The 144,179-nt window shown below is 43.4% G+C and overlaps 1 long non-coding RNA gene across 1 annotated transcript; it reads left to right on the plus strand.

Moving 5' to 3' along the window:
- The first annotated feature begins 7,724 nt into the window (after positions 1-7,724).
- LOC135322853 (uncharacterized) lies at positions 7,725-113,450 on the plus strand. Its single transcript, XR_010383746.1, has 11 exons — positions 7,725-8,074; positions 9,456-9,625; positions 29,820-30,005; positions 32,472-32,695; positions 62,385-62,956; positions 64,345-64,513; positions 84,771-84,956; positions 87,426-87,650; positions 94,297-94,420; positions 99,848-99,943; positions 111,348-113,450. It is a non-coding gene; the product is annotated as an uncharacterized LOC135322853 (long non-coding RNA).
- The last annotated feature ends 30,729 nt before the right edge of the window (positions 113,451-144,179 follow it).

A 144,179-nucleotide genomic window follows, 5' to 3' on the forward strand; every position in this document is an offset into this window, starting at 1 on the left:
GGCCAGTTGTCAAACTGTGACTTTGCACTTTGGACGGTGTACCCACCAAGGGTATTGGACTTTTATAGGTTTCCATTTCTCTTTAATACACGTCAGGTGATGAGGACGTGGGCACAAGTATTTGACACCTTGTCGAGGCGACTTTGGTTACCTGCCTAGAAGCACGGGCACTGCTATGGCTGCGTCATACATCTTGCCACCCATCCCGTTCCCCGGCTCAGTGATCACGGCAGAGTGGTCCCTTGTTGACCTGTCCGTCTCCTCTGTGACATCATAACCCATGAAAAGACCGGAGCGTATTAACGTGGTTTTCTTAAAGTCAAAGGAACAGATCAAATATGGAGTCAGATTTGTTCTTTCCTATTTCAGTAGTGCCATGGAGAAGGCGGTTTGGGCAGCTTTTTGTAGGGCCCTAGAGGCTTACTCTCTCAGCCTCTGGGCACCTTTATTGAAAACGCTTCATAGCTGTCTGGAGTGCTGTAAAACCACTCCGCCTGTTTTGCCCTGAAGATGTGTTCAGTTTGTAACTCATCTCTACTCCTTGGAAAACAACTCAATAAAAACTCAGTTGGTTTCCCACCAGCCATGGGCAGGGGTGGGGAATACCTTGTTATTATTTCATAAAATAAAAATAACAATAATAATAATAATAGTAATAATAATAATAAATAATAATAATAAAAGAAGTCTTAAAACAGCACTGGGCACATTGGAGAGAGTTAATAAATGCTTCCTGGCTTAAGTCAAAAGTGATGACTCAGTGATTCCATGGCTGCTGTATTTGCTGAGCTAATTACTCCTTTGCTCCATTACACATTTTTTTTAACTGAAAAAGAAATACATGCAAATGGTTAAAAAAATTCAAACAGAGCACAAAACTACACAAGTGAAAGAAGTTTACCCTCATCCTCTGTTCTTCCAGCCCTCCCTGGAGATGCCACTGTTTACTATCCTTTGGATGCTTTTCCAGATATGGTATGCACATTCCCAACTATGTATGTAAATTCCTTTAAAGTTTTAGTTATTTTTAACTTAAAGGGATTTAAATCCTCAAGTGGCTTCTGCCCGGGTAATAGAACAGAACAAATCTGACTGCATATTAGATCTTTTCATTTGACTTTAACCCTATGCTCTGTCTCCTAGGCTTCATCTTGCTTGTAAAACAATGTTGCTTAGAGCCTGAAATATACAGGAGAGCCTATTCTGAAGGCTCTGACCTTTAAGGATATTTAACACTTTTTCATTCATAAAAAGATAACAAATTACAGAATAGAAAATAACGTTTGTTTTGTTGGAGGTTTACAGAGATTTGACCCAGGCAGATAGCTGCAAGAACAAAGGATTCTAACAAGAAGGAATTCCTACACCAGGAAGATTGCAACAACCAAGCACGTAGGAAAGGAACCTGAATTCTGACTTGGGGAGATGGTTTTCCAGGACATTAGTTTGCCATCTAGGTCTACAGAGACTTTCTATTCCTTGCCCCAACACCTGGTCTCCCAACTTATTGGCCTGTCCTGCACTGAGGAGAATGAACTTGGACTCGGTAACACTCCTATCTACCTAGCAAGCAGGGCACTGGAACTGAGTGTTATGGAAACAACAGGCCAGCCAAGAAACAAGCACCACTGGGGGGGTTGGAGTATTCAGATTTATTATGCCGGCGGGCTCAGAGGGGCTTCTGCTCCGAAGTTCTGAGCAACTCCAAGACATGCACATGAGGTTTTAAAGGGTTAATTACAAGTAAGGGGTATTACCCAATAAGGCTCAAACAACAAAAAGCAAGGAATCTGTACACTGGAGCTTATCAACTTGTAATAGATCACGTTACTGACACCTGTTGAGGTTGGATTTACGAGTTAGCTTGTTAGCCCAGTAAACTGACACTAAACTTCAGATTTACGAGTTAGCCCAGCAGAATTTAGATCAGTAAACCGACACTTATCACACTTAGATTTGTGACTTAGCTTGTTAGCCCAGCTGGGCTTTTCCTTTACATGAGGATAGCTCTCCCACACCCAGGGAACTACTGTGAGCCCTTGATGGTTCCACTAGGGTGGGGTGTGGTTTACCCAGGAGGGATGGGGACTGTGCACCAACACTCAGGCAGTCTGCTCTGTCTGGGGATCTGATCTTGTACCACCCCGCTCCCCGCCAGCCCAACACCTGGGAGAGTGGAACTAAGGCAGAGATCATGCCTGCCTGTTTCCCAGCGTGTAAAAGGGGAATAGGTACTCTTCCCAAGGTAGTTCTGAGCGACAACACCTGCGGGTGCTTGGTTCCCAGAGCAACAGAAAACCCAGCTCCGCGTGGGGGCCACGGGTGTGATACCCATAGGGGTTCTGCAGAAGCATCGGATGGAGGGCTGGATCAGAGATGTAAAACATGAGCTGCGGGCCTTGAAGGGTAGCAGAATGGTACAGAGGCAGGACTGCCGCCTCCTTCGGGGTGCCCCCAGAGGTAAAGATTTTTCTCTCCATCTCCGCTACGACCCTACCCTCTCCAGATCCATCCCTTTTCTCTGCTCTTCCAGTCCATCAGTCTCCCTCCACTTTTCCCCTCCTCTCCTCCCCCTTCCATCTTCTTCCTCCCTCGCTGCCCCACCTTCTCTCGCAGAACCCAGAGTGGATCACTGGCCCTCCTGCGCATGGGCAGTCGGTGCCAGCTGGACCGCGGGTTGGAAGCTCCAGCTCCGAGCCGGGGATCGGCCCCAAAGGCTTCTCAGCTCTGTCGACCGGTAGGCCTTTAGCTCCTGCCCGGGGCCGGGGCCTCTGGCTGTGGAAGTGCAAGGTGGGGGGCTCCCGGGAAAGGGGTCAGGCGGCTGCGGGAGGGCGGTCGGCATGTCACAGCCCCCCAGGGCGCCAGTCAGCCTGTGTTCAGCTGAATTGCTCTGGCCAGACCCCTCTGCCAGCGCCACCTACCCCGGCGCCCCCGCCACACCTGTCCATGGCCAGGTGTGCACCTGCAGCCTCTCACCCATCCGGGCCCCCCTCAGTCCGTTGCTGGCGACCCCTTCCCCTCTCCCGCCCGCGAGTCCTCTCCCGCCCGCGAGTCCTCTCCTCCCGGGCTGCCTCTCCTCGGCCGCCGGCCCGTCCCCGACCCTGGGCGGGCTGTGTCCCGGGCGGGAGGGGTCTGCGGACCCGAAAGTGGGCAGGCGGCTGGGGCTGGGGCTGGCCTCCGAGCGGGGCTGCAGCCCGCGTTTCCATCAACCCCCCCCCCCCGCTTTCCCTGCCCCGCGACCCCGGGGCTGCCCTGCTCTTCCTTTCCTGCTCCCTGAGGACAAGTTCAGCGGCGTGGGCGCTGCTCCCTGGGCTGAGAGCCTCCGGCTGTAAAGCCCAGCTTCTGGTGGAGTCGGGAAAGTGGATCCTCAGTGCTGAGCGAGCTTCTGTCTCCTCCCTCAGTGTTTCTGCCCCAGGTAAGTACCTTGAACACTTTCAGGTGTTATGATGGCGGTGCTTGTTGATGTCACGTGTTTTTATAGTGCCAGGGATTACAGTGTTGAAAGCAGGGCTTAGTTCAGTTAAAAATGAGCTGAAGGCATGAGGCTGTGACATGCTCCTTCCTTCCCACTCCCAGTGTGAAATGTGTAACCGTCGATTTTAAAAAGATAGTTACAGTCCCTAACTAGCCCAGCCCAGCTAGGGTGCGTTAACAGGAAGAGCACCACCAGAGGCGTTGGAGACCCAGGGACATTGCAGTCCTAAAGAGCTCCTGGCACAGTTTGGTTTGTTTTGGTTTTTTGTTTTTCTTAAATCGTGGGGCAGACTAGTAGTATAGAGGGAAAAATAATTGTCAAGAAATATTTTTTCATATAACAGCTTTATTGTGATATTGTTCACACACCATGAAGTCCATCCATTTAAATGGTACAATTCAGCAACTTTTAGCATATTCACAGTGGTGCAACAATTATTATTCCAGAACGTTTTCATCACATCAGAAAGACCAGTGAAAATGAGTGACATACCCACCCCTCCTCAGTGGTGTTTCTAAAGAAGTTTCATGCCTATTCCTGACCATAAAATAACTTGTTACATTCCATGAAATATCTGGTAGGAATTCTAATCAGAATTGCAATGAATCTGTGTATCAAAACAGGAAGAATTAATGCCTTTATGGCATAAATTTCTTCTACCCATGAATATATCTGGGACTGTATCTTTTCATCTCTCCAGAGCCTGGCCCATGGGAAGTCCTCACTAATTGTTGGGCTTGTGAATGATGAGATTCTATACATCGTTAGTTGCTACTGTAGCCTTTCACAGAAGAGAAAAGTAACCTCAGTGAAGCCAAGTGACTCTCTAATGGTCAGAAAGAGTGACAGCCAGTGCTGGAATGATCCAGTGGACTTGGTGCTTGCAACCAGGATTCTCCAGCACCTACAGCTAAGGGGATTACAGTATTCTTTTTTTTTCTTAATGGCGTTGCTTTTATTTTTAATTATTTTTTTAATTTATTTTTTATTGAAGTGTAGTCAATTTACAATGTTAGATTCAGGTGTACAGCAGAGATTCAGTTATAAACATATGCATATGTATATACATATGTATTATATTGTTTTTAGTAGAACTCATTACAAGTAATTGAATATAGTTCCCTGTGCTATATAGTAGGCCCTTGTCATTTATTTTATATTTATTAACGTGTATCTGTTAATCTCCCCTTTCCTGCCTGCTAAGCACAGTTTGCTTTCTATGTCCATGAGTCCATTTGTAGCAGCACCATTTTTCCTAGTAATATATGCTCTTTGGCTGCTTTCAGTTTCAGTAATTCCATGTTATCTGTGAGCGCTTTTCTTCTGGTGGCCTTTATGTGCTTTGCATACGTGGTAATAGAGATCTGTATTTGGGAGAACTCCAGGCCTCGTGTAGTCCCTGGTACAGAGTGCTCACTGAGTTGATGCTTGAACTGGGAAAAAAAACATAGTAAATGTTGGAATTTCCACTATGGTTGAGACTTCCAAGTTTCTGTAACCTGTTTACCCCACCTTATTATTGGCTGCCCCCATACTGGGTAATTTGGTGGAATTTCATGGTATGGTGGTGTAGAGACAGGGCCTTGTATGCTTCTTCTCTTTCCGTTTTCTAACACTCATTCTCCTGGGCCTCCCAGACCCTCCCCCAGTAGTGCCCAGGGCTGGCTTGGTGCTGTGCTGAGGCAATATTTGTTAATAAGGCCTTTTCCTCATCTCTTCTGACCCTCCGTTTCTTTCTCTGCACAATGAGGGCTTAGACTAGATAAGTGCTTTTCAGTTTCTTTTAAAGCCATGTTTCCTTTGAGAAACAGAAAATGCAAATCTCTCCTCCCATTCCAACACTTTAGATTTTGTTACTTCCTGCAAGGAGTCACATAGCTCTTTGTGGAAAATTGATGTGATTGTGATTCCAGGTGGCACAGAAAATACTCTTCAGAGATTTGTTGCAGGGAGAGGGCAGAAAAGGGGCAGTATGTCACACTTTCTTGTGTGAGCACTGGAGCAGGGGCTTGGATTTAAATATGGTGTCTGTCGTGGCCTCTCTTTAATCTTGCACAATGTGACAAACCTCTCTACCTCAGTTTCTTGATGTGTCAAGTTGGGGTGATAATATTTTAAGGCTTTTGTGAAACAATATACACATAATCTATTTGTGTCTCAGTAGAAACAAGACCTGCAAGTGATTCAGGGATTTAAAAAAAAAAAAATCTTGCCCATAGCACTATGTCGCTGTGTATTTTAAATTTCCTGGAGGGTGATGGTTGAGTCTAAAGTCCATCGTGGGACAGGTGGCCCATAGTTCTCTATGCCCCAGATTGCCCCCTCCTCCCCAGTCCTCTTCCTCAGTCCAGGATGAAGTTCCCTAGTAGATTTACACAGAGGTCTTGTGGAAATGGCTTTTCATTTTATTGTTTCACCAAGAAGGGCTGCCATCATGATCTCTGTGGTCAGGTTTTGAAGGGCTGCCATCTTGATGTCTAGTCAGGTGAAGGCTATGCAATTGGGAGTTTCTATGTAATAAAAAGGAAAAAAATTACAAATAGAAAATTAGAACAAGGGTGGTGACAGGGACTCTTGGAAGTGAGCACCATTAGCTTTGTTAGCTTCAGGTGCAGTGGCCTCTTGCCACGAGGACCCATCCTCTTGCTCTGAATTTGGAGGGACCAGTGGGTTCAGTGGGAATATTAACTGAGTGTATCTCATGGGCTGGGCATTGTCCTATTTTTTCTCTGTGTTCCTTTTTTGAGACAGTGAGCACATTTAACCTCAATAGCTTCTTTAAAAAAGTAGAAATTTTATTTTGAGATATAATGTAGATTCCCATGTAGTTGTAAGAGATAATATGGAGAGGGCCTATGGACCCTTTTCCCGGTTTTCCTTAATGGTTCCATCTTGCAAATTTGGGGTACGATTCATTACTGACTCACTAACAATTTGAGGTTTGTGTTATTGCCATCATTTCTATTCACGATTAAACTGGGGCTTAGAGAAGCACACACGCCTGCCCAGGTCACCCACATGGTTAGTGTAGAGACGGGTGGAACGTGGGCTTGGGATTTCCAAGCAGTACCATTATGATGGTCTGTGGCATGGAGCAGCATTCATTTTGCTTGTTTATTCATTCATTCAACAAACATTTATTGAGTAACCTCTGTGTGTCAGATGCTTTCATAGGGTTATCTGATTCTTCAGCAGTACTGAGAATCAGGTAATATTTACTTTTTTTTAAATCTGAGAAAATTAGCTCTGAGAGGTTATTACCCCCCCGAAGGAAATATAGCTCATAAAGGAGGGATAGTAAATTTGTAGTCACCCCTTTTTATGCAGGTGGTACCCTAGGCATTTTACATTTGCAAACTTCCGTAATCCAGATATATTCTTGTAAGGCAAGGATTTTTTTTTTTTTAATTGAAGTATAGTCAAGTTTACAATGTTGTGTCAAATGCAAGGTGTTTTTTGAATTTTGAATTAAAAAATATTTTTTGAGGAGGGTAATTAGGTTTATTTATTTGTTTCATTTATTAAAATGAGGTACTGGGACCTCGTACATGATAAGCATGTGCTCTACCACTGAACTGTACCCTCCTCCCCAAGGCAAGTTTTCTTATCCATTATTCTGCAGCTTAGGGGTTCAATTAAATTGGAATTGAAATCCAGATCTTTTGTTCCTACTGTTGTCCTTTTCTTTATATTCTGCTGAAGGGGGTTGCGGAAAGCAGTTCCTTTTTTCATTTCTTTATTCCGCATTTTTGAGCAGTGACTTTGCATCAGGGCCTTCCTAGGTGCTTTGAAACAGAAAACAAGAAATGACCCTTCTCTGCAGGGGCAGGAAGCCTAGACCAAAAGCTGGGTAAAGTGATCCGAGCTAAGGTAGCCATGTGCAGGCTCTGAAGGACAAACTGTACCCCTGGATTTGCTTGGGCTTCCCCTGCCTTCTGGCTGGTACACACCAGGTCACCGCAACCCAGAGGCGCCCACAGCACACAGCACAATATTTACCTCGATCTCCTCTCCCCTCTCGGCAGGGCCAGCAACATGAGCATCCCTGACTATGTGCAGTGTGCTGAGGACTATGAGACTCTTCCCGTGGTGGTCAAACCAGTGGGGATCATCTCAGAGGAGAATTTCTTTTGCATCTATAAGCGAACCTCCTTGGTGAGCCAGATCAGCCCGTGCAGCTCCCAGGGCGCACTCTGTACACACTACAGGCACCACTCTGCGCCCAAGAATGGATGGAGCATCTTCCAGACCCACCGCATGGTTGTGGGCTTTGTCACCATTACCGACTGCCTCTCGGCCAAGGCCTTCGAGAAGCTCCACGTGCAGAGGAGCTGTATGGCATCACGCTTAATGACTCTCAGCTCTTTGTCTTTGTGCTGCATGGGGAGGTAAGCCAAGCAGCCGCGCACCGACGTGGCCTTCAATCTACGAGGACTGCAGGGTGGTGGAGAAGAGGATCGAGGACTTCACTGAGTCACTCTTCATCTTGCTCAAGTCCAAGTGGCTGGATGGGGCCCCTGACAAGTCTGGGGACAAGATCCTACTCCTCTACATGCCGTTTGAGAAGGAGGACTTCATAGGACTGGACACAGACAGCAGGTAAGTTTACCTGGAGGCCAGTCCACCCTGGCTGTGTGCCGGGTTTCTTCTCTCCATCCAGAAAGGGATCAGCACGGAATAGGACTATTTTGTATCCAAGGGGGTAGGTAGGTGCAGCCCGCCGGTTTACAGACATTTAAAAGTGAATCCGCCTTTGTTTCAGAGAGATACTTTTAGTGATAGTGTTAGAGCACTTACTCCTGCTTTTCAGCCAGGACCCTGGTGGGACCCCTGGAGTTGCCGTTCAATAGAGTAGCCACAGCCACTGATGCTAGGAGCACTGGGGAGGAGGCTGGTCTGAGCTGAGATGTGCTGTAGTTCAAATGCACATGAGACGCTGAGGCTTGTCTACTAAAAGCATATATACTATCTTGTTACTTCCTCTATTGATTACATGTCAAATTTATAGTATTTTACATACAGTAGATTATGTAAGATATGTTCTTAAAATCAGTTTCTAGTACTTTTTTATTTGTTGGTTTGTTTCTTTGTTTACCGTTTTAAATGTGGCAACTGGGAAACTTTCTTTACATGGCTCTCATTTCATTTCTGTTGGGCAGCGTTTCCTGGGACAGTCTCATCCCTTTGCTTATAGATGAGATGCTGAATCCCGAGAGGCAGAACGAGACGCTGGTTGAGCTGGCTTGGAGCCAGTGTCTCCTGCCTCCCAGGCTCAGCACCTGTTCGGCTCAGGCCCTCTCTTCCTGCCCGACAGGCAGCATGCCATGTTAGGACATCAGAAACACCGCCAGGGACTTCTGAATGAACTCCTTATGCAGGGAAAGGCGTATCACGGAGTATGGGGAAGAGCAGAGAAATGTTCATCCTCACTTTTTCCCTGTGATTAAGTCAACGGCCCCACTTTGCCTCGGAATTACAGACGAGCTCTTCTGGGCTGCCTAACCCCCCAACTTCTGCTCTGTTTCCCCGTGTATCTATTGTGCTGTCCCTCGGGCAGAAGAGGGTGAGATGCCTTTGTCGGGAGGCGGTCCCCCTTTGCTGGGGAGAATGAGGGAATCTGTGTACCCCCGGCCTACGGCCTCGGTCCTTGAGTCTGGAGAGGGCTCATGGCGGTCCCACAGGTGATGGTCGGACGACCTGGCACGTGCTGCCGTGCCCGCTGTGGAGGCGGTGCTCTGTGATTCTTGAACTTAACTAAGATCAGATTCTACTTTCTGGTTGTTGGTAAGTTGGAGGAGAAGATGCCAGAGAATTGATAAAAAGAATATCCAGATCAGCCCTGTGAGTGATAGGGAAGAGGACCCGAGTCCCACCTGCGTGAGGTGCCTAGCGGGCTCTGGATGAATTTCCTGTTCCTCCGGGACATGCTTAAGGAAGGGGCAAGGCATGTCGTGGCCATGATCTGTTCTTGTCCTCACAGGGCCCTGTGATCTACATGCCCGCGCTCCCCATCTGCTCCTTGGAAATGAGGTGTCAGGTTTAGGAGCCTGGGCACTGCTGAGGTCACAGCTGCCAGCACCGTGCTACACCGAGGCTGGCTCCGTTCACCTCACATGTCACCTCCTGCTGATCCCCCAGGCGTCAGTCAAGGTAGGTGCATCGGTGCAACGTAAGCAGGGACCACCTTCTCCCCCTGGACAGACTGGTGGGTGAGCAGTGGAAGCCTGGAGCCCTGCCCCAGCCCCCAGGCCAGTGCCTCCTCTTGTCACAGGAGGCACTGCTGACATTTTTGCTCAGCAACTGCTTGGCTCTGGGTCTGCGGACCCACCAGAGAATTCCTGCTTGTTTTTGCATTTTGAAGTCTGCCCTTGGGATTTGGAGGAGTAGCTGGATATGTGCTTAGCCCATAGTGGTTGACACAGTCACCATTGTTTACCCAGAACCTCGTGTACCAGGCATGGCTCTCGGCATCAAAATATAGCAGCGCATTAAACCTACCTCCTGGTGCGTCTGTCTGTTTTGGTACCGTAAGGTCTCAGCCAGCATCTTAACGTCAGTGAGATAACGCGGCCAGTGAGCTCGGGTCAAGCACGTTCTCCTCCAGTCACTTTTACTCCATTGTTGCTTTTACTATTCCGCAGACATTAATTTTTTAAACAATGCTTTGGTGCAGGAACAGAGCCTAATTCCCTCCTGCTACTCTTGGTGGAAGTGCGTAAAACTGTCCAGCCTGAAATGTGACCACAATTTGTAGCTTAAGACCTGCCTAGACCCATGTATGTGGAGTTTTGGTTAGGGGCGCTGACCGCGTTGGGGTCCCCCGGCAGCGCCGCTCCCCTCAGGCCGCTGCACTCCCTGGAGCAGGAGGTGAGGGTGGGTCTCACCATCCCCGCATCCCTGGCCTCACACACTCACGTAAATTCTTGTACGTGCTGTCAAAGTCATTTTTGTTCTTGTGTGTTTCTAATTTTCTCTTGTTCCTCTTTTCCTTTTTCTTTATTCCTTTTTCTCTTGTACTGCCCTGTGAGCATGTTGTTGCGTCTGAAAATGTGGGCTGTGCACACCCTGAATTGGAAATAGCTAGATCGCCCTCCGTGCTGTCTACATCGCTTTGAAAAGCAAAAACTTAACAGCTGCCTTAATCCATGTATTATCCTTGTCATCTTTTTATTTTCTAATTTTTTTTAGCACATCACCCACTGGTGTTTGATACCTCTTAAAATCCTTGCTTTAAGGAACCAGTTTGGTCCTCCTTATATTTGGTGACAAATGCACCCTTATTAAATTTGTTTGATTGTTTTGAAGAAGTGAGATGCGAATTTATTTAGGCGGCTGCTGAGAGATGTTTTTCATGGAGTATTTAAACTTGTAAAGTCAAATTCTGCAGCATCTTGCTACATTCCTTCTTTTATACAAACGTGCTTTGCACTCGGTTCCTGGCTGTCGCTGTGTGACGCGCGTGACGGCGCTGCCTGGCTGGCGGTCACTGGTGAGGAAGTGGCAGGCTCGGGGTTGAGCAGCTGTTGGAGGAAGCAGTCACCGTTTTGTTATTTAATTTTTTTTTTGCATTTTAATTCCCATGCCATTTACTTTACTTTGCCTTCACAAAGAGGCAAAAGTTGGTCTAAAATCCATGCCACTCTTTTGTTCCCTTTACGAGGCTGGTTTATCTGAGTATCAGGACAACATGCCCTTCTCCTAAGTAGCTGGCTCACCTGGATCTGGTGGACATAGGGACTGCTAAAGGGGACCGTAGCTTCCACCCTGCTCCAGCCAGTGGGCATTCAGAGCCGGGTCTGTGGTTTGCCTCAGCAGCCGTGCAGGCCTCCCTGCACCGGCCTTTACTTTTAACCCATGTTGGCAGTAAATTGCTGACTCCCTGTCTGTTGCAGCTGACGTCCACCTCTGTCGGCCTTGTCGTTAGTTTGCGGTAGTGATTCTCCAACACCCCAGTCAACTGTGAAGGAAGATGCTTTGGCCGACCTAGGACCTTGGATTCTCACCCCCACCATGGTTCATCTCACCCGGTGAAAGTGTTTGGCCACCACCATCATGCTGACCATGAGGTCTTGTTTCTCCTTTCATGCTGTGGTCCAAATGTGGACACTTCATTTTTCACTGAATTTGTCTCGCTTCAGACAGGAGAGAATATCTGAAGGAGTCCATCACATTGTGGGTGGGGAACAGATCAGAAGTAAATGTCGCAAGTAGAAGGAGTCTAGTCTGTCCGGGTTGGCAAATGCAGGCTGGGATCTGTGATGGCCGGGCTATGCCCTGGACACAGGCCTTTCCCGTGGCTCCCGAGAGCCCAGGGGTCGGAGTGAGAACAGCCTTGCCTGGGTTCCTCCATCCTCGTCTGCTTACTGACAACTGTGTCTGCTAATTAGGAGCTCCCCCACACCTCGGGCCCTTCAAATCTCAGACCACGGGAGAACCTTGAGTCCCTTCTCCTGGGCCTCCTTTGTGAGAATACAGTGCCTTCTGAGGTGACCAGTGGCAGGAGATGCCTCCCCCTCCAGGGAGCACCCTTTGGAGGACTGTGACTCAGTGCACCATGCTGTGAGCTTGTGGGGTTCCGGCCGTGGCCCCTGCAAAACCAGACTTGAGATGGGCTTAGTGACGGATATAACAGGACTGATTCCAGGGCAAGGCTTGGGGGAGGGAACAGTGGAAATTGAATGTGACCTCAAACACATATTTGGGTGCTGGGGCTGTTACTAAAATGGGGTGTCTGGGAGGTACCTGCCAGGAATCGAATTCCAGAGTAAATGGCGGACATGAGGCATTTTTAAGATGCCATTTTTCATCCAAGTTAGGACTTCAAAGAGGCACTCGGGTCTATGGCCCTGGGGCTCAGGTGAAGGAGCCAGACTAGAGATACACGTTGGGAGTCGTCATTCTTAGCTGGTGTTCACAGACACGCATGTGAATTAGATCATCTTGAGAGCTGCAGACTGAGGCTGAGGTGGGGCAGGGCTGTGCCTGGGTTGGAGGAAAGCCCAGACCATGCAGCTTTCGTGTGTCAGTCTACGACGTTTGCGATTTTCAGACTAATGCCATTTATCCTTAAGGGGCCGGGGGTTGGGCAGGGCCAGCCTGGAAGAAATCTGAAAGGAGGGTCGTGGCCACGTGTGTGTCTTGGGAAGATTCAGATTCTGCAGGGACCGGGAGGGTAGACTTCTAAGAAGCTGGAGTTGGAGTGGGGAGAAAGTAGTCACTCACCTGTGAGGGAGGGAGGGCGTCCTTGGGAGTCGCCACCCTACTGGACTCGCTTTCCAATGAACAGAAGGCAATCAGACAGAGGATCTGAGGTGAGAATAGATGGGCACTGGGAGGGGAGTCAACCTGGAGAATGGTGCGTGCAAAGTTCTGGAATAGTCTCCCTGAAAATTTGAGTTAAAAATACCCAGACTCTTAAGAACATTGATAGTGACTGGGGAGGAGGCAGTTGTTTTTCTGGCCTCCTAAGGGTAATGCATGTATTCAGGGATACACAGAAGATTCGGGCAATCTTTTCCAGGGGTTTGATCCTTACCAGGGGGAACAGTGCAAGTTTAAAGGGGGAGAAGGGCAGCGGAGGGAAGCTAGTCAGGCCCCGTGTCAGGTATCAGTCGGCAGCCCTACTTGCGTGTTGCATTCTCATCCATGCCTCCCAGGTGGGCGATGGCAACTCCCTTTTGCGGATTGGGAAGCCTTCTCAGAGGGGTTAAGGAATTGGTCCGTTTAGCAGCTAGTCAATGCTGTAGCAGGATTCAAGCAGGGCCTTGTCAGACTTCAAGGGCATGTTCTCTCTACTAATTCCGGTACCTCTCTGTTGTACCTGGATTGGTGAATTGGGTCAGTTTTGGAGCCTTTCACACAAAATACGATTTAAGTGTCTCAGGACAGTTTCACAAAGCTCAGTGTTCTTTGATGGTTCAGAAGCACCGCAGTGCTTTTCGCCCCACAGAGGTAAGGTCTTACTCCTTGCCGATGAAGTGGTTGCAAATGACGTACAGGTGCAAAACCAGACTTAGGAGCTTCTGAAGGGAAACTCTCCAGTTCTCCCTTGATCGGCTTTCTTCCACGGGATGTAACTGCTGCAGCATAGGCCTGAGCTTTCCATATGGAGTGAGGGTTTGATATCCAAAGTTAGCATAAAACGGTCAGATGAAGAAAATCGACGTTGACAATTTATTTTTAGGTTACATTAGTGAAGATATTCTATCAGTTAATGACCCATATATCGAATGAAATTGAGTACAGAACATTGCAATTCTTACTTTCTATTTAGAGTTCTCTTACAGAGTAAGGTTGCCTGCTTTGGAACATCAGCTCCACCACCACGGCACCTATCAGTGTGTTGGTGTGATTGCATTTACGCAGTGAATGTAATCTGGGCTTCCTCAGCCCCAAACACTCCAGTGCAGAATCACGGGCTGTAGCCATCTCTTAGTCACGCTAATACTTCTAAAATTATATGATGCCAGAAAAGAAAGAAGAGGGAGAGAGAGATTGCCTTTATCAAAGTTCCTTTCTATTCTAACTGCAAACTGTGGTTGAACAGCTCTGGTTTCCTTTGGATATGAATATATACATTTCTTTGCATGTAACCCGGGTTTTGGACTAGAACACCAAGCCCTTGCTGTCCACAAGCCACAAAAATAGTAGCCAAATTGCACAGGTGTGAAATAGTTTATACTTTTTTCTGAGGAAGAATCCTTGAATTTGGGACTTGGGCTGTGATTTTTGCTTTTTGCTTCCCCCACCCCTCTTGTAATCTCTCACTCCTTCCCACGTGGCTCCCAAGAGTTCGTGGTTTCAAAGGAGTGGGCAAACACCCAGTTGGTCACCATGTACTGTTGCTATAGATGGAGCCCTGCCAAGACCTAAAGGACATTATCAGAGAGGACTTCCTGGAAGAAATGGGCTCTACATTCAATCGTGAGGACAGAGTAAGTGTCAGCCAGGAGAAGGAGTCAAGATTGTGGCTCAGGTGGCAGGTGCAGCCCGGGCAGAGGCCTGGAGGCTTGTGGGGTGGGGACCTGGGGAGAGTGTCCTGTGTGGTCCAGGGTGGAGTGTTCCCCTGCTTGGGAGGACCCTGGAGAGAGCCTGGGGTGAATGGCTTTGGAAGACGTTGGGTTTTATTTGAACAGACACTGGAGTCAGTGAAGGGTGTCAGCAGGAAGTGACCCTCAGGAAAGGTACTTCTGGTTTTGCTTCTGATATTCTACAGAGAGAAGGGTCGGGACGGGCGAGAGCAGGTCTGTCTGTCCCTTTGAGACCCACCCCATCATTCATTTATTCATAACACGCGCACTTCTGTGTGTCTAGGGGAGAGTGGGTGGACCCACATTATTAAGCAAAATGTATTTGCTTCTTGTGAGCTTAGCAGTGTCAGAAGTTGACTTAGCCTAGAATGTTCTAGGAATAGAGGAACAAGTTGCGGAGGTTGGAGGGAGGGAAGTCTTCCTTGGGAAACAATCAAAATGAGCCTGGAGGTAAGTGGGAAGTAGGAGCAGGACAGGGGGTCCCGAGGTCACTGGGGACCTGGGAACTGGGGTGAGGCTGGGTGAGCAGTGTCGGGGGAGGGGCTAGAATTCCACCAGGGAGCCTCTGAAGGGTTTGAAGTGGGGTTATGTAATCAACTTTGTGATTTGGGAAGGCTGCCGTTGCTCTGTGTGTGTGTGTGTGTGTGTGTAGCGGGGAAGAGGGGGAGGGTGCCACCAACTGGGGGGGCCACTAAAACACCATTCACAGGCTGGGAGAGGGGCATCAGGGCTGCTTGGGGACGGCTGGGGCAGTGTGGATGCTGGATTTCCTTATGGGGAGGGCTTGTTATCAGGGTCGCCCGAGAGGCGACTTTTGGCTGGAAGAAAAGAGATGGAGGCTGCCAGGTGGACTTTCCTCTTCTCTCCTTCCCTGCCTTGTGTGATGATCTTAGCTCAGCCAACTTTTGGAACAGAAGAGCTAAGTTCCAGGGTAGCCCAGGACTTTGTTGAGCTGGTTCGAGTGAGATCTGATAGGATTTAGATTTCTGTTCAGATCTGCATGTTCACTTAGCTAGAAACCTCCCGTCATTTCGATTTCCATGGGGTATTTATTCTTGATAAAGATTGATTTCTTGGTGAGAGGAAATTTAATACAGCTGTTGTCTTTCTCAAAAAAAATTATATCTTTAAAGAAATTTAATATTCCAAACAATAGCAAAATTTAAAAATGATAAAGTAAGGCTTTGGTGTAGTTTCTTTGGTTTCTGAGCTAATGTGGTGTTAGAGCCTTTGCATTACTTAATAGCACATCCTTAGTGAGCTGTTAGTGAGCACCCCAGGCCCCACCTCTCAAAACACCATTAAAGTTTGCTCTGAAAGAGTGAGGTCATAAAGGTCTTGTTTGCAGAATTCAAACAGTGAGTTTATATTATGCAGCATAGCTCCATTTATAAAATAATAATAGGTTCAAAATTAAGAAAGTGGAAGATAATTGATTTTTTAAAGCTGAAACATAAACTTTCTTGTGCTAATGTTGCAACTGGAAATTTTGAAAAGAAAAATCCTACTGTAATATCATCTACGTGGAATACATATATGACTTCCACATTTGAAAAGTAACGGCGCAGTGGTTTTAGAAGTCAGGAGCATTCCAACTCAGATACTGGCATTGATGGTTGCTGGTTTTCAATGGAAGAGCCTAAATTTGCCTTCTTAGCATTTTTTTTTTTTCTTTGTAGTGAGAGGGCTGAGTAGTGCTTTGCCAGCATGAGTTTGGGGCAATTTGAGGGCAGATGTCGTGTAGCAGCAGTGAGATATTTCCATGCGTTTAATTTTCCGGACATCACCAGGGCACATGTGGGGTTTGTGCATGCAGGCTGGGATGATGCAGGACTCCCTAATCCATCACCGTTATGTCCTGGAGCTGCTCCGGTTAGTGAATAATTTTCTGTGCCTTGGAGGTAAATTGGTCTGATGCAAATGATCAGATATGTAGTTAAAGTGCTATTACTTGAAATAAGAGAAACCTAGAAATATGGCTCTAACAATACAGGATGAGGGAGGAGAATTGGCTGAGCTGCGTGCAGTGGGGAGTCTTCTCAGGTGACTCCCACGCCGTGATTCCTGCCAATATCCGCCCCAGCCCTGCACGGTTGTCCTGCCGAAGCAAGCATGCACTTTGCTCAGAAACGCACTGAATTTCCTTGCGCCTCTGTTTGTTGGCTTTTTTTTGAAAGCACATCTTGCCCTTTGCTTAAATGCCATCGCTGCAAGTCGCCTCATACACTCATCCTTCTGGACCTCGTCCATACATAGCTGCTGAATGGATGAACAGAATGTAGAATCTCCATTTAGTGAAACATTATTCAGACTTAAGAGTGAATAAAAAAGAAAAAGAGGAAAATGAAAAAGGCCACCTCTTCTGGGAAGTCCAATCTGACTGCTCAACCCGCCCTTTTCTCTTTGAAACACAATCACCTATGCTCCACTCTACTCTTTTTGATAGTACTTACAACCCTCTAATAAACTTTAACGTTTTCAAAAAAAAAAAAAAGAGATGCTGATACCACTTCAACATGGACGAGCCTTGACAACAGCATGTTAAGTGAAAGGAAGCAGACACACACGGCCACATATTGTTGACTTCAGTGATCTGAAATGCCCAGAATAGGCACATGCAGAGGCGGAGAGCAGGTGATGGTTGCAAAGGGCTAGGTGGAGGGGGGTTAGGGAGTGACTGCTAGTGACAGGGGGATTCTTTTGGGGTGATGAAGTGTTCAGGAAATAGATGGTGATGAGGGCTGCACAACCGTGAGTGTGCAGAAGACTGCTGAGCTCTGTCTCTGGGAGTGCCTGTGGTTGGGGGCGGCTTTATTTTCTTCTCACCCTGCACTCTGAAGAGACATCTTGTGCAGTGGCCTTTCTACTAGTATGAGTGGTGAGAATCAGAGACTTTGCAGAGTCTTGTTTCTTTTACCCCCCCTGCTGAGTGTAGGCAAAATAAATTTAAGCCTGAGAAAGTGCTCCATCTGCAGAAATGTATTTCAGGTTTGCATGGTGTAAAAATCTTGAGAGCTTTTTAATTGTTGAGGACAGTCTGTGGGGGGAAATAGCCCGTGAAGCCTTGGGGAGACCTGGAAAAGCCACGCTTCCCTCCCTGACACGGGTGGAATATTCACCCCAGTTCAGGCAGTGAAGGGCCCAGACCCGTGAGCGGAGTTGACAATCATGAATATTTACGTGTATCCGCTGCTTCATCTTGGATATTAATTTCAAGCTGAGTCAGTTTGTGGCGGCAGCCTCATCCTACATCAGGAATTTATAGTATGTGCTCTTTGAGGTGAAGACCTGACATATTTTATTATTTAACAGTCTCCCTTGAATTGATATCTCAGATTCCTTTGTCAAAAGCAAAACAGCAGAAATACAGACGTCCTTTTATGCCAATATGACCTGGAAAGGGTTTAGTCTCTGTGCCTCAGTGGCCTTATCTGCGGTTGGGGATGATGATAACAGTGTTTCCCTCAGAGGGGCTGGTGAGGGGAGAGTGAGGAGCACAAAGGGAGGACTTACAGGAGATGCTCATGAATGACTGAATTTAGTGCTCTCAGCCTGGTGAGGCCTCAGGGGCAGAGATGTCAGAACAGAGCATTCCTAGCCAGAGCTAGATCCGTGTTGGCAGCTGTTGTGATCAGTATCACAACTGTGGGTTATCAGGTAGTTTTAAGACTTGGTAATATGAATTCATGAATAATGTTAGAAGACTAGACATCTCAGATTCAGTTTACATAGTTCTCAAAATTTCCTCTGAGAAATGGATGGTTTTTTCCCCATCTTATATCTGAGATGAGTCTCTATAAAATTTCTGTATTCCTCCATCTTTTTGCTTTAATTCTCCATTTCTTTAAAAAAACTGTTTTTAAATTGAGTTAGTGGGGACTGAACTGAGGGCCTCATGCATGCTAAGCACATACTCTCCCAAAAGAGGTATAATCTCCCCCCTGATTTTTTTTAAAATTTACTTTCTTAGTATTCAGAGGTTAGAGGCCTCTAATTCTTTTTCTGGAGACTTGTCCATGAACCTGTAAATCTATTATTAATGGACAAAACTTGGTTTATTAAAAAAATGAATAGAATATTCTGCAATCCATCCAAAAGGAAATGTTCATTGGCTTAAAATGTTTCTCCTTTAAGGTGATTTCTCCTTTTTGGTCTAGCTCAATTTATTAACAGACATCCTCATCAACATAATGACCAAACTCGCTCTGAGTGGACACCTCCCTAAGGCTAAAATACTTTCCTGATATTTTACTTCATAGCAGGTGTTTGACGGTAGGTATCATTGTCTCCTTTTTTGCAGCTGAGGGATTGAGAGATGGAGCAGCTTGTCCCAAATCACACGCAGCTGGCGGTGGCTAGCTCGGTGCTGGAACCCAGGCTGCACAGGATGCGTTCTTAATTGCTTCTCTAATCAGCCTCCCTTTGAGTCGTTACCCGAACTCCTGTGACTCCATAAATGGCCGATTTTAGTGATCTCAGCCTGATGAGGCCTTCAAAGGGGAGACACCAGTGAGAATGTGAGACACAGTGGCATAAATTAAAATTGTACATTTTCACAGATGTTTAATTCTCAGGTAGTGGCATAAAAAATTAATTTTTATGTATTTTAGTGCTCTGTAAGCACTAAAAACAAAACATTAAAAATAATTATAGTGCAAATGAGAAGGGGGCTTTGAAAGTCCAACCACTGCTGATGATGTTACTTGTTTTTCTCTAGTGGCCCTTATTGACAGAAATACTTACAAAGACTGAATTGGTTTTATGTAGTCTTAATATGGAAGAAAAGATTGTCAGTGAATATTTTAAGAAAATCTTTATTCTTTTGTTTCCTGATGATGTATATATAAGTTGTTTTCATGGCTTAAGTACATTTCCTCATTTGTGAAATTTGAGTAATATCGTTTAACTTCTCTGACTGTGAGAGTTAGTAGCCTTGTATACAAAGAACTCAAGAGGTGCTTAGTAAAAATGTGCTGTCACAATGACAGATATTTTAGAAGGATCAACTCAGAATACTAAAGAGGGTGGCTTATTACTGATGCATATTTAATATGTATATATATGATATATATGAATATGGCTTAAAGTAACAAGGATTCATTTATTTTTTAGTGCACTATGAAGTTTTAATGAAATCTGTATCATTCTAGTGAGACAGGGACTAGTTAAATTGCCTTAAGCAGACGACCTTGAAGATTATTTACACAGAATGTGTATTGTTAGAACTCAGATATCATGTTGCCGTGTAACCATCCACTCAGACATTTAAATTCGTTGGATTCTGACATCCACATTGATCATTTTCAGGGAATAAGCTTCTCTCTTTGTGATTAAAGAAAATTTTGATCTTTTTTCCTGCACTCTTACAGGTTTAAAATATCAAAACATTGATTTGACATGTAACTTTTTTAATAGAGACAATAAAGCTCATGCTGTTTTATTATGTAAATAAATGTTTTTGTATTTCAACAAACGTATGATTTCCTGAATTTTGAGAAGTATGTTGCAAGATACTTAGATAACCTACTTTCGGAAAAATACAGACACGACTTTTATGAATATAGGCCTAGTACAGATCTGTTCGTTTTTGCCACAGTGCAAGACATGAGGCCTAGGAGAGATTTGCTGCCGATTGCAAGGAGGACAGATCCCATGTCTCAGTCTCCCCTCCTGTAAAATGAAGTGGCTGGACTGGATTCTTTCCTCTTCTAAGATGAGTTTCCATGAGCCTGTGTCTTTTGTTTATATTCAGGAGTATTAGCAATATCAGATTAAATACTGAGTTACCCTCGCTTCCCCCGAAGCAAAGTGCAGTATGTGCTACAGAAGCTTTTAGTTATCTGATTCTCGTTTCTGATCCTACAGGCAATTTTTGTGTTGCATGCTTCCTGGCAACCTGGAAGGTCTTTTTAGCCATAGGTGGCGCTTGTTGCACCTTCTTACCGTCTTAATTTTCCTGTTTGTTAAAGAAGGCTTAAACAACGTTATTTTGTTTTGATTTCTTTGCTTGATGCTTCAGAATAGCACAATGTCCATTATGTCTGTCTACCTTGAAAAATTGTTCTGCTTATATTTTAATTTAATTCTGTCATCTCGCTGTGAACATCTCAGACTTGCTGTGTAAACAATGGCAAAATCGGACTTTTCTTCCAGTGTTAGAAACCAGTGAGCCGGGAATTTATAAAACAGCTAGTAGCGGCCTCTGGAGCACCTTAAATCTGAAAAGTGTGCTGGGTTCCCTGAGTATTGACCCCGCTGCTGTGTGTTAATTGGTGGTAGGAGATTTGGTACATATAGGAAGGGGTGTAGTTTTTTGACTTGGGTTTGCGTGCACGCGCTGCCACTGAGCCATGTGAGCCTGAGTCAGTTCGTTCTGAGTTTTTCCCTCGTCTGTGAGATTGGGACGTTGGTATCTGCTTTGTAGAATTGTGAGAATTAGAAATTATGTAAAGTGTTTACCACAGTGGGTATGTCAAGAGGGCTCATAATCTTTAGCTGTTGTTTGGTGTGAAGCCATCATTGTATAGTCTTTGGCAATTACTAAGAAACAGGAAAACAAGAAAAGCTGGTTTTATGATGAAAGATATTTGAGGAGGTTCCATAGTTCCTATACCCATAATTAAGCATCAGCAGAGTCAGAACTGTTACACAGTCACACTGAATCAACGTTAAGCCACAGAATATTTTGTTACTTCATATATGTTGGGGCCTATGGGGATCCAATACTTATATGCATGTTGTCTCCAGCAGCCAACTGAGATATGACACAAAAGAGTAGGCAGGCGATAAATGTCTTCTTTGTTACTGATGAAGCCACGTTCTCCATGAACTTCAGGGCTGTGGGAAAATGTGTGTCATGATACTGTGTCCCAGAATTAGAGACTCACCCTGTCCCAGGTAGCTCTGGGCCACAGCTAGCCTTCCCTTGAGAGGACCTGCCCCTTCATGCACAGGGCTGTCCTGACATGGAGCTGAGGATCCCAGGTGCTTCCCAATGGTGACCAACACTGGAGGGAAAGGTAGGCTTTCACATTCCCTGCTTGTCTCCCCGGACTCACACCTCACCCTGTTAGTGTGACGAGGGCTAGCTGTGATCCAGCGGCCAGGGGTATGAAGGGAGAAGCACTCTCCATGGCCCAGAGGAGTGGGGAGGAGGCATCCCCTCCCTAGTTTAAACAGGTGGTGGGATGGAATAGGAGGGTGCTCCCCAAGAGTTTATAAAAGGAGAAATAAGGATTTTCTTTGGGACTTATACTAGCCAGGAAACACATAATATTATTAGAAGGGAGACTTGTAAATCACTTTTATATTAAGTTGACATTTGTTGAACACCAAAAATGTGCTACATTCTTTTCTGAGAGTTTTACAGAAATGAATCCTTCAATCTTCTCAACAAGCGAGTAAGGAAGGTTTGATTGTTATCCCAGTTATACAGTGTGGAAATTTCGGCATGGAGAGGGTAAGTAAGTTGGCCAAGGTCACAGAGCTAGTAAGTGGCAGAGCTGGTATTTAAACCCTGGCTGTCTGGTTTTGAGGCTCCCAGAAATGGGCTTTGGGTGTTTAGAGGTATCTGCATCCCTGAATCTTTGTACCACTTTGCATCACTTAGCCCAGAAAGGACAGGGAAAGAAGAGTTACACAGGTGCTCACTGTCATGTCTCGGCCACTGTCCACGAAGTGTGCACTGTGATTAGCGTTAATTATTTTCTAGGCAGTAGATCTGTTCGTATAACAGAAATTTAGTCCATTGAGTTAATCTCGAAACCCTTCCTGCTCTGCTTCTGTCCATGGTTGCCATGTGACTGCCTGCCTGTGATTGGGCTGTGGAGGAGAAAATGTACTTATGGTTGAACTCTGATATTTCAGCCCGGTTTATAGTTTCACTTCTTCTGTTACATTAATAAGTTTCTGGTTTTCTTGCATCAGTGTGTCATGAGTTTGGTTAATGTGAAACCAGTCCATGGGAGCCCAGGGATGCTAACGGTATAATTTCTGAGCACACTGTTGCACTTCTACCCGTGCAGACCTGGCTGGAGGATGTCCGCCTTCCTCACTGATTTCTCCAAACAGCAGGGTCCTCTCCCACCCCCAGATATGAGGCTGGGAGCTCTATGAGTTGGCCACTCGGTGGCCAAGTCCACCAATCAGAAAATGATGAAGTACCCGGAAGTGGGTTTAATAGAAGAAAAGGGCTTCCAGGTAGTCCAATGGGCTGTTCGTGTCCATTTGGTGAGAAGCTGTCCACTGTCTGTGGTTGAGCTGCTGCTTTGCTGTTGAAAAGTCTGGTTTAGATGAAGGGAATTTAAAAAGGAGAAAGGAGTGATTTCAGGTGGTACGTCCACACCGGTGAGAAGTGACGGATGACCACCTGTGTGAGGCATAGACAGAGTCTTACAAACTTCATAAAACAGCTTTAAAAGCTCTGCCATTTGAGTGCACTTCATATGGGGTCCAGTTCATCACTGGTCGCGCTGAGTGGGCAAATAATTGATGATGGCGGAAAGGACACGGAGGCATCAAAAAGTCTCAGTCATGTTCCCTGTTTAAAGGATGTGGCACAATGTAATATATTTGAGCTGGTTTTTCACTGAACAATTTTTAGTGTTTTCTGGGACTCCCCAGTGCCCCAAGGCTCCATGCAGCTGGGTGTCCCCTCAGAGCAGCTCTGTCAGCGCTTGCCCTGGGCTGACGTGGTGTCGCGGGGAGCAGGACGGTCAGCGTCCACGGCTCCTCCGAGATCCATCTCCTCATCCGCAGTGCCGGGTTGCTCATCTGTGTCTACTTAGTAGGTTTGCTGAGAATCACACGTGATGGTTGTCAGGTGTGATTTGTGATTGTCTCTGTGATTGGCATATAGTCAGTGTTTGATAGAAACCCTTGTTTTTTTAGTATAATTGTAGCAGCTAGATTGCAGTGGTTTTTAGTCTGTATTTTTTTATAACTTTATTCTTATTTTTAAATATGCACTTATTTTTATTTATTTTTTTGGAGGTACTGGGGATTGAAGCCAGGACATTGTGCATGCTAAGTAGGTGTTCTACAACTGAGTAATACACACCCTCCTTGTCTGCACTTGAAAATAAATATTGCAATACACAAAATAGATCTTAAACACCATCATGGGACCTAGTCTCTGTATAGACATTTGAACACGTATGCTATTTCAATAAGAATAAATGTTGTTGAGACATACATTTCTGAATCTGTTAATGTGCTTAAAAACGATCATAGGTAGTGATAAACACGAGTCTTTGATCCAGTACTTCTTAGGGTCTGTTTTGACATCAATGGAAATTACATTCTACAGAGAAGGCTAATTGGGTCTCTTTGATATTTGGATGGTTTAGCAGATGATCAAGGCTTTCAAAAGCTGACAGAATTGTATTTTAAACTAACTACAAAGTTATCTTCTAGAAGTTGGAATTCCTAAGCTTGTGAAGTGTCCAGTAATCCAGGGGGTATGTGTCTGTGTCTGTGTGAACGTTTGTGTGTGTGATTTCAGGAAGGTAGAAATAAGTTCCATATAGACTTCTGATACCTTTCTCCTCAAGTTCAAGGTGTAGGCATATATTTACACAAATAAATTGATATTCTTTTGTCATTTGGCATATTGGGAATAAGAGGTTGTCATACTTGTTTCAGAAGGGTTGGGGAGCATGAGCTTAGAAAACGGGAGGAGAAAGAGGCCGGGAGGCACTTCACACTCTGTGCAGGATTTGAGGAACAGTAGCTTTTCTTTTTTATTCTAAAGCAAACTGACGCTGAATTGTAACATAATATTACCCAGAATTGCTTTTCTGATCAGATACAATTGCCTCAGATTTTTGAAGGCAACATGAATGGTGAAATGTGTTTTAGCAGTTATCTTTAAAAGTAGTTTTATTTTTCAAGTAAAAGGCTATAGCCTGTTCTTTCTTCCAGCGGTACAAGACATGCTTATTAATCTATGTACATGATCTGTGTGCTTAGTTTCTTTGTTATTTTTTTTTTTTTTTGAAATCCTTGTTTCATTTTGGTTTGAATGAATGTTTAAAATTTCTGGATTTTGATGTTTAGAACATGCTGATTTTTGAGAACCGTTAAAAACCTGATTGTTATTTGGTCCTTGTTTGTTGGGGCACCCTATTGATTTCTGTTGTCTTTTAAAGAGGGAAATGCTTCCTCTAGCCTGTAGATCATTAAGTGAATGGTTTGCAGTGTGCCTTTAAAATTCTTTGAATGCATTGAGCATGTTTGTCCAGTGAATTTTGAATTGACTCATTGTAATGACTTTGCTTTTGTTCTGTGGCTTTTGCTCCTCTCCACATGAATTTGAATTCTCTGTTGCATTTTGTATATGTGTTCTTAACAGGGGAAGAAATTTTGCATTTTTTACAGAGCTGGGTTTTCCTATCCCCTCTGAATGCCATCTATACTTGATACAATAAAAATCTGTTATTGCAGTGCATAATTATTTCATAAACTATTTTTTGGCATAATCAGAAACAATGACAAAGAATGATAAAAAAATACAAAAACCTTCCTTCCTTTGAAGAATAGAAATGAGGTGGTCAGGCTCACGCCTGCTTTGTGCCTGACACACTTACTCTCATTTCATTGTGTATCATGATTCGGAGATGGAGTTGCTTCAGGTTTGTAGATTTTTGTTTTAACATTTGTGTTGAATTCTTTCTCCAGGCTGATGTTTCCTGTTGTGTTTGTGGAAAGAGTAGAAGGGAAACAAATACTTTGTTTTGTTTTCAGGAGTCCTGAGTTGATGAGAAAAGTGTTGAGGGTGGGCTGAGGAAAAGAGTGACACTCCCTCTCCTCCCGGCTGAAATTGATAAACAAATAAATCAATTAAGTGTATCGATATTTGACCAATAGTAGTTAGCGAGCCCAAAATGGATAGATATGCCCAATGGAAATTACTGAGTTCACCTGTAGAATTATGTGCTTTACCAAGTAGAAGCAGCTTAGGGCAATCAGAAAAATCAGTAATATGATGAGATATAAAAGGGATATCATATCTTTTATTTCTGAAACTTTTCTACGGTAAGTTGTGTAGAGCTAAAATTAAGTTTCAAGCACCAGGATTTAAGAGTGTGGGTGGTTCTGTAGGATCGTTATTCACGGATGTGCCTAGACCCTGCTAGAGTGGCTGAAGATGGCAGGAAAAGACCCAGAGGCAGGATTTGTCATCCTAGGGTGTCCTCCATAATGGTTCCATGTGAAAGCCCATGATTGGTTTAACAATCTGTAGCACACCTCAGCCGGCTGTGAACTTTGATAAGAAAAAAATATGCTTAGAAACTGCTTTGCAAGCAAGTGCCTGTGCATCCTCACACCAGTCTCCTTGCCTTAAAAAGCAGAGACAATGCTTTGCTTGCATAGTTGAGGTTTTAGATAGCACTCTGCTGGTTGCAAAGCAAGGACCATGGCCCTCAGCAATAAACGCTGGGCTTGTGTGCTGTTAGATAGTCTATTATCCCCAAAACAAGGACCTGGCTGGTCTGGTGGTCTGCTTTGTAATTCACATATGTAAAAATGTATCTTGTTCCCCTCACCCCATGACTTCCCTAAAGATACACTAATCCTTTGTACTCATTGTGGATTTTACAATCTCTGCCTCATCCCGTCTTTCCCGAAGTTCCTCCTTACTATCTCACAACTGTTGATGAATTTTTCCTTTGATTATACACAATAAATATGGGAGCATTTGAGAGGCTCGTGGAGTTGGCTCCCTACTCCCTCTCGATTTCTTGACTTTTTACAGAGTCTTGTATAATCATTCCGTGCTGGTAAGACTTCTGCCAGCCAGATGCCACAGTTCCAGGTGAGAAGTATGCAGGCTTTATCTCTCCTACCCGAGGGGGAGAGAGGAGAGAATTGAGATATGCTCCCCCGTGGTCCCTTCTTACCTCAGAGCCACTGCAGTTCACATGAAGCCTTCTGGCCTCTGCTCAGAGGGCCTCTGTCCCAGGACTGACTGCAGCCTTTTCTTCCCTTGTCAACATTTCCTTTCAGAAGTTGGTCTCTTCTCTGCAATTCCACCCTGGCAGATGTGATGGTGGTCAGCGTGCTGGTGGGCAGTCATTTGGGGACTCCCAGAAGCCATGCTGATTCTCCTGAGTCTCTCAATCGGGTTTACAGAGCAGTCGAGAACCGAAGGAAGCCCATTCACGTGAGGTCAACAGAGCATTACATCACTTTCATTTTATTTTTGAATTTTCAGTAGAGAAATTATTTGTAGCAAACTGTTCCAGATTTTCGGCCGCCTGCTTTCCTCATCACCACTTCCTTGCTGGCTCTGGTGCTTGTTTTACAGACCAGGTTTCTTCTCTGGTCATTTCTAGCAGCTGGGCTTGCCGAATCCTTGATCTGCATTTGAAGCAGAATGCTTCTTCGTGATGTGAAACTAATTTTCCTATTTCTGAATATTTCGTGTACACTCAGCAACTGTTTCAAGTGAAATGCTCTTGTCCAATTTCGGTTAACTCACATTTGCTGATCTCCTGCTTTCATGCTGAGGGCAGTTTCTTCTTCCTGTAATAAAATTTAGCAATTTGCAATTACTATGGGAAGGTACTGGCCCGAGGTGCTTTTTTTCTTAACAGTTTTAATACAATTCACCCATTAAAATGTACAGCGGTTTTTACTCTATGCCCAGAATTGTGCATCCCATTCAATCTTAGAACATTTTCTTCCCCCCAACAGGAAGCCCCGTATGCATAAGCAGATATTTCCATCTTCCCCATCCTCCCCCAGCCCCAGTGAGCCACTCTTCTCTCTCTGTGGATTTGCCTGTACTGGACATTTCATTTAAATCGAGTCACTTCATGTAAGTGGAATCGTCTATTGTGACTGACTTCTTTCACACTGAGTAACGTTTTCAATGTTTGTCCACTTTGTGGCCTGGGTCAGTACTCTATGCTTTGCTATTGCTGAATAATATTCCACTGTATGGCTGGGCCCCACTGTTTACCCATTCATCAGGTGATAGGCATTTGGGTTGTTTCTGCTTTTTGGCTGTGATGAGTAGTGTCGCCGCGAACATTCCTTTAGGAGTTTTTATGTGGACATTGGTTTTCAGTTCTCTTACGTGTGTGCCCAGACAGCAGAATTGCTGGGTCATTCAAAAACCAAATGTTCAACTCCCTGAGGACCTGCCAGGCTGTTTACCAAAGTGGCCACTCTGTGTTACGTCCTCACCAGCAACTGCTGCCTGCTCCGCTTCCTCTGTGTCCTCATTAGTGCTTGTTATATTTTTTTTTTATTATAACCTATTGTTGTGGATGTGAAGCGGTTTCTTCTAGTGGTTTTGACTTGATTTCCCTTAGAGCTAATGATATTGAACATCGTTTCATTGTGCTTATTGGCCATTTGTATATTTTCCTTGAAAAATACCTTTTCAGATCCTTTATTCACCTTTTAATTGAGTTGCCTTTTTATTGTTGAGTTGTAGGGTTTTTTTTTTTTTTTTCATTTGGAGATACAAATTCCTAATCAGATAAATGATTTGAAAAAATTTTCTCCTGTGTATTGGTTTTTCACTCTCTGGATGGTGCCCTTTGAAGCAAAGTTTTAAATTTTGATGAACTCCAATTTATCTCTGTTTTCTTTGTTCCTTGTGCTTTTGGGGTATTATATAAAATCTGAGGTATTTTATTTAAAATTTTATATATAAAATAACTTAATTCGTAGGACCGTTCTAGGAGATGGGTGCGGTTGTTGTCCCCAGTCTATGGATAGGAGACTGAGATGCAGAAAATTTCACTGACATATCAGTGTCACAGCTACCCAGTGCTGTGGGAGTTCAGACCCTCATGTTTGTCCCCAACATCTGTGCTTTTCACCAACATGCTCCACTCCTTCCTGGAATCGTTAATGAAAAACTGTTTCCGTTTTTGATTTCTTGTTAGTTTTTTTTCTCTTTGGGGACCTCATCTCCTCATTTTCCTTTCGGATATCAGTGTAGATTTATTTTAGGTCTCATGTAGGCAGAAGTATTGCTATCAGTTAACTTCTTTATTACTCACTCTCCGGTTATGATTGTTGCTATTTGACCTAATCAAGTCATGCTTAACTCTTTCCTGCTCATGACACTGAAAAGAGTCATGACTTACAGCATGCTCAAAGAAGAAAGTACTTGATTGATTTCATCTTGCTACCCAATCAAACCAATCAAATAAAAACCCGGTGTTGACACAGATTATATGCCCTCCAGAATAGTGTCACTGTCTTCCTTGTGTTTCATTTGTTTGGTCACAGTGTCTGGATAGCGCCTTGCTGTCCAGCAGTTTTGTGAGGATACGGTGCTCGTGAATCATTGTAAGGACAGAATTTTGACAACAGACTATGTTGTTCATTTCACAAGGGAAAAGATAATATAGAAATACTGCTCAGATCTATTTTAAAATTAAGCTTGGAATTTTGAGAATTCAAGAAACCATACAAAGATCTTTTTCACTAATTTTAGATCTATCTTAGACACATTATGGTTACATAGCAGAGTAACTTATCAAGTAGATTTGACAAGAGGTGTGTATTATTGATTTTTTGTTTTAGTTGAAATATTCTATCTAAGATAAAGTAATCAGTGCCTATAAATGCACAAATATGTTTGTATTTCTATGTAATATGGGAGCAGACTTCATATGTTTCTATATAATATATATGACTGTGTGTTTTAATCTGTCTGTCAGTGTTTTTATAGTTTTTCAGCAATGTTGTAACTTCAGAATTGTTCTAAGAAAATCACCCCAGATTCTAGTGCAGTTTGTACTGTGTATCCTGTCTTATGCATGGGATTCCACTGTCCCCTCAGGGAGGAATTTCCTCTCCTATTGAGTTAGTAGCAGATTTAAAGGAACTGTGATTTCTAGGCCTTTGCTCTCCATGTGTTTGCAGTTGGCTGTCAATCACGATATTCCCTTTCTTGAGTTTTCATTGTTCAATTAGAATTTTTGAAAATAATTGTTGATATGTTGTATTTGTCTCCCTAGAAACTTGATGTGTTTGTGCTTTTCAGTTTTCAATTTTTGAAAAATGTAAATGCACCCTTTTTTTTAAGTAGTCCTTTTTCACTAGATATTTGTTTATCTCTTTATAGTTAAAATAATTTTTTCCCAATGAATGAATCGTTGTGCATGTTTTAAAAGATACCTTACTTTTTATTTTTCTTATTCTAACAGGTATATTCGTTGTAGAGAATTTAGAAAATAAGGATAAACACATTAATAAGTTAAAATGGCCTCTAATCTCACCTGGAGATACAGTTGTAAGGTTTGAAATTGAGAATTACAAGTCCTCTCACGTTGTTCTTCTTTTTCAAGTACGTTTTGGTTACTGAGACCCTCGAATTCCCATATGAATTGTAGCAGCAGCTAGTCAGTTACTGCAGAGGAGCCCACTGGGATTGTGATCGAGACCACGTTGAATATATGGATCGCTCTGTGGAGCACTGACATTCCAAGAGCACTGTCATCTGATCCAGGAATGTGCGTGGTGTGTCTGTCCAGGTATTTAGGTCTTCTTTAATTTTATTTCAACAATGTGTAGAGTTTACATAGTATTATTTTTCTTTATTTTTTCCCTTTATACTGAGTAAAAATGTGCAAGGTACCAGAATGAGAACTGTATTATAGCCCCACCACTTGCTGCTACCATGGACCCTGCGGTCTTTCTTTGCCCTCTGTAAAATCTTGCACAAAATAGGACCTAAGTAACTCTTTCTTTAATGAATGATTTTATGATTGCTGAATGATGCTTAAGAATCCTTGTGATGATATCTTTTTCCCAGACTTTCCCCTTTTCTTAACTATGCCCTTTCCCTTCCTTTCCTCCAGCCTGGGTTTCAGCCTGCCTGTGGCATTGATTTTCCCTATCTGTGGACTCTTCCTTTCACTAGTTCACGATAATGTTACATATGGGCTGTGGAAACTTGCTAGATGTCAAGAAAGAGCCAATCCATTGCATGCTAGTATTTTTAGTGTGTGGTATTCTTTTATCGATTGAAATTAAATCAGGCTGACCCCCTGAGCTCTTTTCACCTTCCTATACATGATACTGCTCTGGTTGCTGCATGTGCCCTTCCCCAGACTTGGTTTTGGAGTTGAGTAAGTCACCATCACTGGAGACCTCTCTTTAAAAGATGAAGAGGACATTTGATCCTTCTCCCTGGTTGGGGACTTGGATGAGATGAGGTAACAAATAAAGAATGGAGCCCCAGCTCATTCTGACCACTGTTCTTTCCGTTCCTTTCTCCAGGGGAAAAGAGTACAATTCAAAAATATAAAGATTGTGAGCTAAAGAGATAGGCAAGACAACCGATCATTTATTAAATGTCCTTTCATGCCAGAAACAAATGTTTTACACACAAAATAAGCACACAAAGCACGGTAGAACCATGATAACAAACGTGGGTCCGAGTTCGAGTCCTGCTCTGGAATGACCAGTCCTGTGAGATGGAGAACTGGTAGGCCGCCTTAGCATCTCTCGGACTAGTTTTCTGTCCTGCAGAGACGGGGCTCCCTAGGCTTCCCCCCCATAGAGGTGCTGGGGGGTGTAAGTGACACACGTGGGCAGCCCTAGCACAGCTGCTCGTTCCTCGTAAGTGCAGGAGAGCATAGCTTTTGTGGTTACGGCTTTATGACCGCCCCGTGAAGACTCTCAGTGCTCCTAAGGGATGCCTTGTGTTTTGGAGATGGGATTCTCATTTCTGTAAATACCCAAGGATTGTGTTATTGGGCCCTGCTGATTTGAATCTATTCTTTAGAAAGTACATATTGTAGATATATTTTTCAAGCATGCATGCTTTTTTCTTTTATTATTTATAGTTCTACCCTCTCATCTCTTGGTGTGACTTTTCATGGAATCCAGGAAACAGCCCTAAGCCACCTGCCTCTTCACACGTCTCAGTGGCGGTTTTCTTCCCTGACTAGAAGAGGGTTCTGCACAGGAAATTTTCTTTGTTCCCCTTTTCTTGGAGTCTCTCTGTCTGTCTGCCCACCTCTCACCTGTCAAACTGTCCATTTCTATACCCACTCATTCTTCTGACTTGTTCCAAAAAGCATTTCAGGCAGCTTACAGAAGAACAGATGCCAAATAAACAGGTGAGAAAATGGGGCCAAGTTCAGACAGTGAGGCTAGGAGGCGAGCCTGTGTGAGGGTGGCAGGCATGAGAGACACGCGTCTGCCCTGTGACTTATAAGATCGACAGCAAGAGTGTGCCTGGGGCTCCCAGCAGACACAGGGAAACAGGGTTTGTGGGAGATGTTCACTGGCTGTGAAATAAATAAGTGGCTGAGTAGAAGCGCAGCCTTTCCAGCTACTAAGGCTTAGGAGAATATTTTGAGTGTCTTCAACATCAGAGTATTTCATCTTTTCTTTTGTCAGAGTTCTACATATAGTTGGTTACATTCTGTGCCTGGAAATTTCTACAAAATTTCTTCCCACGTGAGTCCCATGACTCAGGAATGGGGTGGTTCTGCTCATTGACTGTGGTTGGCCAGAAACATAAAATGACAGCCTCAAAGGAGCCTGGGATTTGTCAGTTATGTTTTGTCAGTGCTGTAGATTTCAGAAAACACTTTCACCATTTCTCTCCATCTGAGGCGGCAGCGTGTTCTCTTACCAGCATCAGGAGCTCAGGGCCACGGGATGGTGGGGGCTGACTGCACTGCCGTCAAGACAGCTAAGGTAGTTACTGCAGGCGTGGTGCTTTCACGTAGTGCATTTCATGTTCTTTAATAGGTTTTAACAGGTAGTTAATTAACTGTGTTAATTAACATTTAATAAATATGATGCTTTGTTGATAAGACAGTTATAGTCAGAATATAAGTTGTGAACACTTTGAAAACGGTTTCATTACTGAAATTTCAGTAGGGAAGATTTAGTTTATCTTATTTATGCCTCTCTTTAAAAGTAACAGAGAAACAAGACAGAAAAAGCAGAGGATGATTTCTGTTCTTCCTCTCGGCTTGCAGGTGCCCTCACCTCCAGTGGCATCCATCCAGACACCAGCACTGACACTGGCCGTTCTCAGAACTGCCTCAGCCCTGAAGACACAACTGGCAAATAGAAGGCGGCCACGCCCTGTTACAGCAGGTGCTCTCACTTTGTGGGTCCTTATGTAACTGCGTGGTTTTAATCAGGATCGCCCGTTCTACATTGTGTGGCGCTGCTGCCGTGTCTCCTAGTTATTGTTTCTGTAAGTACTCGTGTATTTTTTTCAATGTGTGGTACTAGACATCTAAAAATGCTTTTTTTAGATGAAAAATAATGTGTATTTAATATAAAAGTCTGAAAAAAGGGGCAAAAGGGTCTATCCTGATCCCACTACTCAGAGATAATAATTAACACTTTAACATCTATTTTCTGTTCTTTTCATCATTGTGTATCTCCTCTGTCATAAAAACCAGCGAGCACTCTGTGCCTTTTTCTGTGTGGAGACCTCCATTTTCCATTGTGCTTATTTCACGTTTTTCTACAGTATTCTATCCCCCCTAGCATGATTTTTAATGACCAGTATAGCATTCTGTCTTGTGGAGGCATCTTCCATTTTAGTTCGGACTTAAATAAACTTTGAAATTCCAAGTATACTTAACTGAAGTACTGAAAAGAGAACTGTGGTGGTACCAAAAAGCCCCTACATCCATTCCCCTTTTTTCCTGAGAGTAAAAACTGCTGAAAATGTGGTGTATATATGTCATGACCTTTATGCCTATGTCATATATATATACACATTCATACATACACGTATATCAGAAATCTATCTATATGTGTGTGTATATATGCTTTATTGAAAAATAAGGCCATACTATATGTTTTCTGCAGCTCAGTTTATTCACTCAGGGGTATATCATAGACTTCCTCCCACTCCAGACTCACCTGGTCCTTTCAGATCGAGTAGTGGGGTCTCCTGATATGTAGGTTTGGTCTCTTGTGCAAGGACACCTTCGGTGGGAGAGTACTGTGGACAAGGCCTTGGACCACGCCGAAACGCTGGCCCCTTAGTGCCTACAGCTCGCCTTGATTTACGGCATCATTGTCTTGATGGTGGATACTTAAGTTTTCTCCATTTTCCACTGTCAGAAATGGTGTTTGACTGGCATCCTTCTTTTACAAACATTCCTGTGACCTTGAATGAGTATTCCTTTAGTTAAGGTTTCTGGAAATTCAGTCCCTGGATGTGACAATTACATACATCACAGGCTGCTTTCAAGTGACTCTAGAAATTCCTTCTCCTGTGGGGAATGAAAAGATGTAGAATAACTTATGTAACCAATTCTCTATCGCTGGATATGATTTCACTTCAGCTTTTCTTCCCACCATTGTAAAAAGTGCTGTGCAAATGCTCTGATGAGTACATGTTTTTGAACTGATTTTTTTTTTCTAAGTGAAACGATTCCTAAAAGTGGAGTTCAGTGTGTGTGTACACACGTTTTTCAGGGTTTACATATCCATTGATATGTCGTCCTCCAAAAAGTTCGCTAACAGTTTGTTCTCTCAAAGATGGACACTAGCTAGAATATCTTTTAAAAACATTTGCCAATATGATGAGCAAAAGTGCTTTTTCTTTGTTTTAGTTTGCACTTGATGACCAGAGAGGTATTGAGCATTTTTCACTCATTAGCCATCTGACTTTTAAAAAGTGAATGATCCCTTTTGTCCTTTGCACACATTTAAGTGAGGGAGCTTCTTGTTGCTTTGTGACAGCTCTTTGTATGTTATGAATATTAACCCCTTGTCTTCATCAACATGTATCACCGAGCTTTTACTTGTCATATCTTGCCTTTCATTTTGTTCAGTAGGTTTATTTTTGTTGTGGCCCAAAATAATCTTAAGATAGTAAATGTCTTCTCTTTGGGTTTTATCCTTGATTTTATTCTTAGAAATACTTTCTTATAATGGTATACATCTCTTCTGTAGGTTTTTCTAATCTCTAAGATGGAGATGATAATAGTACTTGTTATAGAGATGAGAAGTTGAATTAATATGAGAAAAGAGTTATATTTGCTGTTATTAGTACTTTCTAATATTTACATCACTATCTGTAAATTTTCTTGTGGTCATTATGACTGGAATAGAATTTGTTTTTTCCAGGTGATTCTCTGATTGTCCCAAGACAATTATTGAATTCATACTTGGCTCTTTGATTTGAAATCCCACCTGTAAAAAATACTTATATATACTAGAGTCTCTTTTTGAGCTCATGGTTTATTTCTGTCAATCTTACTTTCTTATTCCAGTGCTATATCTAACATATTGTAAAAATTTATTTAATATCTGACAATGCGATTTTTTTTTATTCTTTTTTCCATCCCTAATTTTCTTGGCTAGTATTATGACTTTATTATTCCTGAAGAATTCTAAAATACTTTTTTCAAGTTAAAAAAAAAAACAGATAAGAGTTGTCATGGGATTTTTTAGTAAGTTTTGATTATATTTCGGAGAACGTACATCTTTACAAAACTACTTTCCTCCATACAATATGTTGATGTCTCTACATTCACACCTCTTACTTTACCACTCAGTACAGTCCTGTACTTTCTCCATGTAAAACATGGGCATTGTTTTAGAGTTTATTCCAGATTATTGTTGATGTTTTTGTTAATTTTGTAAGTGAAAATTTTTTGCTATTATATATTTTAACTGTTCAAACTGACACGTAGGAAGGCAGATTCGGTTTGTAAATACTCACTTTGTAACTTGTCATTTAAAATTGTAAGTATTAAGTACTTGTTACAGAATCCTTTCTTTTGTGTTTTTAAAAATTTGTTTCCAAGATTCTCAAAATGGTCATAGCTAAGTAGTATAGGTGGGGAGACAGATGGAGAGAGGTAGTGTGGCTCATGTACAAACTGTGAGCAGTTTCATGGCTGCCTTTAGGCTGGAGAAGCCCCAGAAGAACCCAGGTTAGACAGGGGGTGGCTTCGTATGCACTTGAAAGCCAGCTTTCCTGCCTGTATGGTGAAGCCTGGTGGGCGTGGCAGGTAGGTGATCAAGATCCGATGAAGGTCACTGGCTGCACAGAGCACTGTGTCTGTGAGAACTGGAGACCTCTGCCATGGGAAATGCTTGGTGCCAGGAACAATGCAGGGGAGCTGGGGAGCCTGTGTGTTAAGGATTTTGCAGTCTTGGGAGTGGGAAGATGAGACTCTGCATTCAGATCTGAGTTTGAATACATCCTCTCTTGTTTACTGGTCCTCTGAATTTTGTCAAGTTATCTACCCTCTTTGAACTCCTGTTTCCTTGTCTCTCAAAACAGGAGAATTACAACCTGCTGCTAGCATTTGTTCAGGGTAAATTATCTGTGTCTACAAGATGTCACGTATAGTCACAAGCTCAGTGAGAAATAGGCTGTCGCTTCTTCTGCAACTCAGTGCTCGTCAAGACATCGGGAGAAAGACAGTTCCTAATTTGTATGTTATGCCAGTAGGAACAAAATTAATGTTTTGCCTTTCCCTAGCAGTATACTTACTCCTTTGCTTCATTACCTCTCCTCCTTTCCTTTCCCTTCCTCCACCAAAAGATCCTGAGACTCTCTCAGAACACTAGATTCAAATTACTTTAAAAGTTGGCTCATTCCCTAGAAATGACAGTGACATAAAAAAATCTGTTCACATCCCAGACTTGACTGTATTTGATTTACACACACACACACACACACACACATCTGGCTACCTCTCAATTCCTGAGGGAGAAGGACCACTTTTTCTGAGTTTTCATTCACTGAGCATGAGAGCAAAGTCTCTTAAGCAGACTTTCTCCTGGCTTCATGCATGGTTTTTTATTGGATTTCTCTGTGGCCATAGAATTATTCTCCTACTAGAAGAGAGGAAGTGGAGACATAGGGATTCTGCTTAGATATTGGTGACATCATATTTGAGTTGGAAAGGACTTAAGACAGCATAGAGTTGTAACTTTTTATGGGTGAGAATCCATGATGGTGTAACTTGGACAAGAAGCTGGGTCTCCTGACATTGTGTCCACATGGATGAAGAGGCAAATGGGTGTGGGATGGCAGGTATCCTTCTTGCTTGAGTTCCAGGGTCTTGCTAGTTTTCATTGCTCAGCTGCCTTTAGTTTATGTCCATGTGGCCTCTCATGGGAATGTCACTCTATCCTGATAGATTGAGTTTCTTATCAGCAAAAAGCTCTGGACCCACTCACATTGCCCAGAGTTTTTCTGCTGACCTGCTGACACTTTATGTAAATGAGACCTAAGAAAACTGCTGGATATAAAACCCTTATTTTTATCATTTGCCCTCGAATTCCATAGGAAAGGGGTGCTGTCTCAGGCTGTCTAAGGCTTGATCTGAACAAAGATAGGGTGATAGTTTGTGCTGCTGGACCATCACAAGTGGAATGGGATTTCCACCTTAGTTTTTAGAATCAGGCAGACGAGTTCAAATCTTGCCTTTACCAGTTAATAGCTTCGTGACGTTGAGGAAGAAAGTTTACTTTTTTGTGTCCAATTTTCTTTATCTGTAAATAAGTTCAGTATTTATTTTAGGGTTTTTGTTTTAGAATTGAATGAGCTAATTGCCTCACTTATACCTAAAATACTGATTGCGTGGTTCTATGCTGGTGCCTTGGTAGTTGATTACTAAGGGAGTTGGCAATGAGAAGGGGGGTGGGGGACCCCTGGATCATAGAGCTTATATTCCAGGATATGCTTGTAAAAGACTGGATGTGCAGTGGGTTTTTAGTAAATGTCTATTCTTTTCCTAATCCCCATTGATTGTATATATATATTTATACTAATATGTGAACTTTTTTTGTTGCAATTTAAATCTCTTTGTAGTATTTAAAATATGTGGCTATAACAAAAATACGTGAAATAAAATGATTTGATTTTTATTTTCCTTTCAATAATGAAAAGAAAAGAAAATAGAAAAGAAAAAGTTTTGTAGGACTAGAAATAATTTTATTTCCATGGAATCAAGCCTTTATATTAAGTTTTTTGGTTTTGTTGTTAAATGGCATGTAAAATTAATAGGTTGTGACTTCAGTGTTGATAGCTAGGTGAGTTTCTTGTTATTGTTGTCTTTGATGAATTATTTTCACTAGATCATAAATGATGTGCATGCTACATATTGGAAATGAGGAAGAAGTGGAGACATACTAACTCCAATGTATTTTGTTACCGAGTCCAAACTCATTCTACTTGCCACATGACAGGCCAATAAACTGGGAGATGAGGTGTTGGGGCAAGGAATAGTGACTTTATCTGAAAAGCTGGCAGACCCAGAACATGTCAGACTGATTTCCTGGAGAACCCTCTTCCCCAAGTCAGAATTCATGCTCCTTTTATACTGCAAAGGGGAGGGGGTGTGGTTGGTTGTTGCAGACTTCTTGCTGTACGAATTGTTTGTCCTTGGTGTCCTTTGTCCTTGCAGCTGTCCATGTGGGTGAAATCATGGTGCCCCTGTAAAACCTTCAACAAAAATAAGGTTATTCTTTATTTTGCAACTTGAAACTCTCTACATAAGTGCAGAAGAGCTAACATCCTTAAAGATCAGAGCCCAGAGAATAGGCTCTCCTGTATATTTCAGGCTAAAGTCAACTTTCTTTCACAAAAGGTGTAGAGCTAACTAGTCTGAGCCTAGAAAACAGGGCAAAGGATTAAAGCCAAAGGAACAGATCCAACACGGAGTCAGATTTCTTCTTTCCTATTACAATTTCTTTTTCCATCTCATAAATAATTTTAGTAAGAAACATAAGCAATTTTGTATTTTTGCTTCTTAATAACTGATAAGTGGGCTGACTACATTTTTGTGAGCAGGGATGCTGTGCGGGTCTTGGGGTCTCAGCAAACTCTTGTTGAGGGTGGTTGACCCCGCAACATGTCTAATGCCCCCAGGAGTGTTGGTGAGGGTCCCCCCAGCCTGGGGCTCTATTCAGGAAACAGCGTATGGGCATTGCCCTCTGGAGACCTCTTTTTCGGCTGCAGGAAATTTTTTCAGATACTGTGATTGAAAAATCACTCCAGCTGGGGATAATTTGGGAAAAAAGGAAGAGGAAAATTGTTTGGAGTAGAGTAGAAGAGAAATGCAGAAGATCAGGGAGGCTGGGGGCTTGGCAGCTGGGCCTAGGGAGAGAGGGGAGCAGAGGTGTGGAGGGGCCCGGCTCCAGAAACTGCTCCTGCACCTGTCCCCGCACCCAAGCCACACAGCTTTTAATTGGCCTGGGCCACTCTCCTGGCTGGATGTCACCCTGGGCAGAACCTTGAGAACTGAAGTTGACAGGTAGGCAGCACTCACCTAGGGGGTCACTGAGGACTTTGTTCAAGTCCACAGTGCCTTTTCTGGTCATGTGTCTTCACTTGCCCTTTATCTCAGGTTCTGAGGAGCAGGAGCAAGGAACTCAGGGAGAGACATCCGACTGTGTTAAGAGAGGACAGACAGAGTGATACGGGAAGCGAGGACAATCGCAGCAAAGTAAAATGACTTCACAACTATTGCATCAGACCTGCAGGTGTGAGAGAGCCTGAGCCTGTCTCAGAGTGCAGGGGACAAGCAGAAAGGAATGGTAAAATTTCCACTGACAATTGAAATTTTGCAAAATAGCCTGCTACTTTTGGTTGTATCACTTGAATGAATGCAGGTGTGTTTCTGTGGGCATTTATAGGTTCACTCAACCCCACCAGCCCCTCTTGCCCACATCAGGGGTGGGTTTTCTCAAGCACAGTGCCCTTCCTGCTTTGGGGGGCCACGCTGCATGTCCTCGCCTGGGGCCGGGCTGCTGCAGGGCGCTGAGTGCCCGAGGCGCGGCCTGCGAAACACGACAGGAACACCTCTGCTCTTGACTGAGGGCCTCCTTTTCCCCCTGCAGTGTTAGAATGCCGGTGACTCAGTTAAAAGCGTGCATCCAAGAGGTTCTTCCTTGTCATCACCATCTGGAAGTGGAACCTGAATCTTCTGAATTTCTCCAGAATGTGGTTTACAATCACCTTCGACAAGTGGTTGTGTGTCCTCTTACAAGTGGAGGTTTTACTGCCGTTTTCCTGGAACTTACTCACCACTAGTCCATCTGATTCTTCTGTGCTAGGATTCAGTATGGCCTGCTAAAAATTCTGCAGTCAGATCTTGAAACCCTGATGAAGAGGATTATTTTATTTTTTATATGATAGTCTTTTACTTTCAAAATTCAGAATTTTCTGTTCTTTCACTTTTTAGGGTGGATTTGGAGAAACAACTTTGCTCTTACTGTCCTTGCGACCTGTTGCTTTATGCTTCTAACCCGTCTTCTGTCACTTTTTAGGCGGTTCTATTTGTGACCCTGTCCAGGTTGTTCATATTATAAAACATAAAGTCTGTGAAAGTACAGTTCCTTTTATTCTGAAAGCATTCCACAGATACCACTGAAATCTGGGTGTGGTTTTAAGAAGACAGAAGTATTAGAACATGTACTTGCAGGTTGCTAGTGCAAAATCCCCAAATCAAAAGTCTAGTTAAATATCTAACATCTTTCTAATCTACCTTGGATTTGTATGGATAAGTGAAGCAGTTTGCTAAGAACTCAAGACCAGGGTTAGAATACAGGCTTGTGTAGCTCAGTAGGTCCTCCAGAGGTGATGCTCTGCCAGAGGGTGGGGCTGAGGGGAGAGGGCGGGTCCTCCCCTCCCTGAGCTGATAGTTTCATGGCAAAGACCTTCACCAGGTGAAGAACTTGGAGTTTCTTCTAAGAACAGTGGGTTTGAAAAGAGTCTTAAAAGCATGGGAGTGACAGAATCCCATTTGTGTCAAGTAGGGAAAAGTGGCTGGGGGGCCACTGGGAGACTCATGATTCCATGTGGGAAGTATTTGTGGCTTCCACCTGAGAAGTGGGACGGTCAGTGGGAAAAAGCGAACAGATTGAAGTCATGTTAGATGGTAAAATGAAAGGATGAATGATGTCTGTGTGGGTAGGATGGAGTAAGGCCAGGGTTTTTGGGTGGATTAATACGGTAAATGATGGTCCTGCTGTGCTCTGAGGAGGGGAAGCTGCAGAGGGAGTTCTGCGGGAAAACTGATGAGTTCAGCTGTGGGTAAAATGAAAGGCTGTTAGATGTGTGGTCTGGGAGTTCAGGTGAGAGCCAGTAGTGGGTAGGGGGCAGGGGAGAGAGACCTTCAAATCATTTTACCTTGTGAATATACAAAAATGTGTGAGTAATACACTTATGCCTCTATATTCTGGATTTAAAACCCATTAACATTTTGCTATATTGACTACAGAGGTTCTTAATTCTTTTAATACAAATAAAATAATTAGAAGCAAAATAGTGGAGTTAATGAAAATCTTAGAGTTGACGTGTGTCCTTGTATGTATTTTGATACCTCATCTGTTTATAACCATAATCTATTAAAAGTTAAGTAGTTTAGCATAAGAGTTAAACAGAGGGACGTGACACACTGTTGGGGGTTGAAGCTGATTTTCTCGGGCAATTTATGTCGCCTCTCTGTGCCTTAGATCCATCTTCTGTGACTGCCCCCGGGCCCCTCATCACAGCTGATTTCCTAGATTAGAAGTTGGGAGGGAGGCTGCTGTAGGGAGAGAGAAGTGGCAACTGCCACGGACCCTGACGAGAGAGACAAAAACAGATTAAAGCGGGTAAACTGAGTACAAACAAATACCCTCCAAAGAGAAAGAATCCCAAAGTCTTTTGAGCCACTTAGCGTAAGGGAAACAAAACCACGTGGACCCAAACTTCTTGAGTATGTGAGTATTGTGGGTGGAAATGTGTCATCAGAATAGATTTGAGAAAAGGCGATTTGGTTTCCCTTGATGTTTCCGGTAAGGATGGACAGCAGAAGGGAAACCCCCCAGCTTCAAAGTGAAAGCTGCTATTTTGTGTGAAACTGACCAAAGGTTGGAAAGCAGTCATCATCAGTGCTGGCAAGTGAACAGCCTTCTGGATTGGGTGGGGCACCTACTGTGACTTCCTGGTGACCTGGGTAGGGGCTGGGAGATAGGCAGTAGTTCTGCCTGGTGACCCGGGCATAAACCTGGGCTCTGAAACTGCTGGTCTGACTAGCAGAACTGGGCACAAGCTATCTTAATGGGGCAGCTCGGGATGTGGCCTGGGACACCTGCCATGCTGAGGGCGAGAGGAAGGCTCCCTTGAGGGGGTGTCCTGCAGAGAGTGGAAAAATCCACCTGCAGGGGCGGAAGAGCCTCTGAGCAGGGTGCCGGATACACAGGCATGACTGGCCTGAGCACGGAGGGTTCGGTGAGCCGGAAGTCATACAGTGGCCGGAGCAGCCTTTTTCCTGAGAAACTGGAGGGAAAAGATGTTGAAAAGGCAGCCTGCCGACAGACCCTGTGGTGGGTTATCAGTGACCGGAAAGGACTGGTCAGGCAGGCACGAGAGAACCCTGTGAGCATCCCAGATGGGGCGTCACACTGAAGGGAGGAGCAGAGTTATAGACTTTGCCAATTATTAGCTGTGTGACTTTGAGCAAGATCACCCCACCTCTCTATATATATCTTCATCTGTAAAGTGACAGAGTGACAAGCTCGTGTCATCAGAAGGCTTAGTTTAGCTCTGATCCTCTGTGTCCAGTACTGTCAGTGCTGCCCTGCAAGGTTCTGCAGCGGCTGCTCTTACCCTTAGATGGGAGGGCGTAGAGGGACATTGTAGCACACGAAGGCAGGAGGAGGGTGCTTTAAAAACAGACATGTAGCCGCCTGCAGCTGCAGACCTGCAGGCAGTTTGATTGATGGTTCTGGAGAGGACTTTGGAGGCCTTAGCATCGTCTTAAGACTTGCTTTCCCTTGGGGACCCGGATTGCCTTTGCAGATTAATGTTGAAGATTTGAGCTTCTGGAAAAGCTGCTTTCAGAGATGGGTATATATGTAACATATCGTCTAAAATAAAATGCTTTTATTTAATGTGTGGGACTTTGCAGCTGTTGGGAACAGCTCTTTTGGCCTGGTCACGGAGGACACTAGGCGTCAGCAGAGCATGCGGGAGGGCAAGAAGCTCGCAGTGCTGCTGCGGGGTGTTCTCCCCAGTAGGGCACTCTGCTGAGTTGACTCTTCTCTGAGTTTGGTTGCCAGATGAGCAGACAGCAAATTATTGAGTTCTGGTGGGTTTGTATAATGACAGGAAGAAAGAGTGACCCGTAGTTTTCTGGACTAGGACAAGCATTTTGTTCTTAATCCAGTGTGTTTCATTGCGGATTTGATGAGTTGTGTCTGTTCTGGATCTGATTTGGGCTAATCTGTATATTTGGAAAGGAACCGAGATGGAATTATTGCAGACACCTTGTTCTTTAATGAGTCCTGTGCAAACATAAACACGGATGAAGCATACGTTTGAATTTAGTGGTGTAGGGAAGGGTTTCTGCACATTACAGGTGAAGGCAAGGCAGAATTCCTCTTCTTTGTGGGCAGGGAATTGGGTCCACCTGTTTTTTCTGTAACGGCTTCTGAGAGCAGTTTATGGTAATTAACCAGCATTGACAAATGGTGGCACACATTGCATTTAAGAGCTGGCCGGCTGCAAACTTGTGTATTGGACAGGTGGATTTCACAGAGAAGTGATGAGGTAGATGGGAGAGAGAAGGAGCACAGGCATGGGCACCCCAGCTTCAGGTTTAAATCTGCATTTCCACACCATAGGAATTTGGAATAGAATGTAACCTCACTTAGCCTGTTGGTGAATCAGTAAAATGGGCATGATAAAATTCACTTCTTCCTGGGTTTGTTGTAAGTTGTGTCGACTGAAATAAATGTTCAGCATAAAAGTTAAGAGTTAAGTTTTATTCGGTGAGAGGACTCCAGCGGGGATGACAGCCTCTCAGATTTCTCTGAGGGACTGTTCCAAAGACTTAGGGGAGTAGCTAAGATATATAGGAGCTTTACAACAAAGACCAGGTAGTTGGAACAATAAAAGATTGCTTGTTATCTAAAGAAAACCAGATACCTCAAGTTAAAGAATTTAGTGCTTTTATATTTATGGGAGGAAGCAAACATTTGGGCTCACTGAATTCATTCTTTAGACAAGCACCTAGCTACTAGGGCAAGTATCCTGTCCTTTCTTATTCTGAGTCCCCTCAGAGGGCACCATTGTGAGTGGCTGCAGAGGCTGGGCTGCAGGCCTGTCCTCGCTGGGGGGTGGCGGCAGCCGCTGTTGACTTGGTTTCAGCATTCTTTGTTTACTGACATGGTTGCAGTATTTTCATACACATTGTAGTATTTTCGTTCACGGACTGATTAAGGATAATCTGCAACCTTGGAAAGCAACCGAGATGGAATTACTGCAGTTACCTTCTAGTTTAATATGCCGTGTGCAAACATAAACACGGATGAAGCATATAAAAAAGATTTGGTGGTGTAGGGAAGGTGTTCTGCACACTACAGGAGAAGGCAAGACAGAACTCCTCTTCTTTGTGGGTAGGGATGTGGGTCTACCTGTCTTTTCTGTAGCGGTTTCGGAGAGCAGTTTATGGTAATTAACCAACATTGACAAACAGTGGCACACATTGCATTTAAGAGCTGGCCTGTGCAAACTTGTGTTTTGGACAGGTGGCTTTCATAGGCAAGTGGTCAGGTGGATTGGAGAGAGACGTAGCCTAGGCCTGGGCTCAGATTCAGGCTTAAATAGCCATTTCCTCACCAAAGGGCCTTGGACTAGAGTGTAACTTCCCTTAACCTGTTGGTGAATCTGTGAAATGGGCATGATAATATTCATTTCTTCCTGAGTTTGTTGCAAGTTGTAAACAATATTATAACACACATGAAGCACTTAACACACTGGCACTTAGCAGTGTTCACTGCGTCCGTCCGCCCCACTTAGCGTGTGTCAGAGCCGTAAAGGCAGCATGTGTCTGTTGAGGACACACTGGTGGCCCCTTGAATATGTTGTGAATTTGGTGATTTCCTTTAATCCTTGTAACTGTATGTGCCATGGGCAGTTATTTTCTTGGACAGATGAGGAATCACAGGGTAAATAAGACTGTGTAATTTGCCCAAACTCAGACCATAATTTTGGGTGCAGGGTCCTAGGTTCAGCATGGGCCCCTGGGCCTTCTGGCCTCTCCGTTCAGCAGGTGTGGGCTCGCCTGTCTCCCAGCCCAGAATATCCAGCAGGCAGCAAGACATACCTGGCCCTGTGCTTTTTGAGCAAAACCCAGGAGGGGAGGCAGGTACTAAAGGGATAAACATAAAAACAGACGAAAGCAAACTGTGATCAGCTTTGAGAAAGAAAGGAACACACCTCGCTGTGCAGAGATAGGAGCTTTCCCGTCAGGGCTGCTCTGGGGGCGTTCATCTCAGCTAAACAAGCTCTGCTGCTGCACCAAGGCAGGAAGGCAGGGCGCGTGTGGCCAGGTAGACTGAGCCTCGCTGATCGTACTCATTCACCATTAAGCGACAGCTGTCACGGGCACATAACCTTGTAGACAGATGTTGGCCATAATCATCACGTGCATTGCTTGGTACTTGTATTGGCCCCACCTTTGAGATGAGGTCATTGAAGCTGGGGAGTTTGCTGCATGCCCTTCTATACTTCGGAAATTACCCCCACTGGTCTTTTAACCTAGACTGGTGTGGCTGTCATTTCCCAGCCCTGTGAATGGCATCACGTAGCTTCTCCCAAGCGACCCAAATGACTGACATTAATTTTCTTAATTCGTAGGAAATGGTATGTGACAATAAGAGAAAATGGTAGTAAGAAATTGTTTGGAAAACTAGAACAAAATCCAATTCTTCCCCAGCTGGGGAAGGGTACCCAGTGTCACTCACTCCACTCACTGCCTGGCATCTCCTCCCTGCCGACTCCGTGTTCAGAAGCCACTCTGAGCCTTTGAAGAACATTTTGCCTCGTGACACTGTTGACTAGGACCTGCGACAACTCTGTCCCTGGTTAACTCTCTCTTCAAAGCCATTTAAATTTTATGCAGGCTCCTCAGTTCAAATGTAAGAATAGCCTCTTTAAACTTCTTGATGCAGCTCCTTAGTGAAGATATTGCGAAGGAAAACTAGCTAAAACCTGGGAGGTATGAACATAGTGACTGTAACCTCAGCACTTTGTGAAGTTCAGAATCAGAGGGGTGGTAGACTCAGGAAAGGCTTAAGGTAGCAAGGGTAAAGTGAAAGGACGCAGGCTGTGAGACTGAAACATCTCGGTCCCAGCCAGCAAGGCACCTGCGTTAAGGATGGTCTGTGTGAAGAGCAGGGTTCTCACAAAGAAAGAAGAGGTGGGATGGGAGGGAGAACAGTTAGGTTTTTACTGGGGAAGGAAAAAGTGGGCTGAACATTTCCTGGTTGAACAAGAGGACTGTGACATGATGTTCTTGTATTTTGGAGAGAAGGGTTTTGTGGGGACAGGCCTAGGGAGAACGCTCTGTGGCTTGGGAGTCAGCACAACAGAGAACCACAGAGAACCAGGGCGACGCCAGGGCTGCTTCTGTCCCTTAGCTGGGGCCTAAGAACTCCCTTCACAACCCAGTCCTGTTGATACAAGAAAACAGATGTGGGGCATGAGAAGGGCTGTGTCCCACGCATTAGTTGAGCCCCTGGGATTTGTCCCTCCAGATGTTGGTCTTTGGCTTCGTGTAGGAAATGATTCAAGAGCAAACAACTGTTGAGTAAAGGTAGATTTACTCAGAGAGATACATTGAAAGGCAATAGAATTGCCACGAGGTGTGGGGGTTGGGTGCTCAGATTAAAAGTAGGTACACACTCCACAGACAGAGTGTGGGCTTTCTCCGAAGAGGAAGAGAGAGGGTTGACCGCGAGGTGGCGCTGTGTTGCTTGTTTTCTTGGGCTTGGTGGTTTCATATGCTAATAAGTAGAAGGACCAGCCTAAGGGCAAGGGGCTGGGATTCCCGGGGAGTTGGCCATTTCCCACCCTGTGACCTTTTGTGGCTAGCCTTGGGACTGCCATTGTGCCTGGGGGCGTGTTATTCACCATGTTACTATTACAATGGGTGTATAATGAAGCTCAAGCTCTGCTAGAAGTTAAATCTCTTCATCCTGAGCCTCAAGGCCTATTGGAGGTTGAATCCTTCACCATTTTGATGTTAATTGCTGTGTCCTTCCTTGAATGGCTGTGCTCTGTCCCCTTCCATCCTGTCTCACTGTGATGACACAGAGAGAGCAAAGGCCAGGCCATGCCTGTGCTCCTGCATTTAACAGGGGGAGGGGTGGGGTGGGCTGAGGATGACTCTGAGTGGTGAGAAGGTTGTTTCAGATTTTTGCACGTGGGATATGGGGACCTTCCAGCAGCCACCGCGGATTTATCTCTCGGGCATTATTGCTTGTGTCACTCATCTTTTTCTATTTTTCTTAAAATATTTAATCTAAATTTAATATCAGGTTTTTTTATGAAAGAAATTTCTCGTTTTCTTTTCTTTGGGTCTCTTTTGGGGGGGGTAGGTAATTAGGTATATTTATCTGTTAGTCGATGCCCTGGGGCTAAGAACACGCTCTACCACAGAGCTCTCCCGCCCGCCCCATCATCTTTTTCTTTTTGCTTTAATGTTACAGAAACCACAGGCCAGCGAAGAAACAAGCACCACTCGGAGGGTTGGAGTACTCAGATTTATTTTGCCAGCGGGCTCAGAGGGGCTTCTGCTCCGAAGCTCTGAGCACCTCCAAGATATGCACATGAGGTTTTATAGGTTTAATTACAAGTATGGGGCTATTAGCTAATAAGGCTCAAACAACAAAAAGCAAGTAATCAGTACACTGGAGCTTATCAATTTGGAACAGATCACGTTACTGACACATGTTGAGATTGGATTTACGAGTTAGCTTGTTAGCCCAGTAAACTAACACTAAACTTCAGATTTACGAGTTAGCCCGGCAGAACTTAGATCACTAAATTGACACTTATCACACTTAGATTTATGACTTAGCTCGTTAGCCCAGCTGAGCTTTTCCTTCACATCAGCTGCCAAGAATCTTACAGCTGAATTTCTAGTAGGCCTTTAACACTTACCCTGGCTTAATGGCATCCATTTTTATGACTTTACCTCCCCCTGGTTTCATTTAATTTTTGAATCTCCATTTTCTCTTCACTCTCACATTGTCTATTTGTTGTTATGGTTTTTAAGCTGTGTTTAAAAAAATTGTTTAATTTCTCTTTTAGCAGGAGGCTGAAAGTAAATAAATATGTAAACAAACATCACATTTAATGCTTTTATACATTCTAAGCTGTTTAGTATTTACTTAAAAACCAAATTGCCTACTAAAGAGATAACATTTTTAAATTATTTTTTAATTTTTTATAAAGGTATAGCTGATTTACAATATGATATAAGTTTCTGGTGTACAATAGATGCACAATTTTTAATGTTATGCTCCATTTATAGTTATTGTAAAACATTGGCTATATTCCCTGTGTTGTAAGTTACATCCCTGTAGCGTGTTTATGTTACATGGAGCAGTTTGTATAAGAAAGTTGGTTATCGCAGAGTCTGGGGCATGGCTGTGTCTGACCCAGGGTCACCGTCACCCTGCCTGTCAGAGCCCAGGCTCTCACACTTCTCTGCAGGGGAGCGAGTGGAGGCAGCCTTCATCAGAGCTGGCACCACCCTCTGAGTGGCAGTGAAAGCAGTGAATGTCTGTGGACGTGCAAAGTGTTGTTCCAGGAGCTTTACTTGCACTTCTGCATTTAATAATTAAAGCCCTCCTTTAAAGAATCCTTTTATGTTTTTAATGAATAATACATTTTATTTTGATATTGATAGACTTCAAACCTCCGGAAAATTTACAGGAGTAGTACAGTAAAAGCTTAGATACAGTTCATCTAAAGGGCACTATTTGTCCTTTTGTGTCTGGCTTATTTTAGCATAAAGTTTCAAGGTTCATCCATATTGTAGCCTGAATCATTACTTTATTCTTTTGGTTTGATAATATCCTTTTTCTTTTTTTTCCTTATTGGTCTATTTAAAAACATTTTCATTGAAGTCTAGTCAGTTTATAATGTTGTGTCAGTTTCTTGGGTACAGCACAATTCAGTTATATAGGAACATTCCTGTATTCATTTTCATATTATTTTTAAACATAAGTTACTATAAGATATTAAATATATTTTCCTGTGCTATACAGTATAAACTTGCTGTTTATTCTATACATAGTCAGTATCTGCAAATCTTGAAATCCCAAATTATTCCTTCCCACACCCTCTCCCCTCTGGTAACCATAGTTAGGTTTCTATGTCTCTGTGTCTGTTTCTGTTCTGTATATAACTTTATCTTTTTGTTTCTTTCTTTTTTGTTTTTTGTTTTTTTTTGATTCCACATGTGAGCGATCTCATATGATATTTTTCTTTCTCTTTCTGTCTTACTTTTCTTAGAATGACATTCTCCAGGTCCAATCATGTTGCTGCAAATGGCATTATTTTATTATATTTTTATGGCTGAATAGTAGTCTATTTTACAATTATACTAAAACCTCTTTATCCATTCATCTGTCAGTGGATATTTAGGTTGTTTCCATGTCTTGCTATTGTAAATAGTGCTGCTGTGAACATTGGGGTGTAGGTGTCTTTTTGAATTAGGGTTCCTTCTGGATATGTGCCTAGGAGTGGGATTGCTGGGTCATATGGGAGGTCAATTTTTTGTCTTTTGAAGAACCTCTATACTGTTTTCCACAATGGCTCCACCAAACTGCATTCCCACCACAGTGTAGGAGGGTTCCCTATTCTCCACAGCCTCTCCAGCATTTATTGTTTGTGAACTTCTGAATGGTGGCTATTCTGACTGGTGAGAGGTGAGACTTGATTGCAGTTTTGATTTGCATTTCTCTGATAATGATATTGAGCACTTTTTCATGTGCCTATTGGCCAATTGTATGTCTTCAGTGGAGAAATGTTTCTTTAGGTCTTCTGCCCATTTTTGGATTGAATTGTTTGTTTTTCTTTCTTATTACGTGTAAATCTGTTTACATATTTTGCGAATTAAGCCCTTGTCAGTCTCATTTATTGCAAATATATTCTCCCATTCCATAGGTTTTCTTTTTGTTTTGCTTACTGTTTCCTTTGCTGTGAAAAAGCTTGTAAGATTAATTATTTCCCACTTGTATATTTTTGCTTGTATTTCTATTGCTTGAGTAGACTGCTCTAGGAGAACATTGCTGAGATGTATGTCAGATGTTTTGCCTATGTTTTCTTCTAAGGGTTTTATACTATCTTGTCGACATGTTTAAGTCTTTAAGCCATTTTGAATTTATTTTTGTGTATGCAGTGAGGGAGTAGTCTAACTTCATTGATTTACATGCAGCTGTCCAGTTTTCCCTACACCATTTGCTGAAGAGGCTGTCTTTACTCCATTGTATGTTCTAACATCCTTTGTCAAAGATTCAATGACCAAAAGTTTGTGGGCCTATTCTTGGTAATTTTCTTTATCCGTTCATTGATGGATGGATATTGTTTGTAACTTTGGCTACTCTGAATGATACTGCCATGAATATTGATGTGCAAGATTTTATGAGAATATGTTTTCATTCTGTTGGCTGTACAGTTGGTCCGCCATATCTGTAGTTTCCACTTCATGGATCCAGATGGCTGTAAAGGGACTCGAACATCCTTGGATTATGTTATCCAGGGTGGGGGGTTCCTGATCCAACACCCCGAGGATACTGAGGGATAAATTTATATGTAGGAGTGGAATTGCTGAACCATATAACGCTAACCTTTTGAGGAAACACCATAATTCTCCAAAGAAGATACACCATTGTCCCTTTCCACTGGCTGCATATGAGGTTTCTCTGCATCCTGAACGACACTTATTGTCCATGTTTTGATTATAACCATCCTAGTGTGTGTAAAAAGCGATCTCATTTTCATTTTGATTTGGCTAGTGATGATGAGCATCTTTTCATATGCTTATTGGCCATTTGTATATCTATTTAAATCCTTGGCAAATTTAAAAATTGGGTCTATTTTCTTGTATTGTTCAGTTGTAAGCATTTGTTATATATCCTGGATACAACTCTCTTATTAGATACATGCTTTGCAAATTTTTTCTCCTATTCTGAAGATTGTCCTTTCACTTTAGATTTTTAAACATTAAAAAAAAATTCTTTATAGGGGAGGTAATTAGATGTATTGATTTATTTTATTTTTTTTGCTAAGCACGCACTCTATCACTTGAGATACCCCCTCCAATGTCATTTCACTTTCTTGATGATGTCCTTTGTAAGAAAATGTTTTAATTTAGATTAAGTCCAGTTTATCTGCTTTTTTCTTCTATCACTTGTGCTCTTGGTATTGTATCTAGGAAACCAAAGCCTATCCTAGGACCACAAAGATTTATACTGTGTCTTCTTTTAAATAGTTTATACATTTAGTTTTTACGTTTCTGTCTGTGATCCATTTTGAATTAAATTTATTTGTTATATAAAATATGGGGGTCCAGATTCCAGATTCATTCTTTTCCCTGCAGATACCTTCTTTCCCTGCAGATACCCAGGTGTCACTGCACCATTTGTTGAATAGACTCTACTTTCAATGAAGTGTTTTTGGCACCCTTGTGGAAAACTGAATGTAAATGTAAGTTTTTTTCCCCCTGGGTTTTTATAGTGTCTCATAGATTTATTAATCCAAACTATGACAGTACCATACTGACTTGAGTACTATAGCTTTTTAGTACCCTTTAAAATGAGTCCTCCATCTTTACTCTACTTTTTCAAGATTGTTTTGTCTGTCCTGGGCCCCTTGCACTTCCATATGAATTTTGGGATCAGTTTTTCAATTTTTGCAAAGAAGTCAGCTGGAATTTTGATAGGGATTCCACAGAATTTGTAGATCACTTTGGGGAGTCTTAACATTTTTAACAATATTGTCTACCATTCCATGAACATGAGATGTTTCCATATATGTAGATCTTGTAAATTTTATTTCGGTGATACTTGAAAATGTTCAATGTACAAATCTTGTAAATTTTTGTTAAATGTATCTCTCATTTAATTTTTAATGCTGTTGTAAATGGAAAGGCTGAGCTTCTTAAGGGTGGGACTATATATCAATTTGTTTATTTCTAGGATTCCCACACAGCAAACACTCTAGGTTTATATTTGCTACATAAATCTATCCACAACTCTTCTGACCCCCATGTTATAAGAAACCAAGACTCACGTTAATCTACCTGAACACCTATCTGGAAGTGAGAAATGAGACCCTTGGTTGAGGCTTTGTGCAGTTGATACTGAGAGCTTATTCAGGATGGCTTCATCTTAATTTCTTTTAAACAAACCTTTTGGTGTATTTAGTCAGATACATTAAGAACATGGCCTTTTGATGTGCAGAGGAGCTAAGACTATAATTTTCAAATAATTTCGAGTGAGAGTGTTGTTCTTTAAACCTAATTTGCATCAGTCTTTGAAGATTTATGTTTCAGGAGCTTTGACTAAAGAACACCTGTCTTTATTCAATAACGACAACTAAATGCTCAAGCAACATGTAAGAGTTTGAGCAAACTGCCCCCTCCCCGTAGTGCTGGTTGGCTGCAGCTGTAACTGGAGTCAGCACTTACCTCTCCCAGTACACTTGTGCTGATCTGCTCAAAGGGGTTCGTCCAACAGTTTGTCAGTCTGTTGGAGAAAGCCATAAAACATTGATTTAAGGTTGCTGGAATGCAATATATTCTTATTAATATTAAGTAAGCACATATTGAGTGCTTACTGTATGTTGGGAATTGTCCCTCAGCCTCACATGAATATTATTTCTCTTAAAACCTCACATATTTCCTTGTTATTCACACTTTACAGATAAGGAGACTGAGAATTATGTCTTCTCTCTTTTGGGGGGAGCTCATTATCAATGACAGGAAGTTGTAAGGAAAAAGATATTGATTCATCCTGAGAAAATATTTTTCTTAGAGTCAGCAATGAAGAGGGTGACCACTGAAGAGGGTGATCATTGTTCGATTGAGATGAGCCCCGTGTTGTACGGAGTCAGCATCCCTGTCCTGTACACGGCACGTGTAGAGCTGTGTGGTGGATGAGGCGGCGAGGCCGCGCAGGGGACGCGGATGCCGGGCAGTTGGGCTGTGCTCAGGCCGGTGGGGCTTTCTCCTAAGGGCAGTGGACCATCATTGACAGATTTTTAGTAGGGGAATGGGGTGCTCTCGTAGATCACTTTTGTCTTGTAGAATGCTTAGAAACATTTAGAAGTCTCGGCAGGAGGTGATGTGATGAGTCAGAGTAGGGTGGCTGCGAGGTGTAGCAGTGTTCAGTTTTCAAGTGGTTTTCAGTCCCAGGTTTGTGGCTCAGTAGCCATGGCACTTTGGATGACGCACTCAAGGAAGTGAAACAATTTATCTAATCAATTAAAGCAGTGATGTACCGACTTCCCAAGACTGCTGTGGAGATCCAGTGAGATTACGTGTGTGCAGTGTGCAGCGTGGTCCCCAGCACAGAGTCAGTGCTGAGTGAGTGCCATTGAGTACCTGGTAGGACAGGTGTGGGTGGTGGGACTCCATGACTGAGGAAATCTGGGCCCTGAACGAGGGGTCCAGCCACATCTGTGAGTGATGGGCCTGAGCTGGGATAGGGAGGGAGACCTTGTCCCCCGACCAGGGGCCCTGGGCAGGACTGCTATTGGAGGAGAACCATGAAGTCAGTTCTTTGCAGGTGGAGTTTGAGGTGTCCTTGAGACATCTAAGTGCAATGTCACGAGCTCAAAGAGGAGGTCTGGGCCCGGCCTTGCATTTTCCTATAATCTCAATCCCTGAGGATGCTGAGGTTTGATCACTAAACGTGAAGACATACTTTACAGGACAAGTGAATAGTAGTATCATCTCTGTCATCAAAGCTCACGTCTCTTTATTCATCACTCACTTTGTTAATTGGGTACTTACAGAGCTCACTTTACCGCCCTCACTTGGGTTCAGGCTCCACAGTAAAGAGCTGGTGAGCCTCCCTCTTTTCCAGAAGAAGACACATTTAGCTGGTAGCATTCTCTACCTCGCCAGACTTAGAATTTTAGTTTGTTATATTAATTCTATTTTCTGTTGGCCATCTCCTGACAGGAGAGACGTTTTACCTCATGATCATATTTCAATTAGCTGTTACTGAGAATTGCTGATCTGATCCATAGTGTATGTATTATATTAACTTTGTACAGTATTTATCATTTTTCTGTCTTTGTCCTTTAATTTTATATGCCCTTTCAACTTTCTATCCTATTTGGGGCGTTATTTTTTTTAATTATAAAATGTCTGTTAGCAGTTAAGAAAACAAAAACAAAGAAAAATGCACATGATATCTAAATTTAGAAAATATCTAGTGTGTTTTCTGTCTCGGCAATGGAGTGTTCTAGAATCTCATGAAAACATTCATTACACAAGTTCCTTGAAATTCTGATTAAGAAATAAAACCTTCCTTCCTCATCTTTCAAGCTGCACAGCTAATTGTCAAGAAAGTGAGGGGAAATCCTCAGAAGCCAAGACAAACCAGAAAGCAGGGATTCTGGGAGATAAGCGAGCCTTAGAAGCCCTGGGGTGCCTGTTGGCTCCTGAACTGAGTTTTAGTTGCCCTGACAGGAGGGCAGGAGGTGAGCCCGATTCCTCTCACACTGGGAGTTGGATGGCTGATCATATGTAAGGCCAAGCCCATCCCGAGAAGCCTGGTTTACTAAAGGTTGAACTAGGAAATAAAATCCTCAAGGCAAGAAAGTAAGGAATGTCGATATTTTTGGAAGAGGGGAAAAATAACAAATCCAAAGTAAGGATATAGTTTAAAGCTGTTCTGGCATGAGAGTGACCACAAACTCCTGGCAGAAAAGCACAGCTTTTCCTGGAATGAGAAGTTGGGTTTTGAATGGATCAGTGAACAGCCATTCCGAAAAACGCCTCCAGAGTATTGTGGATCAAGATACTGGACCCCAAACACCTCTCTTCCAAGGGTCATTTAAATAACCAGAAATGTTTTAAAGGAAAGAAGCCACAATCATATTTCTATTTATTGACATTACTATATGCTAGGAATTCAGAGGTAACTATGTGAATGAAACTTAGCATAGAAGCTGTGGATGTGCTTGCACGCGGGACATTTCACAGAAGTGACCGGACTTATCTGCAAACAGAAATTCCTGCCAAGGGACTCTGCCCATTCCCAGGGGAAACATTGCTTGCAGACAAGAATGTTTATTAGTTCCTCAAAAGGAACAGGCCTGGGAACAGGAGAGTCTGAGTGTAATTAAGATAAGGAAGCCTTAGATGTAGTGCACATGCGTCAACCTAAAAAATGTTTACTCTCTGTGCTTGGCAAGAGTTACTCCTTTGTGTAGATGGTATAAAAAATAAAGGAACCCGAATCTCGGGAGACATTTTGCACCACAGCAGCTCTGTGATTCATTTCGTCGGCAACAACTATGGAGTTGTCTCCTATTTTATGGACCTTACTATCTCTTTGGGGAGACAAACTGACATAGTCGGGGAGCTTGGTAGAGGGAGGTGTTAGTCTGTTGCAATTAGCCAGGAGAGGAGATTAAGAAAGCAGTGAAGGGTGGGTGAACTTTTTAGCTGAGTACAGACAGCCTTGTTCAGTTGACTTTTAATTGCAGGCTCAATGAGTAGTCACTGGAGGGAATAGATCTTACGGAGGATGGACTTAGCTCAGGCCTCTTTAGAATGGACACGTGAAACTGGAGAAAGACAGTCAAATCTGTGCAGACATTGAAGTTCACTTGAACGTGCTGTATCCCTGAGCCAAATATCGGACAACTAGAAAGCACTTCTTGAGGACAGAGGAGTGGTTTTTAAGGTTCTCCAAGAATGAATCCCAGGGAAACGGGATGGCCAGTTGTCAAACTGTGACTTTGCAATTTGGACGGTATATCCACCAAGGTTATTGGCATTTTATGGGTTTCCATTTCTCGTTAATACATGTCAGGTGATGAGGATGTGGACACACGTGTTTGACACCTTGTCGAGGTGACTTTGGGTTCCTGCCTAGAAGCGCGGTCCCAGCTGCGGCTGCGTCAAACATCTTGCTGCCCATCCCACTCCCCGGCTCCGTGATCACTGCAGAGTCATCCCTTGTTAACCTGTCCATCTCCTCTGTGACATCATAACCCATGAAAAGACCGGAGCGTATTAACTTGGCTTTCTTAAAGTCAAAGGAACAGATCTACTATGGAGTCAGATTTGTTCTTTCCTATTTCAGTAGTGCCATGGAGAAGGAAGTTTGGGCAGCTTTTTGTAGGGTCCTGGAGGATTTCTCTCTCAGCATCTGGGTGCCTCTATTGAAAACCCTTCATAGCTGTCTGGCATGCTGTAAAACCACTCCACCTGTTTTGCCCTGAAGATGTGTTCAGTTTATAACTCATCTCTACTCCTTGGAAAACAATTCAGTAAAAACTCAGTTGGTTTTCCACCAGCCATGGGTATGGGTGAGGGATAGCATGTTGTTATTTTATAAAATAATAATAATAATAATAATAATAATAATAAGAAGAAGAAGAAGAAGAAGAAGAAGAAGAAGAAGAAGAAGAAGAAGAAGAAGAAGAAGAAGAAATAAATAAAATCAATAATAATATTAATAAAATCAATAATAATATTATTAATAATAATAAAATTAATAATAATAAAAGAAGTTTTAAAACAGCACTGGGCACATAGGAGAGAGTCAATAAATGCTTCCTGGCTGAAATCAAATTGATGGCTCAGTGATTCCATGGCTGCTGTATTTGCTGAGCTTGTTACTCCTTTGCTCCATTACACTTTTTTTAAACTGAAAAAGAAATACATGCATATGGTTAAAAACAATTCAAACAGCACAAAAATACACAAGTGAAAGAAGTTTTCCCTCATCCCCTGTTCTTCCAGCCCTCCCTGGAGATGCCACTGTTTACTATCCTTTGTGTGCTTTTCCAGATATGCTATGCACATTCCCAACTATGTATGTAAATTCCTTTAAAGTTTTAGTTATTTTTAACTTAAAGGGATTTAAATCCTCAAGTGGCTTCTGCCTCGGTAATAGAAAAAAACAAACCTTACTCCATATTAGATCTGTTCCTTTGACTTTAACCCTTTGCTCTGTCTCCTAGGCTTCATCTTGCTTGTAAAACAATGTTGCCTAGAGCCTGAAATATACAGAAGAGCCTATTCTGAAGGCTCTGACCTTTAAGGATATTTAACACTTTTTCATTCATAAAAAGATAACAAATTACAGAATAGAAAATAACGTTTGTTTTGTTGGAGGTTTACAGAGATTTGACCCAGGCAGATAGCTGCAAGAACAAAGGATTCTAACAACAAGGAATTCCTACACCAGGAAGATTGCAACAACCAAGCACGTAGGAAAGGAGCCTGAATTCTGACTTGGGGAGATAGTTTTCCAGGACATTAGTTTGTCATCTAGCTCTACAGAAACTTGCTTTTCCATGCCCCAGCAGCGGGTCTCCCAACTTATTGGCCTGTCCTTCACTGAGGAGAATGAATTTGGACTCGGTAACACTCCTATCTACCTAGCAAGCTGGGCACTGGAACTGAGGACAGCTCTCCCACACCCAGGAACCTACTGTGAGCCCTTGATGGTTCCACTTGGGTTAGGTGTGTTTTACCCAGGAGGGATGGGACTATGCACCAACACTCAGGCAGTCTGCTCTGTCTGGGGCTCTGATCTTGTACCTCCTGCTCCCCGCAAGGCCAACACCTGGGACAGTGGAGCTAAGGCAGAGATCTTGCCTGCCTTTTTCCCAGCCTGTAAAAGGGGAATATGTACACTTCCCAAGGTAGTTCTGAGAGACAACACCTGCTGGTGCTTGGTTGACAGAGCAACAGGAAACCCAGCTCCACTTGGGGACAACGGGTGTGATCCCCGTAGGGGTTCAGCAGAGGCATCGCCTGGAGGGCTGGACCAGGGAGATAAAACTTGAGCTGCGGGCCTTGAAGGGTTACAGAATGGTACAGAGGCAGGTCTGCCGCCTCCTTCGGGGTGCCCCAGAAGTAAAGATTTTTCCTTACATCTCCGCTACTCCCCTCCCCTCTCCAGATCCCTACCTACTCTCTGCTCCTCCTGTCCATCTGTCTCCCTCCACTTTTCCCCTCCTCTCCTCCTCCCCCATCTTCTCCCTCCCTCGATGCCCCAGCCTCTATCACAGAACCAAGAGAGGATCTCTGGCCCTCCTGCGCATGCGCAGTCGGTGCCAGCTGGACCGGGGGTTGGAAGCCCCAGCTCCGAGCTGGGAATCGGCCCCAAAGTCTTCTCAGCTCTGTCGACCGGTAGGCCTTTAGCTCCTGCCCGGGGCCGGGGCCTCTGGCTGTGGAAATGCAAGGTGGGGGGCTCCCGGGAAAGGGGTCAGGCGTCTGCGGGAGGGCGGTCCTCACGTCAAAGCCCGCGAGGGCGCGAGTCAGCCTGTGTTCAGCTGAATTTCTCGGGCCAGACCCCTCTGCCCGAGCCACCTACCCCGGCGCCCTGGCCACAGCTGTCCCGGGCCAGGTGTGCACATGCCGCCTCTCGCTCCAGCCAGGCTCCCCTCAGTCCGCGGCTGGCGACACCTTCCCCTCTCCCGCCCATGAGTCCTCTCCTCCCGGGCTTCCTTTCCTTGGCCGCAGGCTCGTCCCTGCCCCTGGGAGGGCTGTGTCCCGGGTGGGCGGGTTCTGCGGACCCGATCGGGGGCGGGAGGCTGGGGCTGGGTCTGGCCTCAGAGCGGGGCTGCAGCCCGCGTCCCCACCCCTGCTTTCCCTGCCCTGCAACCCCGGGGCTGCCCTCCTCTCCCTTTCCAGCTCCCTGAGGACCAGCTCAGCGGCATGCGCGCTGCTTCCCGGGCTTAGAGCCTCAAGCTGTAAAGCCCAGTTTCTCCTGATGGAGTCTGGAAAAGTGAGCGCCAGTGCTGAGGGAGTTTCCATCTCCCCCCTCAGTGTTTCTGCCACAGGTAAGTACCTTGAACACTTTCAGGTGTTATGATGGCGGTGCTTGTTGATGTCACGTGTTTTTATAGTGCCAGGGATTACAGTGTTGAAAGCAGGGCTTGGTTCAGTTAAAAATGAGCTGAAGGCATGAGGCTGTGACATGCTCCTTCCTTCCCACTCCCAGTGTGAAACGTGTAACCGTCGATTTTAAAAAGATAGTTACAGTCCCTAACTAGCCCAGCCCAGCTAGGGTGCGTTAACAGGAACAGCACCACCAGAGGCGTTGAAGACCCAGGGACATTGCAGTCCTAAAAAGCTCCTGGCACAGTTTAGTTTGTTTTGGTTTTTTGTTTTTCTTAAATTGTGGGGTAGACTAGTTGTATAAAGGGAAAAATAATTGTCAAGGAATATTTTTTCATATAACAGCTTTATTGTGATATTGTTCACACACCATGAATTCCACCCATTTAAATGGTACAATTCAGCAACTTTTAGCATATTCACAGTGGTGCAACCATTATTATTCCAGAACGTTTTCGTCACTTCAGAAAGACCAGTGGAAATGAATGACCTATCCACCCCTCCCCAGTGGTGGTTCTAAAGAAGTTTCTTGGCTGTTCCTGACCATAAATTAACTTGTTACATTCCATGAAAAGTCTGGTAGGAATTCTAATCAGAATTGCATTGAATCTGTCTATCAAAACAGGAAGAATAATTGTCTTTATGGCATAAACTTCTTCTACCCTTGAATATATCTGGGACCCTATCTTTTCATATTTCCAGAGCCTGGCCCATGGGAAGTCCTCACTAATTGTTGGGCTTGTGAATGATGAGATTCTATACATCATTAGTTGTCACTGTAGCTTTTCACAGAAGAGAAAAGTAACCTCAGTGAAGCCAAGTGACTGTCTGATGGTCAGAAAGAGTGACAGTCATTGCTGGAGTGATCCAGTGGACTTGGTGCTTGTAACCAGAATTCTCCACCACCTACAGCTAAGGGGATAAGAGTGTTCTTTTATTTTATCTTAATGGCGTTGATTTTATTTGTACTTATTTTTTAAAATTATTTTTAATGAAGTGTAGTCAATTTACAATGTTAGATTCAGGTGTACAGCAGAGATTCAGTTATAAACATATGCATATGTATATAAATATGTTTTAGATTGTTTTTAGCACAACTCATTACAAGAAATTGAATATAGTTCCCTGTGCTATATAGTAGGTCCTTGTCATTTATTTTATATTTATTAATGTGTATCTGTTAATCCCCCTTTTCCTGCCTGCTAACCACAGTTTGCTTTCTAAGTCCATGAGTCCATTTCTAGCAGCATCATTTTTCCTACTAACATACGCTGGTTGACTGCTTTCAGCTTCAGGAATTCCATCTTATCTGTGGGCACTTTTCTTCTGGTGGGCCTTTATGTGGTTTGCACACGTAATAGAGATTTGTACTTGGGAGAACTCCAGGCCTCGTGTAGTCCCTGGAACAGAGTGCCCACTGAGTTGATGCTTGAACTGGGGAAAAAAGCAGAGTAAATGTTGGAATTTGCACTATGGTTGAGACTTCCAGGTTTCTATAACCTGTTTAGCCCACCTTAATATTGGCTGCACCCATACTGGGTAATTTGGTGGAATTTCATGGTATGGTAGTGTAGAGACAGGGCCTTGTATGCTTCTTCTCTTTCCTTTTTCTAACACTCATTCTCCTGGGCCTCCCAGATCCTCCCCCAGCAGTGCCCAGGGCTGGCATGATGCTGCGCTGAAGCAATATTTGTTAATAAGGCCCTTTCCTCATCTCTTCTGAACTTCTCTGCACAATGAGGTCTTAGACTCTGCACAATGAGGTCTTAGACTAGATAAGTGCTTTTCAGTTTCTTTTAAAGCCATGTTTCCTTTGAGAAACAGAAAATGCAAATCTCTCCTCCCATCCCAACCCTTTAGATTTTGATATGTCCTCCAGGGAGTGACATAGCTCTTTGTGGAAAATTGAAGTTATTGTGATTCCAGATGGCACAGAAAAGACTCTTCAGAAATTTATTGCAGGGAGAGGGCAGGAAAGGGGCAGCATGTCACAATTTCTAGTGTGAGCCCTGGAACAGGGGCTTGGGTTTAAATACGGTGTCTGACGTGGCCTCTCTCTAATCTTGTACAATATGATAAACTTCTCTACCTCAGTTTCTTAATGTGTCAAGTTGGGGTGATAATATTTTAAGGCTTTTGTGAAACATTATACACATAAGCCATCTGTGTCTCAGTAGAAACAAGACCTGCTAGGGAGTCAGGGATTTCTTTAAAAAAAAATCTTGTCCATAGCACTCTGTCAGTGTGTATTTTGAATTACCTGGAGGGTGAGGGTTGAGTCTAAAGTCCATCGTGGGACAGGTGGCCCATAGTTCTCTGTGCCCCCAGATTGCCCCCTCCTCCCCAGTCCTCTTCCTCAGTCCAAGATGAAGTTCCCTAGTAGATTTACACAGAGGTCTTGTGGAAATGGCTTTTCATTTTATTGTTTCACCAAGGAGGGCTGCCATCATGATCTCTGTGGTCAGGTTTTGGTGACCTGAAGGCTATGCAATTGGGGGTTTCTATTAAATAAAAAAAAATATAACAAATAGAAAATTAGAACAAGGGTGGTGACAGGGGCTCTTGGAAGTGGGGACCATTAGCTTTGTTAGCTTCAGGTGCAGTGGCCTTTGGCCACGAGGACCCATCCTCATGCTCTGAAGTTGGAGGGACCAGTGGGTTCAGTGGGAATGTTAACTGAGTGTATCTCATGGGCTAGGCATTGTTGTACTTGTACTGTGTGTTCCTTATTTGAGACAATGAGCTCATTTAACCTCAATAGCCTCTTTAAAATATTAGACTTTTTATTTTGAGATGTAATGTAGGTTCCCCTGTACTTGTAGGAGATAATATACGGAGGGCCTATGGACCCTTTGCCCAATTTTCCTTAATGGTTCCATCTTGCATAGTTGGGGTACAATTCATTACTGACTCACTAACCCTTTGAGGTTTGTGTTATTGCCCTCATTTCTATCTATCATTAAACTGGGGCTTAGAGAAACACACAGGCCTGCCCAGGTCACCCACATGTTTAGTGTGTAGTCGGGTGTAACGTGGGCTTGGGATTTCCAGGAAGTACCATTATGATGTTCTGTGGCAGGGAGCAGCATTCACTTTGCTTGTTTATTCATTCATTCAACAAACATTTATTGAGTAACCTCTGTGGGTCAGATGCTTTCACAGGCTTATCTGATTCTTCAGCAGTACTGAGAATCAAGTGTTTTTTTGTTTTTTTAATCTGAGAAAATTAGCTCTGAGAGTTTATAACACCCCCCAAAGGAAATATAGCTCATAAAGGAGGGATAGTAAATTTGTACAGTCCCCCCTCTTTATGCAGGTGGTACCCTAGGCATTTTACATTTGCAAACTTCCATAATCCAGATATATTCTTGTAAGGCAAGGATTTTTTTTAAATTGAAGTATAGTCAAGTTTACAATGTTGTGTCAATTGCAAGGTGTTTTTTGAATTTTGAATTAAAAAATATTTTTTGAGAAGGGTAATTAGGATTATTCATTTGTTTCATTTTTTAAAATGAGGTACTGGGGATTGAACCCAGGACCTCGTACATGATATGTATGTGCTCTACCACTGAGCTGTACCCTCTTCCCCAAGGCAAGTTTTCTTATCCATTATTCTTCAGTTTAGGAGTTCAAATAAATTGGTGTTGAAATCCAGATCTTTTGATCCTACTGCGGTTCTTTTCTTTATAATCTGCTGAAGGGGGGGTGGGGAAACTATTTCCTTTGTTCATTTCTTTATTCCGCAGTGTTGAGCACTGACTTTGCATCAGGGTCTTGCTAGGTGCTTGGAAACAGAAAACAAGAAATGACCCTTCTATGCAGGGGCAGGAAGCCTAGACCAAAAGCTGGGTAATGTGATCCGAGCTACGGTAGCCATGTACAGACTCTGAGGACAAACTGTACCCCCGGCTTTGCTTGTGCTTCCCTTGCCTTCTGGCTGGTACACACCAGGTCACCGCAACCCAGAGGCGCCCGCAGCCCACAGCACAATATTTACCTTGATCTCCTCTCCCCTCTCGGCAGGGCCTGCAACATGAGCATCCCTGACTACGTGCAGTGTGCTGAGGAATACGAGACTCTCCCCGTGGTCTTCCAACCCGTGGGGATCATTTCAGAGGACAATTTCTTTTGCATCTATAAACGAATCTCCTTGGTGAGCCAGATCAGCCCGTGCGGCTCCCAGTGGGCACTCTGTATCCACTACAGGCACCACTATGCGTTCGAGAATGCGTGGAGTGACTTCCAGACACACCGCACGGTCGTGGGCCTTGTCACCATTACCGACTGCCTCTCTGCCAAGGCCTTCGAGAAGCTCCATGTTCAGAGGAGCTTTATGGCACCACGCTTAATGACTCTCAGCTCTTTGTCTTTGTGCTGCATGGGGAGGTAGCCGAGCAGCCACACACCAACGTGGCCTTCAAACTACGAGGACTGCCGGGTGGTGGAGAAGAGGATCGAGGACTTCACTGAGTCACTGTTAATCTTGCTCAAGTCCAAGTGGCTGGATGGGACCCTGACAAGTCTGGGGAAAGGATCCCCCTCCTCTGCACCTTGTTTGAGAAGGAGGACTTCATGGGACTGGACACAGACAGCAGGTAAGTCTACCTGTAGGCCCAGCCACCCTGGCTGTGTGCCGGGTTCCTTCCCTACATCCAGGAAGGGATCAGCAAGGAAGAGGCCTGTCTTGTAGCCAAGGGTGGAGGGAGGTGCAGCCCGACGGTTTACAGACATTTAAAAGTGAATCTGCCTTTGTTTCAGAGAGATCCTTTTAGGGTAAGTGTGGAGACTTCCTCCCGCTTTTCAGCCAAGACCCCTGGTGGGACCCCTGGAGTTGCTGTCCAATAGAGTAGCCACAGCCACTGATGCTATGAGCGCTGGGGAAGAGGCTGGTCTGAGCTGAGATGTGCTGTAGGTCAAATGCACATCAGACGCTGAGACTTGTCTAGTAAAATTATGTAAACTATCTTGTTACTTTCATATATTGATTACATGTCAAAATGATAGTATTTTACCTACAGCAGATTAAGTAAGATCTGTTCTTAAAATTAGTTTCTAATATCTGTTTTTTTGTTTGTTTGATTGTTTCTTTGTTTACCGTTTTAAATGTGGCAAGTGGGAAGCTTTCTTTACATGGCTCTCATTTCAATTTTGTTAGGCAGCCTGTCCTGGGACAGTCTCATCCCTTTGCTTATAAATGAGATGCTGAATCCCGAGAGGCAGAACGAGATGCTGGTTGAGCTGTGTCTGGAGCCGGTGTCTCTTGCCTCCCAGGTCCAGCACCTGCTGGGTTCAGGCCCTCTCTTCCTCCCCGACAGCCAGCATGCCAAGTTAGGACATCAGAAACACCTCCAGGGAATTCCGGATGAACTCCTTATGCAGGGAAAGGCGTATCACGGAGTATGAGACAAAGCAGGGAAAGATTCATCCTCACTTTGTCCCTGTGATTAAGTCAACGGCCCCACTTTTGCCTTGGAAGTGCAGACGAGCTCTCCTGGGCTTACTACCTCCCCACCTTATGCTCTGTTTCCCCGTGTATCTATCATGCTTTCCCTCGGGCAGAAGAGGTGAGATGCCTTTACCCAGAGGTGGTCCCCCTTTGCTGGGGAGATTGAGGGAAGCTGTGCCCCCATGGCCTACGGCCTCGGGCCTTGAGTCTGGAGGGCGCTCATGGCGGTACCACAGGTGACGGTCGGAGGACCTGGCACAGGCCCGCTGTGGAGGCAGTGCTCTGTGATTCTTGAACTTACCTAAGATCAAATCCTACTTTCTGGTTGTTGGTAAGTTGGAGGAGAAGATGCCAGAGAATTGATAAAAAGAAAGTCCAGACCAGCCCTGTGAGTGAGAGGCACAGGAGGCCCGAGTCCCACCTGCGTGTGGTGCCTGGTGGGCTCTGGATGAATTTTCTGTTCCTCCCGGACATACCTCTATGACTTTAGTAAGGGGTGAGACATGTAGTGGCCATGATCTTTATTTGTCCTCACAGGGCCCTGTGATCTACACGTCCGCACACCCTTCTGCTCCTTGGGGATGAGGTGGCAGGTTTAGGTGCCTGGGCATTGCTGTGGGCACAGCTGCCAGCACCGGGCTACACCGAGGCAGGCTCCGTTCACCTCACATGTCACCTCCTGCTGAGCCCCCAGGCGTTAGTCAAGGTAGGTGCATCAGTGCAACGTAAGCAGGGACCATGTTCTCCCCCTGGACAGACTGGTGGGTGAGCAGTGGAAGCCTGGAGTCCTGCCCAAGCCCCATGGCCAGTGCCTCCTCTTTTGTCATAGGAGGCACTGGTGACATTTTTGCTCAGCAACTGCTTGGTTCTGAGTCTGCAGACCTACCAGAGAATTCCAGCTTGTATTTGCCTTTTGAAGTCTGCCCTTGGGATTTGGCGGAGTAGCTGGATGTGTGCTTAGCCCATAGTGTTGACACTGTCACCATTGTTTACCCAGAACCTCGTGTACCAGGCATGGCTCTCGGCATCAAAATACAGCAGTGCATTAAACTCCCTCCTGGTGGATCTGTCTGTTTTGGTACCATAAGGGCTCAGCCAGCATCTGAACGTCAGTGAGATAACGCGGCCAGTGAGCTCGGGTCAAGCACGTTCTCCTCCAGTCACTTTTACTCCATTGTTGCTTTTACTATTCCACAGTCATTAATTTTTAAAACAATGCTTTGGTGCAGGAGCAGAGACTAATTCTCTCCTGCTACTCTCGTTGGGAGTGAGTGAAACTGTCCAGCTTGTAATGCAACCACATTTTGTGGCTTAAAAGCTGCCTAGACGCATGTATGTGGAGTTTTGGTTAGGGGCGCTGACCACGTTGGGGTCCCCAAGCAGCGTCGCTCCCCTCAGGCCCCTGCCTTCCCTGGAGCAGGAGGTGAGGGTGGGTCTCACCGTCCCTGCATCCCTGGCCTCACACACTCACGTAAATTCTTGTACATGCTGTCAAAGTCATTTTTGTTCTTGTGTGTTTCTAATTTTCGCTTGTTCCTCCTTTCCTTTTTCTTTATTCCTTTTTCTCTTGTACCGCGCAGTTGCGTCTGAAAAGGTGGCTGTGCATATCCTGCATTGGAAATAGCTAGATCGCCCTCCGTGCTGTCTCCATCGCTTTAAAAACCAGAAACTTTTCAGGTGCCTTGATCCATGCATTATCCTAGTCATCTTGTTATTTTCTAAATTTTTGGAATATTTGCTTTGTTAGCACATCACCCACTGGTGTTTGATATCTGTTAAAATCTTTGCTTTGAGGAACCTGTTTGGTCCTCCTTATATTTGGTGACAAATGCACCTTTATTCAATTAGTTTAATTGTTTTGAAGAAGTGAGATGCGAATTGATTTAGGCAGCTGCTGAGGGATTCTTTTCATGGAGTATTTAAACTTGTCAAGTCAAAGTCTGCAGCATCTTGCTCGATTCCTGCTTTTACACAAACGTGCTCAGCACGCGGTTCCTGGCTGTCTCTGTGTGACGTGCGTGACGGCGCTTCCTGACGGGCGGTCACTGGTGAGAAAGTGGCAGGCTTGGGGGTGGGCAGCTGCAGGGGACAATGTTGGAGGAATCAGTCACCGTTTGGTTATTTAATTTTTTTTTTTTTGCATTCAACTTCCCCGTGCCATTTACTTTATTTTGCCTTCATAAAGGGGCAGAAGTGGGTCTAAAATCCATGCCACTCTTTTGTTCCCTTTACGAGGCTGGTTTTTCTGAGTATCAGGACAACATGTACTTCTCCTAAGTAGCTGGCTTACATGGATCTGGTGGACACAGGGACTTTTAAAGGGACCGTAGCTTCCTCTCTGCTCCAGCCAGTGGGCATTCAGAGCCGGGTCTGTGGTTTGCCTCAGCAGCCGTGCAGGCCTCCCTGCACCGGCCTTTACTTTTAACCCATGTTGGCATTAAAGAGCTGACTCCGTGTTTGTTGCTGCTGACGTCCCCCACTTATAGCCGTGTCGTTAGTTTGTGGTAGTGAGTCTCCAACCCCCAGTCAGCCATGAAGGAAGATGCTTTGGCCAATCTAAGACCTTGGATTCTCACCCCCACCCTTGTTCATCTCACCCAGGGGAAGAGTTTGGCCACCACCATCATGCTGATCATGAGGTCTTGTTTCTCCTTTCATGCTCTAGTCCAAATGTGAACACTTCATCCTTCACTGACTTTGTCTCGCTTGAGACAGGCCAGATATTCTGAAAGAGTCCATCACATTCTCGGGGGGGAACAGAACAGAAGTAAGTCTCGCAAGTAGAAGGAGTCTAGGCTGTCCGGGTTGGCAAATGCAGGCTGGGATCTGTGATTGTTGGGCTGTGCCCTGGACACAGGCCTTTCCCGTGGCTCCCGAGGGCCCAGGGGTCGGAGTGAGGACAGCCTTGCTTGGGCTCCTCCATCCTCATCTGCTCAGTGACAAGTGTGTCTGCTAATAGGAGCTCCACCAGACCTCCGGACCTTCAAAGCTCAGATCACGGGAGAACATTGAGTCCCTTCTCCAGAGCCTCCTTTGTGAGAATCCAGTGCCTTCTGTGGTGACCGGCGGCAGGAGATGCCTCCCCCTCCAGGGAGCACCCTTCGGAGGACTGTGACTCAGTGCACCTTGCTGTGAGCCTGTGGGGATCCGGCCATGGTCCCTGCAGAACCAGACTTGAGATGGGCTTAGCAACGGAAATGACAGGACTAATATTCCAGGCCAGGGCTGGAGGGAGGGAACAGGGGAAATTGAATGTGACCTCAAACACATAGGTGAGTGCTGGGTCTGTTACTAAAATGGGGAACATGGGAGGTACCTGCCAGAAATTGAATTCCAGAGTAAATGGTGGACATGAGGCATTTTTAAGATGCCATTTTTCATCCAAGTTAGGACTTCATAGAGGCACTCGGGTCTATGAGCCTAGGGCTGAGTTGAAGGAGCTGGACTAGAGATACACGTTGGGAGTCGTCATTCTTAGCTGGTGTTCACAGCCACGCATGTAAATTAGATCATCTTGAGAGCTGCAGACTGAGGCTGAGGGGGGGCAGGTCTGTGCCTGGGTTGGAGGAAAGCCCAGACCATGCAGCTTTGGTGTGTCAGTCTACGACGTTTGCGATTTTCAGACTAATGCCATTTATCCTTAAGGGGCCGGGGGTTGGGCAGGGCCAGCCAGGAAGAAATCTGAAGGGAGGGTTGTGGCCACGTGTGTGTCTTGGGAAGTTGCAGAGTCTGCAGGGTCCGGGAGGGTAGACTCCTCAGAAGCTGGAGTTGGAGTGAGGTGTGTGTTGAAGGTAGTCACACTAACATATCAGGGAGGGAAGGAGGCCTAGGGAGTCCCCGCTCTTCCTGACTCACTTTCCAATGAACAGAAGGCAGACAGAGGATCTGAAGTGAGAAGGGATGGGCGCTGGGAGGGGAGCCAACCTGGAGAATGGTCCTTGAAAAATTCTGGAATAGTCTCCCTGCAAAATAGAAGTTAAAAAAATCCAGAATCTTAAGAATATTGATAGTGACTGGGGAGAAGGCAGTTGTTTTTCTGGCCTCCTAACGGTAAGGCATGTATCCAGGGATACACAGAATATCCGGGCAGTCTATTCCGGGCGTTTGGTACCAGGGAAACAGCACAAGTTTAAAGGGGGACAAGGGCAGCGGAGGGAAACTAGCCAGGCCCCGTGTCAGGTACCAGTCGGCCGCCCTACTTGCATGTTGCATTCACATCCATGCCTCCCAGGTGGGCGGTGGCAGCCTCCTTTTGCGGATTGGCAAGCCTTCTCAGAGGGGTTAAGTTATTGGTCCGTTTAGAGGGTAGTAAATACTGTAACAGCATTCAAGCAGGGTCTTGTCAGACTTCAAGGGCATGTTTTCTCTACTAATTCCGGTACCTCCCTGGTGTACGTGAAATGGTGAAGTGGGTCAGTTTTGGGGCCTTTCAGAAAAAGTACGATTTAAGTGCCTCAGGACTGATTCACAAAGCTCAGTGTTCTTTGATTGTTCTGAAGCACCGCAGTGCTTTACGCCCCACAGAGGTAAGGTCTTACTCCTTTGACGATGAAGTGGTTGCAAATGATGTATAGGTGCAAAACCAGACTTAGCAGCTTCTGAAGGGAAACTCTCCAGTTCTCCCTTGATAGACTTTCTTCTACGGGATGTAGCTGTGCTGCAGCATAGGCCTGAGCTGTCCATATGGATTGTGGGTTTGATATCCAAATTTAGCATAAAACAGTCAGATGAAGAAAATCAACGTTCACAATTTATTTTTGGGTTTCATTAGACAAGATATACTATCAGGTAATGGCCCATATAGCTAATGAAATTGAGTACACAACATTGAATTTCTTACTTTTTATTTAGAGTTTTCTTACTGCATAAGTTTGCCTGCTTTGGAACATCAGCTCCTCCACAAGGGAACTTGTCAGTTTGTTGGTGTGATTGCATTTACACAGTGAATGTAATCTGGGCTTCCTCAGCCCAAACTCTCCAGTGCAGAATCACGGGCTGTAGCCATCTCTTAGTCACGCAAATACTTCTAAAATTATATGATGCCAGAAAAGAAAGAAGAGAGAGAGAGAGACATTGCCTTTATCAAAATTCCTTTCAATTCTGACTGCAAACTGTTGTTGAGCAGCTCTGGTTTCCTTTGGATATGAATATATACATTTCTTTGCATGTAACCCGGGTTTTGGACTAGAACACCAAGCTCTTGCTGTCCACAAGCCACAAAAATAGTAGCCAAATTGCACTCGTCTGAAATATTTTATTCTTTTTCTGAGAAAGAATCCTTGAATTTGGGACTTCAGCTGTGATTTTTGCTTTTTGCTTCTCCCACCCCTCTTGTAATCTCTCACTCCTTCCCACGTGGCCCCCAATAGGTCGTGGTCCCAAAGGAGCAAGCAAACACCCAGTTGGTCACCATGCAGTGCTGCTACAGAGGGAGACCTGCCAAGACCTAAAGGATATTATCAGAGAGGACTTCCTGGAAGAAATTGGCTCTACATTCAGTTGTGAAAACAGAGTAAGGGTCAGCCAGTAGAAAGCATGAAGACTGTGGCTCATGTGGCAGAGCAGCCCGGGTAGAGGCCTGGAGGCTTGTGCGGTGGGGAATCGGGGAGAGTACCATGTGTGGTCCAGGGTTGTGGGTGCCCCTGCTGGGGAGGACACTGGAGAGGGCCTGGGGTGGAGGGCTTTCGAAGAGCTTGGGTTTTACTAGAACTGACACAGGAGGCAGTGAAGGGTGTCAGCAGGAAGTGACACTCAGGAAAGGTACTTCTGGTTTTGCTTCTGATATTCTACAGTAAGAAAGGTCGGGACGGGCGAGAGCAGGTCTGGCTGTCCCTTTGAGACCCACCCCATCATTCATTTATTCATAACACTCACACTTCTGAGTGTCTAGGGGAGAGAGGTTGGACCCACATTAGTAAGCAAAATGCTCCTTGGGAGCTTAGCAGTGTCAGAAGTTGACTTAGCCTAGAATGTTCTAGGAACAGAGGAACAAATTGCGGAGGTTGGAGGGAGGGAAGTCTTCCTTGGGAAACAATCAAAATGAGCCTGGAGGTAAGTGGGAAGTAGGAGCAGGACAGGGGGCCACTGAGGTCACTGGGGACCTAGGTACTGAGGTGAGGATGGGCGAGCAGGGTCGGGGGTGGGGCTAGAACTCTACCAGGGAGCCTCTGAAGGGTTTGAAGTGGGGTGATGTAATCAAATTTATGCTTTGGTAAGGCTGCCTTGGCTCCGCGTGTGTGTGTGTGTGTGTGTGTGTGTGTGTGTTTGTGTGTAGCGGGGAAGAGGGGGAGGGTGCCACCAACTGGGGAGTGACATTAGAAGACCATTCACAGGCTGGGAGGCCACAAGTGGGAGAGGGGCATCGGGGATGCTTGGGGAAGGCAGGGGCAGTGTGGATGCCGGATTTCCTTATGGGGAGGGCTTGTTAGCTGGGCCGCCCTTGCGGCGCCTTTTGGCTTGAAGAAAACAGATGGAGGCCGCCAGGTGGACTTTCCTCTTCTCTTCTTCCCTGCCTTGTGTGATGATGTTAGCTCAGCCAACATTTGGAAGAGAAGAGCTAAGTTCCAGGGTAGCCCAGGACTTTGTTGAGCTGGTTCGAGTGAGATCTGATAGGATTTATGTTTGTGTTCAGATCTGCATGTTCACTTAGCTAGAAATGTCCTGTCTTTTGAATTTCCATAGGGGTTTTTACTCTTGATAAAGATTGCTTTCTTGGTGAGAGGAAATTTAATACAGCTGTTGTCTTTCTCAAAAAAATCATATCTTTTAAGAACTTTAATATTCAAACAATAGGAATATTTAAAAATGATAAAGTAAGGCTTTGGTGTAGTTTCTTTGGTTTCCTAGTTAATGTGGACTTAGTGCCTTTGCATTACTTAATAGCACATCCTTGTCAGTATTTAAAGGGCTGTTAGTGAGCGCCCCAGGCCCCACCTCTCAAAACATCATTAAAGTTTGCTCTGAAATAGTGAGGTCATAAAGGTTTTGTTTGCAGAAGCCAAACACTTGGTTTATAATATGAAGCATTGCTCCATTTATAAAATAATAATAGGTTCAAAATTAAGAAAGTGGAAGATAATTGAGTTTTTTAAAAGCTGAAACATAATCTTTCTTGTGCTAATTTTGAACTGGAAGTTTCGAAAATAAAAATCCTACTGTAATATCATCTACGTGGAATACATATATGCTTTCCCGTTTGAAAAATAAGTCCGCAGTGGTTTTTGAAGTCAGGAGCATTCCAGCTCAGATACTGGCATTGATGGTTGCTGGTTTTCAATGGCAGAGCCTAAATTTGCCTTCTTAGCATTTTTTTTTTTTTTTTTGTAGTGAGAGGGTTGAGTAGTGCTTTACCAGCATGATTTTGGGGCAATTTGGGGGCAGATGTTGTGCACCAGCAGTGAGATATTTCCATGCATTTTACTTTCTGGACATCACCAAGGCACATGTGGGGTTTGTGCCTGCAGGCTGGGATGCTGCAGTACTCCCTGGTCCATCACAGTTTTGTCCTGGATCTGCTCTGGTCAGTGAATGATTTTCTGTGGCTTCAAGGTAAGTTGGTCTGATGCACATGATCAGATGTGTAGTTAAAGTGCTATTACATGAAATAAGAGAAGCCTAGAAACATGAGGGAGGAGAATTGGCTGAGCTGATTTCGGTGGGGAGTCTTCTTAGGTGACTCCCTCCCCGTGATTCCTGCCAATATCCTCCCCAGCCCTGCACGGTAGTCCTGCCGAAGCAAGCATGCACTTTGCTCAGAAACGGACTGAATTTCCTTGTGCCTCTGTTTGTTGGCTTTTTTTTTAAAGCACATCTTGCCCTTTGCTTAAATGCCATCCCTGCTAGTCACCTCTTACACTCATTCTTCTGGATGTCGTCCATACATAGCTGCTGAATGGATGAACTGAATGTAGTATCTCCATGTAGTGGAACATTATTCATACGTAAGGGTGAATAAAAAGGAAAAAAAATAAAGGGGAAGATGAAAAAGGCCACCTGTTCTGGGAAGTCCACCCTGACTGCTCAACCCACCCTTTTCCCTTTGAATCCCCACCCCTTATGCTCCACTCTACTCTTTTTGATAGTACTTACCACCTTTTAATAAACTAACGTTTTCAAAAAAAAAAAAAAGAGAGAGATGCTGATACCACTTCAACATGGAAAAGCCTTGATAATAGCACGTTAAGTGAAAGGAACCAGACATAAACGGCCACATATTGTTGACTTCAGTGATCTGATATGCGCAGAATAAGCAAATGCAGAGGCAGAGAGCAGGTGATGGTTGCAAGGGTCTGGGTGGAGGGGGATTAGGGAATGACTGATAGTGACATGGGGTTTCTTCTGGGATGATGGAGTGTTCTGGAAATAGATGGTGGTGAGGGCTGCACAACCATGAGTGTGCAGAAGACTGCTGAGCGCTGTCTCTGGGAGTGCCTGTGGTTGGGGCGGCTTTATTTTGTTCTCACCCTGCAATGTGAACAGTCATCTTGTGCTGAGGCAGTTCTACTCCTGTGAGTGGTGAGGCTCAGAGACTTTGCAGAGTCATGTTTCTTTTCTCCCCCTTGCTGAGTGTAGGCAAAAATTGTTTAAGCCTGAGAAAGTGCTCCATCTGCAGAAATGTCTTTCAGTTTTGCATGGTGTAAAAATCTTGAGAGCTTTTTAATCGTTGACAACAGTCTGTGAGGGGAAACAGCCCATGAAGCCTGGGTGCGACCTGGAAGAGCCGCTCTTCCCTCCCCGACAGGGGTGGGGATTTCACCGCCGTTCAGGCAGTGAAGGGCCCAGACCCGTGAGTAGAGTTGACAATCGTGAATATTTACGTGTATCCACTGCTTCATCTTGGATATTAATTTCAAGCTGAGTCAGTTTGTGGCGGCAGCCTCATCCTACATCAGGAATCTATATTATGTGCTCTTTGAGGTGGAGACCAGACAGACTTTATTATTTAACAGTCTCCCTTGAATTGATATCTCAGATTCCTTTGTAAAAAATAAAACAGCAGAAATACACACGTCCTTTAATGCCAGTGTGACCTGGATCGGGTTTAGTCTCTGTGCCTTAGTGGCCTTAACTGCGGGTGGGGAAGATGATAACAGTGCTTCCCTCAGAGGGCCTGGTGAGGGGGGAGTGAGAAGCACAAATTGAGGACTTACACGAGATGCTCATGAATGTCCGAAGTTAGTGCTCTCAGCCTGGTGAGGCCTCAGGGGCAGAGATGTCAGAACAGAGCATTCCTAGCTGGAGCTCGAACCGTGTTGGCAGCTGTTATGATCACTATCACCACTGTGGGTTATCAGGTAGTTTTAAGACTTGGTAATATGAATTCTTCACTAATGTTAAAAGACTAGACATCTCAGATCCAGTTTACATAGTTTTCAAGATTTCCTCTGAGAAATGGATGTTTTATTCCCCATCAGAAGTCTGAGTTGAGTCTCTAAAAAAATTCTGTATTCCTCCATCTGTTTGCTTTAATTCTCCATTTCTTAAAAAAAAAGTTTTTAAATGGAGTTACTGGGGACTGAACTGAGGGCCGCATACATGCTAAGCACATACTCTCCCAAATGAGGTATAATCTCCCCCAGAATTCTTTTTAAACTTTACTTTCTTAGTATTCAGAGGTTAGAGGCCTCTAATTCTTTTTCTGGAGACTTGTCCATGAACCTGTAAATCTATTATTAATGGACAAATTTTGGTTTATTAAAAAAATCAATAGAATATTCTGCAATCCATCCAAAAGAAAATGCTCATTGATTTAAATGTTCCTCCTTTATGGTGATTTCTACTTTCTGGTCTAGCTTAATTTATTAACACCCATCCTCATCATCATAATGACCAAACTCGCTCTGAATGGACACCTGCCTAAGGCTAAAATGCTTTCCTCATGTTTTACTTCATAGCAGGTGTTTGAGGGTAGGTATCAGTGTCTCCTTTTTTGCAGCTGAGGGATTGAGAGATGGAGCACCTTGTCCCAAATTACACACAGCTGGCAGTGGCTTGCTCAGTGCTGGAACCCTGGCTTCACAGAATGCATTTTTAATTGCTCCTCTAATCAGCCTCCCATTGAGTGGATTCCCGAACTCCTGTGACTCCATAAATGGCCAATTTTAGTGATCTCAGCCTGATGAGGACTTCAAAGGAGAGACACCAGTGAGAATGTGAGACAGAGTGGCATAAATTAAAATTGTACATTTTTACAAAAGTTTTATTCTCATGTAATGACTTAAAAAGTTAATTTTTTTTAAATTTTAGTGCTCTGTGAGCACTAAAAACAAAACATTAAAAATAATTATAGTGCAAAAGAGAAGTGGGCTTTGAAAGTCCAACCATTGCTAGTGATGTTACTTGCTTTTCTCTAGTGGCCCTTATTGACAGAAATACTTAGAAAGACTGAATTGGTTTTATATAGTCTTAGTATGGAAGAAAAGATTGTCAGTGAATATTGTAAGTAAAATCATTACTCTTTTCTTTCCTGATGATGAATAGGTAAGTTGTTTTTATGGCTTAGGTACATTTCCTCATTTGTGAAATTTGAGTAATATCTTTTTCCTTGTCTGTGAGAGTTAGATGCCTTGTATACAAAGCACCCAAAAGGTGCTTAATAAAAATGTGTTGTCACAATGACAGGTATTTTAGAAGGATCAACTCTGAATACTAAAGGGGGTGGCTTATTTCTGATGCATATTCAATATGTATATATATGATATATATGAATATGGCTTAAAGTAACAAGGATTCATTTATTTTTTTTAGTGCACTATGAAGTTTTAATGAAATCTGTATCATTCTATTGAGACAGGGATTAGTTAAATTGCCTTAAGCAGACGACCTTGAAGATTATTTACACAGAATGTGTATTGTTACAACTCAGAATTCATGTTACCGTGTAACATCCACTCAGACATTTAAATTCGTGGATTCTGACCAGATCCATTAAGTTTAAAAAAATCCACATTTATCATTTTCAGGGAATAATCTTCTCTCTTTTGTGATTAAAGAAAATTTTGATTTTTTTTCTTGCACTTTTAACAGGTTTAAAATATCAAAACATTGATTTGACATGTAACTTTTTTAATAGAATAAATCTCATGCTGTTTTAATATGTAAATAAATGTTTTTGTATTTCAACAAACTTTTACGATTTCCTGGCTCTTTGAGAAGTATTTTGCAAGATACTTAGGTTACCTACTTTTGGAAAAATACAGACGTTACTTTTATGAATATAGGCCTAGTAAAGATCTGTTGGTTTTTGCTACAGTGCAAGACATGAGGCCTAGGAGAGCTTTGCTGCCGATTGCCAGGAGGGCATATCCCAGGTCTCAGTCTCCCCTCCTGTAAACTGAAGAGACTGGACTGGTTTCTTTCCTCCTCTAAGATGAGTTTCCCTAAGCCTATGTCTTTTGTTTATATTCAGGAGTATTAGCAATATCAGATTAAATATTGAATACCCCTCCCTTACCCTGAAACAAAGTGCAGTATGTGCTACAGAAGCTTTTAGTTATCTGATTCTCGTTTCTGATCCTACAGGCAATTTTGTGTTGCATGTTTCCCGGCAACCTGGAAGGTCTTTTTAGCCATAGGTGGCGCTGTTGCACCTTCTTACCTTCTTAATTTTCCTATTTGTTACAGAAAGCTTAAACAACGTTATTTTATTTTGATTTCTTTGCTTAATGCTTCAGAATAGCACAGTCTACATTATGTCTGTCTACCGTAAAAATTGTTCTGCTTATATCTTACATTTATTCTGTCATCTCGCTGTGAACATCTCAGACTTGCTGTGCAAACAATGGCAAAATCGGACTTTTCTTCCAGTGCTAGAAACCAGTGAGAGGGGAATTTATAAAACAGCTAGAAGCGGCCTCTGGAGCACCTTAAAGCTGAACATTGTACTAGGTTCCCTGAGTATTGACCCCGCCGCTGTGTGTTAATTAGTGGTAGGAGATTTGGTACATATAGGAAGGGGTGTAGTTTTTTGACTTGGGTTTGCGTGCACACGCTGCCACTGAGCCACGTGAGCCTAAGTCAGTTCGTTCTGAGATTTCCCTCGTCTGTGAGATGGGGATGCTCATATCTGCTTTGTAGAATTGTGAGAATTAGAAATTATGTAAAGTGTTTACCACAGTGGGTATGTCAAGAGGGCTCATAAACTTTAGCTACTGTTTTGTGAGAAGCCATCATTTGATAGTCTTTGGCAATTACTAAGAAACAGGAAAATAAGGAAAGCTGGTTTTATGATGAAAGATATTTGAGGAGGTTCGATAGTTCCTATACCCATAATTTAGCATCAGCAAAGTCAGAACTGTTACACAGTCGCCCTGAACCAACGTTAAGCCACAGAATTTTTTGTTACTTCAAATATGTTGGGGCTTAATGGGATCAAATACTTATACACATGTTGTCTCCAGCAGCCAACTGAGAGATGACAGAAAAGAGTAAGCAGGCGATTTATGTCTTCATTTTTACTGATGAAGCCACGTTCTCCATGAACTTCAGGGCTGTGGGAAAATGCGTGTCATTATACTGTGTCCCAGAAGTAGAGACGCACCCTGTCCCAGGTAACTCTGGGCCACAGCGAGCCTTCCCTTGAGAGGACCTGCCCCATCATGCACAGGGCTGTCCTGCCATGGAGCTGAGCATCCCGGGTGCTTCCCAAGTGTGGCCAGCACTGGAAGGAAAGGAACGGTTTCAAATACCCTGCTTGTCTCTCCGGACTCACACCTCACTCTGTTAGTGTGATAAAGGCTAGCTGTGGGCCATGGGTCTGTGGTGTGGAGAAGCACTCTCCGTGGCCAAGAGGAGTGGGGAGGAGGCATCCCCTCCCTCAGTTTAAACAGGTGGTGGTATGGAACAGAAGGGTGCTCCCCAAGAGTTTATAAAAGGAGAAATAAGGATTTTTTTGGGGACTTAGTCTATCCAGGAAACACAGAAGATGATTAGAAAGGAGACTTGTAAATCACTTTAATATTAAGTTGACATTTGTTGAGCACCAATAATGTGCTACATTCTTTTCTGAGAGTTTTACAGAAATGAATCCTTCAATCTTCTCAACAATCGAGTAAGGAATGTTTGATTTTTATCCCAGTTTTACAGTGTGGAAACTGAGGCACACAGAGGGTAAGTTGGCCAAGGTCACAGAGCTAGTAAGTGGCAGAGATGGTATTTAAACCCTGGCTGTCTGGTTTTGAGGCTCCCAGGGATGGGCTTTGGGTGTTTATAGGTATCTGCATCACTGGATCTCTGTACCTCTGTGCATCAGTTTGCCCAATAAGGACAGGGAAAGGAGAGTTACACAGGTGCTCACAGTCGTGTCTCAGCCACTGTCCATGAAGAGTGCACCGTGATTAGCGTTAATTGTTTTCCAGGCAGTAGATCTGTTGGTATAACAGAAATTTAGTCCATTGAGTTAATCTAGAAACCCTTCCTGCTCTGCTTCTGTCCATGGTTGCCATGTTACTGCCTGCCCGGGATTAGGCTGTGGAGGAGAAACTGTACTCATGGTTGAACTCTGATATTTCAGTCTGGTTCATAGTTTCACATATTCTGTTACATTAATAAGTTAAGTTTCTGGTTTTCTTGCATCAGTGTCTCGTGAGTTTGGTTAATGTGAAACCAATCCATGGGAGCCCAGGTGTGCTGACGGTATAATTTCTGAGCACGTTGTGGCACTTCTACACGTGCAGTCCTGACTGGAGGATGTCCGCCTTCCTCACTGATTTCTCCCAAGAGCAGGGCCCTCTCCCATCCCCGGATGTGAGGCTGGGAGCTCTCTGTGTAGGCCAGTCAGCGGCCAAGTCCACCAATCAGAAAATGATGAAGTACCCGGAAGTGGGTTTAATAAAAGAAAAGGGCTTCCAAGTAGTCCGATGGGCTGTTCGAGTCCATTTGGTGAAAAGCTGTTCACTGTCTGTGGTTGAGCTGATTCTTTGTTGTTTAAAAGTCTGGATTAGATGAAGGGATTTTAAAAAGCAGAAAGGAGTGATTTCAGGTGGTACGTCCACACCGGTGAGAAGTGATGGATGACCGCCTGTGTGAGGCATAGACAGAGTCTTACAAACTTCATAAAACAGCTTTAAAAGCTCTGCCATCTAAGTGCACTTCATATGGGGTCCAGATCATCACTGGTCATGCTGTGAGGGCAAATAACTGATGATGGCATAAAGGACACGGAGGCATCAAAAAGGTCTCAGTCATGTTCCCTGTTTAAAGAATGTGACACAGTGTAATATATTTGAGCTGGTTTTTCACTGAACAATTTTTCGTGTTTTCTGGGACTCCCAGCTCCCGAAGTTTCCACGCAGCTGCATGTCCCCTCACTGCAGCTCTGTCAGCACTTGTCCTGGGCTGACGTGGTGTCACGGGGAGCAGGACGGTCAGCATCCCCGGCTCCTCCGAGCTCCGTCTCCTCATCCGCAGTGCTGGGCTTCTCATCCGTGTCTACTTAGAAGGGTTGCTGAGAACCACACGTGATGGTTGTCAGGGGTGATTTGTGGTTGTCCCTGTGTTTGATATATACTCAGTATTTGATAGAAACACATGTTTTTTTTATAGTTCTGGCTTCTACATTGCAGTGGTTTTTAGTCTGCATTTTTTTTATAACTTTTTCTTATTTTTAAATAAGCACTTTTATGGGGGGGGGAATACTGGGGATTGAAGCCAGCACATTGGCATGGTAAGCAAGTGCTCTACAACTGAGTAATACCCACCCTCCTTGTCTTCACTTAAAAATAATTATTGCAATACACAAAATAGCTCTTAAACACAATCATGGGACCTAGTCTCTGTATAGACAATTGAATACATATGCTATTTCAATAAGAATAAATGTTGGGACATACCTTTCTGAATCTGTTTACTTGTTTAAAAACGATAATAGCTAGTGATAAACACGAGTCTTGGATCCAGTACTTCTTAGGGTCTGCTTTGACATCATGGGAAATTACATTCTACAGAGAAGGCAAATTGGGTCTCGTTGATATTTGGATGATTTAGCAGATGATCAAGTCTTTCAAAACTTGACAGTTTTGTATTTTAAACTAACTGCAAAGTTATCTTCTAGAAGTTGGAATTCCTAAGCTTGTGAAGTGCTCAGTAATTCAGTGTGTATGTGTTTATGTCTGTGTGAACGTGTTTGTGTGTGATTTCAGGAAGGTAGAAATAAGTTCCATGTAGCCCTCTGATACCTTCCTCCTCCAGTTCAAGATGTAGGCATATATTTACACAAATAAATTGATATTCTTTTGTCATTTGGCATATTGGAAATAAGAGGTTGTCCTACTTGTTTCAGAAGGGTTGGGGAGCATGAGCTTAGAAAACGGGAGGAGAAAGAGGCCGGGAGGCACTTCACACTCTGTGCAGGATTTGAGGAACAGTAGCTTTTCTTTTTTCTTCTAAAGCAAACTGGCGCTGAATTGTAACATACTATTACTCAGAATTGCTTTTCTGATCAGATACAAGTGCCTCAGAGTTTTCAAGGCAACATGAATGATGAAATCCGTTTTAGGAGTTATCTTTAAAGTAGTGTTAATTTTCAAGTAAAAGGCTATAGCCTGTTCTTTCTTCGAAGGGTAAAAGACGTTCTCATTGATCCAAGTGCATGATCAATGTGCTTAGTTTCTTTGGGGTTTTTTTCTTTTTTTTTAAGTGCTTGTTTCATTGTGGTTTGAATGAATGTTTAAAATTTCTGAATTTTGTTCTTTAGAACATGCTGATTTATCAGAACTGTTAAAAACCTGATTGATCTTTCGTCTTTGTTTGGAGGGGCACCCTTTTGATTTCTGTTGTCTGTTAAAGAGGGAAATTCTTCCTCTAGCCTGCAGATCATTAAGTGAATGGTTTGCAGTGTGCCTTTAAAATTCTTTGAATGCTTTGAGCATGCTTGTCTAGTGAATTTTGAATTGACTCATAGTAATGACTTTGCTTTGATTCTGTGGCTTTTGCTCCTCTCCGCAAGAATTTGAATTCTCTGTTGCATTTTGTATACGTGTTTTTAACAGGGGAAGAAATTTTGCATTTTTTACAGAGCTGGGTTTTCCTATCCCCTCTGAATGCCCTCTATACTTGATACAATAAAAATCTGTTATTGCAGTGCTTAATTATTTCATAAACTAATTTTTGGCTTAATCAGACGCAATGAGAAAGAGTGATAATAAAAAATATGAAAACCTTCCTTCCTTTGAAGAATAGAAATGAGGTGGTCAGGCTCACGCATGCTTTGTGCTTGACACACTTACTTTCATGTCATTGTGTATCATGATTCGGAGATGGAGTTGCTTCAGGTTTTATAGATTTTTGTTTGAATATTTTTGTTGAATTCTTTCTCCAGGCTGATGTTTCCTGTTGGGTTTGTGGAAAGCGTAGAAGGGAAACAAATTCTTTGTTTTATTTTCAGGAGGCCTGAGTTGCTGATGAGAAAAGAGTTGAGGGTGGGCTGAGGAACAGAGTGACACTCCCTCTCCTCCCGGCTGAAACTGATGAACAATGAAATCAATTAAGTGTATCAGTATTTGACCAAGAGAATTCAGCGAGCCCAAACTGGCAAGTTATGCCCAATGGAAAGTACTGAATTCACCTGCAGAATTAGGTGCTTTGCCAATTAGAAGCAGCTTAGAGCAATCAGAAAAATTAGTTCATATGATGAGATATAAAAGAATGTAATATCTTCTATTTCTGAAACTTTTCTTTGTTAAGTTGTGTAGAGCTAAAATTAAGTTTCAAGCACCAGGAGTTAAGAGTCTGGGTGGTTCTGTGGGATCCTTAGTCAGGGATGTGTCTAGATCCTGCTAGAGTGTCTGAAGGTGGCAGGAAAAGACCCAGGGCTAGGATTTGTTATCCTAGGGTGTCCTCCATAATGGTTCCCTAATGGTTACATGTGGGAGCCCAAGATTAGGTTAAATTGTAACAGACCCCAGCCGCCTGTCAATGTTCAGAAGAAAAATGTGTGCTTAGTAACTGCTTTGCAAGCAGGAGCCTGTGCATCCTCACTCCTGTCTCCTTGCCTTAAAAAGCAGAGACAATGCTTTGCTTGCATAGTTGATGCTTTAGATAGCACTCTGCTAATTTCAAAGCAAGGACCCAGGCCCTCAGCTATAAAAGCTGGGCTTGTGTGCTTTTAGATAGTCTATTATCCCCAAAACAAGGACCTGGCTGGTCTGGTGGTCTGCTTTGTAATTCACATATCTAAAGAATGTATCTTATTCCCCTCACCCCATGACTTCCCTAAAGATACACTAAGCCTTTGTACTCATTGTGGATTCTACAATCTCTGTCTCCTCCTGTCTTTCCTCAAGTTCCTACTTACTATCACACAACTGTTAATGACTTTTTCCTTTCGTTATACACAGTAAATATAGGAGCATTTGAGAGGCTCGTGGAGTTGGCTCCCTACTCCTTCTCTTTTTCTGGACTTTTCCCACAGAGTCTTGAATAATCATTCCGTGTCGGTACGACTTCTGCCAGCCATAACCCACAGTTCCAGGTGAGAATGATGCAGGCTTTATCTCTCCTACCCAAGGGAGAGAGAGAAGAGAATTGAGATCTGCTCCCTTGTGGTCCCTTCCTTCCCCAGGGCCACTCCAGTTCACCTGCAGCCTTCAGGCCTCTGCTGTCAGGGCCTCTGTCCCAGGACTGACTGCAGCCATTTTTTCCCTTGCCAAAATTTCCTGTGCCTTTCAGAAGTTGGTCTCTTCTCTGCAATTCAACCCTGGCAGATGTGATGGTGGTCAGCGTGCTGGTGGGCAGTCACCTGGGGACTCCCAGGAGCCATGCTGATTCTCCTGAGTCTCTCATTCGGGGTTACAGAACTGTCGAGCACCGGAGGAAGCCCATTCACGTGAGGGCAGCGCAGCATTGCATCACTTTCATTTTATTTTTGAAATTTCAGTGGAGAAATTATTTGTAGCAAACTGTTCCAGTTTTTTGGCTGACTGCTTTCCTCACCACCATTTCCTTGTTGGATGTGGTGCTTGTTTTAAGAACCAGGTTTCTTCTCTGGTTATTTCTAGCAGGTGGGCTTGCCGAATCCTTGATCTGCATTTGAAGCAGAATGCTTCATCTTGATGTCAAACTGATTTTCTTCATTCTGAATATTTCGTATACACTCAGCAACTGTTTCAAGTGAACTGCTCTTGTCCAATTTCGGTTAACTCACATTTGCTGATCTCCTGCTTTCATGCTGAGGGCAGTTTCTTCTTCCTGTAATAAAAGTTAGCAATTTGCATCTACTATGGGAAGGTACTGGCCCGAGGTGCTTTTGTTCTTAACAGTTTTAATACAATTCACCCATTAATATTTACACCGGTTTTTACTCTATGCCAAGAATTGTGCATCCCAGTCAATCTTAGAATATTTTCATCCTCCTAACAGGAAACCCCATATGCATAAGCACTCATTCCCATCTTCCCCATCCTCCCCCAGCCCCAGGGAGCCACTCTTCTCTCTCTGTGGATTTGCCTGTGCTGGACATTTCATGTAAATCGAGTCAATTCATGTAAATGGAACCGTCTATTGTGACTGACTTCTTTCACACTGAGTAACGTTTTCAATGTTTGTCCATGTTGTTGCCTGGGTCAGTACTCCATGCTTTGCTATTGCTGAATAATATTCCACTGTATGGCTGGGCCCCTCTGTTTACCCATTCATCAGGTGATAGGCATTTTGGTTGTTTCTTCTTTTTGGCTGTGATGAATAATGGCACCATGAACATTCCTGTAGGAGTTTTTATGTGGACATTTGTTTTCAGTTCTCTTACGTGTGTGCCCACAGAGCAGAATTGCTGGGTCATTCAGAAACCAACTGTTCAACTCTCTGAGGTCCTGCCAGGCTGTTTTCCAAAGTAGCCACGCAGCGTTACTTCTCACCAGCAAGGGCTGCTATCTCTGATTCCTGTGTGTCCTCATTAGTTCTTGTTATTCTTTTTTTAATTATAACCTAATGTAGTGAGTGTGAAGCGGTTTCTCCTAGTAGTTTTGACATGATTTCCCTTACAGCTAATGATTTTGAACATCGTTTCATTGTGCTTATTGGCCATTTGTATATTTTCCTTGAAAAATACCGTTTCGGATCCTTTATTCATTTTTTAATTTAGTTGTCTTTTTTGTTGAATTGTAGGAGCTCTTTTTTATTTGGAGATACAAATTCCTAATCAGATAAATTATTTGAAAATATTTTCTCCTGAGTGTTGTTTTTTTCACTTTCTGGATGGTGTCCTTTGAAGCAAAGTTTTAAATTTGATGAACTCAAATTTATCTCTTTTTCTTTTTTCCTTGTGCTTTTGGGGCAATATTTAAAATCTGAGGTATTTTATTTAAAATTTACATATAAAATATCTTAATTTTTAGGACCGTCCTAGGAGACGGGTGCTGTTGTTATACCCAGTCTATGGATAGGAGGCTGAGATGCAGAAAATTTCACTGACTTATGAGTGTCAAAGCTACCCAGTGCTGTGGGAGTTCAGAGCCTCATGATTGTCCCCAAGCATCTGTGCTCTTCACCACCATGCTCCACTACTGCCTGGAATCGTTAATGAAAAAGTCTTTCATTTTTTGGTTTCTTGTTTGTTTGTTTTCTCATTGGGAACCTCATCTCCTCATTTTCCTTTCGGATATCAGTGTAGGTTTATTTTAGGTCTCATGTAGGCAGAAGAATTGCTATCATTTTACTTCTTTATTACTCACTCTCCGGTGATGATTGTTGCTATTTGACCTAATCAAGTCATGCGTAAGTCTTTCCTGCTCATGACACTGAAGAGTCATGACTTACAGAATGCTCAGAGAAGAAAATAATTGATTGATTTTATTTTGCTACCCAATCAAACCAATCAAATAAAAACCCCGGTGTTGACGCAGACAGTAAGCCCTCCAGAATAGGGTCACTGTCTTCCTTGTGTTTCGTTTGTTTGGTCACAGTGTCTGGATAGAGACTTGCTGTCCAGCAATTTTGTGAGGATACGGTGTTCGTGAATCATTGTAAGGACAGAATTTTGACAACAGACTGTATTGGTCATTTCACGAGGGAAAAGATAATATAGAAATACTGCTCAGATCTATTTTAAAATTAAGTTTGGAATGTTGAGAAGAGTTCAAGAAACCATACAAAGATCTTTTTCACTTATTTTAGATCTATCTTAGGCATATTATGATTACATAGCAGAGTAACTTATCAACTAGATTTGACTAGAGGGGTGTATTATTGATTATTTGTTTTAGTTGAAATATTCTACCTGGGAAAAAGTAATCAGTGCCCATAAATGAACAAATATGTTTGTATTTCTATGTAACATGGGAGCAGACTTCATATGTTTCTATATAATATATATGACTGTGTGTTTTAATCTGTCTGTCAGTGTATTTATAGTTTTTCAGCAATGTTCTAACTTTAGAATTCTTCTAAGAAAGTCACCCCCAATTCTAGCGCAGTTTGTACAGTGTATCCTGTCTTATGCATGGGATTCCACTGTCTCCTCAGGGAGGAATTTCCTCCCCTACTGAGGTAGTAGCAGAGTTAAAGGAACTGTGATTTCTAGGCCTTTGCTCTCCATGTGTTTGCATTTGGCTGTCAATCGCGATTTTCCATTTCTTGAGTTTTCATTGTTCAATTAGAATTTTTGAAAATAAGTGTTAATATGTTGTATTTGTCTCCCTAGAAACTTGATGTGTTTGTGCTTTTCAGTTTTCAATTTCTTAAAAATGTAAATGCACTCTTGTTTTTAAGTAGTCCTTTTGCACTAGATATTTGTTTACCTCTTTATAGTTAAAATACATTTTTTCCAATGAATGAATCGGTGTGCATGTTTTAAAAGATACCTTACTTTTTATTTTCCTTATTATAACAATTATATTCATTCTAGAGAATTTAGAAAATAAGGATAAACACAGTAATAACTTAAAAATGGCCTCTAATCTCACCTAGAGATACAGTTGTAAAATTTCAAATTGAGAATTACAAGTCCTCTCATGTTGTTCTTCTTTTTCAAGATCGTTTTGGTTACTGAGACCCTCGAGTTCCCATATGAATTATAACAGCAGCTAATCAGTTTTTGCAGAGGAGCCCGCTGGGATTGTGATCGAGACCACGTAGAATATACGGATCACTCTGGGGAGCACTGCCATTCCAAGAGCACTGTCTTCTGATCCAGGAATGTACGTGGAGTGTCTGTCCAGGTATTTAGGTCTTCTTTAATTTTTTTTCAGCAATGCTTTGAGTTTACAGAATATTATTTTACTTTTTTTCTTTGCCTTTATACTGAGGACAAGTGTGCAAGGTACCGGGATCAGAAGTGTATTTTAGCCCCTCCCGTTGCTGCCAACATGGTCGCTGCACTCTTGCTTTGCCTTGTGTACAATCTTGCACAAAATAGGACCTCAGTAACTCTCTCTTGAATGAATGATTATATGATTGTAGGATGATGCTTGAGAGTCCTTGTGATTTTTTCCTCCAGCCTTTCCCCAATTCTTAACTATGCCCTTTCTCTTCCTATACTCCAGCCTGGGTTTCAGCCTGCCTGTGGCATTGATTTTCCCTATCTGTAGACTCTTCCTTTCACTGGTTCACGATAATGTTACATGTGGGCTGTGGAAACTTGTCAAGAAAGAACAAATCTATTGCATGCTAGTATTTTTACAGTGTGGTATTTTTTATCGATTGAAATTAAATCAGGCTGACCCCCTGAGCCCTCCCGTGAGCTCTTTTCACTTTCCTACATCTGATACTGCTCTGGTTGCTACATGTGCCCTTCCCCAGCCTTGGTTTTTGGGTTGAGTAAGTCATCATCAGTGGAGCCCTCTCTTTAAAAGATGAAGAGAACATTGGCTCCTTCTCCCTGGTTGGGGACTTGGATGAGATGAGATACCAGATAAAGAATGGAGCTCCACCTCATTCTGACCCCCGCTCTTTCCGTTCTGTTCTCCAGAGGAAAAGAGTACAATTCAACAGTATAAAGATTGATTGTGAGCTAATGAGATAGACAAGACAATCAATTATTTATTAAATATCCTTTCATGCCAGAAACAAATGTATTATACACACAAAAATCACACAAAGCATGATAATATCGTGCTTACAGACGTCTGTCCGAGTTCGAGTCCTGCTCTGGAATGACCAGTCCTGTGAGATGGAGAACTGGTAGGTTGGCTTAGGCTCTCCAGGACTGGTTTTCTGTCCTGCAGAGATGGGGCTTGCTAGGCTTCCCTCCCCCGTAGAGGTGCTGTGGGATGTAACTGTCACGCGTGCACAACTGCTCGTTCCTCGTAAGTGCAGGATAGCATAAATTTTGTGGTGATGGCTTTATGACTGCCCCGTGTAGACTTTCAGTGCTCCAAAGGGATGCCTTGTGGTTTGGAGATGGGATTCTCATTTCTGTAAATACCCAAGGATTGTGGTATTGGGCCCTGCTGATTTGAATCTATTCTTTAGAAAGTACATATTGTAGATATATTTTTCAAGCATGTGTGCTTTTTTCCTTTTATTATTTATAGTTCTACCCTCTCATCTCTTGGTGTGACTTTTCATGGAATCCAGGAAACAGTCCTAACCTACCTGCCTCTTCACTCTTCTCCGTGGTGGTTTTCTTCCCTGACTAGAAGAGGGTTTTGCACAGGAAATTTTATTTGTTCCCCTTTTCTTGGAGTCTCTCTTTCGGTCTGCCCATCTCTCACCTGCACATCTGTCCATTTATCTACCCACTCATTCTTCTGACTTGTTCCAAAAAGCATTTCAGGCAGCTTACAGAAGAACAGATACCAAATAAACAGGTTAGAAAATGGGGCCAAGTTCAAACTGTGAGGCTAGGAGGCGAGCCTGTGTGAGGGTTGCAGCCATGAGACACACACCTCTGCCATGTGACTTATAAGATCGACAGCAAGAGTGTGCCTGAGGCACCCAGCAGACACAGGTTAACAGGGTTTGTGGGAGATGCTCACTGGCTGTGAAATAAATAAGTGGCTCAGGAGAAGCCCAACCTTTCCAGCTACAAAGGCTTAGGAGAATATTTTGAGTGTCTTCCAAAATCAGGGTATTGCATTGTTTCTTTTGTCAGAGTTCTACGTATAGTTGGTTACATTCTATACCTGGAAATTTCTCCAGAACTCCTTACCAAGTGAGTGCCATTGCTCGGGAATGAGGTGGTTCTGCTCATTGACTGGGGTTGGCCAGAAACCGAAAATGACAGCTTCAAAGGAGCCTGGGATTTGTCAGTTATGTTTTGTCAGTGCTGTAGATTTCAGGAAATGCTTTCACACTTTCTCTCCATCTGAGGCAGCAGCGTGCTCTCTTAGCAGCATCAGGAGCTCAGAGCCACGGGATGTTGGGGGCTGACTGCACTGCCGTCAAGACAGCCGAGCTAGTCACTGCAGGAGTGGTTCTTTCACATAGTGCATTTCATGTTCTATAGTAGAATGTTTCAACAGGGAGTTAATTAACTGAGTTAATTAACATTTAATAAATATGAAGCTTTGATGAAAAGACGGTTATAGGCAGAATATAAGTTGTGAACACTTTGAAAACGGTTTCATTACTGAAATTTCAGTAGGGAAGATACACAGTTTATCTTATTTATGCCTCTCTTTTAAAGTAACAAAGAAACAAGACAGAAAAGGCAGAGGATGATTTCTGTTATTCCTCTCGGCTTGCAGGTGCCCTCACATCCAGTGGCATCCATCCAGACACCAACACTGACACTGGCCATGCTCAGAACTGCCTCAGCCCTGAAGACACAAGTGACAAATAGAAGGGAGCCGCGCCCTGTTACAGCAGGTGCTCTCACTTTGTGGGTCCTTATGTAACTGCGTGGTGTTAATCAGGATCGCCCGTTCTACATTGTGTGGCGCTGCTGCAGTGTCTCCTAGTTATTTGTTTCTGTAAGTACTCGTGTATTATTCTCCAATGTGTGGTACTACACATCTAAAAATGCTTTTTTCAGATGAAAAATAATGTATATTTAATGCAATAAGTCTGAAAAAAGGGACAAAAACGGCTATCCAGGTCCCACTAGTCAGAAATAATAATTAACACTTTAACATCTACTTTCTGTTCTTTTCATCAGTGTGTATCAGCTCTGTCATAAAAACCAGTGAGCACTCTGTGCCTGTTTACTGTGTGGAGACCTCCATTTTCCATTCGGCTTATTACATGTTTTTCTACAATATTCTATTTCCCCTGGCATGATTTTTAATGACCAGTATAGCATTATGTCTTGTGGAGGCATCGTCCATTTTACTTCGGGCTTAAATAAACTTTTAAATTCCAAGTGTACTTAACTGAAATACTGAAAAGAGAACTGTGGTGGTACCGAAAGAGCCCTACCTCCCTTCCCCTTATTTCCTGAGTGTAAAAGCTGTTGCCAATGTGGTGTATATATTTCATGACCTTTATGCCTATGACATATATATATACCCATACATACATACATACATACATATGAGAAATCTATGTATATGTGTGTATATATACTTTTTTGAAAAATAAGGCCATACTATATGTTTTCTGCAGCTCGCTTTATTCACTCAGGGGTATATCATAGACTTCCTCTCACTCCAGACTCACCCGGTCCTTTCAGATAGAGTGGAGGGGTCTCCTGATGTGCAGGTGTGGTCTCTTGTGCAAGGACACCTTTGGTGGGAGAGTGCTGTGGACAAGGCCCTGGGCCACGGGGAAACGCTGGCCCCCTCAGTGCCCACAGCTCACCGTGATTTACCGCATTATTGTCTTGATGGTGGACACTTAACTTTTCTCCATTTTCCACTGTCAGAAAGGATGTTTGACTGGCATCTTTCTTTAACAGACATTCCTGTGATCTTGTATGAGCATGCCTTTAGTTAAGTCTTCTGGAAATTTAGTCCCTGGATGTGACATTTACTTTCATCACAGGCTACTTTCAAGTGACTAGAAATTCCTTCTCCAGTGTGGAATGAGAAATGTAGAATTACTTATGTAACCAATTCTCTATCGCTGGATATAATTTCACTTCAGCTTTTCTTCCCACCAGTGTAAACAGTATATCTATTTGAACTGATTTTTTTTCTAAACGAAACGATTCCTAGAAGTGGGGTTGAATCAGTGTGTACACACGTTTTTCAGAGTTTACATATCCATTGACATGTCATCCTCCAAAAAGGTCGCTCACAGTTTTTTCTCCCACAGATGGACACTAGCTACAATATCTTTTAAAAATATTTACCAATAAGATGAGCAAAAGTGCTTTTTCATTGTTTTAGTTTGCATTTGATGACCAGTGAGGTATTGAGCATTTTTCACTGATTAGCCATCTGACTTTTGAAAAGTCAATGATCCATTTTGTCCTTTGCACAAATTTAAGTGAGGAAGCTTCTTTTTGCTTTGTGACAGCTCTTTGTATGTTATGAACATTAATCCCTTGTCTTCATCAACATCTATCACAGAGTTTTTCCTTGTCATTTCTTTCGTTTCATTTTGTTCAGTAGGTTTATTTTTGTTGTGGCTCAAAATATTCTTAAGATAGTAAATGTCTTCCTTTTGTGTTTTATCTTTGTTATTATTCTTAGAAATACTTTCTTATAATGGTATAAATCTCTTATGTAGGTTTATTTAATGTCTAAGATGGAGATGATAATAGTATTTGTTATAGTGAGGAGAAGTTGAATTAATGTGAGCAAAGAGTTGTATTTGCTGTTATTAGTATTTTAATATTTACATCTCTATCTGTAATTATTTTTGTGGTCATTATGACAGGAATAGAATTTGTTCTTTCCAGGTGATTCTCTGATTGTCCCAGGACAATTATTGAATTCATACTTTGCTCTTTGATTTGAAATCCCACATGTATAAAATACTTATGTACACTAGAGTCTCTTTTTGAGCTCATGCTTTATTTCTGTCAATCTTACTTCCTTACTCCAGCGCTATGTCTTAAATATTGTAAAAATTAATTATTATCTGACAGTGCAATTTTTTTTTTGTTCTTTTCTTCCATCCCAAACTTTCTTGGCTATTATTATGACTTTATTATTCCTGAAGAATTCTAAAATATATTGTTCAAGTTAAAAAAAAATCAGATAAGAGTATTCATGGGATTTTTATTAAGTTTTGAATTATTTTTAGGAGAACTTCCATATTTACAAAACTGTTTTCCTCCATGCAATATGTTGATGTCTCTACATTCACACCTCTTATTTACCCCTCAGTACAGTCCTGTAGTTTTCTCCATGTACAACATGGGCATTAATTGTGAGTTTATTCCAGATTATTGTTGATGTTTTTGTTAATTTTGTAAGAGAATTTTTTGCTATTATATTTTTTAACTGTTTAAACTGACACCTAGGAAGGCAGATTCGGTTTGTAAATACTCACTTTGTAACAAATCATTTAAAATTGTAAGTATTAAGTAATTGTTCGAGGATCCTTTCTTTTGTGTTTTTAAAAATTTGTTTCCAATATTATCAAAATGGTCATAGCTAAGAAGTATAGGTGTGGAGACAGATGGAGAGAGGTAGTGTGGCTCATGTACAAACTCTGAGCACTTTTATGGCTGCATTTAGGCTGGAGAAGCCCCAGAAAAGCCCACGTTAGACCAGGGGTGGCTTTGTATGCACTTGAAAGCCAGCTTTCCTACCTTTATGGTGAAGCCTGATGGGCGTGGCAGGTAGATGATCAAGGTCTGATCAAGGTCATTGGCTGCACAGAGCACTGTGTCTGTGAGAACTGGAGTCCATCACCATGGGAAATGCTTGGTGCCAGGTACACTGCAGGGGAGCTGGGGAGTCTGTGTGTTAAGGATTTTCCAGTCCTGGGAGTGGGAAGATCAGACTCTGCATTCAGATCTGAGTTTGAATTCATCCTCTCTTGTTTACTGGTCCTCTGACTTTTGTCAAGTTATCTACCCTCTTTGAACTCCTATTTTCTTGTCTCTCAAAATAGGAGAATTACGGCCTGCTGCTAGAGTGTTTGATCAGGATAAATGATTTGTTTCTATAAGATGCCACGTACAGTCACAAGCTCAGTGAGAAATGGGCTGTCACCTCTTCATCTGCAACTCAGTGCTCGACAGGACATCGGGGCAAAGCCAGTCTGTAATTTGTTTGTGATGCAAGTAGGAACAAAATTAATGTCTTGCCTTTCCCTTGCAGTATTATTACTCCTTTGCTTCATTTACTTCTTTCCTCCTTTCCTTTCCCCTCCTCCACCAAAAGATCCTGAGACTCTCTCAGAACACTAGATTCAAATTACTTTAAAGGGTGTCTCATCCTCATGAAATGACAGTAACTTAAAAAAAATCTGTACAGATCCCAGACGTCATTGTATTTGATTTACACACACACACGCACACCCACCCACACACACAATCAGCCTACCTCCCACTTGCTGAGGGAGAAGGACCAATTTTTCTGAGTTTTCATTCACTGAGCGTGAGAGCAAAGTCTCTTACGCAGATTTTCACCTTGCTTAGTGCATGGTGTTTTTAATTGAATTTCTGCTTTGTGGCCATAGAACTATTCTCCTTATAGAAGAGAGGATGTGGAGACATAGACATTCTGCTGAGATATTGGTGTCATCATATTTGAGTTGGAAAGGACTTACGACAGCATAGAGTCGTAACTTTTTATGGGTGAGAATTCATGATAGTGTAACTTGGACAAGAACCTAGGTCTTCTGTCTTCATGTCCACGTGGATGAAGAGGCAACAGGGCGGGAGATGGCAGGGATCCTTCTTGCTTGAGTTCCAGGGTCTTGCTAGTTTTCATTGCTCAGCTGCCTTTAGTTTAGGTCCGTGTGGCCTCTCATGGGAAGGTCACTCTGTCCTGATAGACTGAGTTTCTAATCAGCAAAAAGGTCTGGACCCACTCATATTTCCCAGAGTTTTTCTGCTGTCCTGCTGACAGTTTATATAAATGATACCTAAGAAACTACTGGATATAAAATCCTTATTGTTATCATTTGCCCTCAAGTTCTATAGGAATGGGGTGCTGTCTCAGGCTGTCTAAGGCTAGATCTGAACAAAGATAGGGTGATAGGCTGTGCTGCTGGACCCTCCCCAGTCATAAGGGATTTCCACCTTAGTTTTTAGAATCAGACAGACGAGTTCAAATCTTGCCTTTACCAGTTATTAGCTTTGTGAACTTGGGGAAGAAACTGTACTTGTTTGTGCCCAATTTTCTTTATCTGTAAATAAGTTCAGTATTTACTTTAGGGTTTTTGTTTTAGAATTGAATGAGCTAATTCCCTCATTTATACCGAAAATACTGATCGCGTGGTTCTATGCTGGTGCCTTGGTAGAAGATTACTAAGGGACTCAGCAGTGAGAATGCAGGTGGGGGACCCCTGGATCATAGAGCTTATATTCTAGGATATGCTTGTAAAAGACTGGATGTGCAGTGGATTTTTAGTAAATGTCCATTCCTTTCCTTATCCACATTGATTGTGTATATATCTTTGTACAATATATGAACAATTTTTTATTGCAATTTAAATCTCTTTGTAGTAATTAAATTATGTAGCTATAACAAAATACGTGAAATAAAATGATTTGTCTTTTATTTTCTTTTCAATATGCAAAACAAAATAAAATAGAAAAGAAAAAAGGTTTTGAAGGAGTAGAAATAATTTTATTTCTGTGGAATCAATTCCCTATGTTAGGTTTTTTAGTTGTGTTGTTAAACAGCATATAAAATTGATAGGTTGTGACTTCAGTGTTGATAGCTAGGTGAATGTAGTTTCTTTTTGTGGTAGTCTTTGATGAATTATTTGCACTAGATCATAAATGATGTGCATGTTACATATTGGAAACGAGGAAAGAGTGGAGTCATACTACCTCCAATGCAGTCATCTTGTTACCAAGTCGAAACTCGTACTGCTTGCTGCATGACAGGCCAATAAATTGGGAGATTGAGGTCTTGGAGCAAGGAATAGTGACTTTATTTGAAAAGCTGGCAGACCCAGAAGATGGCAGAATGACATGCTGGAGAACCGTCTCCCCCAAGTCAGGAATCAATCCGCTTTTATACTAAAAAGGGGCGGGGATGTGGTTGGTTGTTGCAAACTTCTTGCGGTACGAATTGTTTCTCCTTGGAATTCTTTGTTCTTGCAGCTGTCCACGTGGGTCAAATCATGGTGCCCCTCTAAAACCTCCAAAAAAAATCAAAGTTGATTCTCTATTTTGCAACTTGCCATCTCTATATAAGTGCAGAAGAGTTAACATCGTGAAAGATCAGAGCCCGGAGAATAGGCTCTCCTGGATATTTCAGGCTAAAGGCAACTTTCTTTTACAAAAGGTACAGAGCTACCAAGTCTGAGCCTAGAAAACAGCAAATGTTTAAAGCCAAAGGAACAGATCTAACATGCAGTCAAATTTATTCTTTTCTATTACAATTTCTTTTTCCACCTCATAAATAATTTTAGTAAGAAACATGAGCAATTTTTTTTACTTTTGCTTCTTAGTAACGGATAAGTGGGCCAAATACATTTATGAGAGCAGGGATGCTGTGCGGGCATTGGGGTCACAGCAAACTCCTGTTGGGGGTGGTCGACTCTGCAACATGTCTGATGCTCCGTGGGTGTTGGTGAGGGACCCCATAACCAGGGGCTCTCTTCAGGAACCAGCATATGGGCATTGACCTCTGGAGACCTCTTTTTCAGCTGCCGGAAATTTTTTCAGATACTGTGACTGAAAAACCACTTCAGCTGGTGATAATTAGGGAATAAAGGAAGAGGAAAAGGGCTTGGATTAGATTAGAAGAGAAGGACAGAATATCAGGGAACCTGGGGGCTTGGCAGTGGGTCCTTGGGAGAGAGGGGAGCAGAGGTGGGGAGGGGCACGGCTCTGGAACCAGCTCCTGCACCTGTCCCAGGGCCCAAGTCACACAGCTTTTAATTGGCCCAGGACGCTCTCCTGTCTGGATGTCACCCTGGGCAGAACCTTGAGAATTGAAGGTAAGGGGTGGGCAGCACTCACCTAGGGGATCACTGAGGACTTAGTTCAAGTCCACGGTGCCTTTTCTGGTCATGTGTCTTCACTTGCCCTTTATCTTAGGATCTGAGAAGCAGGAGCAAGGAACGCAGGGAGAGATCCAGTAAGACATCTGACTGTGTTAAGAGACGACAGTCATAGCCACACAGGGAGCGAGGACACTTGCAGCAAAGTAAAACGACTTCACAACTATTGCATCAGAGCTGCCGGTGTGAGAGAGCCTAAGCCTGTCTCAGAGTGCAGGTGACAAGTGGAAAGGAATGGCAAAATTTCCACTGAAAATTGAAATTTTGTTAAATAGCCTGCTACTGTTGCTTGTATCACTTGAATGAATGCAGGCATATTGCTATGGGCATTTATATGTTCACTCAAACCCACCAGCCACTCTTGCCCCCATCGGGGATGGGCTTTCTCAAGCCCAGTGCACCTGCTGCTTGGGTGGGCCATGCTGCGGGTCCTCGCCTGGGGCCGGGCTGCTGCAGGGCACTGAGTCCCCGAGGCACGGCCTGCGAGACACGACAGGAATACCTCTGCTCTTGACTGAGGGCCTCCGTTTCCCCCTGCAGTGTAAGATTGCTGGTGACTGAGTTAGAAGCATGCTTCAAAGCTGTCCGTGTCCTTGCCATCCAGAAGCAGAGCCTGGGAGCTTCCGAATTTCTCCAGAATGGGGTTTACATTCATCTTCGACAGGTGAGTTTATGTCCTTTTACAAGTGGAGGAATTACTGCAGTTTTCCTGGAACTTACTCACCACTAGTCCATCTGATTTTTCTGTGCTAGGATTCAATATGGCATGCTAAAAATTCTGGAGTCAGATCTTGAAACACTGATGAAGAGGATTATTTTATTTCTTTATATGATAGTATTTTACTTTCAAAATTCAGAGTTTTCAGTTCTTTCAAAAATTTTTTGGGGGGTTGGAGAAACAACTTTGCTCTTACCATCTTTGTGACCTGTTGCTATATGCCTGTCACCTGTCTTCTGTCACTTGTGAGGCGGTTCCATTTGTGACCCTGTCCGGGTTGTTCATGGTATAAAACATAAAGTCTGTAAAAGTACAGTCCCTTTTACTCCGAAGACATTCCACAATTACTACTTAAATCTGGGTGTGGTTTTAAGAAGACAGAATCATTAGAACATGTACTTGCAAGTTGCTAGTGCAAAATCCCCAGATCAATAGTCTAGCTCAACATCTAAAATCTTTCTAATCTACCTTGGATTTGTATGGATAGTTGAAGCAGTTTGCTAAGAACTCAAGACCAGGGTTAGAATACAGGCTGGTGCAGCTCAGCAGGTCCTCCCAAGCTGATGCTCTGGCAGAGGGCAGGTCCTAGGGGAGAGGGCGTGTCCTCCCCCCCTGAGCTGACAATTTGATGGCAAAGACATTCATCAGGTGAAGAACTTGGAGATTCTTCTAAGAACAGTAGGTTTGAAAACAGTCCTAAAAGTGTGGGAGTGACACAATCCCATTTGTCTCAAGTAGGGGAGAGTGGCTTTGGGGCCACTTGGGAGACTCTTGAGTCCAGGTGGGCAGTGTTGGTGGCTTCCACTTGAGCGGTGGGATGGTCAGCAGGTAAAAGCGAACAGATTGAAGGCATGTTTAGATGGTAAAAAGGAAAGGATGAATGATGTCTGTGAAGGTAGGATGGAGTAAGGAACAGGTTTCTGGGTGGATTAATGAGGTAAATGATGGTCCTGCTGTGCTCTGAGGAGGGAAATCTGTAGAGGGAGTTCTGGGGGATAACTGATGAGTTCAGCTGTGGGTAAAGTGAAAGGCTGTTAGATGTGTGGTTTGGGAGCTCAGGTGAGAGCCAGTAGTGAGTAGGGGGAGGGGAGAGAGACTTTCAAATCAGTTTGTCTTGTGAACATACAAATAAGGATGAGTAATGACACACTTAAAACCTCTATATTCTGTATTTAAAGCCCAGTAAAATTTTGCTATATTGACTGCAGAGGTTCTTAATTTTTTTAATAGAAATAAAATAAATAGAAACAAAATAGTGGAGTTAATGAACATCTTAGAGTTGATGTGTGTCCTTGTATGTATTTTCATACCTCATCTGTTTATAACCATAATCTACAAAAAGTTCGCTTGCTTAGCATAAGAGTTAAACAGAGGGAAGTGACACACAGTGTTGGGGCTTGAAGCTGATCTTCTCGGGCAAATTATGTCACCTCTCTGTGCCTTAGTTGCATCTTCTGTGACTGCCCCCAGGCCCCTCATCACAGCTGATTTTCTAGGCTAGATGTTGGGAGGGAGGCTGCTGAAGGGAATAAGAAGCGGCAACTTCTAGGGATATTGAAGAGAGAGACAAAAACAGATTAAAGCCGATAAACTGAGTAAAAATACCCTCAAAAGAGAAAGAATCCCTCAGTGTTTTGAGCCCCTTAGTGTAAGGGAAACAAAATCAGGTTGAGCCAAAGCTCTTGAGCATGTGAGTATTGTGGGTGGGTGGGTGTCATCAGAAAAGTGTTGAGAAAAGGCCTTTTCATTTCCCTAGACGTTTCCAGTAAGGATGGGGAGCAGAAGAGAAAACCCCCTGCTTCACAGTGGAAGCTGCTGTTTTGTGAAAAACTGACCAAAGTTTGGAGACCAGTCATCAGCGGTGCTGGCAAATGAAGAGACTTCGGGATTGGGTGGGGCACTTGCTGCGACTTTCAGGTGACCTGTTGGCTGGGTCTGTATGGCGGTCAGTAGTTTTGCAGGGTGACCTGGGCATAAACCCTGGCTCTGAGGCTGCTGGTCTGACTAGCAAACCTGGGCACCCGCAGTCCTAATGGGGCAGCTCGTGATGTGGCCTGGGACACCTGCTGAGATGAGGGCGAGAAGAGGGCTTTCCTGAGGGGGTGTCATGCGGAGAGTGGGAACGTGTTCCTGCAGGGGAGGAAGAGCCTCTGAGCAGGGTATTGGATGCACAGGCAAGACCAGCCTGAGCACGGAGGCTTCTGGGAGCCAGAAGTCATACAATGGCCCGAACCGCCTTGTTCCTGCGAGACTGCAGGGAAAAGATGCTGAAAATGTAGGCTAGAGTCACACCCTGTGGTGTTTTATGAGTGACAGTAAAGGACTGGTCCGGCAGGCAGGAGAGAACCCTGTGGGCGTCCCAGCTGGGGCGTCATGCCGGAGGGAGGAGCAGAGTTATAGGCTTTGCCACTTATTAGCTGTGTGACTTTGAGCAAGATCACCCCACCTCTCTCTATATATATCTTCATCTGTAAAGTGACAGAGTGACATGCTCGTGTCATCAGAAGGCTTTGTTTAGCTCTGATCCTCTTTGTCCAGTCCTGTCAGTGCTGCCCTGTGATGTTCTGCAGCGGCTGCTCTTACCCTGAGATGGGAGGGCCTAGAGGAACGTTGTAGTGCCCGAGGGCAGGAAGGGGTTGCTTTAAAAGAAGACATGTTGCCGCCTGCAGCTGCAGGCCTGCAGGCAGTTTGGTTGAAGGTCCTGCAGGGGACTTTGGAGGCCTTAGGTTGTTGAGAGTACTTTGGATGCCTTAGCTTCCTCTTAAGTCTTGTGTTTCCCTTGCGGACCGGATTTGCCTTTGCAGATTGATGCTGAAGATTTGGGCTTCTAGCAAAGCTGTTTTCAGAGATGGGTATATACGTAAAATATCGTATAAAATAAAATGATTTATTTATCGTGTGGGACTTTGCAGCTGTTGGGAACAGCTCTGTTGTCCTGGTCGTCACGGAGGACACCAAGGGTCAGCAGAGCGTGCGGGAGGACAGGTAGCCTGCAGTGCTGCTGCGGGGTGTTCTCCCGAGTAGAGCACTCTGCTGAGTTGACTCTTCTCTGAGTTTGGTTGCCAGATGAGCAGACAGCAAATTAATGAGTTCTGGTGGGATTGTATAATGACAGGAAGAAAGAGGAAACCGTAGTTTTTCCAGACTAAAACACGCTTTTGTTTCCTGATCCAGTGTGTTCCATTACAGAATTGATGAGTTCTGTCTATTCTGGGACTTCATTGAAATAAACGTTCAGCCTAAATGTTAAGAGTTATGTTTTATTTGGCTGGAGGACTCGAGCCGGAATGGCAACCTCTCAGATCACTCTGAGGGACTGCTCCCAAGAGGTAGGGGAAGAGCTAGGATATATAGAAGTTTTACAAGAAAGACCAGGTAGTTGGAACAATAAAATATTGCTTGTTATCTAAAGAAAACCAGATATCTCAAGATCAAGTATTTAGTGCTTTTCTATGTATGGGAGGAAGCAAACATTTGTGTCATTGAATTCATCCCTTTGGCAGGTACCTAGGTATCTAGGGCCAGTATCCTGTCCTTTCTTACTCTGAATCCACTCAGAGGGCACCACTGTGAGTGGCTGAGAGGCTGGGCTGCAGGCATGCACTCGCTGGGGGGTGGCAGCAGCCGCTGATGACTTGGTTTCAGCATTCGTTGTTTACTGACATGGTTGCAGTATTTTCATTCACATTGTAGTATTTTCATTCACGGACTGATTATGGATAATCTGCAACCTTGGAAAGCAACCGAGATGGAATTACTGCAGGTACCTTCTACTTTAATAAGCCGTGTGCAAACATAAACATGGAGGAAGCATACATTTGGATTTGGTGGTGTAGTGAAGGGTGACTGCACATTACAGGAGAACGCAATGCAGAATTCCTTGAGTCCAAGTTTCTTTTCTGTTGTGGTATCTGAGAACAGTTTATGGTAATTAACCAACATTGACAAATGGTGGCACACATTGCATTTAAGAGCTGGCCGGCTGCAAACTTGTGTTTTGGACAGGTGGAATTCATAGGCAAGTGGTCAGGTGGATGGGAGAGAGATGGAGCCTAAGCCTGGGCCCAGATTCCGGTTTAAATCACCATTTCCTCACCATACGGCCTTGGACTAGAATGTAACCACTCTTAACCTGTTGGTGAATCTGTGAAATGGGCATGATAATATTCGTTTCTTCCTGGGATTGTTGTAAGTTCTAAAGAGTATTGTAGCACACATGAAGCACTTAGCAGTGTTCACTGTGTGTGGCCACCCCGCTTGGCGTGTGTCAGAGCCGTAAAGGCAGCATTTGTCTGTTGAGGATGCACTGGTAGCCCCTTGAATATGTTGTGAATTTGGTGATTTCCTTTAATCTTGGTAACTCTGTGTGCCATGGGCAGTTATTTTCATGGACAGATGAGGAATCTCAGGGTAAAGAAGACTGTGTAATTTGCCCAAAGTCAGACCATAATTTTGGGTGCATGGGCCTCGGTTCAGCATGGGCCCCAGGGCCTTCTGCCCTCTCCGTTCAGCACCAGAGCCAGATGTGTGGTCGGCTGTTTCCCAGCCCAGAATATCAGGCAGGCCGCAAGACACACCTGGCCCTGCGCTGCTTGAGCAAAAACTCCGGAGGAGAGGAAGTTACAAAAGGGATAAACATAAAAACAGATGACAGCAAACTGTGATCAGCACTGAGAAGGAAAGGAACACGCCTCACAATGCAGAGCTGCGAGCTTTCCCGTCGGGGCTGCTCTGGGGGCGTTCATCTCAGCTAAACAAACTCTGCTGCTGCACCAAGGCAGGAAGGCAGGGAGCGTGTGGCCAGGTAGACAGGGCCTTGTTAATCATACTCATTCCCCATTAAGCTGCAGCTGTCACGGGCACTTACCTAGTAAACAGATGTCTTCCATAATCATCACGCACTTTTCTTGGTAGTTTTATTGCCCCACTTTTGAGATGAGGTCATTGAAGCTGGGGAGTTTGCTGCATGCCCGTGATCACCATGGAAATACCCCCACTGGTCTTTCAACCTAGACTGGTGTGGCTGTCATGTCCCAGCCCTGTGAATGGCATCATGTTGCCTCCCCCAAGCGGCCCAAATGACTGACATTGATATTCTTAATTCATAGGAAATGGTATGTGACAATAGGAGAAAAAGGTATTAAGAAATTGTTTGGAAAACTAGAACAAAATCCAATTCTTCCCCAGCTGGGGGAGCGTACCCTGTGTCACTCACCCCACTCACTGCGTGTCACTTCCTCCCTGCCGACTCTACGTTCAGAAGCCACTCTGAGTCTTTGAAGAACATTTTGCCTCATGACATTGTTGACTAGGACCTGCGACCTCTCTGTCCCTGGTTAACTCTCTCTTGAAAGCCATTTAAATTTCTTGCAGGCTCCTCCGCTCAGATGTAAGAATATCCTCTTTCGACTTCTTGATGCAGCTCCTTAATGAAGATCTCGTGAAGGAAACTTAGTCAAAACCTGGGAGGTATGCACACAGTGACTGCAACCTCAGCACATTATGAAGTTCAGAATCAGATTTGTGGGTGACTCAGGAAAGGCTTTTTTATGGTAACAAGGGGAAAGTGAAAGGATGCAGGCTGTGTGAGACTGAAACATCTCGTTCCCAGCCAGCAAGGCACCTGCGTTCAGGATGGTGTGTGGGGAGTGCAGAGTTCTCACAAACAAAGAAGTGTTGTGATGGGAGGGAGGACAGTTAGGTACTTTACTGTGGAGGGAAAAAGTGGGTTAAGCATTTCCTGGTTGAACAAGAGGATTGTGACATGATGTGCTTGTATTTTGGAGAGAAGGGTTTTGTGGGGACAGGCCTAGGGAGAACGCTCTGTGGCTGGGGAGTCAGCACAACAGAGAAACACAGAGAACCGGGCAGACCACAAGGCCCTGCTGGGGAAGAGGCTGCCTGCCAATTCGAGAACTGGGGGCGACTTCTGTCCCTTAGCTGGGGCCTCAGAGCACCCTTCACAACCCAGTCCTGTTGATACAAGGAAAAAAACGTGAGGCATGAGAAGGGCTGTGTCCCAGGCTTTGGTTGAGCCCCTGGGATGTGTCCCACCAGATTTTGTTCCTTGGCTTCATGCAGTAAAGTATTCAAGAGCAAGCCAGTGTTGAGAAAAGATAGATTTATTCACAGAGACACATTGAAAGGCAACAGAAAGGCCACGAGATGTGGGGTTTGGGTGCTCAATTAAAAGTAGGTACACACTCCACAGAGTGTGGGCTTTCTCCGAAGAGGGAGAGAGAGGGGTGACCGCGAGGTGGCGCTGTGTTGCTCGTTTTCTTGGGCTTGGTGGTTTCATTTGCTAATATGTAGAAGAACCAGCCTAAGGGCAAGGGGCTGGGATTCCCAGGGAGTTGGCCATTTCCCACCCTTTGACATTTTGTGGCTAGCCTTGGGACTGCCATGGTACCTTGGGGCATGATATTCACCATGTTACTATTACAATGGGTGCATAATGAAGCTCAAGCTCTGCTAGAAGTTAAATCTCTTCATCCTGAGCCTCAAGGCCTACTGGGGGTTGAATCCTTCACCATTTTGATGTTAATTGCTGTGGCCTTCCTTGAATGGCTGTGCTCTGCACCTTCCATCCTGTCTCACTGTGATGACAGAGAGAGAGCAAAGGCCGGGCCCTGCCTGTGCTCCTGCATTTAACAGCGGGAAGTGTGGAGTGGGCTTATGATGACTCTGAGTGGTGAGAAGGATGTTTCAGATTTTGCCACGTGAGACATGGGGACCTGCCAGCAGCCATCACAGATTTATCTCAAGGGCATTATCGCTTGTGTTGTTACGGAAAGAACAGGCCAGCCAAGAAACAAGCACTGAGATTTATTATGCTGGCGGGCTCAGAGGGGCTCCTGTTCCGAAGCTCTGAGCACCTCCAAGACCTGCACATGAGGTTCTATAGGGTTAATTACAAGTAAGGGGCTATTAGCCAATAAGGCTCAAACAACAAAAAGCAAGGAATCAGTACACTGAAGCTTATGAATTTGGAACAGATCACGTTACTGACAATTGTTGACCTTGGATTTACGAGTTAGCTTATTAGCCCAGTAAACTGACACTAAACTTCAGATTTACGAGTTAGCCCAGCAATACTTAGATCAGTAAACCGACACTTATCACACTTAGATTTGTGACTTAGCTCGCTAGCCCAGCTGGGCTTTTCCTTCACAGTGTCACTCATCTTTTCTATATTTCTTTTTTTTTTTTTTTAAGTATTTAATCCAAATTTAATATCAGGTTTTTTTGGAAAGAAATTTCTCTTTTTCTTTTCTTTGGGACACTTTGGGGGGGTAGGTAATTAGGTGTATTTATCTGTTAGTGGAGGCCCTGGGGCTTGAAACCGGGACCCCGTGCACGCTAAGCACACGCTCTACCACCCCCCCATGATCTTTTCTTTTTGCTTTAGCTGCCAAGAATCTGACAGCTGAATTTCTAGTCGGCCTTTAACACTTGCCCTGACTCCAGGGAATCCATTTTTATGACTTTACCTCCCCCTGGTTTCATTTAAGTATTGAATCTCCAATTTCTCTTCACTCTCAGTTTTGCCTTTTTGTTGTTATGGTTGTTAAGGTGAGTTTAAAAAAATTGTTTAATTTCTCTTTTAGCAGGAGGCTGAAAGTAAATAAATATGTAAACAAACAGCACACTTAAATGCTTTTATACATTCTAAGCTGTTTAGTAGTTACTTAAAAACCGAATTGAATATTAAAGTGATAACATTTTTAAATTATTTTTTAATTTTTTATAAAGGTATAGCTGATTTAAAATGATATGTTTCAGGTGTACAATAGATGCTCCATTTATAGTTACTGTAAACATTGGCTGTATTCCCTGTGTTGTAAGATACATCCCTGTAGCGTTTTTACATTACATGTTGCAGTTTGTATAAGAAAGTTGGGTAACACAGAGTCTGGGGCATGGCTGTGTCTGACCCAGGGTCACGCTCACCCTGCCTGTCAGAGCCCAGGCCCTCACTCCTGTCTGCAGGGCAGCGAGTGGAGGCAGCCCTCATCAGCGCTGGCACCACCCTCTGAGAGGCAGTGACAGCACTGTCTGTGTGTGGACGTGCAAAGTGTTTTTCCAGGAGCTTTACATGCATTTCTGCATTTAATAATTAAAGCCCTCCTGTGAGGAAGCATTTTATGATTTTAATGAATAATACATTTTATTTTGATATTGATAGACTTCAAACCTCCGGAAAATTTACAGAAGTAGTACAGTAAACGCTTAGATACAGTTCACCTTAAAGGGCACTATTTGTCCTTTTGTGTCTGGCTTATTTTAGCATAAAGTTTCAAGGTTCATCCATATTGTAGCCTGAGTCAGTACTTTATTCTTTTGGTCATAATATTCTTTTCCTTTTTTTTCTTTTTTGGTCTATTTAAAAATATTTTCATTGAAGTCTAGTCAGTTTATAATGTTGTGTCAGTTTCTTGTGTACAGCACAACAATTCAGTTAAATAGGAACATACCTGTATTCATTTTCATATTCTTTTTAAACATAAGTTACTATAAGATATTAAATATATTCTCCTGTGCTATACAATATAAACTTGCGGTTTATTCTATACATACTCAGTATCTGCAAATCTTGAACTCCCAATATATTCCTTCCCACACCTTCTCCCCTCTGGTAACCATAGTTTGGTTTCTATGTCTCTGTGTCTGTTTCTTTTCTGTAGATAAGTTTATCTTTTTGTGTCTTTGTTTTTTGATTTTTTTTTTTTTTTATGATTCCACATGTGAGCGATCTCATATGGTATTTTTCTTTCTCTTTCTGGCTTACTTTTCTTAGAATGACATTCTCCAGGTCCATTCATGTTGCTGCAAATGGCATTACTTTGTTATTATTTTATGGCTGAATAGTAGTCTATTGGAGAAATATACTACAGTCTCTTTATCCAGTCATCTTTCAGTGGACATTTAGGTTGTTTCCATGTCTTGCTATTGTAAATAGTGCTGCTGTGAACATTGGGGTGAAAGTGTCTTTTTGAGTTAGGGTTCCTTCTGGATATATGTCCAGGAGTGGGATTGCTGGGTCATATGGGAGATCAATTTTTTGTCTTTTGAGGAACCTCTATACAGTTTTCCACAATGGCTCCACCAAACTGCATTCCCACCACAGTGTAGGAGGCTCCCCAATTCTCGGCAGCCTCTCCAGCATTTATCTGTGAACTTCTGAATGATGGCTACTCGGACTGGTGAGAGGTGAGACTTGATTGCAGTTTTGATTTGCATTTCTCTGATAATGATATTGAGCATTTTTTTCATGTGCCTATAGGCCATTTGTATGTCTTCATTGGAGAAATGTTTCTTTAGGACTTCTGCCCATTTTTGAATTGAATTGTTTGTTTTTCTTTCTTATTAAGTGTAAAAGCTGTTTACATATTCTGGGAATTAAGCCCTTGTCACTTTCATTTATTGCAACTGTTTTCTCCCATTCCATAAATTGTCTTTTTGTTTTGCTTTTTGTTTCCTTTTCTGTGCAAAAGCTTGTAAGTTTAATTAGATCCCACTTGTATTATTTTGCTTGTATTTCTATTGCTTGAGTAGACTGCTCTAGGAAAACATTGTTGAGATGTATGTCAGATGTTTTGCCTATGTTTTCTTCTAAGAGGTTTATAGTGTCTTGTCTACATGTTTAAGTCTTTAAGCCATTTTTAATTTATTTTTGTGTATGCTGTGAGGGAGTAGCCTAACTTCATTGATTTACATGCAGCTGTCCAGTTTTCCCTACACCATTTTCTGAAGAGGCTGTCTTTACTCAATTGTATGTTCTCACCTCCTTTGTCAAAGATTCAATGACCAAAAGTTTGTGGGACTATTCTTGGTAATTTTGTTTATCCGTTCATTGATGGATGGATATTGTTTGTAACCTTTGGCTACTCTGAATGATACTGCCATGAATATTGATGTGCAAGTTTTGTGAGAATATATTTTCATTCTGTTGGCTGTACAGTTGGCCCGCCATATCTGTAGTTTCCACTTCATGGATCCAGATGGCTGATTGTAAAGGGACTCGAACATCCTTGGATTATGGTATCCAGGGTGGGGGTTTCCTGAAACGAAATCCCGAGGATACTGAGGGATGACTCTATATGTAGGAGTGGAATTGCTGTGCCATATAATTCTAACCTTTTGAGGAAACACCAGGCTTTTCCAAAGAAGCTGTACCATTGCCCCTTCCAACGGCTGCGTATTGAGGGTTCCCATTTCTCTGCCTCCTGACCAACACTTGTTATTCTCCATGTTTTGATTATAACCATCCTAGTGAGTGTAAAATCAGATCTCATTTTGATGTTGATTTCGCTAGTGATGCTGAGCATCTTTTCATATGCTTATTGGCCAATTGTGTATCTATTTAAATACTTGGCATATTTAAAAATTGGGTCGATTTTCTTTGTATTGGTCAGTTGTAAGCATTTGTTTTATATCGTGGATACTAGTCTCTTATTAGATATATGCTTTGCAAAATTTTTCTCCTATTCTGCAGATTGTCGTTTCACTTTACTTTTTTTAAGCATTAAAACAATTTCTTTCTAGGGGAGGTAATTAGATTTATTCATTTTATTTTTCTTGCTAAGGACGCACTCTATCACTTAAGCTACCCCCTTCCCCTTTCATTTCACTTTCTTGATGATGTCCTTTGTAACAAATGGTTTTAATTTTGATGAAGTCCATTTTATCTTTCTTGTTTTTCACTTGTGCTCTTGGTATTGTATCTAGGAAGCCATAGCCTATCCTAGGACCACAAAGATTTAAACTATGTCTTCTTTTAGAAAGTTTATACATTTAGTTTTTACATTTCTGTCTGTGATCCATTTTGAATTAATATTTTATTTGTTAAATAAAATACGGGGGTCCAGATTCCAGATTAATTCTTTTGCCTTCAGATACTCAGGTGTCTCTGCACCATTTGTTGAATAGACTATTCTTTCAATGGAGTGTTGTTGGCACATTTCTGGAAAAATGACTGTAAATGTAACTTTCCCCCCTGGATTTTTTATTGTGTCTCATAGATTTATGCATCCAAACTTATGCCAGTACCATAATGACTTGAGTACTATAGATTTGTAGTAACCTTTGAGTGAGTCCTCCAACTTTGCTCTTCTTTTTCAAGATTGTTTTGGCTGACCTGGGTCCCTTGCACTTCCATATGAATTTTGGCATCAGTTTTTCAATTTTTGCAAAGAAGTCAGCTGGAATTTTGATAAGGATTCCATTAAATTTGTAGATCACTTTGGGGAGTCTTAACATTTTTAACAATATTGTCTACCATTCCATGAACATGGGATGCCTTCCATATATGTAGATCTTTTAATATTTTTGGTGATACTTCAAAATATTCAATGTGCAAATCTTGTAAAATTTTGTTAAATGTATCTCTCATTTTATTTTTAATGCTGTTGTAATTGGAAAGGCTGAGCTTCCTAAGGGTGGGACTATATATCAATTTATTTATTTCTAGGATTCCTACACAGCAAATACCCTAGATTTATATTTGCTACATAAATCTATCCACAATTCTTCCCACCCCCGTGTCATAAGAAACCAAGACCCAGGTTAAGCTACCTGAACACCTATGTGGAAGTGAGAAGTGAGACCCTTGGGTGAGGCTTTGTGCAGATTATACTGAAAGCTTATTCATTATGGCTTCATCTTAATTTCTTTTAAACAATCCTCTCAGTGTATATAGTCAGATACATTAAGAAAATGCCCTTTCAATGTGTGGAGGAGCTAAGACTATAATTTTCAAATAATTTCTAGTGAGAGTGTTGTACTTGAAACTAATTTGCATCAATCTTTGAAGATTTATGTTTCAGGAGCTTTGACTAAAGAACACCTGTCTTTATTCATTAGTGACAATTAAATGCTCAAGCAACATGTACGAGTTTGAGCAAACTGCCCCAGCCCCGTAGTGCTGGTTGGCTGCAGCTGTAACTGGAGTCAAGGCTTACCTATCCCAGTACGCTTGGGCGGATCTGCTCAAAGGGGTTCGTCCAATAGTTTGTCAGTAGTCTTTTGGACAAAACCATAAAGCATTGATTTAAGGTTGCTGGAATGCATTATATTCTTATTAATATTAAGTAAGCACATATTGAGTGCTTACTGTATGTTGGGAATTGTCCTTTAGCTTCACATGAATATTATTTCGCTTAAAACCTCTCATATTTCCTTGTTATTCACACTTTACAGATAAGGAGTCTGAGGATTAGGTCTTCTCTCTTTTGGAGGGAGCTCATTATCAATGATGGGAAGTTGTAAGGAAAAAGATATTGATTCATCCAGAGAAAACAATTTTCTGAGAGTCAGCACTGAAGAGGGTGATCATTGTTTGAGTGAGACGAGCCCTGGGTTGTACAGAGTCAGCATCCCAGTCCTGGACACGGCACATGTAGTGCTGTGTGGTGGGTGAGGCGGCGCGGCCGCGCAGGGAACGCAGATGCCGGGCCATTGGGCTGTGCTCAGGCCCGGTGGGGCTTTCTCCTAAGGGAAGTGGAATGTCATTGTCAGATTTTAAGTAGGGGAGAGGGGTGCTCTCGTAGATCACTTTTGTCTTGTAGAATGCTTAGAAACATTTAGAAGGCTCGGCAGGAGGTGATGTGATAAGTCAGAGTAGGGTGGCTGTGAGGTGTAGCAGTGTTCAATTTTCAAGTGATTTTCAGTCCCAGGTTTGTGGCTCAGTAGCCGTGTCACTTTGGATGACACACTCAAGGAAGTGAAACAATTTATCTTATTAATTGAAGAAGTGATATACCGACTTCCCAGGACTTCTGTGGAGATCCAGTGAGATAACGTGTGCACAATGTGCAGCGTGGTCCCCAGCACAGAGTTAGTGCTGATGGAGTGCCAGTGAGAATCTGGTAGGTGAGGTGTGGGAGGTGGGACTCATTGACTGAGGAAATTGGGCCCTGAAGGAGGGGTCCAGTCACATCTATGAGTGATGGGACTGAGCTGGGAGAGGCAGAGAGACCTTGACCCCCGACAAGGGGCCCTGGGCAGGACGGCTATGGGAGGAGCACCGTGAAATCAGCTATTTGCAGGTGAAGTTGGAGGTGCCCTTGAAACATCTAAGTGCAGTGCCACAATCATAGAGGAGGTCTAGGCCCGGGCTGTGCATTTTCCTATAATCTCAATCCCTGAGGACGCCGAGGTATTGATCATTGAACGTGAAGATATACTTACAGGACAAGTGAATAGTAGTATCATCTCTGTCATCAAAGCTCACGTCAATTTATTCATCACTTTGCTAATTGGGTACTTACAGAGCTCACTTCACCATCCTCACCTGGGCTCAGGCTCCACAGAAAAGATCTTGTGTGTCTCCCTTTTTTCCAGGAGAAAACACATTTAGCTGGTAGACTTCTTTACCTCGCCAGACTTAGAATTTTAGTTTGTTGATTTAATTCTGTTTTCTGTTGGCCGTCTCCTGACAGGAGAGACATTTTACCTCATGGTCAGGTTTCAACTAGCTGTTACTGAGAATTGCTGATCTGATCCATACTGTATGTTTTCTATTAACTTTGTAGAGTACTTATCATTTTTCTGTCTTTGCCCTTTAATTTTGTTTCCTCTTCAATGTTCTATCCTATTTGGGGCCTTATTTTATTTTTTAATTAAAAATGTCTGTTAGCAGTTAAGAAAACAAAAGCAAAGAAAAAATGCACATGATAGCTAGATTTAGAAAATATCTAGGGTGTTTTCTGTCTCGGCAATGGAGGGTTCTAGAAACTCTTGAAAACCTTCATTACATAAGTTCCTTAAAATGCTGATTAAGAAATAAGACCTTCCTTCCTCATCTTTCAAGCTGCACAGCTAATTGTCAAGAAAGTGAGGGGAAATCCTCAGAAGCCAAGTCAAACCAGAAAGCAAGGATTCTGGGAGATACGTGAGCATTAGAAGCCCTGGGGGGCCAGTTGGCTCCTGAACTGAGTTTCAATTGCCTTGACAGGAGGGCAGGAGGTGAGCCCCAGGCCTCTCACACTGGGAGTTGGATGGCTGTTCTTATGTAAGGCCAAGCACATCCTGAATCCTGCTGTATAAAAGGGTGAATTAGAAAGAAAAGTAAAAAAGCATTCCTCAAGGCAAGGAAGTAAGGAAAGTCAATTTTTTTGGAAGCGGGGGAAAATAACATATCCAATGTAAGTATTTAGTTTAAATCTGTTCTGGCATGAGAGTGACAACAAACTCCTGGCAGAAAATCACAGCTCCTCCCGGAAAGAGAAGTTGTGTTTTGAATGAATCAGTGGGCAGCCATTCCGAAAAAGGTCTCCAGAGTCTTCTGGATCAAGATACTGGACCCAAACACCTCCCTTCCATGGTCTCATTTAAATAACCAGAAAGGTTTAAAGAAAAGAAGCCATAATCATAGTTCTATTTATTGACATTAATATATGCTAGGAATTCAGAGGTGACTATGGAGTTGTCTCCTCTTTTATGGACCTTACTTTCTATTTGACATATTTGGGTATCTTGGTGGAGGGTGGTGTTAGTCTGTTGCAATTAGCCAGGAGAGGAGATTAAGAAAACAGTGAAGGGTGGGTGACATTTTTAGCTGAGGACAGTCCTGTTCAGTTGGTTTGTAATTGCAGACTCGTTGAGTTGTCACTAGAGGGAATTGATCTTATGGAATTTGGACTTAACTCAGGCCTCTTCAGAATGGACAAGTGAACCTGGAGAAAGACAGTCAAATCTGTGCAGACATTAAAGTCCATGTGAACGTGGTGTATCCCTGAGCCAAAGATAGGACAAGTAGGCAGCACTTCTTGAGGACAGAGGAGTGGTTTTTAAGGTTCTCCAAGAATGAATCCCAGGGAACCGGGATGGCCAGTTGTCAAACTGTGACTTTGCCCTTTGGACGGTGTACCCACCGAGGTTATTGGCCGTTTATAGGTTTCCATTTCTCTTTAATGCATGACAGGTGATGAGGACGTGAGCATACACTTTTGACACCTTGTCGAAGTGACTGGGTACCTGCCTAGAAGAGCAGGCACAGCTATGGCTGCGTCATACATCTTGCCGCCCATCCCGCTCTCCGGCTCCGTGATCACGGCAGAGTGGTTCCTTGATGACCTGTCCGTCTCCTCTGTGACATCGTAACCCAACAAAATACCGGAGCGTATTAGCTTGGCTTTGTTCTTTTCCATCCTTCCCTTCGAATGATGATGACTGATAATGGACCCAGTTACGTTTGCAGATGATTTACACGTAGGGCTTTCAGTACAAACCTTGTAATACCCACTGTGTGATCTAGAGAAGAAAGTTACATTCTTTCCAAATTGTATTGATGCACTTATGTGGGAAAATGATGTACGTTTGAATGTGTATTCCCTCTATGAATCATCATGGCTCGAGATGAATATTTGTAGACATGGAATGAGTTTTCTGTATTTGAACTGTATGGTCCCCTAAATTCTCCCCAGCTTTTTAAAGTCATCACTGGAGTGCTACCTCCAGAGTGTCCCAAAGCATCCACCACTGCCTGTTCTTCGGACACTGTGAGTTTCCAAGTTGGAGAAGGCTGCTCGCTGTTGAGGCATTCTCCGGCACATCTCTGGCTGGCTGATGTGAACTTAGCACACAAGACTTGGCAGACAGTATCTAACCATGGTCACGTCCATTTCTGGAACACTCATGGAGGATTTTACACCTATGCTAGTGGCATACGTTATTTCATTTAGTTTTCCCAACAATCATAATTAGATTTTATGACCTGTATTAATAAGGAAACTGTCAAAGCGAGTGATGTGCAGACTTTGGACTGGAACACGGGTCTTTCTGATCCCTGTCTCTGTTCCCTCCCCAGCCTATCCTTCCAAATGGCTAGGAGACTCTTCCTCAGTCTTGAGTTTCCTGCTGATGTTACCACTCTCTTTGTTTCTGGAGAGGAAAGCAAGTCTAAACTTACTTTCCAGTTGGAAATGGAATGGAGAGTTAACGTTGGAAGCCGGGAGAGTCTGTCCTGTGATGAAGTGGTCTCCGAGCCACTTCCACTGGGACGTCACATCACTGTCTGGGCCCCTTGCACAGCCTGTGCACAGGTGATAAGCCAGATGTGCCGAGCAGTCCTCCCGGACAGGGCAGTGTGTTGGAAATGAGTTTGGGGACTTGGTTTCATTACATAGGTTCCTGAGGGCCTTGGCCTGGCACTTCCAGTGGGACCACTCCCTGCCCCACAGACTCGTGCTCTGGGCCCGTGCAGACCTGACGTGGCCTCAGCCTGAGGCTCAGGGCCCGTGGTGATGAGGAGCATTTTAGTCCAGGGTCTGCCGGAGGCTCTGACACTTCTGGGCCGTGGGAATTTGTCCAGGATGATAATAATTCCTCCCCGAGTTTCAGATTTCCTTGCCTGTGAGCCGGGGTAGTAATAGTTTCTGAAATGATTGTAATGATTCAGTAACGGGCACAGCGTGTGCTGGCAGGTAGCTGGTGTTTAAGGAGCAGAAGTCGCAGACACTCTGTCAGCCTCTCACTGTGTGCTCTGTGCTTTGAGAGGTTGTGTGTTTGGTGAAAGTCCCGCCCAAACCCTAGGGTCTAGATGAACTGTTGTTCCTTTACTTTCCCTTCCTTTTCCTCTTTCCCATCTCTGTGTCCCATGTTTAGGTAGCAGATTCCTCTGTTTCAGGGAATACGGACCTTTCTAGTAAAAGGAGAGGCGGAACTCGGAAAGGTGGGGCCCAGAGGGGGTCTGGAGCGTCTGCACAGCGCTGCGTCCCTGCATTTCTGCATCCGGTCCCATCAGTGCATGAAGTCAGCCTTCCTCTTCCTTCCTGTGTCGTTGGGTCTCTGTTTTAAGGGAAAATTTTTTACGGGTCTTTTTTTAATTACATGTTTCGTTCAGATGCTTGTTGCTTTTCTCCCTGTGCTTCAGCATTCCTAGGAGAGAATTCAGCAGTGCAGCATCCTCTCCGAGCTCTATGATTTGATCGGCTTCCACCGCAAGAGCGCCTTCTTCAAGCGGGTGGCCCCCGTGCAGCGCGTGGCCCCCGGCATCCCGGAGCCTGGCGGGAAGGCCTGCTACCGACTCCTTCTGCAGACGCTTCCTGCCTAGAATCTGTCGCTGGATCTGCAGGACTTCAGCAAAGGTGTTGGAACTAAAACATTGCTTCAGTCCCATTAACCATGCCTGGTTTGGGCCATGCTTTCCTGTCTCATCAGGGTGAATTCTGATTCATTTAGAACAGGGCTCAGCAGACTTTTTCTGTCAAGGGCTTGGGAGTAAGTATTTCAGGGTCTGCAAACCTCCTGATCTCTGGTGCAGCTGCTCAGCTCTGCTGTTCAGACGCCAGAGCAGCCGGACATTCCACACACCCACAGAGCATTATTAACAGTGGTGGCTGGGGCTGGATTCGGTGTATGAACTGCAGTTTGTCCCCACAGCCTCCTCACTATTGACGCCTGCACCAGAGCGTGCATTTGTGACAATGGGTGAACCTGCACTGACACGTCATCATCACCCAGAGCCCAGACTTGACACTAGGATTTACACTTGGTGGTGTGCACTCTGTGGGTTTGGACAGATGTGCAATGACATGTATCCACCGTCACAGCATCATACAGAGTAGTCTGTCTTAGTGACCTTAAAATGCTCTGTGCTGCACCTCATTCATTGCTCCTTCCCCTCTAGCCTCTGACAGCCACTGATCTTTTAGTCTCTGTGGTTTTCCCTTTCCCAGAACACCATACAGTTGGAATCAGACAGTTGCGGAACCTTCCCAGATTGGCTTCTTTCACTTAGTAATAAGCATTTAAGGTTCCTCCATGTCTTTCCATGCCTTGATAACTCATTTCATTTTAGCACCAAATAATAGTCCATTTTCTGGCTGGACCACAGTTTATCCATTCACCTACTGAAGAACAGCTTAGTTGCTTCTGAGTTCTGGTGATTATGAATAAAGCTGCTATGAACATCTGTATGCAGTTTTGTGTGTGGACATAAGTTTCCATTTCGTCGAGTAAACACCAAGGAGCACAGTAGCCGGATCATATGTTAGGAGTACGTTTAGTTTTGTAAAAAATTGCCAGACCGTCTTCCAAAGTATCTGGGCCCTTTTACATTCCCACCAGCAATGCATGAGAATTCCTGACGCTCCACATCCTCACCAGCATTCGGTGCTGTCAGTGTTCTGCGTTTTGGCAGTTCTGACAGGTGTGCAGTGGTACCTCGCTGTTTCAGTCTGCATCCCCTTGATGACAGATGCTGTGGAGCATCTATCCATAGACTTCTTTGGCATCTAGATTTCTTCTTCGATGAGGTCTGTGTTCAGGCATTTTGCTCATTTTTTAATCAGGTTGTTCATCCTTCTTGTTGAGTTTAAAGAGATTTTGGTATATTCTGGATATCAGCCCTTTATCAATGTGTCCCTGCCCTTCACCTGCAGCACTGGAGTTGTCCTTTGGGTCTCAGTGGAGTGTCAGCTCTTCAAAGAGGTTTCCTGTCTTCCCTCAGCCTAAATACTGTCCTTGTATTTTTCACTTTCATTGACTCATTTTGTTCTTTTTAAATAGCATTTCCCATAATTTGTAAGTACATTAAAAAAAAGGGCAATGATTGAACACCACCTCCCCCACCAGGCCGTGTGCCCTGTGAGACCAGAGGCCCTGTCCCCACTCACCGTTTCCCATGACAGCACATGGCACATGTCCATGTAAAAGTGTGTAACGTGGGGCCAAACCTGATGAGCAGCTATGATGACATATTTTGGCTACCATTTATTGAGTAGACTTTGTTTCTGATGTTAATTATTAAATCACATGAATGAAACATGTTTGTTTTGAAAAATAAAACAACAAAGCACACCTCCATTTGATTGGTACTTTCTACTTAGCCTTCTGACCCAGGAGGGGATGTTCACCATCATTTTGTGGAGGAGGTTGGGGAGGTAAAGTAAGAGAGTGAGATCAAATAAAGTAAAAATGATAACTATCAGTTGGCTTTATTTTCACTAAGACATAAAAGTTACTTTAAACCCTATCTCAGCTGTTGTTCTGTTGTTTTAAACATTTCTCATAGAATTAAATGGAAGCCCACTAAACCCTGAAAGGGAAATTGTGTGCTCAGGTCCTGAAAAGTGTTTATGTCTATTTCTTGAAATGCACATTTTCCATGCTGGTTACAGAAAGTCGAGGCGGGAACACAGCCATGCAATGTGTGTCTGCCGGCTTCACGGGCTGCTCACTGTCATTTTCATTTTCTTGTGTTGCAGTTTATGAAGGTTTTCCATGAGATATATTGCTCAGACTTTTCCTGAATGAAGGATTGAATTTTCCACAGGAAATATGAAAGAGAGTGACAAGGCACATGGGTTTCCCAAAAAGGAATACTTGATGCAATAAACTCTCACTATGGTGAACTTTTTGAATACAAGCGAGTTGAAAATTTTATCACTAGGTCATAGGCCACAAATCTGTCTTAAGAATAAAAAGATTCAAATTTTATAGAAGAAGCAGTTTGAATCAAGTAGAAATTATGATTTGTACACTAGTTGGTGTTAGAAATTATACTCAGTCTTCTCATAATTGCCTGTGGTAGGAACTGGATTATTATGTATTTATTAAAAAAAAATCCACTAGGTGCTATTTGCCCCATTCTTGATGCAGCAGTGCTGAGGTTAGTTAAGTTGGGCCATTTAGGATTGTTAGCTAGGTTTTCCGGACATTGATTTCAGCCTCTTTATCTTTTTTACAATCTCTTCTTTTGTATCGGCCTTTGGTCTTTTGACAACTTGGAAATACTGCACGGATCTGCCTTTCCCTTTTTTCTTGTCTTTGTGGGAAAAGATTTCTGAAAGACAAACTACTAGGATATTAAGGATTTTGTGTGGGGTAAGTTTGTGGGGTAAGTTCTAAGGTTTTCAATTAATACGTATTAATACTTGCTATTCAGCTAATGACAGTAAAATTATAAACTAACTTAAGTATACATCAGTAAGTATAGTAAAATCAGCCCATCACCCAGATAAAGGAATTCACAAACTTTTCCATATTTCCTTTATTCAGACCTTTGTTCTTTTATTTGTCCTTTGTTGAAGTATTTGACAGCAAATCCAAGAAGACATGTCATTTTACCCTATGTGCTCAAGTAGGCATGTCTGAAAAATGAGGGCCTTTTTTTGATCAGGTTTTTCCATTTGACCCGTGTGCTCGTTAAGTACCAGCTTTATCAGGTATCTCACTAGGCATTAGGGATCCTTAGGGCAATGAGACAGTCCTGGCTCCCAAGGAAGTTAAGGGCTGATGGAAGAAACCAACACAGGAGCTTGGGTGCCTCACTTAAGGTCCCTACTGGATGACACCAGTTGGACAAAATTTGTGCACAATACAGTAGGATTCACAAAAGGGACTGGTCAGACTTGTAGGGCAGGCCGTGAGAGAGGCGGTCAGCAGGGCTACAAGAGGAGGACTCATTTGATCAGAATCTGAAATCCTTTCTGCCAACCTTTCTACCAAGCCCCCAGGGCCCATCACAAACAACCCTGTGCTGTAACTGTTTTTGATTCCAGTTACCACATATCCTTCAGGAAGGATTTTAAGGTGGAAAATATTTAAAATCCGTAATTGTTGCCAGAAGGGACATAGAACAAAGAACATGTAAAGAACACAAATGTCCATCAGCACATGACTGGATAAAGACGAGGTGATACATATATACAATGGAATACTACTCAGCCATAAAAGATGCCATTTGCAGCAACATGGATGGACCTGAAGACTGTCATTCTAAGTGAAGTGGGGTGGAAAGAGAAAGAAAAATGCCATATGACTTCATTTATGGGGAATCTAAAATTAATAGCAATAATAATAAGACCACAAATGAACTAAATACTGTTTTGATTTCTTGAATATATGCAAGCACATCTGACTGTCCTTTGTGATTGGATTACCATATTCTGTTTATTCTTTTGTAGATGTCTTTATTCCTCTGGTAACTAATTTTAAAAATCTAAAGCTCTAATCTGTTCTTAGAAACAATAATTAGTACATATATGTAAACTAAAAAATGCAGTATGCTCTATACATATATTTACATGCAATATGTGTATGTGAAGTTGAACTGTAAAAATTCTACCTGATAAAACTGAAAAAGGAAAAAAATAAATTTATTTTAAAAAATCACCCCTCTTTAGATATTAAAACGTTCATTTCTGAGATTCTGTGAAAGACAGCATGGAAGTAGGTTTTAAAGATTTTCTCCTTGCTCCTCGGTGAGCAGCCTGGGCTGCACAGCTTGGCCGCCACAGGCCCCCAGGACTTGCCGGCTTGCTCCTCACTTGTTGGGAGGAAGATTAGCTGCTTCAGGAATATTTATGTTCTTAGAAGTTGCTGAAAACCCCACAGAGCTTCTGTTTACATGGAGTGTATCTGTCAATATACCCCATTTTAGAAATTTGAACAGAAAATTTAAACCCAAGAACTGACAAGCACACACTGCCCCAGCACGTGGTCAAAGCAGTGCTGCCACGGTGGCGTGTGTTGGTTCTAGAAAAAATGCACAATACACTCAAGAATGAGGGTGAACCCACAGATCTCATCTCAGCAATGCTATGAAGAGGTGGGACCCAAAGCCCCTAAAACAGTGCTGAAGTCCCCAGATGTCCCAGAACATACAGAGCCATGGGATCAAGAATCCATTGTCTCGTGGATGATCAGCCTTTGAGACCGCGTCCTGGGTCAGGAGGTGCAGAATTAGGGATAGAAGGCACACAGTCCTATTACAGCAAAGCTTTAAAGGTGTTGAATTGACTAAAAGTTTGGCAAATATTTGCATTCAGAATACTACATTTCCTCTCCTGGAGACATTAGAAGGATAACACTGATTAATAGAGGATGATTGTAATGGATTAATTATGATACTGATGACATGGGCTGCGAACACTAACCCTGCACTCAGTGTAGACTAAGCCTTTTATGTACACAATTCATTAGGTCTCCACACCCCTGCAACGTGGCATTAAGCACTCATACAACCATGAAACCAGTGACTATAAAACAGTCACAAGCCTTCCTCTCCAGCATGAGGTAGCAAAACCAGTAACGGTATTCAATGACAAAAGCCAAAATCATATATTTTTGGGAAAGAAAGCAAATGAAACACTGAAGAACAATAAACCAAAAGAGCAGATAGAATGGAAAATTTTATTGAAGAAAGCAATGATTGATTCAATTAAAACAGCTAATGTCCCTGGTATAATTGAACCATCAATCCAAATTTTTGGAACAGTGGGTTGTGAAGTTACTGTCTCATTTAATATTGGAATTCCTATTTGGACCAATTTGATATGCATCACTGGTGCGAGGATAGCTATTTAGGTAAATAACAATATTCCTATTTTTTAAGTTAACAGGAAACATAACACAGGAATCCAGATTTAGGGAGAGAATGCAAACAACTACTATCATACTCCATCCAGTAAGGACACGTGTCCCTGCGTCACGAAAGCAATGAGAATTTGCACAAAGAAAACAGTTCTCCAATTGTGACAAATACGAGACCGTGAGCCATGAATTACGAGAACACGCAACTGTTTAAATGCCATGGGCCAATTTTTTTTTATCATCTTGAAAACATCACTGATGCGCTAGGTAAGAAAAAGAATTGTTTTACTAACAAATCCAACTGACAGGGTTTTTTCCAAGTGAGAAGGTGATTCCAAAAAGTGCAGTAAAATGAGTAAAGATGATCTGCGCAGTGATGGAGATGGTCTTAGACTGACCAGCATCACGATTCCCGGTTTTACACTTGCTCTCTGCTCGTCACCTCTGACACAAGAACTCATCAAATGATTCTTTTTTTCTTTAGGGAAAAAACAGATGAATAAAATCTAACTACAAGATGTGGTATGTAAAGTGGTAATGAAGTTGTCTAACCTAATAATGCAGCCAGTGTAATGTAGCACTTATTCGGGCACTAGAATTTTTTAATTCATGATTTCTTTTATATCCTATTTCTATCCTAAAGGAGACACTTAAAGTTTTCTACTTTATTCAACATATCTTGTGGGGGTTGTGATATACACTGGTATGCCCGTTTTCAGAGATTTAAAATCGCCTCTGTGGTTGTGGTCAGTAAAGGCAAGGCTCCCTCACAGCTGCGATGGAGAAGGAATCCCCGGAGTCAGCCTCAGGCAGCTTCCGAACCGCATCTGCTTGCACTTAGCACAGGACACCATCAGCAAGTGTAACTCTGACAAGGAGTTTTCCCCGGGGCCTGGGAGGTGCCCTAACATTGTGAAGCCACTTGTTTCCCAGTTAGGTAAGGCTTGGAAAAATAGTTTATTAGAAGTGACTCCCTTTGTATGTGCCTTTTGTCCTGACAGGCCACTAATTAGCATAGAATATAAAATACCCCATAATATAAGAATTTAGGTACCACATCTTTCCATCTACCTGTCTGTTTATCATATTTATAGTTAGGTTACATTTTCTACGACGTTCACTTCCGGGCACCAGAAAAGAAAGGTTACAAAATATTTATTATAAACAGGGGGGACTGGGTCTAAGGGTTAAAAACCACTACTGCTAACAATAAAAACCATATAATACTTTTAATCTCAGTTGCATCAGACCTTCCCGAATTCCTCCCTCAAGTTCACTGTTAAAACAGTAATGGAATCTCTGTTCTTCCAAGACTCGGGCCTGATCACCACCCATCCAGACATCTGTCTGTCGGTCCCTAATTGTCCTCGAGGCCCCCGAACACACCTTATGGGGTGAACTTTCTTCAGTGTCCCTACTGTAGGGGAAACCTGGAAGCCCCAGGCACTATCCAGGATTCACACCTACCTGCAAAAATCAAAGTCATTTGACTGAAACGGGACAACCCAGGTGGTGTGATAGGGCTGAAAGCTCACCAAAAAACAGGTTTGGGGGCCTAACCCAAGCCCTCCGGCTCCTAACATGAAGAAGGACAGGGAGGCCCAATTAGCCACGAGACTGGGGGGCTTCATTACTCCATGAATAAAGGATTTCTGCCAGTGCCACCTTTAGACAGGGAACCCCAGAACCCAGACTTGGAAGCACCCCGTCCCCTCCCCTCTGAACAAATATTCTCTCAAGACACGTAGTGAGAGATGGGAGCCCCAGTGAGCTCTGGAATAAGATGCAATCTGAAAGACTGCTGGTGACAAATGGTGTGGAGCTCGGGCAGCCCCCAGGGCCACCAGCCCTTCTGGTACCACTGATGCCCACACTTCCATCCACAACATTTTCTTCAGGACACTTACGCACACATAACCATCACACAAAAATGATTGATTAGACATATTTTAAGAGAAATAACATTATGAATATGCCAAATTCATGACAAGTCAGAGTCAAGACCCCAGAGTATTTACTGGATGAGATCTCACGTGTGTTCTGCTGTGAGCTTTAAATTCTTAGGACACAGTCATGGAACAGGCATTTCCTTTCTTTCCTCCAAGTTGGCTTTACTGGAGAACTCCGTAGACACAGGAAGACTCTGGATCCAACCTCTGCTATTTACACAAAGGGCTCAACTCACCATTTGGAGTGGGATCAGCGATGGTGCGACCGGCTCCAATGTGCGCACTCCCGTGCCCAGCTCCCCGAGGAGCAGAGCTCCCCCCACAGGAGCAGAGACCCCCAGGAGCAGAGCGCCCCCCACGGGCACTGCAGTGCCTGCAAGAATCAGGTGTCTGATGAGTGAGCCTGGGGCGGGCAAGACAGGAAGCAAGCACCGCTTCCTCACGCTCTGCAGGTGATCTCTGTGTCATCTTGAATAAATACAGTCAGCATTAAAGATGTTTGACAAGAGGGTAAAAGGTAAGGCCTCCCCAAATCTCCTCGCATTCCTTTAGTGGGAGACCTGTTAGAACACATGGTGACAAGAGACGCTGGCTTTACATGCGCACTTTGCCCTCAGGGCTGCAGGGGAGGCCACGGTGCTGCCTCCGCCCCACCTCCTGCCTTCGCCCCCCAGACCTCACAGGGGCCGCTGACTCGTTTCTCTGACTTTCTCTCCTTGGTTGTGCTGCTCTTCCAGCTTTTAAGAGCTCATAAGAACCTCACCAGAAAATCTTGAAAAATGAACCCAAGTCAAATGAAATCAACAACAGAAACACACTGCCTTCATCATTACTTTACATTTTAGGAAGAAATTCTTGAAGATGACTCCCTGACCTGAAGGGGTGGATGGAGGAGAAAAGAAAACAAGACAAGCATTTTTTGGTCCATAAAAAATGAGAGGTAACCAGATGGTGTCTAGTCTTCATTGCACCTCTCTGCCCGCCCCAATTTCACATGCCCCTCCCAACTGAACTCATCAGAACTCCACTGAAGGAGACGGCTGTGCAAATTTATTGGAAACCAAAGAAATCGCTACAGAAATTCTCCCAAACCCAGCGAGAACACTGAAAGCTGACCAGTGCCAGGATCTGAATACTAAAACACACAGATTCACACTCCGCCCCCCTCCCTGGTGGGTGTACTTACAGTGGGGGTGTCGCCGTGCAATTTGTCAGCATCCAACATATAAAAATGAAAGGAACTCCAGTTTTCAACATCACAGTCCCTCTGAAACAGCTGGTGGTCAATTAGCGTTTGTCGCCAGCAAAACTCGATTTTCTCCCCTGCACGTGGAGATGAACACACAGAAGACACTGATGATCCCCGCTGCGCGTGTAGCTAAGTGTTTCTAAGCAAACTGGCTCCATCAGCCTCCTGATGAACGGGGGAGTGTGTGAGCCGCGGGGCTCTGCAGACTGATGGCCAGGCAAGGAGGGTGCTTCCTTACATTGGGGAGAAAAAGGCGGAAGCAGCACTCGCTGGAAATAAATTCTAATTAAAATTTCAGTTGCGCTTCCTGCAGCGGAACCCACGCCAATAGATGCGGCTCCCTCCGTGCTGTCCAGTCATGTGAGCCAGGCTCATTAATATACCTGTGTGTTTGCTTTAGCAAGTGAATCATGTCTGTTTTCTGGAAGTTACATGAGGGTGGAAAACCTTCCAAACATGTTCATTTATTTGCTGTGGACTTTGTTTAATCCTCTTAAGAGCATTTAGAATGACAACCTTCTTAAATTAGCATCTTTGCCGGAGAGACCTTTCCAGTCACATGCGCCGAACCCTAGGACAACCCAAAAGCAAAATCAAAACCGTTTCAGCTGCACAGCACTGCAGAATGCGTCCAGTTTGAGAATCAAGATTTTTTCTCCACACACTTTTCCTCCTCTGCCCAAATTAATCAGCCTCTGCTGCTCTTGTATAATGAGTATCGTATGACTCATCTTCTCTGCCTGTAAAATGGAAATGGGAAATACTTCTACCCAATAAAATGTCATACAAGTTACTCCCAAAGTTATATATATTAAAAAAAAAAAACAGCCAGGGATTTATGCTGTCCAGGGATATGAATCATTTATTTAATGTATCAAATGTTACTAGAATAAACTTTTAGAAATGTAACCCCTCCTCAGAAAACTTCAACTACTATTCAATAAAAATATCACAGAAAATTTCTGTAAAGAATTTAAAGGAAAATCATTTTTGACTGAATCATATTCTAGGCACACTGAATAAATTCTATTTAGAGAACTCCTACTTTTTTTAAAATAAATGACCTATAAAAATACACCCAGCATTAATCAGTAAATCTTCATTCATTATTTTTAAAATTCTTAAGGCATGCTATTTTTCTTACATCAAATGAGGAGGTATTCACAAGCCAATGGACAAGGGAATTACCTAAGAAGATATTATAAAGCATCAAGAGCAACTAGCACTTTGCCAAGCATTCTGCCTGAGAGTCACTCGTACAATCTCATTTTAACTCTACAACTACAGAAGAGAAAGAATAGAAAGCTGATATTAATTATTACAAATTTACACCAAGAACCAAGGAATTTCCAGGAGAAATATAAAGGCTTGTTGGAAGTTTCATTATGTGAACTTACTGCCAATTCAGTTGTCTTAAAAGTTGTGCTATAAAATATATTGTCCTTTGCTGTTCCAAATCACATTTGAAAGAAATAATAAGTTTCTTAAGGGTGTTTCTGCAATTTTCTTCTATTTCCTAACACCAAATCTCAGACCTTTAAAGAAATGGGGGGTTGGCGTTTCGTCCACTGTTATCTAGGCAATTTGTAGTTCTTTCAAAGAACAAGGGGGGAATCACACAGAAAAGCATTTGAGCATCAGGCTGCTTACATTTCTTCCAGAAGTCTTGGAAAATAACGTGGAAATGAACAGCAGGACAGAAACCTGGAGGGAAGGTCACTGGCTAGAATGTGAGGACAAATGTGTTCTCCAACGTGCTCTGGTAGCCACTAGTTTAAGTGAACAGAGCAATTGTTCCAGCATACACTCACCTCTACGTGAAAATCTCAACCGTTACCAACCGCTCAGTTCAGCCCGAAGCAATGGACGGACTGCAGAGGCCCCCGGCGGCTCATCGTGGTGTCTTACACCATGTGCAGGATGAGCGGTGCTTCCCCGCCCCCTCCTTCCTCTCCCCTCGAGGGAGATGGCTGGTCTTGAGCTGAGCTTACCTCATAGCAAGCTGTCTCTCAGTCCTCTGTCTAAAGCAAGATAAAAGCAGGAAAGCTACCTGGGACTTCACAGAACCATCCCAAAAGGGAACTGAAGCACCTTTCTTCCCTCCTCTCTGCTGCCTGGAATGTGGAACTGATGGTTGACCCTCAGGCAGCCACTTTGGGCCATCAGGTTGATGGGCTGAAGATAACAGGCATCTGGTTCTCTGACCTTGGGGCCATCATGCAAACCAGCCCTGGGGTACCGATTGCTTGACTTCTTTATGTAAGAAGGAAATACAATTTGAGCATGATTAAGCCACTGCTGTTATCTGTTGAACTAGGTATTGTACATTGCCATGGTAAGTCCTAATAATAAAGTTAAACTTTCACCAAAAACTATTTACCAAATAGTTAATAAATGATAAAGAGATATTGATTTTTGTTTTAATGCTATGAAATGTAAATCAAGTTTCAGCATATGCCAGTAGAACAAGACACTATGGAGAAAAAGCAAAACAGAGTTTGTAGAACAGAGACCAAAAGCATCCTCCTCTCCAAGGCACAGGAGGACAGCCGTGACTCTACGTGCCAAGGCTGGAGTCACATGGGCTCCCTGTTTTCCTTGTCTTGGGTTGTTTTGTTTCCAGCCTTGGGAAAAATGGATAAGACTGCTGGTCAAATCATTTCAGGAGCAGCTTCCATCATGTAGAACCCCTGTCTCTTCCTTTCCTCTGCCTCCTGGAGTGTTCTGACACAATTAATCAGTCCAGCCTTCTAAACTGAGGAAATGGAGCTCAATCAATCTGCTTTTAGACAGAGTTAAGAAATAGACATTAAAAAGCATAACTAGGAAATCTTATCTTCCAGAGTTCATGGCACAGATGAAATAGGAGAATATCTGTGAATCACTCTGTAAACACGAAGTACAATACAAACAATATTAGTACTGATTCTATGTTATATTCATCAAAAAAGGAAAACAGAACCCTTTTCTACCAGAAGGAGAAGGTTCTTTGCAATTTTCTGTCACTTTAATTCTTCAAAAGTTTCTATAAAATTGATGTCTTTAAAAAAATCAATGCACATTAGGGACTAATTTTAATTCCTTCATCTCAACCTGTTTAACAGATATCAAGAATGATACCATTTCTAGATATTTTATTTAGGAAATCCTTCAGTATACATGAGGCACAGAGCATGACAAATTGTCAGTATCACTCAGGATAGGAAACCCATGTTTGATACCCGAACTTGAAGACATGAAGAAGATGCCTGACACGCCCCACTGACTTTTCAAGCTATTCTTTTTCAAACACTTGTTTCTTCTTGGTCCAGAACAGACACGCATTTGTTGATGTGAGACTCTTTAAGTGAAAAGGTCAACCCATCATTGCCACTTTAGAGACTGAAATCTTACCCTCCTCATCCATGTGGACATAGCATCCTGACTGATTCCTAATATGAAAAATGACCACCGATGACACCTCAGGATGCTCCAATGCAGAGGTTCTCTGCTGCAGTGAGGAGGAAAGAGCCGTGTGCTTCAAGACGCACTTACAGTCTGTAGCTCACTTGGCAAGACACTGCAACTTGTCTAAGCTAAAGCTTAAAAGTGGAGAATAGAGACAACATCCATGGCAAAGGGCAATCGGAGGCTAATTCCGTGGTCCCACTTCATCGCTTCTCAAGAGCCGTGGGCAATACCTTGAGAAAGGCAGCAACGTGGTACCCAAGTCATCAAAAAGCTGCACCTCTTACTAGTTGACAGTAAAGCAAGTGTCATCTGGCTCAACAGATCTCCCTGTGTCTCTACAGTGTACGTCTACTTTTTCTTTATTTTCTCGGTTTGGGGACTCTCCTTTTTTGAAAATCCCCCTCCCTGCAGTAGAAGTTCTTAGTTTCCCAATCACAATGCAGGCTTGAAGGAGGGATAACAGAACTGACAAAACATAGATCACTATTTATTCCTTGATATATTTTTGGCACATGGACTAAAAATATTTGGGTCAGTTGGACATCAAGATCATATGTAATTTACACAATTGTCAACTGTCATTTTACTACCAGCCCCTGAAACAGTCACGTGGTCACTAGGTTTTTTTTTCCTTCCCTTGACCCATGGATTCGATGGTTTCTCCCCAGACACAATAGCTTTTTGAAAAGAAGTCTGTTTCACCTTTTGCTTTTAAACTAAACTAGTGTGCTTGACCTTGACTTCACTCTAACATTCACAAAAAGCTATCCAAGACGCCCCCATTTGACATCATCTCTAGATGTCTTGAATAAACTTCTGAGCTGATTCTTCCAGATAATTAAAATATATATGCACATTATCCTGTGGTCCTCTTCAATTTGTGGTGTTTTCAGTAATCATTACCTCTTTGGATACTTTATTACACATTTAGCATTTCTTTATCCAATTCAGTTACATTAGTATATAAGATTTCAAAAGAACTGCTTTCTCAAAATGATGATATTTAACATCTATGGCTTTTTGTTAATCAAGCAATTCTATAAGGCTGTCAAAGACAGCAGTGAAGTTTGTGTGTGGTGATTGCTGCTTCAGAGTCTCCGGCCCTGCCCCATGATCTTGCAGGTGTTTACGCATCTTTGTCAATGTCATCACATCAGTCTATTAGCAGCTGAAATTAAACTACCTGGATGCTAATTTTTTCTTTTTAAAAACAATAAACTCAATTTCCCCTACTAATTCTTTATTATTTCTCATACTGAGGCTCACCACTTTTCCTAATATATATATTTGGTCGGGAGGGGGGGCACAGCCGTGAAAGCCTGCAGACAGCACCAACCCTATAAGAGTAACCAGAGGTGGCCATGGATGTTGTGTGACTTCAGCCACTGAGCACGAGCACCTGCTGTCCCTCCAACTGTTCTGCCTCCGTTGCTGACAGCCCTGAAGGTCACCACCACTTGTAAAATTCTACATTACAGTTCATATATTTTTAAAAGGTATAAAATTGTGAAAGTCGTCTGTTATTTGTGTAAAATGGGGGGTACTTGCCTTTGCTCATTTCAGGCTAAACTAACTCCAGAAGTACACACACACACACACACACACACACACTCAGTTCTGAGTGCCCCCAAGGAAGTTTGAAAGGCTTAGGGACACTGGTGGCACTCAAGCTTTTGGAATTTTGAGCTCTATGAAAGTATCACTTATTCATAAATTAAGCATTATAATTCTAGGCCAACAGAATCAGAATCCTCCAGAAGATGCTTACCAAAATTTTTTTAAAGAAACTATCTTCCCTAAAGTCCAATGATAATTCAAATATCCATGTAAAGATAATTGATCAGTAATATCAAGCAATTTCTACACTAATGCTGATTAACCTTCAGAACCAACCAAAGGACATAGAAATAAGACACCTGGAGATAAAGAGACGGAAGAGAGGTATTCAAAAGCAAATATATAAAGAAGTAATGGCCCTATGGAAACCTGCTCATTTTCTTGGAAATAATTACTTGGTTAAAGGAACTCACTCATGAGGATCTGGAAATGCACCAAGAGGAAATCTAGCAGGGAAAAGAAGCAGGAGCAGGCCTCAGTTTTCTCCGAGGCTGATCCTAAATGAAAAAAAAAATTCCTTGGCTTCCAGAATACACAATCTGCATGGTTCCCTTAGCAGAAGATTAAGGAGGAGAGAAAACCGAAGGTGTGTGGAAGCCATCCTTCACCAACCGTGTTGGAAACAAAGAATTTTGGTGTTAGTGGCACTGCATGACTGATATATAGAACAGCAAGAACAAGCTCTAACTAGGTTTTGGGGCGAAAAATGCTTTTAGCTTTAAACCTACTATAGGAAACATGCTGAGAAACCATGGTAAGTGCTTCGGTGTAGCCTTCCTGATTAGGTTAGATAAAGGAACGCTTTTCTACATGTTCCATTTTGGGAACGGATGTGTGGGGAAGCAATCGTCACCAAGGTTTTTGAGAACCCAGACTTTCTGGCCTCGGGGAATTACGCTTCTTACATATCTAAGCGGAGGCACAAGCTCCAGGGTGCTTTTCCATTGCAAACCACTTTTACTTGAAACCGGCATTAAGAATCATGCTGAGAAATCAGACTAAGTGTTTCTACAAGTCACTCTGCCTTATACGACGGATTACAGAACGCCACTCCACATGCTCAATATCAGATCTGTATGAGTGTGGAAGCCTATCTTCAACTAGCTTGATGGGAAACTAGAGTTTCAGGTCTAGGGAAGCTATGCTGCTTTGATATATATGGGGACGCACAAGCACCAGCACAGTTTTCAACCCCAAACTGCATTTAATTGAAACGAGTTTTGACAAACATGCTGAGAAATCAGAGTAAATGTTTCTATATGTCAATTAAACTTCAATGGTGGATGAAAGAACGCATCTCCACAAGCTAACTTCTAATATCTGAATATGTGTTGGAGTCGTCCTTCACTTAATTTGATGGAAACTCAGAGTTTCGGGTCTAGGGGAACTATGATACTTACATATCTAAGGGGAGGCACTCGCTCGCTCGAGGTTTCCCACAGCAAACCGCTTTTACATTGAAAACGGCGTTAGGAAACACGCTGAGAAATCAGAGAATGTGTGTCTAGAAGTCCCTATGCCTTTTATGCTACATGAAGGAACGCCTCTCCACATGTTAAATTTTCAGAATTTTATGAGCGTGGAAGCCGTCCTTCACCTAGCTTGTTAGAAACCCAGAGACTCAGTCCCAAATAAACTACACTGCTTTCATATATATCGGGACATACTAGCACGAACTTGGTTTATCACTGCAAAACGCTTTTACTTGAAACCGGCTTTGAGAAACATGCTGAGAAATCAGAGTAAGTGTTTCTCTATGTCACTTAACTTTCAATGTTGGATGAAAGAACGCCCCTCCACAAGCTCTTTTCTGACATCTGAATTTCTGTTGGAGCCGTCCTTCACATAATTGGTTGGAAACCCAGTTTCTGGTATAGGGAAACTACGCTAATTATATACCTAAGGGGAGGCTCTCACTCCAACACACTTTTCCAAAGCAAATCGCTTTTACATTGAAACCGGGGTTAGGAAGCATGCTGAGAAATCAGAAAATGTGTGTCTATAAGTACTTCTGGCTTTCATGCTGCAGGAAAGAACGCTCTCCACATGCTCAATTTTCAGTAGTGTATGAGGGTGGAAGCCGTCCTTCACCAAGCTTGTTGGAAACCAAGATTTTCAGTCCAAGGTATACTATGATGATTTCATATATATGGGGACACACTAGCATGAACTAGGTTTTTCAGTGCTTACAGCTTTTCCTTAAAATCGGCCTTGAAAACATGCCGAGAATTCAGAGTAAGTGTTTCAGTATATCACTTAACCTTCAATGCTGGATGAAAGAATGCCTCTCCACAAGCTCAATTCTGATATCTGAATTTGTGTTGGAGACGTCCTTCAACAAACTTGTTGGAAACCCAGAGTTTGTGGTATAGAGGAACTACGCTACTTACATATCTAAGGGGAGGCACTCGCTCCAAAACGGTTTTCCACTGCAAACCCCTTTTACATTGAAACGGCATATGGAAACATGCTGAGAAATCAGAGAATGAGTGTCTAGAAGTCCCTCTGCATTTTATGCTACATGAAGGAACGCCTCTCCACATGCTTAACTTGAGAACTATACGAGTGTGGGAGCCGTCCTTCACCCAACTTGTTGGAAACTCAGATTTTCTGGTATAGGGGAACTATGCTACTTATATATGTAAGGGGAGGCACTCCCTCCAACGCGGTATCCAAAGCAAACCGCTTTTTTTTTTTTTGCTTCATAATTAAACTTAGACTTTTTTTATCATTTTTTATTGATTTCTAATCACTTTACAATGTTGTGTCAAATTCCAGTGTTCAGCACAATTTTTCAGTCATTCATGGACATATACACACTCATTGTCACATTTTTTTCTCTGTGAGCTATCATAACATTTTATGTATATTTCCCTGGGCTATACAGTGTAATCTTGTTCAAAGCAAATCGCTTTTACATTGAAATCGGCATTAGGAAGCATGCTGAGAAATCAGAGAATGTGTGTCTATAAGTCCCTCTGCCTTTTATGCTGCATGAAGGAATGCCTCTCCACATGCTCAATTTTGAGAACTGTATAAGTGTGGAAGCCTCCTTTAACTAGCTTGTTGGAAACCGAGAGTTTCAGTCCAAGGTAAACTACGCTGCTTTCATATATATGGGGACATACTAGAACGAACACGGTTTTTCACAGCAAACCGCTTTTACTTGAAACCGGGTTAGAGGGACATACTGAGAAATCAGAGTAAGTGTTTCTGTAGGTCACCTAACCTTCAATGCAGGATGAAAGGACGCATCTCCACAAGCTCTCTTCTTACATCTGAATTTGTGTTGTAGCAATCCTTCCCCTAACTTGTTGGAAACTCAGATTTTCTGGTATAGGGGAACTACACTACTTACATATCTGAAGGGAGGCACTCTCTCCAAAGCGGGTTTTCCACAGCAAACCGCTTTTACATTGAGACCGGGGTCAGGAAACATGCTGAGGAAACAGGGAATGTGTGTCCAGAAGTCCCTATGCCTTTTACGCTGGATGAAGGAACGCGTCTCCACATGCTCAATTTTCAGAACTGTATGAGTGTGGAAGCCGTCCTTCACCTAGCTTGTTGGAATCCCAGAGTTTCAGTCCAAGGTAAACTACGCTGTTTTCATATATATGGGGACGTACTAGAACGAACACGGTTTTTCACTGCAAACCACTTTTACTTGAAACCGGCTTTGAGAAACATGCTGAGAATTCTGAATAGTGTTTCTGTATATAACTTAACCTTCAATGCTGGATGAAGGAACGCCTCTCCACAAGCTCACTTCTGATATCTGAATTTGTGTTTGAGACGTCCTTGACCTAACTTCTTTGAAACCCAGAATTTCTGGTATAGGGGAACTACTCTACTTACATATCTAAGGTGAGGCACTCGCTCCAACGCTGTTTTCCACAGCAAACTGCTTTTACATTGAAAATGGAGATAGGAAACATGCTGAGAAATCAGAGAATATGTGTCTGGAAGTCCCTCTACGTTTTATGCTGTATAAAGGAACGGATCTACACATGCTCAATTAACAGAACTGTATGAGTGTGGAAGCCGTCCTTCAACAACTTGTTGGAAACTCAGAGTTTCAGTCCAATTTAATCTACGCTGCTTTCATATATATGGGGACATACTAGCTCCAACTCGGTATTTCACAGCAACCCGCTTTTACTTGAAACCGGCTTTGAGATACATGCTGAGAAACCAGAGTAAGTGTTTCTGCTGCAACCCATTCCCTTTATGCTAGGTGAACGAACGTCTCTCCACATGCTCAATTCTGAGATTTAATTATGTGTGAAAGCCCTCAATCACCTAGCTTGTTGGGAACACACAGTTTCTTCTGAGTGGTAAACTACAGTACATACATATATATGGGGAGGAACTAGCTCCAACTAGGTTTTACAGTGAAAAATACATGACTATAAAACCGGCACTAGGAACATACTGTGAAATGAGAGTAATTGTTTCTACTGCAACCCATTCCCATTATGCTAGATAAATGAAAGTCTCCAAATGCTCAATTCTGAGAGATAAATGTGTGTGAAAGCGGTCAATCACCTAGCTTGTTAGGAACACGTAGTTTCTTTCGAGTGGGAAACTACATTACACTCATATATATGGGGTGGTACCAGCTTCTACTCGGTTTTACAGTGAAAACTGCATGAATTTCAAACCGGCACTAGGAAACATACTGAGAATCCAGAATAAGTGTTTCTACTGCAAACCATTCCCTTTATGCTAGATTAACGAACGTCTCTCTGCAGGCTCAATGTGTGTGTGAAAGCCGTCCTTCACCTAGCTTGTTGGGAACACACAGTTTCCTTTGATTGGGAAACTACACTAGATACATATATATGGGTAGGTACAAGCTCCACTCGGTTTTACAGTGAAAACTGCATGAACTTCAAACGCTACTTATATATCTAAGAGGAGGCAATCACTCCAAGGCAGTTTTCCACAGCAAACCTCTTTTACTTTGAAACAGGCGTTAGTAAACATGCTGAGAAATCAGAGACTGTGTTTCTACATGTCACTCTGCATTTTATGCTGGACGAAAGATCGCCTCTCCACATGTTTATTTTCAGATTTGTATTGGTGTGGAAGCCGTCCTTCACCTAGCTTGTAAGGAACCCAGACATTCTTGTCTAGGGAAACAATGCTGCTTTCATATATATGGGGACGTATTAGCACCAACTCGGTTTTCACTGCAAACCCATTTTACTTGAAACCGGCATTGAGAATCATGCTGAGAAATCAGAGTAAGTGTTTCTGTATCACTTAACCTTCAATGCTGGATGAAACAACGCCTCTCCACAAGCTCACTTCTGATATCTGAGTTTGTGTTGGAGACGTCCTTCACCTAACTTGGTGGAAACCCAGGGTTTCTGGTATAGGGGAACTACTCTACTTACATATCTAAGGGGAGGCACGTGCTTCAACGCGGTTTTCCACAGCAAACCACTTTCACATAGATAACGGCGTTAGGAAACACGCTGAGAAATCAGAGAATGTGTGTCTAGAAGTCCCTCTGCTTTTTATGCTGGATGAAGGAACGCCTCTCCACATGCTCAATTAACAGAAATGTATGATTTTGGAAGCCGTCCTTCAACAACTTGTTGGAAACCCGAGTTTCAGTCCAAGGTAAACTACGCTGCTTTCATATATATGGGGACGTACTAGCACGAATTCGGTATTTCACAGCAAACCGCTTTTACTTGAAACTGGCTTTGAGAATCATGCTGAGAAACCAGAGTAAGTTTTTCTAGTGCTACATATTCTCTTTATGCTAGATGAACGAATATCTCTCCACGTGCTCAATTCTGAGGGTTAAGTGTGTGTGACAGCCTTCAATCACCTACCTTGTTGGGAACACACAGTTCCTTTTTAGTGGGCAATAACACTACATACATATATATGGGGAGGTACTATCTCCAACTCACTTTTACAGTGAAAAATTCATGAATTTCAAACCCACACTAGGAACATACTTTGAAATCAGTGTAAGTGTTTCCACTGCAACCCATTCCCTTAACGCTAGATAAACGAACATCTTTCCACATGCTCATTTCTCAGTGTTAAGTGCGTGTGAAAGCCGTCAATCACCTAGCTTGTTGGGAACACACAGTTTCTTTTCAGTGGGAAACCACACTACATAAACATATATTGGGAAGTACTGGCACCAACTCGGTTTTCCACTACAAACTGCTTTTACTTGAAATTGGCTTTGAGAAACAAGCTGAGAAATTAGTGTAAGTGTTTCTGTTTTTGCTTAACCTTGAATGCTGGATGAAAGAACGCCTCTCCACATGCTCACTTCTGACAGCTAAATGTGTTTTGGAGCAATCTTTCACGTAACTTGTTGGAAACCCAGAGTTTCTGGTATAGGGGAACTGAGCTACTTACATATCTAAGCGGAGGCACTCGCTCCAATGCGGTTTTCCACAGCAAACCGCTTTTACTTTGAAACCGGCATTAGGAAATATGCTGAGAAATCAGAGACTGTGTTTCTACATGTCACTCTACCTTTTATGCGTGACGAAGGCTCGCCTCTCCACATGCTCAGTTTTCAGATCTGTATGTGTGTGGAAGCCGTCCTTCACCTAGGTTGTTGGGAACCCAGAGTTTCTGGACTAGGGAAACTACGCTGCTTTCATATATATGGGGACGTACTAGCACCAACTCGGTTTTCCACTGCAAATCGCTTTTACTCGCAACCGGCTTTGAGAAATATGCTGAGAAATCAGAGAAAGTGTTTCTGTATGTCACTTAACCTTCAGTGCTGGATGAAAGAACGCCTCTCCACATGCTCACTTCTGACAGCTGAATGTGTGTTGTAGCCGTCCTTCACCTAACTTGTTGGAAACCCAGAGTTTCTGCTCTTCCGGAACTACACAACTATCATATCTAAGTGGAGGCATTTGCTCCAATGAGGTTTTCCGCAGCAAACTGATTTTACTTTGAAACCGGCGTTAGTAAACTTGCTGAGAAATCTGAGAATGTGTTTCTGCATGTCACTCTGCCCTTTTTGCTGGATAAAAGTACGCCTCTCCACATGCTCTCTTTTGAGGTCTGAATGTGTGTTGGAGACGTCCTTCACCTACCTTGTTTGGGAACGCAGTGCTTTTAGCCTAGGGGAACTACACTGCTTACATTTCTAATGGGTGGCACTCCCTCCAACGCGATTTTTCAGTGCAATCCGCTTTTACTTTGAAACTGGCTTTAGGAAGCATGCTGAGAAATCAGAGTAAGTGTTTCTGCATGTCAGTTTGCGTTTTAAGCTGGATGAAAGAATGCCTCTCCACATGCTCACTTCTGAGATCTGTGTGTGTGGAAGCCGTCGTTCACCTAGCTTGTTGGGAACCCAGAGTTTCTGACCTAAGGTATCTACGCCTCTGACATATCTATCGTTTGTCACTCGCTCCAACCCCATTTTCCACTGCAAACCGCTTTTAATTGGAAACCGGCTTTAGGAAACTTGCTGAGAAATCAGAATAAGTGTTTATATATGTCCCTCTGCCTTTTATGCTGGAGGAAAGAACACCTTTCCCCATGCTCACTTTTGAGTGTTGAATGTGTTTGGAAGCTGTCCTTCACCTAGCTTGTTGTAAACCCAGATATTCTGTCCTATCAAAAACACGCTACTTATTTGTCTTTGTGGAGGCACTCGCTCCAACTCGGTTTTTCAGCGCAAACTGCCCTTCCTTGCAAAAAGGAGCTGGGAAACCGAATTTGAGCGATTGCCTCCCCATAGATATGTAAGTAGCGCAGTTTCCCTGAAGCAGAACTCTCTGTTCCAGGTTTTATAGGGACACCATGAACTGACCCACGTGGGAGCTGCAGAGGATTCCAAGAACGAAATAATCCTACACCAAGAAGTTTGAAACAGCTAGCCATAGCTCTTGCCATTTTTAATAAAAAATGAGCCTGAAGTCTCACTTGGGGAAGATTGTTCTCCAGGACATTAGTCTGCCTTTATCTTGGTCTGCAGCTGTCTATATGGATCAGGTCATAGTGCCTCTGTAAAACCTCTAACAAAAGAAAATTTATTTTCTATTCTGCAATTTGTTGTCTTTATATCAGTGCAAAAGTTTTAAGATCCTTAAAAATCAGAGCCTTGAAAATAGGCTTTCCTATATATTTTAGGTAAAGGCAACATTGTCTTACAAAAGGTGCAGAGTTAGCAAGACTAAGCCCAGAAAAGAGGGCATGGGGTTACAGCCAAAGAACAGATCTAATATGGAGTCAGATTTGTTCTTTTCTAATATAGTATATTCGATTTTTATATTTTAAGTATATGAGTAAAGTTTAGCTTTTTCCCATTTTAAATTGTGCAATTAAGGTGCATTAGGTGCATTCACAATGCTGTGAGACCAACACCACTGGTTTCAGACTATTGCCTTCCTCAAAGTAAAAGCTTGTATCCAAAGCACACCCCACGTCCTCCCTCCCCCAGCCTGTGACAAGCCCTAATCCCCTGTCTCTTTCTGTGTCTTTACCTATCATGGAGGTTCCCTATCAATGAAATCATATAAATGGTGGCTTTTCTGTTTTTGTTTTTGTTTTTTTGCATGCCCATATATCTTAAGCAGGGATGGGTGAATTTTTTTTGTTTTTATGTGAATTAGCATTTTTGTATTTTGAGCAGAAAATCCAGGTGGATTAAAGATGAGGCGTATTAAATGAAGCCCTTTTAGTAACTATGTGCATAATCTCGGGGTAGGCACTGCTGTTCTAAGTGTGAAACCAGAGCCAGAAGGGAGATGCTTAGCTCTTCCTGTGGCAAAATAAGTCCAAACAAAACCAGAAAACAAAGGCCAAGAAAGACAGCTGGAAAGACAAACCACAACCTGGAAAAAGCGTTCCTCATGACTCAAGGTCAGAGAAAGGCTTCACATCCCTGTGGCCCAAAAACCTCCTGAAACCCAGTGTTCTGAAAAGAAACAAAACACACAGTCAGTTCCAATGAGAGGCAGTGCAGGTGGCCAGTGTGTGTCAAGTGAGGACACAGACAGATGGACACACTGTGGAGACGCATTGGCCACCATCAGACTGGCAGGCCTTTAGCCTGGTGACAACCAGCTCTGGTGACAATGTGAGGAGGCAGAGGACCCAGCAGGTTGCCTGGAAGGAAGAGCAAATGGATGCTCCTCTCTGGGAGAACAGGGTACAGGACACATCAAAGTGCCACAGGTGCACCCCTTCCCCAGCAGTGCTGGTCCTTAGGGCTGATCCCACCAAAGTTCTTGCACAACTTTCAAAGATGATTTTTCTTCAGTAAAATGAATTCAAAATAATCAATATGTCATCAAGGCATTTTCAGAAGTGACTTTCCCTGGGCCCTAACAATACACACACATAAATACACAAATATACACATAAATACACATAGACACAAAAATATGTACACACATACATCCAGGAAAAGAGACAGACAGACTGAAACACAGAGAAGCAGGGGGAGACAGAGAAACAGAGAGAGACAAGACAGAGAGAGAGGCACTGAGAGACAGACAGAGAAAATAAACACTGGAGCTTGGAAGGAGTGGAACTCACGCACATTTTCACAAGTCAGTCTACATCTCAGAACCTGGTAGCAATGTCCATCCACCCACCAGGGAAGGGTGTGGGGATCACGCAAGGGCGTGTGACCAAAGGCAAAAAACAGGAAGCCACTGAGGGGCAGCCCACCACAGAGGCCTAGATGGGACACTGGGCCTGTATGTCAACATGACAGAATGACCTAGGAGGTTGTATGCCAGAGCGGACAATATCAGTGTTGTATTTAAATTTAGTCACACGACTGGGAGCTGGGAAGCAAGCAGCAAGGAAAGTGACTTTCTCCAGATCTCAGGGCAGACCCCGGCCTGTGTGGCATTTGCTCTGCACTCCGCCAGCCCTCTGTGGGGTCCTTCCTTTGCTGAGTCTGTGCACGAGCTCCCTGTGATGCCAGCCCGTGGGGATGACAGAGGCAGTAGGTGTTTCTAGGTCTAGAGACAGGATGGCTTCTCTAGGAAGGAGGGGCCAGAATGATCCCCACTGTGCCGATGGGGGATTGGGGAGACCCTGAGAGGCACGTGACTTGTCCAGGGTGACAGCACTGCTGAGTGGGGGGAGCCAGGTCTGAAACCAGCTGCGTTCTCAGAGCTGCGGCCCTGGCTGCATCCAGGCCTCCCCAGGGCTATGGGGGAATTCTCAGTTGGTGTTGCTGTGTGAGGACATGGCATGGGGTGGGAAGTGAGCCATTGGCAGCCCAGAAAGTCCCTTGGGGAGCTTTGTTTAGGGAGGAGGCTTGGGTAAGGGGACCCCAGGAAGTGACCTTACTTCCCTGGCAATAGAGCACAACAACTTGGAACCGAGGTCACCAGGCACCCACTCTGTAGAGAAGCCCCTACTCAGCTCACTTGGTTGGAGACAAAGGCATGTTCTGCTGCATCCCAATATCCCGAGGCCGCAGCCCCCGGAAAGCCCGCAGCGAGGGGCTGTAACAATGGAGCCGACACTGGGTCAGGTCTCACCCCAGGTGCCTCTGGCCTTTTGGCCAGAGAGACCCAAAGGTAACACAGGGAGGCCCAGGGCAGGCCCGCCCAGGCCGGGCCACCACTCAGATCCCACCCAGGTAGCCCCACGGCCCCGTCCCGGCTGGTGGAGGTGGAGCAGTCACGTTGGGGATGGGTTTCTGCCTCAAGCAAGAGCAGGTCAGAGGCCTGGGAGGCTGGTCACATCCACAGCCCAGGTCAAAGCTGGCTGGCTGGGATGTGGAGAGCTGGGGAAGGGTCCTGCTGCCCGAGGTGGAGCCCATGCATTCTGGGTATGTCTTTTCACTCCTGGGTGACTGAGCTGAACAAGGTCTCGGTCTGATCTGGCAGCAGAGGGTCGAGTGGACAGAAGCAGGAGTGTTCCTGGCCTGGCAGAGCTCTGAGACTTCCAGGCAGTGTCAGCTGCTGGTCACTGTCATTGCAGAGCCAGACACCATATATTGAACAGGAGCTGATGAATAAGAACACCAACGCCCCCTCCCCAAGTGAAGAGCTGCTGTGCCACTCTTCTGAGGGCGAGCGCAGCCCCCAGGTGGGTCTGGATATGGAGGGGTCCCCACCACCATGGCCCAGAAATCAGTGGGGCAGGCCTCCGACCCAGACATCACCCAGGGCTTTCCCCAGGGATCTGCCTGGGGCTAACGGGTAGCTCAGCACACCCGGCTCTGACCTGGAGCACCGTGCCCACCTCGCTGCAAGTCAGGTGGAGGACCAGGAGCCCCCAAAGCAGAGCCCGAGGGTCAGAAAGGCAGGGCTGGTGCCTGTGTGTAGGTAAGGGAGGGGCGAGGGCTGGGCCACATAGGGAGGTGTCCCCAGAGGCTACAGTTGGGACCAGAACAAAGAATGGCCTCAGACCACCTGTCTGGAAGAATTCAGTCACAGAACACATCCTGTGGGCACTTTCTGGGTGGGAGCTGTCTGGAAAGCTCTGGGAAGGTTTCTGTCCTTGAAGAGGCACATGGAAAGGGAGGCAGGTAGGTAAATTTTTCCTGTCTCACGGCATGAGATCTTCCACAAGACTTAAAACTCTCTCCACATCCACCAGTTACAGAGCAGGCAGGGGCAGGGGAAGATGTCAGAGACCAAAAAAAGGACGATCTGGATCCAGCAGGAGGCCCCAAGCTCCCTCCTGCCGCTCCTGCAGCTCCTCCTGAAACTGCATCTGCAGCTGGACCTCTGGTCAATGGAGAACCAGTTCAGGCATCACCACCCCCTGGGGCAGAGACCCCTCTGCACCCACCCACACCTTCTTCTCCAAAATGTTCTCCAAAATCCCACCATCCGTCCCCTCCCCCTCCCAAAGTTGACGTCCCTTCCGCTGGATATGTTTTTGTTTGGTTTTCCTTTACTTTCCTTTGTTTGTTTCACATTTTATTTTTTCTTTTTAAAGTTTCTTGTAATAAAATATAGACCTTTTCCCCTTTTAAGTTGTGCAATTCAGGAGCATTAGGTGCATTCACATGATGTGCGACCATCACTACCATCTAGTTTCACACTATTTCTTTCCTCAAAGTAAAACCCTGGATCCAGAGCACGCACTCCCCTTTCTCCCTCCCCCAGCCCCTGACAACCCCAAGTCCTCTTTCTCTCTGGGTGTCTTTACCTCTCCTGGGTGTTCCCTGTCAATGAAACTTTATGAAAGGTGGCTTTTTGTGCTTGCCCACTTGTTTTAAGCTGCGGCTGGTGAATTTTTGCTTGTTTGTTTTCACTTGAAATAGCATGTTTATTATTTGAAAGGGAAATCCAGGGGGATTAAAGATGTGATGTACAAAATGAAGCCCTTTTAGAAACTCTGTGCATAATCTCAGAGTAGACACTGCTGTTCCCCCGGTGACACCACAGCCAGAAGACAGAAAGGAGATTCTTAGCTCTTCCTGTGGCAAAAACAAAACCAAACAAATCAAAAAACAAGCAAAAGCCCAGAAAAACAGCTGGAAAGACAAATCACAACCTGGAAAAATTGTTCCTCATAACCCAAGGTTGGAGAACGTATTCACATCCCTGTAGCCCAAAAACCTCTCGAAACCCGGTGTTCTAAACAGAAAGAGAACAGACATGGGCAGTTTCAATGAGAGGCAGTTCAGGTGGCCAGTGTGTGTTAGAAATGCTTGACCTCTCAGGTGAGGACACAGGTGGATGGATACACTATTGAAACAACACTTGTCACCATCACACTGGAAGGTGTTTAGTCAGGTAACAACCAGCCCTGGTGACAATGTGAGCATTCAGAGGCTCCAGCAGATATCATGGAGGGAAGAGTGGATGGACACTCCTCTCCGGGGGAACAGGGTGCAGCACTCATCAAAGGGCCACAGGTGCATACATTCCCCAGGATCCTTAGAGTTCATCCCACTAAAGTCCTTGCACACCTCTTCAAAGATGTCTTTTCAGGGGTGTTCATCAGAGCACTGGTCGAAACAGTCAGAATTAAAGCAACACTAAGGTAAATGGAGAGGGGATGGGGCCCATTCGTTCTGGTTCACGTAGATGAATGAATGTTGTGCAGTTGGAAAAGTGGGTGCCTGGTCACAACCCAATGTCAAGGGAGGCCTCAGGGTGGAAGTATGCAGACCCACTGTCTGCACCCAGGGTCCCATCTGCATTACCACATATGTGTGAAATTAACATAGATGGAAATGAATCTGATTGTGAGTGTGTGAGAGACAGAGATAGAGAGAGAGACTGAGAGACACAGAGACTGAGAGATAAGCACCAAATAATTCATGACAGTCACCTCTGTGGGTGGGATTTACAAATCTCTTCTCTTTTAGGTAATATTTCAATTTTTTGTAATGTGTCTGTATTGCTCTACTAATTCTAAAAGGATTAAAATCCTAAGTTAATGTAACCCATTCATTACGCATCAATGGAGTAAAGTACATTAATCCTATTTTTAAAAGAATTTAAAGCCTTCTCAGGACTCAGTTCCATGTCAGCTCCGTGGCAGCAGAGGTTCTCCAGGAGGTCGTGTCTCTTCTGAATCAGCATCCAAAAGAGGTGAGGAAGAAGTCCCAGACTTGGACACTGAAGACTACAATAGATGAGAGATTCTTTTGAGAGAAATTAAGCCCTACATTCACAGAGAATAATCCCATATTCATGGAGCAGACGGCTTCATTCTACTAAGATGACAATAGTCCACGAATAGATCTAAGGATTCAAAGAAGGCCTACCCAAATCCCAGGTGATGTTTTGCAGGAACTGACAATCAATCTAAAATTCATGTGGAAAATCCAGAGGCTCAGAATACATGAGTGAATCTTGAAAAAGAAGAACAAAGTTCGAGGAATGGAAAGTCAGATGGAACCCACGGTTAATACAAAAGCATCTTAAGCTGAAGATACCTGAGATTCAATAGATGTAGAAGAAAACCTGTCATGGAAACCAGTTCTCTCCTCCCCCTTTGCCCTATTAAGTTAGGTTGATAACAAAGCCTTTAACTTTCACCATTTAACATGGTAGTTACTTTTCTGGTTGGCTCCTGTGTGTGTATAAACAGTTTCTCTAGTTCATCTCCTCTTTACTTCTGTGGGCTCTTTGGGAGGGACTCTGGATGATGGGGACTTGATCTTTTCTCACCTTCTTTAGTAACATCTTTTGTCCATAGTGAAGTGAAAAAAAAAAAAGGCTCATTGGGTTTGGGTCAGATTTGGAACATGTATACCTTTGAAGACCCCCTGGAGGAACAAGGGGGTTAAATACTGCTGGGAGAATTTACTAGTTTTCTTGTCCAAATGCCCAGTAAGATGCTATTTGCAAAGATTTTTTAAAAGGTTCTTACCCTAAAACAAATACCCTATCTAAACTTCTTAGATGATCAAATAGAAAGAAAGACAAAGGAGAATCATGCCTAGCCTAAGATTTCCTTAACAAAACGGAAGGTCAGAATCAGATTCATAGCAAAAATTAAAATCCATGTATACCATCAACCCTCCCACCCTTTTGTAGACTGTCCTCATGTAATCTGCCAGATGGCGCCCCGGAGAAAGCCCTCCCCAAGATCGCACATGGCCAGCTCCTATGCCTGGACCACATGCTTGCTTTCAGAGCTTGGCCCAGTGGGAGGTTGGTCCCCACTGCCTGAGAGGGGCTATTTGTGAAACAGTCTCTGCTAAGACCCACCAGGCTGAAGGGGACCTGTGTTCTCTGAGGGAGAGAGATCACACCGAGCCTCGGTGGAGGCATCTCTCAGATCATCCCAAAGGCACACAGCTCTAACTCTGGACACGGGAAATTTTGATTGGCATCTTAGTTGGAAATCTCCTCCTAGATAGAAAGAAGCAGATTCAAGATGTTGCAATTTGATGGGCAGGTCGGCCTCTCGAATTTGTCCATGAGGAGGACACGCAATTCTCTGCAGAAGTAGGAACACCCATCCCTGCTCTGCTGACTTCATCTGCAGAGAAACAGAGACGCGGCTCTAGGGGGAATTCAACACCCACCAACCCTTCTTACCGACATCAACGTCCCCACTTTATTCTCCTGTCAGTTCCCTGCAGAAAACTTGTGACTCAGCCCCAAATATCACATACCCATCACCCTGAACCACTCTGTGTCTGTGTCCAACTCGAGCATTAAGGCCTGTGACCGTTACTGTCAAATCGTGTCCCCTTTCAGCCTGTCTCCCCCATCATCCCAGCCCAACCTCGGTGTCTCTCTCCAGGTCAGCAGCACTCTTCCCAGTGCCTTCCCATCAGCTTACCTTGCCCTGCTTCCATTGTTTATTCCCCATACCTTACCCACAACGGTCTTATTAAAGTATGAATCAGATCAAGTTGTTCCCCTGTACAAAATACTCTCATGATTTTCCATTGTATTCAGAAGGATATCCGGAGTCCCTACCAAGGCCCTGTGTGATCCGGTCCCTCACCCGTCTCTGCAGCCTCAGTTCTCACCGTTCTGCTCCAGCCCATCTTAACCGCCCTGATGGTCCCCACCAGGACAGCTGTGTTTGTAACTCCAAGTCTCGTACTTACACTTCTCCCGGCCTGGGAGGCTTTTCTTGTCTGTTACCTATGTGGCTTATTCTTTTGCTTCATTCAGGACTTTGTTCAAATTATTTTACCCTCAGAGAGGACTTACCTGACCACATTATTTAAAATAGCACACACATATTTCCTATTCAATCATTTTCTCTCCTAATATGTTTTATGTTTCTTTGTGGCAATTATTAGCACCTGGCAGTACGTCATATATTCATTTGCTTACTGGTTTATTGTCTGTCTTTCTTACTAGACATATATTCATGGAACCACAAATAACTGTTTTAACCAGTAACTTTCAAACCACCTTTAAATGAATTATTTTATAAGATGAGAATTTCAGATGCTTCCATGGGTTGCTTAGGGGAAAAAAGAGAAAGGATTCAGGTTGAGCTAGGTTATTAAGGACCTGGGAGTTGGTTATTTATTTTATAAATAGTAGTGTGTATCTGTTAATCCCAAACTCCTAATCTAGCAAAAGACCGAGTGGTTACTATTTTTAAAAAGCTTTTTTTCCTTTTAAAGTTCGGTTGTTTGAGATATCTTTTCTTCTTTGTTGTTTTTCTTTTTTAAACAAAGAATTTTTCTTCTTATTTTTTTACATTGAGGTACTGCAAATTGAACCCAGCATGTACTCTACCCCTTGAACTATACCATCCCCTCCAAAGAGAATTATTTTTATACTTTGACAACACCATACTGAATTAAGATTTTTTTTTACTTTATTTTCCCTTCAGAGAGTTTATAACTGAAGGAGAGAGTCAGAGGAAGCCCTGGGCCATCCCTTCCTTCTCAGCGGTTTACTACACAGCAGAGGAGCTTGGCTGTCGCCAGGCCCAGCTCACCTTTCTGCTCTGAGGGCCGACTCAGGCCATTTCTCTAAATAGAAGCGTGTTAGAAGCAGCAGAAAGCCAACTAGCGAGCAACAATGAGAAAACTGACCCAACTGCAGTTGGACAACATCTGCTCTGAAATGATCCTGTTAAACCTCTTCTTCCTATTAGTGGATGGTTTTCAAAAATATTCCCAAGGAGATGAATCTCACTCTATTTTTCTGGATTTCTTGGGCCTTCTATGACTTTAACTGCCGGCTTGATTTTCTGCAGAACGTCTGCAGGGAAGCCAGGCAGAACACGTAAACAGACCCTGCAGGCCACGGCTGAGGCCTCCGGTCAAAACATCCTTGTTGTGCAGAGCCTACGTTCATGGGACCCTTTTCATGACTGCTGTAATTAGTTCTCATCCAAGTGCCCCACCGAAAATGTTTCTAGATGGAAGGTGGTCTGACGCAGGTGAGCAGTGGGGATGTGGGATGCAGATGGCAGACAGACTGCAAGGAGAGACGGGAAATGTTTCCTCACGCTTCAGTTTGGAAGATTTCTGATTTTCATATGAACATTAAACTGGGTCAGGCTGAAGCGCCGTTTGCTCTAAGACAGGGTGATGTACACGTATCCCTACAACTTCTAAAAGCTATGTTGAAGCTGGACGTGACAGCCTAGGGGACAGACAGCTTAGAATGACACCTCCGTTCCAGGATGCCTATGATCTCGGGCTCACAAAGAGGAAAAGAATACACATATTTTGCCTGTGTAGTTCTATGTGAAATTATTTTGACCCTTGCCGGATGGTGTAAGATCAGAGATCATGTAGTCTTTCTTACGTCGCAAAGACGACAATTCTTCTTGATGAGTCAGCAGACTGTTTCCGATGGCCTGGGGTCTGTGCCAGACATTAGCTGTCTAGACAAACACCACACAGCCCCCCATCCCTCAAGGAGATCACAATGTGTCGTGGAAGAGACAAATTTAAATAGGTTTTCAAAACAATGTAGTAAGAGTCACTTGGCATCATGTTTACTGTATGTTCAGAGGGGCTTTTGCACTGCCTGGGGCAGGGTTCTAGAAGGTAGGGAAGGTGTCAGAGAGGAAACGTTTTCTGCACTGACATCTGAAGGATTCCAGCAAATCTCTAGACCAGGAGAGTGCGAGGTGGGGACGGGATTCTCAGCAGCTTGCGTGTCTCGTGCAGACGCCTGGTCGTGTCTAAGAGCACTCTGCACTTAGGGAAGGAAGGTCAGTGGGGCTAGAGGCTGTGGGGAACTAACGGAAGCTGAGGCTGAAAAAAAGCAGCAACTAGGTTATGAGAAGGTGTGACATTAAATCAGGGAGCGTGGACTTCCTCACTTACGCAGCGGGGAATTCTTTGGGGTTTTAAGGAGGAGAGTGACAGAGATTAGTCATTAAAAGTGAGAAAAGTGGATTGTTCATTCTAAAGAACAGCATTGGGGAGACTAGCAAGGGGTGGGAATTAATGCAGTGGGGAGCGAGTGGCGGGGACTTAGTTGGGGGACAGTAAGGAAAAGAATTGCAGTACTGACGGGTGTGAGGGAGTGGAAAAGTAAAGGAAAACCCCCAGATGTATGTCACGGAAAACAGATGGGATAGTGATGACATTGTTTGAAGAAGTAAACCTAGTTCTGAGCGAGTGTAAATTCAGACATACAGAGCTTGAGATTTTTATGGGTTAATCAAGTGAGAATGTCTACTTGTCAATTATAAGTATATTTCTGGGACTGAAATGAGATGTCCATGCTGGAAAAGATTTGACAGTCAATCAGTGGACAGAAAGAAGTTGAAGTCATGGGAATAAATGCCACCAACTGACAGTTTATCAAAGAAAAGTGAAGGAGGGCACTTCTGTTTCAGAAAATATGGCAGCAGACACTTGAAGACCCACTCACTGAAGACACATAAAAACGTAGGATAAAATGCCGCCAATCTTTTCCTGTTTTTTTTTTACAGGCACCTTTATTGTGGTATGATTCCTGTATAGTAAATTACACATATTTCACATGTACTATTTGATGAATTTGATAGATGTCTACGCCCAGAAAACCAACACCACAATCAAGATAGCTAACATTTCCTTCACTCCCAAAGAGGGGCAGTTTTCGAATTCCCATCTTTATACCTTCCCATCCCCTTCTCTCCAGGGTAACCGTAAGTTTGTTTCTCTATCTCTGTGGGTCTGTTTCTCTTCTGTAGTTAAGTTCATTTGTGTCTTTTATTAGATTCCACATATAAGTGATATCATATGGTATTTTTCTCTTTTTCTGGCTTACTTCACTTAGAATGACTATCTCTACATCCATCCATATTGCTGCAAATGGCATTATTTTTTTCTTTTTAATGGCTGAGTACTATTCCTTTGTCTAAATATACTACTATTTCTTTATCCAGTAACCTGTTGATGGACATTTGGGTTGCTGCCATGTCTTGGCTATTATAAATAGTGCTGCTGTGAGCATTGAGGTGCATGTGACTTTTACAACTAGAGTTTTCTCCTAACACATGCCTGGGAGTGGGAAGGCTGGATCATGAGTTAAGTCCATTTTCAGGTTTAAAGGAACCACCACAATGTCTTCTCTAGTGAAAATGCAGCCCATTTTATTAAAGCAGAGCCATGCTCAGAAAGTAATGGGTATTTCTATGAGCCAGACATGAAGTGCAGTGAGTGTGGCCTGTTCAAGAATCAGAGGGCAGTCTGGCAGGGCTGGAGGAGAGTGACCGGGAGACTGAGTTACAGTCAAGATTCAGACCACGTGGGTACATACCA

Source organism: Camelus dromedarius, chromosome 14, assembly GCF_036321535.1.
Source record: "Camelus dromedarius isolate mCamDro1 chromosome 14, mCamDro1.pat, whole genome shotgun sequence".
Classification (NCBI taxonomy): domain Eukaryota; kingdom Metazoa; phylum Chordata; class Mammalia; order Artiodactyla; family Camelidae; genus Camelus; species Camelus dromedarius.